This window comes from Cimex lectularius, unplaced genomic scaffold (assembly GCF_000648675.2).
Source record: "Cimex lectularius strain Harlan isolate CLEC.00 unplaced genomic scaffold, Clec_2.1 scaffold34, whole genome shotgun sequence".
NCBI classification, from domain to species: domain Eukaryota; kingdom Metazoa; phylum Arthropoda; class Insecta; order Hemiptera; family Cimicidae; genus Cimex; species Cimex lectularius.
The window spans coordinates 1361332-1490088 of NW_019392635.1; the positions used below are offsets into that span (position 1 = coordinate 1361332).

The 128757-nt window shown below is 34.3% G+C and overlaps 6 protein-coding genes and 1 non-coding gene across 12 annotated transcripts; 4 read left to right on the plus strand and 3 right to left on the minus strand.

Annotated features, from left to right (window-relative positions):
- Window positions 1–5239: 5239 nt before the first annotated feature.
- Window positions 5240–20186, minus strand: LOC106661804 (soma ferritin). Its single transcript, XM_014385452.2, has 3 exons — window positions 19900–20186; window positions 9826–10050; window positions 5240–5829 (listed from the first exon to the last, which is right to left on the minus strand). Exons 1-3 carry the CDS (start codon window positions 20161–20163, stop codon window positions 5641–5643), a joined length of 678 nt encoding a protein of 225 aa, XP_014240938.1. The 5' UTR covers window positions 20164–20186; the 3' UTR covers window positions 5240–5640.
- A 172-nt stretch (window positions 20187–20358) lies between these two features.
- LOC106661803 (tetratricopeptide repeat protein 17) lies at window positions 20359–27218 on the plus strand. The gene is made up of 9 exons (XM_014385451.1): window positions 20359–20550; window positions 23402–23655; window positions 23717–23822; window positions 24030–24232; window positions 25920–26087; window positions 26150–26269; window positions 26353–26486; window positions 26768–26898; window positions 26964–27218. Exons 1-9 carry the CDS (start codon window positions 20374–20376, stop codon window positions 27057–27059), a joined length of 1389 nt encoding a protein of 462 aa, XP_014240937.1. The 5' UTR covers window positions 20359–20373; the 3' UTR covers window positions 27060–27218.
- Window positions 27219–30142: 2924 nt separating this feature from the next.
- Window positions 30143–45514, plus strand: LOC106661914 (exportin-5). The gene is made up of 19 exons (XM_014385669.2): window positions 30143–30334; window positions 30722–30991; window positions 34264–34494; window positions 34582–34746; window positions 34923–35066; window positions 38054–38191; window positions 38261–38506; window positions 38587–38724; window positions 38810–38953; window positions 41696–41881; window positions 41956–42201; window positions 42265–42474; window positions 42736–42966; window positions 43037–43294; window positions 43387–43510; window positions 43580–43665; window positions 43726–44160; window positions 44241–44372; window positions 44446–45514. The coding sequence occupies exons 1-19, from the start codon at window positions 30293–30295 to the stop codon at window positions 44587–44589; spliced, it is 3570 nt and encodes a 1189-aa protein (XP_014241155.1). The 5' UTR covers window positions 30143–30292; the 3' UTR covers window positions 44590–45514.
- A 1970-nt stretch (window positions 45515–47484) lies between these two features.
- Trnae-uuc lies at window positions 47485–47557 on the minus strand. Its single transcript has one exon. It is a non-coding gene; the product is annotated as a tRNA-Glu (tRNA).
- A 7709-nt stretch (window positions 47558–55266) lies between these two features.
- Window positions 55267–76224, plus strand: LOC106661849 (ets DNA-binding protein pokkuri). 2 transcript variants are annotated; one of them, XM_014385559.2, is made up of 3 exons: window positions 55267–55518; window positions 74339–74427; window positions 75717–76224. In XM_014385559.2, the coding sequence occupies exons 1-3, from the start codon at window positions 55502–55504 to the stop codon at window positions 75950–75952; spliced, it is 342 nt and encodes a 113-aa protein (XP_014241045.1). In that variant the 5' UTR covers window positions 55267–55501; the 3' UTR covers window positions 75953–76224. The 2 variants fall into 2 exon arrangements, 1 of the variants encoding a protein (XP_014241045.1); XR_002909993.1 differs by having other exon boundaries at window positions 55269–55453; window positions 75717–76059.
- Window positions 76225–76293: 69 nt separating this feature from the next.
- LOC106661848 (prenylated Rab acceptor protein 1) lies at window positions 76294–82408 on the minus strand. The gene is made up of 6 exons (XM_014385557.1): window positions 81844–82408; window positions 81143–81233; window positions 79134–79238; window positions 76893–77111; window positions 76622–76821; window positions 76294–76536 (listed from the first exon to the last, which is right to left on the minus strand). The coding sequence occupies exons 3-6, from the start codon at window positions 79196–79198 to the stop codon at window positions 76436–76438; spliced, it is 585 nt and encodes a 194-aa protein (XP_014241043.1). The 5' UTR covers window positions 79199–79238; window positions 81143–81233; window positions 81844–82408; the 3' UTR covers window positions 76294–76435.
- LOC106661847 lies at window positions 81921–99441 on the plus strand. 5 transcript variants are annotated; one of them, XM_014385552.1, is made up of 18 exons: window positions 81921–82283; window positions 84436–84680; window positions 85111–85224; window positions 85396–85501; window positions 91302–91383; window positions 91478–91589; window positions 91648–91713; window positions 93088–93230; window positions 93302–93397; window positions 93473–93631; window positions 93794–93992; window positions 94067–94174; window positions 94236–94291; window positions 94349–94666; window positions 94753–95300; window positions 96802–96894; window positions 97721–97929; window positions 99031–99441. In XM_014385552.1, exons 1-18 carry the CDS (start codon window positions 82060–82062, stop codon window positions 99270–99272), a joined length of 3120 nt encoding a protein of 1039 aa, XP_014241038.1. In that variant the 5' UTR covers window positions 81921–82059; the 3' UTR covers window positions 99273–99441. The 5 variants fall into 5 exon arrangements, with proteins under 5 accessions (XP_014241038.1, XP_014241039.1, XP_014241041.1 ...); XM_014385553.1 differs by having other exon boundaries at window positions 97733–97929; XM_014385554.1 differs by lacking the exon at window positions 81921–82283 and adding an exon at window positions 82428–82533.
- The last annotated feature ends 29316 nt before the right edge of the window (window positions 99442–128757 follow it).

A 128757-nucleotide genomic window follows, 5' to 3' on the forward strand; every position in this document is an offset into this window, starting at 1 on the left:
ACAAAATTCACTGGTGAAAAATAACATCGTGCAATATTATTTAAAATATAATTTTTGTTCTGCAACATGAACATTCGGTAAGCTAAAAATTTTCTGTCCTGTTTTTGAAAAGGAAAGGCGTCTGATGTGCATTAGACACAGTGTCGAAAGTTTCATGGCGAAAATATGGAGAAATCACCTCCTTCTCAAACACATTAATTTCTAAAAATCGTTCGTTACATTTTGAGGCGTACCTTAAGAATTAAAATCAAAGAAACATTTATTATTTGAAGTAGAGTTCAAAGATGGTGTACCTAGCATTTGTGTGAAATATACTTAGTTCATTTAGAAGTAGAAATATTCTACATACAACCATGATCATCAAACAATGTACTTAAAGTCAATAAGCACTAGAACTTTTTGGCTTCGAATATAAACCTATTAAGTCGAAGTATAAAAGTGTGTTCTTTTACGTTTTAATGAAATTTATTGTAAGCATTTTGCATAACAAATTTTCTTTTATTGTAATAATTTTTTGGTAATATTGGCATTTTAGTAACAGCTAAACTTTAAAAAATGCTCTGGTAGTAGGCAAAATTCATTTTTTTTTTCATTTGTTAATTTTTGTAGGTAGATTTATAATTCTTTTCCCAACAGTCAAAATGAGTTTACAAGGTGTTTTAAAATAAAATTTTAGTTGGTCTTTTTTAACAATCTAGTTATTTTTCGTTCAAATAAACATTTTCCACGTTAAGGTTAGTGCGTCCAAGGTTATTCGATTGGGTCGCAATTTCTTGTTTTTCAAACTGACTGTACCCTATACCCTCTAGACAAAGCGATTTATTTTTAAAGTCCCCAACTGTGCTGCTTGTTAACTTGTGAAATGCTTAGTTTTAATAGATTAGAAAAACAGACAGTTAAACAACAAAAGAGTAGGTTTTCACCAAATCTATTTTCCATGACCGTTTTGTTATTCTAGATTAATAAAAATGTTTACACATTCGTCAAAAGTGGTATTCAACAGATGGCCATTTTGATTTAAGACTTACGCTTTAACATTTCATATAAGCATTATGTGATACAACAAGAAAAGATTATAAGTTATTCAAGTTCAATGCAAGACGTTTACCATAAAAAAAACTATTATACCGACTATAAAATTGAGAAAATATGCTAAATAGGTAAAAGTACATAGGGAACTGAAGTACAACCGTTGAGAGGTTGCCCCCAAGGATGAGTATTCTGAGCTTTCTTATTGGTAGTGGACAACCACCAACATAAGCTAACTACAATGGGCTTTGACGTTTGAAGGTTCGCCGATGACATCGTCATTTATAATAATCCGGGGCAAATATGACCAGACATTGATCGAAGTGCTGCAAAAAGCCTTAAAAATAACGTTGAATTGGTGCCAGAAAAAAGATCTAAATATAAACCCCTGCAAGGCATGAATCGTTCCATTCACGAGGAACACGTAGCTTAATTTACAGCTTAACCTAATCTGAAAGCATTCCAAGGAAGTTACTACCATGGAGAAGTTCTCGACCAAAGGTTACCGTGGAATGCACACCTCTAGGGCACCCACGATAGTTGCACAATGGTTATGCCAAAGACTCGGTGGTAGAATGTGTCGTACCTTACGATGGACAGGTCCCTGATCACGTACACAAGTTGCATGGTGGCCAATAGCAAAGCAATGAAAGATAAAGTAAATTTTACAAAACTACAATGACTAGCGGCCTTAGCAATAATGGTTCAACAGCAACAGCTCTAATGGAAAGTATCCTTAACTTGCCGCCCAAAAAGATGGCGACTGAAGGACTTAGGAATGTACAGCTGGCATGAACATTCATCGGACAGAAAAGAAAGCATTCACCTAATTTTCGTCATACAAACTGACATGACCAAAACCGTCTCTGACATATCAGAGAAATTACTAGACTTTGACAAAACCATTTATTTCAAAAATTGAAGAGGGCACAATAGAAATGAATGAATGCACTTGATGCTTTTTTATGGTATAAAATAGTACAGAAATAGGCATACAGGACTATGATCACCACATGGTCCTTGCTCCATCATAACCATATTTTAAGCCGATTTACTAGCCTTAGAAAGTGTGCTCACGAGATCAATAACGAGCATCTCAAGGGTAATTTAATACTGTCAGATAGCCAGGTCGCCCTTCAAGCCTACGAAATAAATTCGAAATCTGTCTGGAACTGGCTAAATAACATAAAACAAATTGTGATCCATAAATAATTCAACGATACAGAAGCTTCAGTTATGAGGGAATTTCAAATAACGAAACGGCAGAGGCTAAATGTAGATCTCGGAAAAAACTAGGACCAAATCTATTTTGTGGTATAAACAAGAGCCACATTAACAAAGAACTAGAAGCTTGGGTGACTAGGGAACATAAATACTAGGACGTACAGCTGGCATGAGGTAAGCAAAAAGACTCCTCGCAAAAACCGCAGAAAATATACTCAACAGAAAGGAATTAAAAAACCCTCATAGATGTACACTATAACTAGAGGAAACAGAGACAACAGAGCATAACCTATGCAACTAGCCTGTAAAAGCTAGAAGAAGACTAGAAACCTAAGCCATTCTTGAGCAATGTAGACCATACTCCTAAGAACTCGGTACTTTAATTAAAGAAGCGAAGATCGTACAGGAACACCATTAGCACAGCTCGAACACGATAGACAGAAATTTTAAGCGCAAAAGGGGGAAATCCTTTCGATTCTAGAGCCTATGATAATCTGCGAGGATTCGGCCACCTCTGTGTCCCCAAGTTGTTCTTCAAACAATAAATGGTCAATTTTTCCTTACATTTTCAAAAGACTAGGTAAAGATAAAATTGGATCTCAATAAACAATACGGATTGCATAAACAAAGCTTAAATGTTTAATGAGCGATTTTTAGCCAAATTTAGCAGATAGAGGTCAGAAGTCATGAGCAGTATATCGTTGATCTGTTTAAAAGTGAAAAAAAATATAGAAACCACAGATCATGTATCACTATTTTTTAAGTCAAATCCATTTTCTTTTTTAAGCAGTATCTCGTAGGCAGATCAGCAATAACGTCATCCGACATTTTAATATATTAAAAAGGGCATGTACAAGTGAAAGAATAGGTTATGGGTTCCTGACGATGAAGACAGGACAATTGCCAACTATTGTAAAATTGTCAATTTTTCATAAATTCTCAAAATTAGACAAAGTTGAAATTATATCACAGTCCTCAATTTGTGTCCAAAGATGATATTAACCACAACTGATATGTTACATCTTCGCTATTTCTAACCTAATGTTGACAAAAACAATAGTCGTCAACAGTCCTATCTAGCAGATAGATAAATAATCTGCGAAGTTTCAGCAATCACTATGACTCAACGTTCTTGATTAACGACTGGTCGGTTGTACATAATTTCACCACACTACACAATCACAAAGTTTAAAATTGGTATACAACTAGTACCTACATGACATGTACTAACCAAATGAAATCTTACTCTTAGCTATTTTTAACATAATTTATCTATGAATACGAAGCCAACAGTCCTACCAAGCAGAACCATCGTTCATCTGTTAAAATACGAACTTATTTTATATTATTACAACTGGTATACCAAATTACAAATCGTGTATAACTTTTTACGCAGTATCTGGATCAACATTAATGTCAACTGACGTTTTAATATATTAAAAAAATGTTAAACTGCCAAAGATTATGGATTACCTAAGACAACAAAGAATATTTATATGATATGGATATAAATGAAAGAAACTGAAGCAATAGGCGAACTTTTTAGCCCCTATGGACCAAAGCTAATCTTAGTAATTAACCAATGGTTATTTTTTGCCAGTAATTTCATAACACTAGAAAAAGCTAAAAGTGAATCTCAAACAGTGACAACCTAACTACAAGCCAACAGTCCTATTAAGAACATCGTTCAACTGTTAAAACTAGTATACAAAATTTCAAATGCTTAACTTTTGATGCATTACTGTATTAGCGGATCATCTGACGTTTTAATATATTAAAAAAAATGTTAAAACTGCAAAAGAACACGGATTCCTTAAGATCTGCACAGGACATTTACTGTAGGAACTATGGATACAAATGAAAGAGGATGAAGTAATCGGCGCACCTACAGCTCCTTTGCCTCAACGTTTTTAATTTTATTATTAACCAACGTTCGGTGTTCATCAGTAATTTCACAACATTAGACAAAGGTAAAATTGAATTTCAGACAGCGAATGCAAACTGCTAGCATATCTCAGTTATTTTTAACTTAATTGAATAACCAATAAAATCAAGTCAACAAGCCAGATATTGATGTATTCGAAAATTAATGTTAGTACCTAGAAACTGTCATTTTTTAAGCAGTATCTCATTAGCAAATCAGCATTAGCGTCATCTGATCCTTTAATATATTAAAATATGTGAAACTGCAAGGAAAGGTTATGAATTCCTTTAAGATCAATACATGACCATTGCCATAGAAACGGAATATATAATAAAATGTAATGGACGAATTATGGCAACTGTGACCTTAGGTCACTCTTAAATCAACAGATAGCTTGTTATTCTGTAGCAACTGGGATTACCGCAAATCCCCACCTGAGGCAGAGGTTGTTTGATCAATATATGGTCGCATACTCTGTTTAAGTCACGTTTTCAACCGGATAAAGATGTTTAATAACATGATGCTCTGACATTTATTATTTGAACGACCAGACGTGTTATATCCTAACTGTTTGGCAGTATGACAGATAGGCATCACAGTTGTTGACCCTTGTTTTACTCGCCCTGGGCCGGGTCTTCTGTACTTGACGTGTTTACTATTTTATATAATGGTTTGGGACGTAAACACTTTTCCTATGAAATATCTAATCGCATTTTTTTTAAAACTGATTACCGTTTGTGTCTGGTTGTATTTATTAGTTTTTTTTCTCTCTCTCTTTCGCACATTATTTGAACATTAGGATCTGCTGCAAAGATCAATAATCTTCTTAGTAATTATTTAGTAAGATTAATAAAAGCACAACACCTTTTACTCCCTTTTTTTTCTTCTTCTCTGACTAAGCATTCAAGCCGGCAATCCAGCACCCAGCGTTGCCAGTCTTCTGATACGCAATATCTGTATGTTTCGCACGTGAAAATCGATAACAAAACTACTAAAATATAAAATTTGAAAGTTTAAAAATTGGATTTTACTCGGTAGAAAAGTTACAACATAATTTACTAATATACCGTTTTAATATTTCTATTTTTATACAATTAGAATAACATGTAATAAAACTCTAATCGCAAACAGAAATACCCAATTGGTAAATCAATTTTTTAGAGAACATTTTTTTTGTTTTACTATTAATAAAGAAATATACAATTTACACGAGTATACTTAACTAAAAAATGCACTGCCTAGAAAACACAGCCAAACAAAGAAACAAACATACAATGGATCCATTTAAACGATTATACAGTGACAGATAGTAACGAGTACAATATTGTAATACATAGTAATAGAAACAAGAGGTAAGTATTGTTTGAATAATATATTGTAAAAATCTCTCACAAATATCTATAAAGGCTATTGTGTGTAAAAATGACTCGTGAATGTATATTTAAAATGTTTCCAATTGACTTTTATGAAGACTTGAGTTCCTTGTCGAGCACTAAGATACCGAGGCCTTCGCCAACGCGGCGGACGTTGGTCAGCAGGTCTCCGAGTTCTTTTATGGAATCGACTTGCTCCTGTAAGTACTCGTTCTCAATAAAATCACATAGGTTTGCATCGTTATGAGATCCAGCGATTCCATGAAGGGTCAAAAGACTCTAAAACAAAAACAAAAACGAAAATTAATATAATTTCAAGTGCTGCATGCAGCATTTTTGACTCCATTCCAGACATGGTGCTGGTTACGGTTTAACAAAGGTATTCTGATACTAGTATTATAATACAAGTTTATTTTGCAAATAAAATCGGTCAAGGTTTTCTCTGCGTGTGCTACATGTCCTTTAAAATCGTCCCTGAACCTCTTCAGGTAAGTTTCTATTCAGGATATAAGCTTCAAAACCTGCAGTATAAATAACTCTGTATATAATTCAAAAGATAGTTAGACTTGACTTGTTTCACTTGACTTGATTTGTGTTTTTTAATAAAAAGCTTCTTTTGAAAGATCTTGCAGTTTTCTTTTTATGTAGAATAGACATAATTTGAAAAATGTATCTAGTAGATTGTGGTTCGTTTCAAGTATCACCGTGGATAATAGGAAACACATCGATTCTCAGGTTTTAAAACATTTTCTTCTAGCTGCATACCAATTAGACATTTTCTGTATAGCATGCCTATCGTCAAAATTGTGTATTAACTTATGCAGTGTTTTTTCAATAAGGAAAACAATATGTACAAACATATATCAATAGCACCTATGCACGACATCGAACCAAATGAGAAAAAAATTATTATGGACTAAAAGGTAAAATTTATAACAAAGAAAAACTAAATCACAGTTAAAAGTAGATGTCCATGAATTAGCAAAGTTTACTCTTTCAGCTTTCTGGAGTTTTGTTTATAGCCGGGCTGCTTTGCCTGGTTGGAACTTCTGGAAAGTTTGTTGGAGAGGGGTAGCAGTACCCAGTTTTACCAAGTTAGCAGTAGTGGTACGTTCTCAATTCTCCTGCTAGGTCATAATATCTATGATTTTATCTTTCAATTTGTGAACTAATCGAAAAATTGCTCCATTTTTTTTTATTCTTCATTTCTGTTTTTCACTTTTTCTTCTATTTTATCTTCTTTTGTGGTCTGTTGGATGAATTCTTCCAGTCTTCATTAGTGAGTTCTCAATCTCGAATGAGCGAAACCGCTAATAAAGAGATTCCACTGTCTATTTCAAAGCAACCCTGCCTCTCCTCTTCAGTATACAAAAATTACTTCATAATTCAGGCGTACCTGAAGATCAGGCGGGGCTATTTCGAAATACATTCAAGAGACAAAAAAACCCAGAACACTCGTATTTATTGTTTACTTCAAACCGTATGCATTTTTACCTTAATATCTTTTATTAAAGCAAAACCAAAACTCTTTAAATTCTGATATTGTTCAATTCGAAAACAAATATGTCGTAAATAATATAATAAAATAACTAAGCTGTAATTAATATGATAAAATACATATAGTTTGAATTAAATAATTTTTTTGTCTTTTAGTAAATACATTAATGGAAAATAAACGCACTACCTTTTAAGTTTTTAGGTCAAATTTTTAATTTAAATGTGTTTAGGTTTATTCATACGTTACATAGCAAAATAGGTTTGGTTGTAAAACTTTAAAAAATTCTTAAAAAAACAATTACCGAATAAAGAACAAAAAAGTAAAAAATTCTAAAACAAACGAAAACGTTTGAAAAAAATTTTGGCCCACTTTACTACCGAGTATATCCACTTCTGACATGAATCACTTCCTTTAAACGCTTATGCATTGCCTTGCAATTCTTGGAAAATATTTGTGATAAAATCCTAAGGAATTCTTCAACAATAGCCTTTTCCGACTGTTCTAGTGTGTTATGGGACATGGGTTTCACCGACGTACTCAATCGCTTAAGTTAGTCCCAAATATGTCAAAATGGATTCAAAGCTGGACTTCGCGCTAGCCACACCAAACACTCAATTCCAACCTCATTCATGTAGTCATCCACAATACGTGCTCTATCCTGGCATTAGCAAGAATTGCTCTCCGATGTGAGGGGAGGGGCAAATGGAACTATATGTTCTTCGATTGTCTTGTACCTCTGTGAAGTTATAGACCTTCCTCGCACAACACACAATTCGGTGCGGGCGTTCAAGGCAATGCCACCCTTGAACATAAATGACCCACCTGAAGACCGCGCACCATGGAATGTACCTTTCTCCTAAGTGTCTCCACATGAAATTTGTCCATCTGAAAATTTGAGACCAACTCTAACATCATCTGTAAAGAGAGAACACGTCTTCAATCTTCCAATAACCAATGTTCATGTTCCCTTGAGAATTGAAGCCTAGACATTTTCATTTTGAGCCTTCTTCTTACTGTCCAGGAGGAAACATTTCGGATTTAATTTACCGATGAATCTGTCGTCTCTCTCATCTATAGACCTAGGCTGGCCTGTCCTATCCTTTTAGTGTGAAGCCCTGTTTCTCTGAATCGCCGAAGAATCCTTCTTATTGAATAGTGATTTACACTCAGTCTCCTGGCGACTTTGCGCTGGCTGTATCCTTGCTCTAATAACGTTATGATGCTGACACTGTCATACTCAATCCATTGCCTGACTGAAGCCATTGAAAACGATTTAAGAATAAGAATAACATCAAATGAAATCAACGAGGGAAAAAGATTAACTGAAAGCGTTCTTTAGGCGTAGGAGAATGGGAAGGGCATAATGCTACATTTTATGCAAATGAGATAAACCAGTACAAAAGTAAATAAAGGAAATATAAACTAAGATTCATTTGGACTACGATAGCTAATTACCTACAACTAATGTTCAAAGATAATGGATTTAATTTTAAACTAAATAAATTAAGTGGTGCGTTAAATTTTTGCATTAGTGTATATATATTTTTCAAAACAATTGGTTATTTCACTTCATTTCGACATAATTTTTTAAATGATCTAGCCTAAATAAAATCTCAAAAGTACAACATAGTTGATGTAGTTTTTTGTCAATATTGAGTAGTTAAGAAGAGAATCGACAACGAGGGCAAACCACAACCTACTATCTATCTTTCCGTGTTCCTTGGGGATCAGCCATAGAATCATTGCTATTTTTCAACGAATTCTGATAGAACTGAACAATCCTTGGAAAAACCCAAACAGGAAAATTAATTATTTCTATTCGAACACCGAGTTTTCCAACAGAACGTGAATTTTATTCAAGGCTGAAGAATAGTCAATATTTCTTAAAGACAATTTTATAAATTAAATTTCTGCGATAAAACATCTAATACGGTATGAAACTGCTTTGATACCTTCAAACATCAGAGTCCTTTCATCAGAAACGTTACTAAAGAGAGTTAAATGGAATATTGGGCATCTGTGTAAACCTGTCCTTCACAAACAGTTTTGTCTTTTGTTTTACAATTATTAATTTCTTTCAAACTGAAGGCAACATTTGTTCTTTTGTTACATTTCAAGACTTTTAAACGAAATGGGACCGTTCAAGGGACCGATTTTTTTTTTTTTTTTTTTTTGCAGTAAACGTCATAAATTTCCTGTCTGATATCTCTTTCCTGACCATGATCTACAGCTTTTGTTCAAAAATTACATTAACAACGAAAAAGCAACTCTAAGCATTAAACAAATATTAGAATTAAATTCTCAACAATGATGTTAAAATCTTCATCTTTTGATAAAAATGTTTAAATAACTTTATTTAAACAGTGACATGTATTTGGCAATATGTATGTGGCAATAACAGTTTTTTTTTTTGTAACTATTCTCAAACTAATTGTCTTACCAACACGTTTGTTTCAACTCACCTTAGCAATTCCAGTCCATAAGCCATAAAAACGCCTTTTGCACAATATATAATGTAATAAAAATATGCAGCCTTATATCTTTAAGGGTCAGAGATGTATCGACCAATTTTTTACTCACGAATACTCTGGATCTCGGCATGGTCTACATGAAAAAACAAATTCAATTGTTATCTACCCCAAAACACGTCGAAATCTTGCTAGATAACAACTGATTTTTTTTAAGACCAAACCGAGATCTAGTTTTCGTTATTTCTCTATTCCATGTCGTTTTTGACAAGATTTATCAGAGGAACATAAAAATATTTAAAATCTTACCATGTTGACATCCTTCTCGAGCTGAAGAGCAGCTGCAACAGCTTCTTCAGCGGTGCCCCAGTCGTCTTTGGTCGGTTTGACAACGTCCTGGAGGAGAATTCTGCCTCCTCTCTTGTTCAGGTAGGACATAAGCTTCATCGCATGCTCCCTTTCGTCGCAGGAGGCCTTCTTGAAATAATGGGAGAATCCTTCTAAAGCGATGTCGTCCCTGTCAAAGTGGTATGCCTGAGCAAGAAGAAATAAATGTTAAATTTTCATCCAAGACAATAAAAAATAACATATGAGCTACAAGGAACAAGTATTAGATACCAGTGTAGACAAACGAAATTTGAATTTTTGGACGTTGTGAGTAATAGTGAACAACGAAATTTGAATTTTTGGACGTTGTGAGTAATAGTGAACAAGTATGAAATGCCAAGATGCCAAATTTGCATGTTATCAAAAATTTGAACTGTGCTGTGAAGACACATTATTATTTCCATTGTACCAGTGGAGACTGGTGGAAGAATATTCTGTTTTGAAATACTTAATAACCTTGGAATTGAAATAGTAATATTAAAGGAGCTTTGAGCTTTTGGACGTTGTGAGTGATAGTGAACAAGTATGAAATGACAAGATGCCAAATTTCCTTGTACCAGTACAACTTACCAAATAGTTTTGATAGAAATAAAAAATAAGAAGCCTATTTATTTAGCACTATAGTTACAAATGGAATCTAGTAGGCTTATTGGGGGATAATACGAATATTTACTGTTTCAAGAGCTTTCCAAAAAAAAATTTGATTTCCTTCGGTCGTATTCAAAACGAGGAGCAAGTATTATTACTAAACGGTTTTGTAAAAATGAATCTTGTAAAATACATTATTCTTCTAATTTGTAAGTTTTTTAAACTTTCCCCACACTATTTCTGAATAATTTGATATGCTAATAATCAAGTATCAAATACCTGCTAAATTTACTAAGCAGTTTAAAATTTTCTTAGCATTATTTATCACATATCACCAAGTAACATAAATTAAGTCAAAACTTACAATCTGAACTCTTACTCTATATGAATTAATGACGAACTGTTCCAAGGTCCCAAAAAATTTTTAAGTGGTCAGAACTCAGGACTTAATAACTTAACTAATAATTGTATATTTTTACATTAAACATACGAATATTGGTTAATATCGGGTTGTCCGGAAAATAATGCAGGATTTTAAGTTTTCATTAAAAAAAATCTATATAAAATATTCTGTTTACGTTTACAGGATTACTCATTTGTATGAATGTCAACACTTATTAATCCTCTTCCAAATGATATTGTTTGTTTACCTCTGTAGCATTCCGCTACTTGGAAATAATTCAGTCATCCTTATAATGTCAAAGCGAGAATTTCGTACGATTTTCTTTTACGAGTTTAAACTCGGCCGAAGCGGAGCCCAAACGGCTAGAAACATTAACCAAGTCTGGGGCGAGGGTTGTGTTAATGAGTGCACTGTGCAAAGGTGGTTTAAAAAATTTCGGGAGGGAGATTTCAGCCTTGAAGATGAAGAAGGTCGTGGAAGGCCTTCCTCTCTTAATGATGATGTTCTGCGATCAGTGGTGGAAGAAAACCCCAAAACAACTGTTCGAGAACTTGCAGAGCAACTCAAAGTCAGTAAAACGACCGTCGCTGACCACCTCAAGGCGATTGGAAAAGTGAAAAAACTCGAAAATTGGGTTCCACACTCATTAAACGATCGCCAAAAAATCAGCGCTTTGATGTTTGTGCATCACTTCTTTGTCGAAACAAAAATGACCCATTTCTGGCCAGAATTGTTACATGTGACGAAAAGTGGATTCTCTACGATAACACTAGACGTTCTGGACAGTGGCTCGACAAAGGAGAAGCTCCAAAGCCCCCAACTCATCAAAAAAAGGTAATGGTTACGGTATGGTGGGCTTCATTTGGTTTAATACACTACAGCTTCTTAAATCCTGGCGAAACCATCAATGCTGAATCATACTGTAACCAAATTAATACCATGCATCAGAAATTGGCAGTAATGAAGCCCTCTTTGGTCAATCGGAAAGGGCCCATTTTGTTGCATGACAACGCTCGACCACATGTGTCACGTGTAACGTCACAAAAATTATTGGAGCTTGGCTATGAAACTTTGCCTCACCCACCCTACTCTCCGGACCTCTCGCCTACTGACTACCATTTTTTTAGACACCTGGACCACTACTTACAACACATAATATTCAAAAATCAAACGGAACTGGAAAATGCATTTATTGACTTTATCAATTCTAAAAATTCTGAATTCTACTCAGACGGAATTAATAAGTTACCAACACGTTGGGAGAAATGTATTGAGAGTATGGGAAATTATTTTGATTAAAGAACATTGCTTTAAAGTAACTAGTTTCTTTTTTTTTGTTTAATACCAAAATCCTGCATTATTTTCCGGACAACCCAATATATATGTAGTTTTGCTGTTATAAATTATTGAAAGTTCGAAATCCGGATCGTTGCCAACAACTATTTTGTCAGCAGAACCATCACTAACAATAAGCGAATTCGATTTACTCATCTTAATTATTTCTATTGGTTTAGTACTAAAATTGAATGATAGTGATAATCAAGATGCCCAATTTTCTACTGTCTGTCATTTGTTTAGAGGAAGAAAATTGAATGATATTAAATAAATATAGATGAGATGCTCAGTTTAGCAATTTTCTATTTTACATTATTTGCCTATTACTACAAAACTTGAATGATATTGACCCAGTTTAAGATGCCAAGATGACATTTTCCATTGTGCACAATATGTTTAGTACTAATAATAAAACTGAATGATATTGGGATAGTACAAGATGCCGAGATGCTTAATTTTGTTGTGCATATTTTGCTTAGCAAGTACAGTAAAATTCTTCTATAACGATTCCTGATATAGCGATATTCCGGATATAACGATGTAAAACCGGTATCTAGTTTGGTTTGCTATTTAAAAGTGAAGAAATAAATCCGGATATAACGATTCCGGGTATAATGATATTCCGTATGTAACGATATAAAAACATACGAAAATGTTGTTTTTCATTCCGGCTATAACGATACGCATAAAAAATACGCACATACAACAGTTTTGAGCTGATGAAAAATACCTACATATGTAATTAAATTACGAATGAAACATAGGTAAGAAAAACAGGTTTTAAACGTGGTTCTTGTTTACTCTTTCCGAGAGCTATGCGTCATTCAATTTCCAATTGCCGAATTTTCTTCGAACTCTACCCTTCAAGTGCTTACATATCAGATCAGATCAGTCTTTCCTTCGTTTCCGTGGAGGTCGTGTTGTTAAAATAATGTCTTTAAATAAACGTCGTGCATTTTCTATTGAGGAAAAAATGAAAGTGATAAATAGGATCGAGAAGGGAGAGACGATAAAAAACTTGGTGTCTGAGCTTGGGCTATCCCAGTCAACGATATCGACAATTTGGAAATCCAGACAAAAAATTCAAGAAAAGTTTGAAAAAGATGTAACTTCGAAAAAAAAACTTAGAAGCAGCCAACACCAAGATTTAGAGGACGCACTTCTTGAGTGGTTTAAGGTCCAAAGAAGCCGAAATATTCCACTCAACGGCCCGATTCTACAGGAAAAGGCTAATAAATTGGCTCTTTTACTCGGAAAAGAAAACTTTGAGTGTTCGATGTCTTGGATCACCAGGTTTCGAGAGAGAAACAACATCGTGTTCGGAAGAATTAGTGGAGAATCTTCAAGTGTTCCAACCGGAGTACCCGAAAACTGGCTTCAAAACATCTGGCCAACTGTTCGAGAAAACTACACTGATGAAGACATTTATAATGCGGATGAGACCGGATTCTTTTATCGATTAACTCCAGACAAAACTTTTAGATTTAAAGGTGAAACATGTCATGGAGGAAAACATTCTAAAGAACGCGTTACAGTGTTAATTGCCAGCAACATGACGGGATCCGATAAGAGAAAACTTCTGATAATCGGAAAATCTAAATCTCCACGCTGCTTCAAAAATGTTCGAAACCTACCAGCCGATTACACAAACAATAAAAACGCGTGGATGACCAGTGAAATTTTTACCAATTGGCTCAGGCAATGGGATAAAGAACTTGAAAGAAAGAAAAAGAAAATTCTTCTGACAGTAGATAATTGTCCTTCTCATCCTGCGGTAATGAACTTAAAAAATATCAATCTCCATTTTTTACCACCAAACACAACTTCGGTTCTTCAACCGATGGACCAAGGAATAATCCAATCCCTTAAAGTAAAATTTCGCAAACGCTTGGTCTTAAAAATGTTGGATCAGTCAGACAATTTTAAAGTGTCACTACTAGATGCGATCTTAATGATTTGCGATTCATGGGATGAGGTCACTCCAAAAACCATCATAAACTGCTTTAATCATGGTTTTCGAACAGATGAAGCTGGTAACAATCAAGAAGATGAGCCTGCAAATTTTACTCAATGGGCCCAAAAACTCGATTTAAATTTTGACGGTGATGTACAGTCGTACACAGAAATTGATGCTAACATACAAACATCAGAGGAACCGACCGAAGAATCTATAGTGGCATCTATTTTAAATAAGAGCAAGGAGGAGGAGGAGGACAATGATGATACCGACGGCGCCGAAGAAGACTTCAAAATTCCAACAATGTCACAAGTGTACAGCGCTCTTGGAGTCATTCGGACGTACGTGGCCTGATGTGAATAAACCCGAAAACACTGCTTTTTTAAAAGAACTTCATAGCCACGTAAGCAAAAATTTGTACTTAAAAAAATGCAAGCAAACAAAAATTACCGATTTTTTTTAAAGAAAATTAATATGTTGCTTCAATTTGTATATAAAATTAAAATATGTATGTACATAAAAATAAACAGTAAAGTTGTTATCATTTTGAAACGCTTTTTTTCCCCACTAACCTCCCATACCCATAAATTTGTAGGTAGGTTTCATGGTTTGTTTGGTTCCGGTTGTAGCGATTTCCGGATATAACGATTTGTTTTTCTTGGTCCCCTGAAGATCGTTATAACCGGATTTTACTGCTGATTTTACTAAAATTGATTGATATTGGGCTAGTACAAGATGCCGTGATACTTAGTTTTGTTGCGCATATTTTCCTTAGTATTTACTAGCTTGAATGATATAGATCAAACATGAGATGCCAAGATGCCTATTTTTTCTAAAATTTATGATTTGCTTAGTGTGTACTACAAAGCTTAGATGATATAGATCAAATATAAGAAGCCAAGATACCTATTTTTTTCTAAAATTCATAATTTGCTTAGTATGTGCTACAAAACTTGACTCATTAGAACTTAGAAATATAAGATGCCAATTTTTTTCGAAAATGCTTAATTATTTATTTAATATGAAGTACGCACTACAAAATTTGAATGTTGTTGAGTAGGTATATGACGCAGAGTTGTCCTGTTTTTTATTATGCGTGATTTTGTTTTTATTTAGAACCAATTGAGATGGGATGAGTACATCAATTCACTGGTTGGAAAGCATAGTTCTACTCACAAACTAGTTTTAACAGTTAAACGAAATTTCGAGCATTAAATTGCATGTTACTGTTAAAACTAGTTTGTGGGCAGAACTATGCTTTCCAACCAGAGACAATGGATATCAAGATATATTTATCGGTAAGTTGTTATTAAAAACAATTTTAAAAAATTAACTTCAAAGGAAGCAACCAATCGGACTCGCCACTCCAGCAAAAATCATTAGGTTTTTCGTTGATTACCATACATTGGGTAACTATAAGAAAAACTAGGTACAAATATTAAACAAGAAGGATTTAGAGTAACTTTTAAAGGTAAGTGTTCACTTAGAAACATTCTCTCAAAAAGACAAGGTTGACAACTTGCCAAAAAGCGGGGTTTACAAACTCAATTGTAACGATTGCGATATTAAATATATAGGACAAAGTGGCAAAGAAATTAAAACGAGATTTAAAGAACACTTGCGTAAATCGAACAAATTTTCTGAATTAAAGGACATTCAAAATGAAAGAAAAAACGATTTCAATTTAAATTTAATTACAACAGTGTTACATAGTTTCAAAATGGGAGAGAACTAGATTGCTAGGAGAAATTTAAAATAAAATAGGTAAAATTAAACATGGAGATAAATACATAAATAATATAACAGATTTTGATTTGCCACCCATTTTTAACAAGTAACTAAGTAATATTTGACAAACAAATTAATCATTAATTTAAATTGATTTTCTTGCAGTTTTTATTAGGATAATGTGTTGTAATTCACGTTTATCGCACATTCAAAATTTAGGGAAATTAAAAACCAGCTCCTTCAACCTGATGAGTAGAACCATCATTTACAAAAAATTAAAAAAACAAAAGAGATTTGCCTAGTATGTACTACAAAATTTGAATGGCATAGAGCAAATATAAGATGTCAAGACGCCTTTTTTTTTAAATATATATAATTTGCTTAGGTTGAATGATATTAAGTAAATATGATATGCTAAGATGCCCATTTTTTTATTCTACATGTGTTTAATACTACAAAACTGGAATTATATAGAGAAATACAAAATGTCAACGTGCCAATTTTATTTACAGAAAATTTCAGGCCTTTTCAAACCTGACTTATTAGTAGTTTTTCTCCTATTTTTTGTTACAGAGAATATTCTCAGGTCTTTGCAAACTTTTGCAACTAATTTTTTATATTTTTTATTATACTTATTTTATTTTTTTATAGAAATGAATGGTTGTTTTACAACCTTCACGGTAACGTGATTGCTAACATAAAATGCCAAGATGCCTATTTTTTAAATTTATTATTGGGTTGTCCGGAAAATAATGCAGGATTTTAAGTTTTCATTAAAAAAAATCTATATAAAATATTCTGTTTACGTTTACAGGATTACTCATTTGTATGAATGTCAACACTTATTAATCCTCTTCCAAATGATATTGTTTGTTTACCTCTGTAGCATTCCGCTACTTGGAAATAATTCAGTCATCCTTATAATGTCAAAGCGAGAATTTCGTACGATTTTCTTTTACGAGTTTAAACTCGGCCGAAGCGGAGCCCAAACGGCTAGAAACATTAACCAAGTCTGGGGCGAGGGTTGTGTTAATGAGTGCACTGTGCAAAGGTGGTTTAAAAAATTTCGGGAGGGAGATTTCAGCCTTGAAGATGAAGAAGGTCGTGGAAGGCCTTCCTCTCTTAATGATGATGTTCTGCGATCAGTGGTGGAAGAAAACCCCAAAACAACTGTTCGAGAACTTGCAGAGCAACTCAAAGTCAGTAAAACGACCGTCGCTGACCACCTCAAGGCGATTGGAAAAGTGAAAAAACTCGAAAATTGGGTTCCACACTCATTAAACGATCGCCAAAAAAATCAGCGCTTTGATGTTTGTGCATCACTTCTTTGTCGAAACAAAAATGACCCATTTCTGGCCAGAATTGTTACATGTGACGAAAAGTGGATTCTGGACAGTGGCTCGACAAAGGAGAAGCTCCAATACATTTTCCAAAGCCCCCAACTCATCAAAAAAAGGTAATGGTTACGGTATGGTGGGCTTCATTTGGTTTAATACACTACAGCTTCTTAAATCCTGGCGAAACCATCAATGCTGAATCATACTGTAACCAAATTAATACCATGCATCAGAAATTGGCAGTAATGAAGCCCTCTTTGGTCAATCGGAAAGGGCCCATTTTGTTGCATGACAACGCTCGACCACATGTGTCACGTGTAACGTCACAAAAATTATTGGAGCTTGGCTATGAAACTTTGCCTCACCCACCCTACTCTCCGGACCTCTCGCCTACTGACTACCATTTTTTTAGACACCTGGACCACTACTTACAACACATAATATTCAAAAATCAAACGGAACTGGAAAATGCATTTATTGACTTTATCAATTCTAAAAATTCTGAATTCTACTCAGACGGAATTAATAAGTTACCAACACGTTGGGAGAAATGTATTGAGAGTATGGGAAATTATTTTGATTAAAGAACATTGCTTTAAAGTAACTAGTTTCTTTTTTTTTGTTTAATACCAAAATCCTGCATTATTTTCCGGACAACCCAATAATTTTTTTTAAACATAACTGCTCACGTCTTTGCAAACTTTGTAACTTGTTTGTACGTTTTTTAAAAGAAATCATTGGTTTTATTTTAAAATCTTCACACTAACGCTATATTTACTAAAATTACCTTTTAATATGCAGAATTTGCTTTGTATGTACTACAAAACTTGAACACCTAAGAAATATCAGATGCCAAGATGACTAATTTCTGTTGTGCTATAAATTACTTAGCATGAATGATATTGAGCAAATATAAGATGCTAAAATGTTATTATGTGCATAATTTGTTTAGTACTACAAAACTGGAATGATAGAGCTAACACGAGTTTGCACACATCTTTGCAAACTTTGTAACTTATTTGTAGTCGTTTTTCTTTTCATACATAGAAATGAATGATTTTGTTTCAAAACCTTCACAACAACACTATATTGCTTTGTACGTACTACAAAACTTGAATGACACCGAACAAATACAAGATGCCAGATGACTATTTTCTGTTGAACTATGATGTACTTATAGCTTGAATGATATTGGGCAAATAGAAGATGCTAAGATGCCTATTTATTATGTGCATAATTTGTTTAGTACTAAAAAACTGGAATGATAGAGCAACTAAAAATGCCAAGATGCTTTTTTTTTGTTACATAGTTTGTTCACGTTTGCAAACTGTAACTTATTTGTACTTTTTTTAAAAAAGAAATGAATGGTTTTGTTTTAAAACCTTCACATAACATAATATTTACTAACAAATAAACAAACGTATGTTAAGAAATTACCTCTTAATATATATAGTTTGGTTTGTATGTACAAAACTTGAATGACACCGAGCAAATACAAGACTTTTTTCTATTTAGCTATAATTTACTTAGCATTGAATGATATTGATCAAATATATGATCCAAGAAAATTCTTCGCTGTTTCAAGGAATTGCCCATGTCTAACTTATCTATAGTATGTTTGGTTGCAATGTATATGTTTTAAACCTTTCACAAGCCTACTAGGTGCAAGCAAAAACGATCAAAGAATAAGATGTCAAGATGCAGACATCTGCAAATTTACTTGTATCAAACATTTTGCTTGATAACTCTCCCACAGTTGAGGTTTAACAATTTATTTGCAGTGTCAGATATAAATTTGACGATTGGTTTAATCGACTTATTGACTTAAAACAGTGTCTGATAAATGGCAATTCGGCAATTTCCTCATATCGATATCGACCGGTCCCTGATCTGGATTTATCTGTAGAAAGTAAACTAATACAAACAATTCTGGGGCTTATACGCTTAACCTAGCTAAAAATCAATTACATCCCAAGACAGAAAACCCGATGAAATGAGCAAATAAACGTTTACCAGAATTCTTTTGTCAGCCGGACGGAGGAACAAAAGGTCAATAATTCAAAATTCACTTCCTGAGAATTGTACTGACCTATTTCCTAATGCAAAATATTCGAAGGGGAACTATTGTGCAATATTGGGTCAATTTTTCAGATCCGTAATATATTTTAGTTCTTTTTTTTCTGTTTAAACTTGTCAAGACTATTTTTCAACAGTTCAAAATAGGAAATTTTCTTTTCTGGTTTTGATAACGATAACGCTTTGATGACGACCATTTACATCGCAGCCATCAAATAAAGTCAGATCTTTCAACATTTTAGTGTCATTATTTTACCATTTTGTCTATTTAAAAAAAAAATCAAATGTGAATATCATACTGTTAAACTTTTTTTAAAATTATTTAACTTGATTAAACTGGATTTAAGGTTCATATTGACCTCCAAAGTGTTGAAGGTTTAAGAATGATTTCTGCCTGTGTACTGATTAGAACAAATTGTGATTATTTCTTGTGCAGAGGTTCGAGTGACCTGCATTCTTACAAATTAAAAAAAAAAAAGCATAAAAGAAAAATGATGTTTTTTAGGGGGACATAATAGTTTTTTAAATTTTTATTGTTATTATTTTTGTTACAATGGAATGTTTATACATACCATGGACAAGTAGGTGTAGCTGGCATACAATTCCATGTTGATTTGCTTATTTATCGCCTCTTCGCTGTCAGCGTGGAAGTTCTGACGGACTTGTGATGCTGCCATTTTCGCTGACTTATTAATTGTAGATCTCACTGGATGCTGACAATTAATAATTTGTTGATGTTTTTTGATTAAATTGGGGGGAAAAAATAGCTCGGATGGGTCGATGCGTATCGTACGACGTCTCACTGCTGAACGATGCCACTGGAAACTCCCTGTCATTATTTATACGCTCGGAAGACCTTGATCAAGAACCACTCCACCGCTCGAAATAGATTAGATTGTTTAAACAAACAATAATAATACTCGAGGATTAAAAACTGAATTTTCGATAAATAAGATGAAACTTTTAAATATATATTAAGACATGTTGTATTGTTTTTCAAAGAATTTTTTTTAATATTTGGCCTTTTTTTTGTATACTTGGCCACCATGCCTTGCAACCGTGTGGAGTATTCGTCACCGACGGGAAAACCTTCTCGCAACCGATTCAAAACAGAAATGTCAAATTTTGTAATATTTTATTTTTTGAACTTGTTCTATACTTTGAACCACTGCTTGGCCTACACCCACTGGGTCGTCACTGAAACAGGAAAAATAGTAGCCCAGGTTACTGATTATTTTATTCTTAAACATTTCACGAAACTGGCAAGAATTGTTAGCACATATTACAAAAATTTTAAACAACCAATTAATACAATTTTGATTGCCAAAAAATAAACTGTTACAATGTTAAATCATTATGCACTATCTTTTAATTGAATAGTAGATCAATCGGATGATAAGAGTACTAGATTATCAGGTTTAAAATATCAAGCGTAACAAGTTATAAATATCTAATGCTACATGATTGGATTAACACTGTCAAGATATGGGTTTGGTATTGCACCAGATATAACCAAATAATGTTTTACTGTGATATTTTAACTAAACATTTCTTTTTTGCTTTATTTTTGTTAGTTTTAGGTCTGGCAAACTACTTTGGTCATTGCCAGCCCACTCTTCTTTAGGTTTTCATTTCATACATCTTTCTTGCATTTTAAAACTTCTGATTTCTTTTACTGATACTGCAGTAACCAACTCTTTCTTTTCTTTGTCCTAGTCTCTCTGTATCTCAGGACATTGTCATTTGTGGATAAAATAACACAAATAACAAACGAAATTGACAGAAACACAAAAACATGCTAGTCTGATTGGATTTACACTATTTCAGAGTATTCGACATTCGTAGGGTAGTTGGGGATATGCCCCTCCAATTGCGCCAATAAATTATTCACACACACCAGACTTGGTTCACATTACCCTAGAGTATTCGATATTCCTCGGGGTATTTGGGGATAAATCCCTTTACTTTAATAGACTACAGTTTTGTGTGTTATATGGTTGTATTGTACATGTTTGATGATTCTACTCACAAACTGGTTTTACTGACATCCGAATTTTGAGCATTAAACCATCATCAGACCTTGCAAGCACGATTGTAAATAGTCTGCCTGAAAAACGCACTTGTAGATTAATTGTGTTTCTGATGATGGACATTTAATGCTTGAAATGAACCCATGGGTTGAATACGAAACCAGCTTTTGAATAGATCCTTTCTATTGAATTAATTCAGTCCATCAGAGCCATTTTTTAATATGCTCAATTCAAGTTTTGTATATATGTATTTTTCTATTACATCAGTAAAAATTAGTTATTAACCATTGTTGCTCTCCCAGTTTTGTAATTAGTTACTAATTATCCCTAAGGAGGTCCAGGGGCTATCTCCACTTCAACCGCCATACTGAGTTATAGGGGTAATGTTGGACATGTATCGGGCTAGTGGGTTGGGATGTGAGGCTAGTCTTTCTTGGAATGTGGAAATTTTTTTTTGGAATTGGGTTTTTCATGAAGGGTATTTGGAAATCATTGTAATGTTAATATTGGAAACAGTAGGGATTGACAATGGTTCTGAGGACTTTAGGTAAGAAGAACTGTATTCTTTGGATGTTGGAAGGTTTAGCCTCATATTTCTGATAGTCCAAATCGGTTTCAGTAATGTCTGGTAGAGTGTTAGTTTCTTTTTTGTTCTTTATAATAATTTTTATAGTAGTCTGCAGCGTCTGTTTAATTCCTGCCTTTTAGTTTTTGTATGTCAGTTTTAGGTTAGACATGAATCAAGGTCCAGATAGAATCAAAGGTAATGTATGCAGTCAGTTTTACAAGGATTGATAAGGAATATAGTATTATAGGTTTTGTTTCTGAGGGTAAAATAAATTATGGGTCTATTTTCTTTATCTTGATATGCCAGAATTTACTCCGTTCAGCCATTTGTACATGTGCCTGAAGCTCCTTTGAAGCAATTTTGCGGGATCGGGATCAGAAGCTAATACCTGAGTCGTTGGCAAAGGAAGCAAGGAGAATGGAGGGTGTAGTTGGGATATCTGAGGTAGAAGATTGGTCCTTGTGACACTCCTGCTCTTAGAGTCAGTCCAATCCTTGACAAACTTGGAAAAATCATTCTGTATGTATGAGCGAAGGATTGAAATAGAATTTGGAAGGACACATTTTAGTTTGTACATTAGACCCTTATGCCACACACGATCAAGTACTTGTGGAATGTCAAGAAAGGCCCCCATATTGTTTATGCTCAAGTGATGATATGTGGATTGCAATGCGAAAAGCCTGCTGGGTTGGCGAATGTTGTGGATGAAAGTCGATCTGATGATCTGGGAGAAGGTTAAGGGTTGGGATCAATCTTTTCAGAAGGATCTCCTCAAATGTTGTAGGAAAAAGCTTTATGGATGAGTTTGCCATGTTTTGGGAAAAGGATGTTATTGGAGTATTTCCAGCAAAGGGAAGTGAGTGGTGCGGAATATACTAATGTAGATATATGTCAATAGGATAATAGCTTGTTTGAGGAATTGAATTGAACTGACAGAGGAATTGAAACATGATCAAATCAAAGCCAGGCAATTTAGATTACAAATTTACAATAATTTTTTCCTCTGAAGGATGTGAGGTAGTATTAGTGTTCACTTTCATTAGAAGTATTATTGGGGTCGGGATTGGAGGTAGTCTGATAGAGGAATTGGGCAAAAGCGTTGGCTTTGTCAAAATCAGACAAGGTCTATAACATCCCATCTTCACGATGTAGGGGAGATGATGGAATGTGTTGTTTGTATATTACATACTAAGCAAATTATACACAATAGGCATATTGGCATCTTATACCTCCTCAATATCTTATATGTTTAAGAATTTTGCCAAAGATACATTATTCCAAATCCAAAGTTAAAATCATACCATTAATTGTTAAACATGTTAATGCGTTATAGCACAGTTCTTGTGGTACATCTGTTTTAATGTACAGTACATGTAAACATGATGATACCAACAATGTTTTTTATATGTATATGAACACATTTTCATACCATGCTAATTTTTTAATGTAATGTTCTACGATGTGTTTATATTTTAGGAGCAGTCTATATTTCAAATGAACAGGCCTTACGACCTGGTGGAATTTCTCAATCAGGAAGAACGGGCGAACCGTATTCTTCAACTCTTCGCTGAGATGAAGCGTAGGAAAAGAGAGTTGAATTTAAAATGGCTCGAGCTGAACGCCGAAGTCGAATTAGAAAAGCACATAAACATTATCAACAAAGAATGCCAGCATTTGCAAGATATCGATTTTTATGACGATGTTGTTGAATATGCTTTGGATTCTCTTAAGTAAATATAATTTGAATTTCTCCGCAATAAAACGGTCTAATTGAGATTTGATATTTAACAGCTACAATGAATTTAACGACCAAACTAAAACAAACATTGAAAATGAACTTGACTGTGCTGCTTTTACCGATTTAGACTTCAGCATGGCAACTTTTCCACATTTAAAGGTAACATTCATCTTTATTTTGGCCACTGTTGGAAGTTTTGTAATATTAAATGAGAGCATTTTAAGTACCATTAGAAGTTGTTTGCATGGTTGTTTTATACAAATATTTTATTATTTTATAAACATCTTTTTATTTTTTATTTAAATATACATATATCTTATTGTGTGCATTTTTATGTTTTGTAGAAGTATGTTTTTGTTGTCTTAGGTTTTAACACAGCCTTGGAATCTGTCGTGGGCTAGAGAGACCAATATTAATGTGCCTTTGAGTCCCGGACAGATTTACAATGGTCTTAATAAAAATAAGACTTCTTGGTTTTTATATAATTTAGCTTCATTATACTGGCGCAAGGTTGGAGATAGTCAGAGAGCGATAGACTGCATTAAAAGATCGGTTCACTTTGCTTCAAGGTACTTGCAATCAGATCATATTTTATGAGAAATGTCACTTACAAATGTGCTAGTCGTATAAAAAAAAATATTAGATGTACTCCTGCATGATTGTTTAAAAAATATTGTGTTATTTTACAGTTTGTCAAATCACTTTTTCATTTTGATTTTTGCACTGTTTTATTTATGAGTTTCTTCTGATAGCTATTAAGAAAAAATCGTAACTTTTTTTATATATAAAATTATATTCATCAAAGTGAGTCACTATCATTGAACTTTGAATGCTTTGGAATAATGATATTGTAAATATTTTACCATTAAACTTCTAACAATTATTTTAGTTAATTTAATTTAATGTGATATTAATATGTGTAGTTTGGTCTTTCGACCAGACTAATTTGCCATCCTCGCTGCTTTTCACTGTTGTTAAACCAACTGCTGAGTATGGAGACATACTAAAACTCATCTGACAGATCAAAACAGCGAGGGTTGGTGGACAAGGACAATTAGAAACAAATAGATTAATCAATCTGCAGATTTCAAGGAGAAATTAACATTGTTATAATATTTTACAATGACTGTGTTGGTTGAGTGGTTAGGGATGATTAGAGTTAGCATCCGACTTGTACTTGCCCTACTAGCGGTTCCGGGTGCAACTCCTTGCACTTGGGCTTTATTCGTGATTAATTTGAAAAAAAGTATTATAAAGCAACATTTGAGCTCTAAGTCCTCATGTTTGATAGGAATTAATTACTTTAATTAACATTGGCGATGTTTAGTTTTTATAAAGTGCACCAAAATTAATAAAAATATTCACAATGAAATGCTCATTCAAAATGTAACTTTTGACAATATCGTAAAGCTAGTAGTTTAGGCACTGACAATGTTTAGGAAGAGATTATCTACCTTCAATTAAAACTCAATGTTATGTTTATATTAATTTTATATAAATACTCAATTAATTATACACAATTTTTTTTTCTCGAAATGGCATGGGCGATTGAAGTCGGGGTAGCTCAAGTGGTAGAGCAGCGGCATATTGAGCCGAAAGTTGTGGGTTCGAATCCCGCCTGTGACACAAATTTTTCATTTCGAAAAAAAATTGTGTATAATTAATTGAGTATTTATATAATTATTAGAAGCTGATAAAATTTAATATTAATTTTATTTTTATTTTGAGAATTTCCTCCTTTGGTTTGCACGGTGATAACCCTGAAATTTGATCCTTACCGATCAACTTGGTCTGCTTATGGAGGTTGATCTGTCAGACGTATTTTGACATTTTGCCATCTTCAGTGTGTCTTGAGGCAGGCAGGTGGTCAATTTCGGGCTTGACTTCACTCGTGAGTTTGAACTACTTAAATACAAACTCCTCCTTTCCCCTCCTCACTGAAGATGGTGCAAAAGTTCAAGTAGTTCAACAAACCCATTATCCATTAAAAAAAACCATGGGCTCTCTGGGATTCAAACCCAGAACCACTAGCATGGCAAATATGAGTCAGACACCATAACCACTTGGCCACCACAGTCTCCATTGAGGTATATACAGTGTAAACTTGCACAAAGTTTTTAGTTTGATTATATATTGTCAAAAGGAACCCTAAAGATAAAATGGTTAATTAATTATCCTAGTTACAAAGTGGTGGAATTCTGAAATGTGTCATCAGTGGAATAATAATTTTCACTAATTTATTATTTTCGTTTTTAGGGAACATAAATACACTCCTTTGTTGAACTTAGGAGTTATGTTGCAAAAAGCTCAGTGCATGGCCGAGGCTGCTATACTGCTGCACAGTTCAGTTGATCATGCACCTCGTAATGCCAAAGGCCATTTTGCCTTGGCTAATGTGTACACGATCCTAGGCGATTATGAAAGGTAAAAAATAAAATCGTAGGCAATATTTTAGTTTGTCAGTTTGATCCATGTCCCTTTTTCAGGTCCTTGGATTGTTACAACAATGCATTGAAAATTGATCCTGATTGGAGCATGGCCAAAAACGCAAAACAGGCGATATTGTGCCATAACAAATTGAACCATCAACTAAGTCGATTAAGAGTGTAAATGGAGTTTTTTTTGTTTTTGTTTTTTTACTTTATGATCAGTAAATATTGCGACTAGTACATTCTATATCTTAATTTAGTTCACTCAACAACATAAAAACAGAAGTTCACCAGCTGACTGAAATGCAGGAGAATTTGAGGAAAGACCAAGAAGAAATATACATAAATAATGATTCTCCTCTTAAGAAAACCATTTCACAAATTTTAGCTCTCGGTAATTTTTTTAGTTTATATTTTGGGTCTTCCCTAATAAAATAATATAAAAAAACTTTATCTCAGACACTTGATTTTAATTATCTTGTTTATTCATTTCATTTTTTTTCTTCTTTTAAGAACCTGTAATTTACGCATTTGATATGGCGTCCATGTAACATTAGACAATAAATAACTGTAGAAATTAATCTCTTTTATGTTCTTTAAGATTATTTTGATACTTTTAAGACGTTAAATAACAAATTTGTAATTGTTTTGATTATTTTATTATTTATTTTTTAGAAGAAAAGTTCAACTCAGAATCCTCCAGTGATGATTTTGCTACAAAATCATTTCAGCATTACAACTTATTTAGGCCAGTCGATACAGACAGTTTATCATTGCATATACTTTTTACTAAAGTTCTATCCCTTGTAAGTTTTCTTATTAATAGTATAAATTGAACATTTATTTGTTTATTCTATTTTTTTTTTTTCAGTCAAATAAAATATCAGAGGATACATTACAATTTCTACCGTTAAAAGACACCCGTGTACCTCTGAGAGAACGATTAAATAATGGAAAAGAAAGCTGACACCTGTTGATTGATTTATTAATCAATAATTTGTCTCATAAAATTTGGTTTAATTCTGGTCTCATTAACCAAAAAGTATCGATCTGTACAAAGAAGAAGGAAATTTCAATCTTACCAACAGATTTTGCTGATACTGCATTTATTAAATCTGCAAAGCAACTAAGCGTTTTATTTTATCATAACCCCTATATTAAAGTTCAAACAAAACTATTTTGAATCAGGTCAAACTATTACTAACAATCAGGTCTACTTGTTGTCCCACAATGGAATTTCTAATAATTATAGAAGGTAATAATTTTTAAATATATTTTTGTAATAAATTGTCGCAATCGCACAAACAAGTAGATCATCAAAAAATAAATTAATGTTAAGATCTCTTTTTGAGGCCTGCAAAGGGTTGAATCTGTAGTTTGGTCTTCTCTGAACGTACTGGTTTGCTTAACCTTGCTATTTTGTCACATCAGACCACAATCTGATTAAGTATTCCACATTTTGCACCTCTTCAATAAGCTCAAGGTGTTCTTGGATGAGGTTGCTTGGATAGGATTCAAATTAAAAGACAAAATAGCGATATCGTCTGTGAAGGTGGTGATGACAGTATTTGAGGTAGGTATGTTAGCAATATAGATGATATACAGGATGGTACCAAGAATGTTCCCTTATAGGACTATAATTATTAAAGAGATTGATTACTTTATTTATCCATCTGTATATTTTACATAAGCATAGTTCATAAAATGCTAAAACTGTGTACTATTTACAGCAGAAATGACATATCACTCCCTTCTCCAAACACCCTTAATCATTAGCTTTTATAACAAATAAGCTGCATTTTTTCAATTTCTTTCTTGATCATTTATTACTTACTTATAATTTAATTTATACTAGTGTTAATTTATATTTATAATTTTGTTATTTTTTTTCTTTTGCAGTTGATAAAAAAAAATCACAAATAAACTTCATTAAATTTTATCAATCTACAAAGTAAATTGTTGTAAATAACAATCAAAGAGAAATATATGATAAACAATAATAACATTATACTAGAAGGAGAGTCAATAGCAAACATTTTAAAATGTTATTTATAATTAATGGATGTTTTCAATTTTTATTATCAATCTTGAATGTTTGTAACACATACTGTACTTGATAAGCAAAACAACTATAGATAATGATTAAAAATAAAAATTCTTTGAAAATATGTCTAAACTGCACCAAAATTGAAATTACGTTTAAAAATAATATGTGAAGATTTTGGAATTCTATCACAGACAGACAGAGTGAAGGAGAGAAGATGTGAAAAGATAAAAGAAAGAAAACAAGTAGAATAAAGAGCGAGATAGATAGAAGAACAAAACTGAGTGAATTATATATTTAAAAAGAGCTAGAATGTAACAGAGACAGCTTGATAGGAAAGATAGAACGATATAGACGGACAGAGTGAAAGAGGAAGAGGAAATGCAAAAGAGATGGTAGAAGAAAGAAAAAAGAAACAGACTGGAAAGAGAGAGATAAAGAAAAAGAAAGGGTATAAAGAAAGACAGAGTGAAAGAGAGAATGTAAAAGATAAAAGAAAGAAACCGATAGAAGAAAGAGAGAGAAGAACAAATCTAAGTTAATTATGTATTAAAAAGTACTAGGGTGTAAGAGAGACGTAGGAAAGATAGAAAATAAAAGTGTGTAAAGAAAGATATAGACAGACAGAGTGAAAAAGGGAATATAAAAGAGATGAAGGAAGGAAGAGAAAAGAACAGAATGGGAAAATAGAGAAAGAGAGAGATAAAGAAAAACAGAGGGTATAAAGAAAGACACAGACAGGCAGAGTGAAAGAAAGTCATAAAAAGATCAAAAAAGAGAACTGATAGAAGAGAGAGAGTGAGAGAGAGAGAGAGAGAGGAGAAGAAGAAGAACGAAACTGAGTGAATCATGAATTGAAAAAGAGCTAGGGTGTTACAGAGACAGTTTGATAGGAAAAACAGAAAGGACGAGTGTGCAAACAAAGATGTAGACATGCAATGTGAAAAATGAGTGCTTAATTGGCGATAGAAGACAGTTAGAAAAAAGAAACAGACGTGTAGAAAAAATTAATGAAGAGAAAGAAGAAAGACAAAGAAGGACAAAAAAACAAGTGAATGATGTATTTAATAGAAAGGGCAAGAGTGGAACAGAGGGTATGTAGGAGATAAAAGAAAGAACACAAATATAAATAAGAGTGAGAAAGAGAGAGTGAGAGAGTTACAAAGTATAAAAGAGACCGCTTGAAAGGAAAGATAGAAAGTACGAATGAGCAAAGAAATAAAGAATACTTAATATGCTATAGAAGACAGCTGGGGGGGGGGAGGCAGTGAATAGTGTGTAAGACAGAAGGACAAAAACAAGTGAATGATGTATTTAGTAGAAAGAAAGAGAGTATAACAGAGCGAATGTAAGAGATAAAGAAAAGAAAGCAAATATAATAAAGTGTGTGTGTGTGAGAAAAAAGAGAAAGAAGAACAAAAAACAAGTTAATGATGTATTTAATAGAAAGAGCAAGAGTGTAACAGAGAGTATGTAAGAGATAAAAGAAAGAGACTAAATTTAATAAAAAGTGAGAGAGAAAGTAAAAAAGGGACAGCTTGGTAGGAAAGATAGAAAGAACAAATGAGCAAAAAAAGATGTAGATGGACAAAGTGAAAGATAGAATACTTAATATGTGATAGAAGACAGCTAGAAAGAAAAAAAACAGGCAGAGAACAGACTGAAAGATGGTGTGTAAGACAGAAGGACAAAAACAAGTGAATGATGTATTATTGTATATGTAGGGTAACAGAGCGAATGTAAGAGATAAAAGAAAGAAAATAAATAGAATTAAGAGTGAGAGAGGGAATATGAGTGTGCTCTTATGTTTATACTTTAAATAAATTTTCTATACTTTATCCATTGTCAATGTATTATTTTTATGAAAATATGTGTTTTTAAACTTATATTAAGACTTTAGTCTTTAAAATTGATTTTTTCTACAAAAACTGATTGAAGGTATTTATGATTAATTTGGCAATGAAATATTTTGTGTAAATAAGGGCTTGAACTTTGAAAGTGGTTGAACTTGGCGGCGAAGGAAGGCAACGAGCAATAATAACCTAATTCCTGAAAACAATCCTGAGGTTAGAAAATGCCCAGCGGAAGTGTTAAAATGGCGTGAAGTTCGGTTTGATTGAATTCAAATTCCACTGGACTCTAAATGGGTTTGAATTATGGCTTTGAAGTCTGAATCCGGAGGAGTCCCATTTGCCCAGGTAAAGCGCAGCTTTTGACAGGGACGACACGTTTTTCTCATTAATGGGGGAAAAGCACGAGGGCCGCCGTGTCCGGGGAATGCAACACGTCTCGCAAGATCTGCCAGCCGTTGAGCCGGTGTCACACGAATTGCGTATTCTGATAAACACGAGTTTCGAGTAGTAGCCGAGCTTTTTACGGCCGAATTGCCACGCCGGCTAATTAATCGAGCGAACGGGTTTCCTTCCCCCGGTCGGCTTCACGCCTTCTCGCCACATGTTTCTGGAAATCCTCCCCGACCAAAACAAACCTTCTCCACGTCCTCTCGCCGTTCGGAAACCCCGGCCACGGCGGATTTATCTCGAAAAAGCCCTTAAAAGCTCATCCCTTCAAATATTCTCTTCCAGATGAACGAAATTGGCGCTATGGCGGAGCAGCTGGCTGCTGCCGTCGAGCTCACGATGAACCCGAACGCTTCGCAGGCCGAGCGTCTCGAGGCGTACAACGCCTGTGAGGTCTTCAAAGAGAAGAGCCCATTCTGCATCCAATGCGGCCTCTACCTCGCCCAGAGGCCTCACTACTCCCAGTTCGTCAGGCACTTCGGCCTCCAGCTCATGGAGCACTGCATCAAGTACCGCTGGTATAATTTGAACCACGGAGAAAAATTATTTATTAAGGTATTTGACAAATAGCATGTTATATAAATCTACAGTAAACTCGAACATAAAAATGGTCAACAAATAAAATCCTACATAGTTTGACAGCATATTTTTCAGCTTGGACAATCCATTGGGTCTAATATGCTATGTTATAATTAAAGAAAAATAATAATTGATATGAAAACTAACATCCAACTACCTGTTGAGTGTGGACAACTCTTGTCAGACCACTTTAAAATACTTTTGCTTAATAAAATTCCACAGGCACTGCCAGGTTTTTCAATTTTACTTTAGTTACTTCACTTAATAAATTCCAATTAATTATTCTTTTCATCTAACGTGTGTGGTGTGTCGAACCTCCCAGGCACTCTCAACACGACACACAAGAATGGCACAATTACGCAGAAAACAAACACTTTGAGCCCTGAAGATGATCTTAAGAAAGATCGAAACGTTGGCATGATAAAGAAAATGTTTTTCTAAAACCTACGTCACACCAGACCACATCTCACAATCTCTGAATAATTTTCATCCGTTTTTTGATGAGATGAAAAATTAGTGTCATGAGCTGGATTCGAACCCATGACTTTCGGCTCAATACACCGCTGTCCTATCCACTTGAGCTATCGTGATTTCGATCCCCTCGGACACCAACTTCCCATTTCCACTCAACTGTTGGAATTTTTCCCGCTGTTTGTCATTTTTCAAATGCCGTGTAATCAGGATTCGATTCTCGGTGACTTATGAAGTGGCCACAGGGGGCTATTAGTGAAGTAATTACTTCTTTTAATTAATTAATTAATCCGTGTTTGTTTAGTGGCCAGAATTGACCATATTAATTATTCGAATTAATTATTCTTTGATGTCTCAGGAATTGGGATCCTAATGAGTCAGCCAGTGCATTCTTCCTGTGTGTATTTTCAATTAATGCAAAATTAAGTAATAATTAATAAGGCTAAGCCACTTGATGGCCAGCTGTCAGTAAGACCCATTAGATATGCCTTAATTAAAATTTCATTATGGAGTAAATTCATAGAGAAATGCTTCTGGGAATTATTAAAAGTAGATATTTCTTGCTTCTCTTTTTGTTGGATCTTTTCTGGATTATAAAAACTTCATAAGCTTTTCCAACTTTTATTTTTTACCTATATTATGTATTTTACGTGTGTATTTCCAGGCTCTTTCTGCTCTTTTTTAAAATTATTGTCTTAATTAAAATATGCTAATTAAATTCTGATTCAGGTTGCACATCTTTTCTTTATATTTTTTCAGATTTACATTGTTGTCAAATAATATATATTGTTTCCAACAACTTTTTACTATTATTTTCTTAATCTAAAATCTTCCGTCATTAAAATCCGTTACATGATTTTTGCGTCTAAATGGTTTGATAGATTAAGAGTAGGGCTTGTTCAGGTCAAGTAAATATATCAATTTAATTTTTTAGTTATGTACATATATTGTTTAGACATTGTTCAGTGGACCTACAACACATAAAATGCGTAAATGAAAATTAATTTTGTAATATTAATTTCCGTTTGTTTATTTGCATGACCTCTCAATGCAATATTGCACAATGTCTCAAGTATGTTTTTGATTTTAAACATTGGTTGGTCTATGCATGTGCTTTACTATGTATTGGTTGGAAGAATTGTTTGCCAGATTCTTCTTCACTACAAAGTCTGCACTTAAGTTCATGTGTTCTTAACCATTGCGAGACTTGACAAATTATTTCGGGCTTGGAGGCTCCCTAGGCTCAGTGATGCATTGTTTCTCTCTCTCTCTCTCTCTCTCTCTCTCTCTCTCTCTCTCTCTCTCTCTCTCTCGCTTTCTCTTTTATTCTTTTTTTTTCTCCGCATTTTAAGAGCTCTAGCTCGACCGTGTGAGTAGTAACATAAATGTGAAATGTGAATAGGAAATGGACAACACCTCACACATCCTTCCTTTCATGTCCTTTTCATCTGTGAACCACTTTCTTCTGTTCACAATCTGGCCTCTAACTTTTGCTTAAATTGCAACAGTTTTTTCTTGAAAACCATTCGGCCACAATATCTCCTCCGTCTCATTGGGAGTTTTTTTTTAACTTTTGTCTATTTCTCGCCTCTGCTCTTCCCAGCCCTCTACTCTTTCTTCTCTACCAACTATAATATTGCCTTTCTGATTTTTCATTTTTTGTCTGCCAAGTGTCGTAAGTTTTAGTTTTACATTGTTTACTTTCTTAGTAATTTTTGGATTTTTATATACATATATTGTGTATATATATAATTTTTTTTTCAATTGTGTACTAGTGTGTATATTTGTCAATACATATATAAAGTTGAGCTAAATAAATCGGTAATCAATATTTATTTATTTTATTTTTTTGCTATTAAGTTTTGTGTTTTGACAATTTTCACAAACTATAAAAAGAAATCTTTTGGTATGTTCCTTGGGATGAATTTGGTTTGATGTTAAGTTTGAAGTAAGAAACAGTATTGTTCAAAGCTATTTTTAAAATATTTTTTATACCAATTGAGCTGTAGATTTTTTAAGTATTATGCTTTATGGTAAAAAAAAAACTTTCAATTAATCCTTTAACAATTAATTAATCAATAATTATTACATAGTTATACCTTTGTAAATTTGGATCCAATGTTTGTTATAACTTACACATTTCTTCTTTGCCACTTTAAATCAATTTCATAAAATTATTCCATTATCATTATTATTTAAACTTGGATGAGTTAAAATTTTTTTATTACATTTCTATATTTATTGAAACACAACGATCTGTATATTAAGCATTAAAAGAGTTACAAATAACTACGTCTCTAGACATGAATTGTAAGAATGAATTGCTGATCCTTTTAATGCCATTCAATTTTAATTGAATGTGAGAATTAGAACACAACTATCATCCTAATAAATACTATAAGAGAAGAATTTCACATTAGTGATTAATGTGTATGTCAAATGTAATATTTAACAATATTATGCTATATATGTATGAAATATATGATATATTTTAATGACATATTTGGCTGACTACCGTATTTATTAGGATATTTACTTTAGTTGTAATTCAGGTTTTTCTCACAAGTTGGCAGGGCTTATAATTCATGCTAGGGTTGTGTTTGTCATTTATTCAACCTGACGATGAGCGTTTAATGCTTGAAATTTGGATCGTTAAAAAGAACAAATCTGTGATTAAGAGTCATCGTTTACAAAAATTGAATTTACATACTCGCCCCACGTTCATCATTTCTAAACATTTTTATTGTTCTTAATTTTCTAAATTTGTTTATGTGCAGGAAAATGCGATGAAATTGGTTGAATGTGGTATGGACTCCTTGTTGGAGGACGAGGCGCATATGAGGGATGTCCTGTCGAGAGTTGTCGTCGAAATGATAAAAAGGGAATGGCCTCAGCAATGGGGAACTTTGCTAGCGGAATTGAACGAATGCAGTTCCAAGGGGTGCGTCCAGACCGAACTCGTACTCCACGTTTTACTGAGGCTTGTTGAAGACGTTGCTGTTCTTCAAGTGAGCCAATTAAATTAAATTTTATCTGCGCAACTCTTTATGTTTTTTTTGTTAAACTATCTGTATAATGATTTTAATTTTTTATAGAATCTCGAATCGATACAAAGGCGAAAAGATTTATATCAAGCGCTCACTTTGAACATGGCAGACTTGTTCACTTTTTTTAGAGGCCTAATAGAAAAACATTACGAACTATATCAGAGTAATTTGGGTAATTTACCGGTTGCGAATTCTCACGCCCGGGTGGTTCTGGTAATTAAATTATATATTTTTTTCTTTTACTTCTTCTTCTTTTTTTTTTTTTCTTGTTTATATTATTTTAAGTTATTATTTTATGATAATCACAGTTGTGCTTGAACTGTAGTAAATATCATTAATAAAATAACAATAAACTTACATTTTGTTAACAAAGTTTCTTTTGTTGTAAGGTTGTTTTACTTACACTTAGTGGATTTGTCGAATGGGTATCGATGGTTCACATAATGGCAGAAGAAGGAAGACTGCTGCAGATACTGTGCCTATTATTAAATAACGAAATTTTTCAAGACGGAGCAGCCGAATGCCTTCTGCAGGTCAGTAAAATCGCTCTCTTCTTCATTAATTCCACATAGAAATAAAACGTCTGCTTGTCATCTTTGGCAGTCAAGAAGATAATAATGTCAAATTATTTTAGGGCTAACAAGAATTGTTTTTATAATACTTTTTGACCACTTGGTCTTTCTATGGTTCTATTTTTGGTACTCACAAAGATTCAGTATTTTCTTATTCACTCATAAAAATATTGGCTTATTTTCTAACAAATAAGGATTTCTATTTAGTTTATTTTATAAAAATGCTGATAAGCTAAATCTAAATAGTAGTTTGGTCATTTCTGATCTTCCAGGTTTTCTTTCCTATCCTAGTTGGCTAAGCCTAATATTCACTGGGATTCTTTGAACCGACATTACACGAAGTAATGATTTATCATTATCATTATGAGGTCCTGAATTCACTCGTGACACTAATTTTTCTTCTCAATAAACTTTGCATAAAATTTGGAAATAATAATAATAAGCTGATAATTAAATAATCAAAGGATAGTAAATTAAAACTCCCATTGCTAATCATACATTGTATTGCAACTAAATGATGCTGCGAAGTTTTAATATTGGTGGTAAAGGGGAAATTCAAATAATTCATTTTGGTGAGAGGGGTAGAGATCGCAATAGCTCAAGTGGTTAAAGCTCCCTAGGATTTTGAGGTGAAGGTCGTGTTTTGTGTCCTGATCATAACACTAATTTTTTTTTCTCTCAACCGTCTTTGCATGAAAATAACAATAAATGCAGAAAGTTGTAGATTCACAAATTATTTCATGTGGGATCAGTGTAAGAATGATCCTTTGAACACTTCAAAAATGGAAGAGAGAAAGTTGTACCATAATTTTGTTGCAAAGGACTATACTGCAACATGAATCGTGATGGATGCGGTTTATTGTTGTGCTTGTCTGGTGGTGGACAAGCAATGAATGTAGCACAGATTCTGAATTGCAATAGTCAATTCATAGTCCCTGTGAATACTAGATTTTAAGCTTGTTAGATACATTTTATTAACATTTCATAATTTTAATTATTGGGGACCATGGTAGGTAGGTGGTTAGAATGATACAATTTCGGCTCTTAAACCCTGCAGTTGTGCATTCTAATCTTATTGTATCCAATGGCCCTTTTTTTACGCATGTAATATATACACATCTCTTTGGCTAATAAGCATATTTTATAAAGACATTTAAAAAAAAAAAAGTGGATTTGTGGGTGGACAAAATGTACACATCCATGATGATTGGGAAGTGCCATGATCTACAATAAATATTAGTAGTAAAAGTATAAATACTTTTTTTCATCTCAACTAAAAACCTTAATTAATTGTAATGTATTAATTGGTCAAGCGGACCACGAAATTAGTGAAATTAAGGAATAAATATTAGGTTGGTGCAAAATTAACGCAGGTTTTGAAAATTTGTTTTATTTTCGCAGGTGCTTGTCATATAAACCAAGTTAAAACCTCAAATCTATTTTATGGATTATAATAAATACTTTACTGTTATATTTTATACAAAACATTTTAGTTATATCGAATTTTATGAGTGAGGAACAGTGCGAAATTAACTATGTCCAAACTAGATTTTCATCAAATTTATTTATACAAATTTAAACTTGAGGGAAGTGCATCCCAAACCATATGTAACATCAATAACAGTTTGGGGAGGGAGAAAGCATTAGCGAATGCACAGTGCAGTGATGGTTTCTGATATTTCAATCTCGAAGACAGAGAAGGTCGCGGACAGCCTTCTGTGGTGGACGACGACCAACTCAAAACGTTGATTGAAGTAAATTTACATAAGACAATATGGGAAATTGCAGAAGAACTTAGTGTTGACCACTCAACTGTTGTTAGTCATCTGGAGCACTTGGTAAAGTAAAGAAGCTCGACAAATTGGTACCGCACGAACTAGCCGAAGCCCAAAGAAATCAACGCTTAGAAATTTGCTCGTATCTTCTGTTGCACCGTCAAAATGATCCATTTCTTGAACGAATCATCACATGGGATGTGAAATGGATTCTGTATCATAGCAGGAGGCATATGTGATTGGACAAGGATAAAGTGCCAAACACTGAAATCTAACCTACCCCCAAACAGGATTATAGTGACTGTTTGGTGGTGAACTGCTGGGTTGGTCACTATAATTTCCATAATTATGGTGAAACTAACACAACAGAGAAATATTGCCAAGAAATTGACAAAATGCATGGGAAACTGCAACATTGTCCAGCATTGGTGGGGCCGATTCTTCTTCACAATAACGCCAGGTCAAATGTCACCATCTCAACTCTGGAAACTTACAGACTTCCGATATGAAACCTTACCGCACCCTCCATATTCATCTGATCTCTTACCTACAGACTTCCACTTTTTTAGGCATTTTGATCACCTTTTGAGGAATAAAATTTGTAGTGGTGCGGTGAAGCAGAAAATGTCCTCTGAGACTTTATAGTCAAAATAAAGATTTTTAGGTCAGCAGAATAAAACTGCTTGTTACTCGTTGGCAAAGATGTATAGATTGTGGTGGAAAATATTTGGAATAGATTTCCATTGTTTTATTCAAATTAAAAACAGTTTTGTTTGCCTTTTTAAAACCTGCCTTATTTTTGCACCAGCCCAGTACAAGTATGGATTGGCAAATCAGGATGATCAGAAATGACCAAATTGAAGGTTCACACAGACCTCAACACATAAATCTCACATAAAAACCATCTTAAATATTGATTATTTCTTGGTATTATTTCATTATTGAAGAAACCTAAGAGCTTGTTTCATTGAAAACTGACAATTTGAATAAATATCCCATATTTAAGAGAAGGGAAAATGGCCACCATACAACTGTAAATTTATGTAACACATTTTTAACTTTTGAGTTCCCAGAGTTGATTATAATGTTGGTTCAAATAAAATATTTAAAAAATTGTCTATTAAATAGACTTGAGACAAAAAAAAATTTATGTTATTTTTTCATATGTTATAGATTGTTTCTAGAAAAGGAAAAGTAGAAGAAAGAAGGCCGCTTTTGATATTATTTAGTGAAGATGCTATGAGGTGCATATTTCAAGCTGCCGATACATCAGTTCATAAAAATTATCAGTTTCTTAAAAAACTCACTAGGGTATTTGTCAAAAAATTATTATCCTTAAAAAAAAAAAATTGCACACCCAATTAATATTTTTCATTATAGGTATTAACAAGTTTAGGTACTCAATTGTGTTCATTGTGGAGCAAGGAAACGGAACCGAGACCTCCAAATTTTGAGATGTACCTCGAGGCCATAGTGACATTTACAAGGCACAGTTCACTTTCTCTTGTATACTACGCTAATTCCTTGTGGATATCTCTTATGAAGCACGAACAGATCTCTAAAGACGACGTGTTTCTCAGTTTTGTTCCAAAATGGGTTGAAGCTGCTGGGCCAAAAATTTTAAAGGTATGCGTGTAAACACGACTTTATCTTTATGCCTTGTATTAAATTTTTGCTTGGTTGTGTAATTTAATGCTTTTTTTAAGGTCCGTTACCCATCATCAAAATCAAATGTTGAACCTAATACCCCAGAAGCATATGCTGTAATGGACTACGATGCGGAAGATGAGTTCAATGGATTTTTTCATAGGTTTAGAGTTGAACTGGTGGACACTTTTAAACAAGTACTATTCTTATTTTTCTAATTATTGCTGTATGCTTATAAATTATAATTGTTGTAACTAATATGTTTGTTAAATTTGTTTTCAGGCAACATTAGTTTCCCCGCTTGTAACTTACTCGTATGTTGAACGATGGCTTGGCGCGCAAATACAAAAAACGGTGACACATGTAAATACAGAAGTGTGCAGTCAAAATTCACTATCTTATCTGGAATGGGATGCATGTTCTGTGGTAAGAAAAAATACAAATCTTAAGTTTTATGGCAAATTATTTTTTCCTGTTTTTTCGTCAAGAAGTCAGCCAGGTACTTGCAGTAAATGGATTTGAATACGGCTAACAATGACAAAAATATTTACAGCACATAATTTCTTTGAACTGGTTCTTTTCAAATTAAATTTAATTCTTAGTTTTTATAAAAGAGAATTTATTCTAAATATTTTCCAACACAATCTATACATTTTTGTTGAGTAATAAGCTTTTATTCAACTTACAAAAAAATGTTTATTTGGACTCTTCAACTTCACCGCATTCTCTAAAAACATTATCCGTCAAGATGTGATCAAAATGAGAGGTCGGGTGAAATATGGAGGGTGCGGTAAGGTTTCATATCCTAAACCCAGAAACACTTACCAGATGCAAATCCAAAGTCCAATTTTCCATAAGCTTGTGTTACCCTCGTGCACATTTTCCCGATGCCATGCAACGCTACCCTACTCTACGCTCTGCGATCCCCACTGTCCAGATTTTCATCGGGTTGCATCATCGAGTACAGTCGAAAAAAAAAGTACCGAACACTCATATTTTTATTCAAACTACATTTATTATTGCTGTTATATTAATTACAGTATACTTATTTTAATATAAACCAATTTAACCGAGATCAAAAATTCATTAGTTTTTATTTAAAAAAATATTAATTTTAATGGTTTGGTAGAAAAATTATCAAAACTGGAATACAATTTTTTGATATAATGTATTTAACTAACAATTTATTACATAGTTTTGCACATAAAATTTAACTAACAATTTATTTTATGGTTTTGCTCATAAAATTACACCATTTTCGTCGAGTAGCTTCAGAACAGGACACTCATATTTTTTGTAGTTTATTTCAAATTCTTAAAATTATACACTATTTTTGTCAAGTAGCTTCAGAACAGGACACTCATATTTTTTGTAGTTTTATTTCAAACCAAGTATATTTAATTTTGTATGTGTAGAGATTAGTGACTGTTAATCGATAGTTATTCAGATATCGTGAGATGCGGTCTGGTGTGATGTAGGTTTCAGAAAAACATTTTCTTTATCGTGCCAACGTTTCGATCTTTTATTGAGATCATCTTCAGGGCCTGGGATTTACAAACAATGTTTACATTTAACAAAAAATCCTAAATGTATTTGTTAAATGTAAACATTGTTTGTAAATCCCAGGCCCTGAAGATGATCTCAACAAAAGATCGAAACATTGGCACGATAAAGAAAATGTTTTTCTGAAACCTACATCACACCCGACCGCATCTCACAATATCTGAATAACTTTAATTTTGTAGTTGTATTAATTACAACATTCTTATTTTAATATAAACCAAATTAAACGAGATAAAAATTCATGTTTTTATAAAAATTATTTAATTATGATGGTTAGGAAGAAAATTTATAAAAACACCGGAATAACTTTATTTAAAACAATTAAGTTTAACAAACAATTTATTACATAGTTGTGCTCATAAAATTTTAAAATTTAACTAACAATTTGTTTCATGGTTTTGCTCATAAAATTACACCATTTTCGTCGAGTAGCTTCACAACAGGACACTCATAGTTTTTGTAGTTTATTTCCAATTCATAAAATTACACCATTTTTGTCGAGTAGCTTCAGAACAGGACACTCATATTTTTTGTAGTTTTATTTCAAACTAAGTATATGTAATTTTGTCGTTATATTAATTACAACATTCGTATTTTAATGTAAACCAAATTAAACGAGATCAAAAATTCATGAGTTTTTATAAAAAATATTTAATTATAGTTATTTAGATATCGTGAGATGCGGTCGGGAGTGATGTAGGTTTCAGAAAAACATTTTCTTTATCGTGCCAATGTTTCGATCTTTTGTTGAGATCATCTTCAGGGCCTGGGATTTACAAACAATGTTTACATTTAACAAAAAATCCTAAATGTATTTGTTAAATGTAAACATTGTTTGTAAATCCCAGGCCCTGAAGATGATCTCAATAAAAGATCGAAACGTTGGCACGATAAAGAAAATGTTTTTCTGAAACCTACATCACTCCCGACCGCATCTCACGATATCTAAATAACTATAGATTAACGGTCACTAATCTCTACACATATTTAATTATGATGGTTAAGAAGAAACTTTGTCAAAACACCGGAATAACTTTATTTAAAACAATTAAGTTTAACAAACAATTTATTACATGGTTGTGTTTATAAAATTTAACTCAATAATAATCCATTAAGAACAAAAGAAGCGATTGTGATACATGCTGTGTGACTGTACGTGGTGTGCGCTTGATGTCGTATAGGTGTGCACGCCCTACCAAAATGTGACAAGGCGTCGGGTAGCATTGGGTAGCAAAACATAGCGTTGCATCGGGTAAGAATGTTCCCCGCTTAAGTCTACAAGTTTCTGCAGGATTGACTTTGTGAAATCTGGCCTGGCGTTATCGTGAAGAAGAATTGGCCCCACTAATGTTGCAGTTTCCCATGCATTGTGTGTGGAAAAATCATTTTTCTATATTTGTTTTAATTTCAAGTTTAGATTATAGTCCTGACGAAGGTAATAGGCCAAAAGTTTGACTACAATTTTTGAATTTTTGTTTGTTGTCCTCCTCGATGCTTTTACAAATATAAAAAATTTTATGTAAAAATATCCCCTCGATCTTATTTATCTTAGTCCAATTTACAACAGATTAAGCAGCAACCAATGTATATGTAATTTATTCTTAGGCATTAGATGCTGTTCTGGGAAAACTTGTGATGGCGAAGGAACGGCCTGATGTTGCAAGCGGATTAAGCCTCCTTGACCTTTGTATAGCTTTAGAACCTACTGATCCTCTAGTTCTCTCAGCGATTTTGTCCTGTATATCTGCACTGTTTGTGTTCCTCAGTATGGCACCTCCTGAAACTACTGCAGTAAGTAGCACTGTGTTAAATTATGTTTTTTCTTTCTTTTTTCTGTAATTGTACTAGTTGAATAATGTTTGTAGTTTTATCTGCCAAGAGTGCTCGACAAAATTTTCGCTACTCTTGTCTTCACACTGCCTGGGGAGCCCAAAAATCAAAGGTCGAGAGGCGTCAAAAATCTACGAAGGCACGCAGCTTCATTAATGATCAAAATAGCGCAAAAATATCCCCTTTTGTTACTCCCTGTATTTTCCCGGATTCACAGCATAGTCGCTAGCTTGCAGAGTAAACCCCATACGCTATCCACGATGGAGGCGATATGTCTACAGGTAATATAAACTTTTTGACGATCCGTTCAAATTTAAAATTAATTAATGCGAGATATGTTTTAGGAAGCCCTATTGTTAATAAGCAACCATTTATGCGACTATGAAAGGCAATGCAAATTCATCGGTGAAGTCATTACTCCAATTTCTCAGCCTTGGCTTAGCCTGACAAATTCAGCCTTCGTTTCAACAAGTGCTTTCATGTCTTATGTCGGATTGGACAAACCACCTGTCGAACCCAGTACTGATGACACAAATGGACAAAATCGTTCTCAGGTCTGTTGGCAACTTTTAATTAAATTTAAATTTAAGTTTTAATATGAGGTTGTGCGTTCCAAGAAATATTTGAGTTTCACAGTTGGCAAAGGACTTCTTGGTTTAGAAACAATCCCATCCTGAAGAGAAATTCGTCTTACATTCCGTAATCAAGTGATTGAAATTATTATAAACCTTTTAATTAGATTTTCTTTTTAATAAATAAATAGATAATTATTTTACAAATATGAATTTTTAATTTTTTTTTTTTTTTTTTTATAGATTATGTGGTGTTTGGATGTTATGATGGCTGTTGTGAAAAGGTGTATGTGGCCGTCTGACCCAGAGCTCGCAGCCAGAGGTGGTTTTTTGGTCTGTACTACAGGAGTCGGAAATCCGATTTACCGAAACCCGGCGACTCCTCATGTTTTGCCTCTTCTTCCCGGCCTTTTGGCGTTGTCAAATGTCCTCAATGGGCTTTCAACACCACCCGCAATGGCTCAAATATCTGAAGTAAAATTTCTTATCAAATAAAATTGAAAACAAGTAAAAAGTAACGCGTTAATTAAACGTTTATTTTCAGGGTTACAAAGGTGCTTATTTAATGCTTGAAGTGGAAAAGCAGAATCTTTTAGGAATCGGATGCGGATCATCGGATACGATGGGGAGCGATACAAAAGGCGAGACGACCCCCCTCCAAAGGATGCAGAACTTTATTTCCAGCGTCCATGACGACGTTTCACACACACTGGCCAATGCTTTCCATTCTCTTGCACATGATATTTACCATGTGCAAAACCTTGCCTTATCTCTGACAAATTCTGTCCTTACTAATTTAGAGGTAATTTGCCCTTGTTTTTATGTTTAATATTGAAATAATCATTGTTTTTTTTGTTTTTTTTGACGCAATATTTAAATAATTTGTTTTTTTAGTATGTTCCAGATTATAGATTACGGGTATTGGTAAGGGTTTTCATGAAATCTTTGGTTACAAGTTGTCCAGTTACTTGCTACGATTCAGTTCTTCTTCCTGTATTAGCTCATTTTACACCATACAGTGAGTGTATTAAATAAAACGTTTATAAAAATTTAAACATTTAATAAATAATTGAAATATTTTAAATAGTGTACACTAGATTAACTGCAAGATGGCAACACTTATCTGAATTAAATGAAAACGGAAGCTTAGACGAAGAAAATAAAGATACTCAGGTAAGATCAGAAGTGTTTCCTTTAAATGGATTTATTTTGAAACGAGTCATCCCTTTGTAGGAAATGTTAGAGGACATGTTAAACAGAACTTTGACTAGGGAGTATTTAGATGTGTTAAAAGTTTTACTCTACGGTGTTATGGAATCCGAAGAGACCGAGGTTAAACCACCGCAGCAGAGCGAAGCGATTAGCGAACTGGGGGTCAAAGTTTTACAATTCGACACGACCTGCCATGCCGTCACGCTATGCCTTCTCAGCGCGTTGTCCTGGGCCGACAGCACTGCGAGTCTGAAGAGCACAGGACTCGTAGGCGGAGTTATATCGTTTCTCGTCCAAAATGGAAAAGTGGGGCCGGAGTTAGCGGCTCACACCATTTCCGCTGTACTACTCGGTTTACAACAGCACGGACAACACGATGCCAATTTAGGTTCCTTACTTGTACTCGGTACCCTTTTGTACGGAATCCTAAGACCAATAGCACCAAATATTCCTCAGGTGAATGTTTCTTTATTGCGATGTTTTTTTAAATTGAATGTATCGTATAAAAACCAAATTAATGTTGATTTTGAATTAAGGTAATGAAACAAATACCGGATGTGAGCGTCTTCGATCTACAGAAACTTGATGACAGGATGATGAAAGAGGTCCAGAAAGGAAATAAAGTGGATAAAGCCAAAAAAGAAATGTTTAAAAAGGTCACAAGCCCTGTGAGTAACATTCAATACAATTTTTTATTTACCTAAATAGCACTTGCTGTTATTTATTAAATTTATGTTCTAGCTAATTGGCCAAAACATGGGGCAGCTGTTTCGGAAAAAAGTCGCGATGCGGGATTTGCCTAGGCTGGATAACAACAAGCAGAAGCTGTGCTTGGATCCTCTTGCTTCTAACGAGAACGGCCTGTCAAGCTTGTTCAGGATGTAGCCATTGTTGATAAATAGAAAAATTCATTTTGTACTAGTCCTTTGCACCCCTCGTCGAATATGTCCTGCGATCGACAACGTGTTAATTTTATTGTTTTTGTTATTGGATTGTTATTGCCATTTTGTTTTATTACTCCTGAGTAAGCTCAAATTTTTCATTCATTTTTTCTTTACAGAACAAATGCCCAAGCCATACATTCCACACTGGTTATTTGCCTAGGACAAAATGGCTACTACTTGTAATATTCCTTTTTATTTTTCTATCTAAAGACCTCTTTTTTGTTTTCATTTTGACCTGTAATAAGTTGTTTTTGAAAAATATTGTTGACTGAATGAGAAGCATTTATTTTGAAGATAAATTACAAATTAAAGTTTTTACTAGACTGTCTACTGTGGACCATTAATTTGAATAAATTGTGATGTTAGTTAATTTATTGTGATCCGATCACAAAATTTATATAATACATTGGAAATGAATAATTAACTTCTTTCAGTCTTTTATTTTTTATTTTGCTCATAAATTTTGATTTAAGAGCCAAAATTTCTTTTGTTTTTAATTATCATAAAATATTTTTATTGTCCAGTAGAACAGAGGTACGTTCATGGAATAAAAATGTAATCATTATATATATATTTTAATATTTTTTCTTTTTGTAAATAAGGAACAAAATCTTTGTTCAGTGATTTTAAATTGTTATAAAAATTTAGTTTCATTACGATTGCGTGAATTTTTGTATAATAATAAATTTTTTGTCTTTGTAAATAAAATGTGCGCGAACTATCAGTATGTTGAACAAACTTAAAATTTTCCTTATTTGAAGGAAATCCAAGTGATATAAATATGGGGAAGATTAAGGTTTAACTGATAATTGTCTACTTTGATATTCCTTGCCCGTGCATACAGAATAAAATTGAAGTAATATATATATATAAAAGCTAATTATTTATTTAAATCTCATTTTAGAACCCCCTCTCCAGTGCGTAATATCACCAGTGTGAATCGGGGACAGCTGTGGCCATGTGATCTGACTTATTTGCACTTGCGGTTCAAATCCACACTTTTATTTGATTTTAATTTGGAAAAATATTGTCAAGTGGTTCTAATCATTCATCCATAATGCCCAACAGTAAGTTGGTCATTCTCTTGATCTTAGATGAATTACTTTACTTTTATTTTTATATTAATTTTAAAAACTAATTTATTTTTTAATAGTAATGGCTAACAAAATGCTGGAATTTGTTACGAAATCTATAATTTTCAATTATTATTATTTATTTTTTTTAATATTTAGTCTATTCCTGCTCGTATTGTCTGACAGTCTGTAAATGAATTTTGACGTTTTTCTTTGGTCAGACAGATGATCAAACTACAGGTTTAATTCAATGATTAAAAATGTTTTGCCAGCTAAGTAATTGTTCAAGAATGAGGGAACATGTTTAGAACATCATTGGACCATAAAAAGTATGGTATGGGAAAACTAATATTTTATATTATAATGTACAACTCATTGCCTAACTTTGAATTAAATACAAACTTGAGTATATAAGAAATTCAATCTGCAGATACGATTGCCAAACAAGAACAAAGAACTTTTGAAACCGGTAACTAGGTGTAACTTGATTCTTAGCATACACCATGACCATTTAATGAATGGCTATTTTTTCTTTTTTTTTTACGAGGGTTCGCAACAGCAGAGGTCATATAAACCCTCACGGTACTGGTTTTTTTTTCCCTTATGATCTATGCATATTAGCCATGGTGACGATTCTTGTATGTGTTCATATTTGGTTGGGGAGGGGGGGGTGTCGTGAAAAAAGGGCCAGAGTAATCGAACCCACGACCGCGGCGTGTATGAGCCGAGTCTCTCACGCTAACCACTCGGCTACCGCGGTCCCTGTCAGGGTGCTGGTGCTTTTGAAAAAAAAAAAAAAAAACATTTGTAAGTATGTCGGGTTCGAACAAAGGGTTGCTGGATTCGAACCTGGGACCTTCACCTTACAGTGATGAGCGCCGTGTCAACCATTGCGGCCACTGATGCCCCCCTAATGAATGGCTATTGTTATCTTTACTGGTATTTTTCTAAGATCTCTAAAAACTTGTACTTCATACTTCATTTAAAATTAAATAAATGTCATAGAATGTAAGAAACACCACAGGAATAATGAAAAAATGTTCCCATAGATAGGTGATTTTTGAAATTAATAAACCATAAAAATTAAACCAGACTGTTATACATTTTTTTATTTATATGTGTGGTGTTTAGTGACTGTTAGTTAATAATAATTTGGAGATTGTGAGATGCGGTCTGGTGAGATGTAGGTCTAGAAAAACATTTTCTTTATCGTGCCAATGTTACAAATACATGTAGGATGTGAAAAAAGTGAATTTATACAATGCTAGAAATTTTAAATCACTCAAAGTATTGAGTTGTATTTGTACTCACTCAAAGTTTAGTTTTCTGTGTAGATGTGTCATTATTGTGTGTCGTGTTGAGAGTGCCAGTGTGATATTGATGTTTTATGTTTGTGTACATTGGATTTTGAAGGGGTGGGGAAGGAAGACGGCATAGAAAGACATTTTTATATGAGTCGGCTTGTTTGAGGTAAAAGGAGCCGACAATGGGAAAGAATGGGTACTGGTTCAGCCTGATTATCCTATCAGAATTATATAGACGGGGATAATTAGGGAAAGGAAAGTTAAATTGTTGAAGAATTAGACTATGTAGAAATGTTTGATGTGAGGACTCGGTAATGATTGTTTTATGTTTTGTGTGATGTGATTTTTATTGTTATGGAACTAGAATTATTATAAACAAAATTCACTAGTTTCGTGGTCCGCTTGACCAATTAATATCTTACAATTAATTAAGGTTTTCAGTTGAGATAAAAAAGTCAATGGCACGAGCGGGATTCGAACCCACGATCTTCGGCTTGAAACGCCGCTGCTCTACCACTTGAGCTATCGTGACCTCGATCCACTCGGATACCAACCTCCCATCTCAACGATCGTGGGTTCGAATCCCGCTCGTGCCATTGACTTTTTTATTTCAACTGAAAACCTTAATTAATTGTAAGATTATAAACAAAAGTTCCTCAGCAAAATATACTCGTGGCCTTTCTTGGATTCATACTTGTATTTAAAAATACAATTTGTACCTATTTATGTACTTAAACTTGCTCCACTAGGATGACAAAATAATTGATAATCCTTCATCAGGTATAATTAACCTAAGTGACTGCTGATGAGAAATGTATTTACCCTCCAACCCATTCAAGTAGCGTTCTAAGACATGGTAGGGGTGTTCACTGTTTCCAAATCAGCTTGATATGCCCTATTCTAATAAATTGGGAATGTCCTACCTTCTCAGTCTCAATATTTAAGAATTTATCTACCAATCAATCCATTCCACAGATAGTGCCACTAAGCTGGATTATGTGCTCAGTGAGTGCCTTTTTGTTCCATCACCTTTAGTTGTTATTGCAATGACACTATGGTCCAAAATTTACCGAGGTGTCGATTACAATGGTCCACTTAGCATGTAGTTACCATGGTGTTTCTACCCTCTCACCCTACTTGTCGTCATTGTCACATCACCTACAAGCCTACCTCTTCTGGTACCACAAGACTTCTTTCTAACAACCTTATTACCTACCATATGGGGGCCAAAATGTGCTTTTCCACATTGGAAACAAATTTGCAAGCTTATATGTAAGCTCATAAGGTGAGGGAAAACTCATAAGGTGGGTTTGAGATGGGAAGTTGATGTCCGAGTGGATCGAGGTCACGATAGCTCAAGTAGTGGAGCAGCGGCGTATCTAGCCGAAGATCGTGGGTTCGAATCCCCCTCGTGCCATTAACTTTTTTTCATCTAAACTAAAAACCTTAATTAATTGTAATGTATTAATTGGTCAAGCGGACCACAAAATTAGTGAACTTATATGTAAGGTTCGTATAATTAAATCCTTGTTCTTTCTTATGCACCGCATATTTTCTTGATACTCGATTTCTTACCATTATCTTCTTATAACGACAGCTTATACCAAATTACAAATAAAGTCTTTTTGACGATGCATAGATACTGATTGCGAGCCCTCGATCCACCTTATTTGGCTTGTACTTATCCTTAACAATTTACAAATAAGGGAATAATTTTTACAGCGCAAATGAACTTAATGGTTTTTTTAAAAACAAATTCCAAGTATTTAAATAGACTTTTTTTCTTTTTTGTTGCTTTGTAGAAACTAAGAACTTGTCCACAATAGCAGGTAGGTCGAAGGTCCGGTTACCAAATTTCGGCCCTTCAAAGGATTCAAATTTGAAATAAACCGTTTGGAAAAATCTTCTTAAACCAATTGCCCAGAATTGGCATGAAAAGGCCGGACGTACCATGAAACCGGTCTGTTGGCCCACAATTGTCACTGACTGCAGTAAACGGGGCAGTAAATTTCACCCTGTCCCTGGAGGGCACTGGCACTGACAACCCTTTCAAATTTAACACTAATGAAAAATTTCGACGAAAACCATTACCTTATTTTGGACAGCTTGATCGAAACTGATTTCGCTTTGAAGCTTTATAAAACGTTTATGAGCTTTTTGGCAGGCGTTAAAAAAACATTAAGTGAACTTTTAAATTCGAGTAATGCCGACCAATCCTTGCAAACTGCTTTATGGACAACACTACTACTTTATAATGAAACCATATTTCCACTCGATGCTTTTAGAATATATTTTTATAATTTTAACAAATTTACAAAGTCACAGAGATATTTAAAAACAAGCAAGTTGATTGACAAATACAGAAAATACTAGACAATTGACAATTTAGCGACATGGCTAGTAAAAGGTTCAGGGGTTGTTAAATAAAATGAAACTGCCCGTTTGGATTGTTAAAGACCAATAAAATAGAATAGATCAACTCCAAAGTAATTGTTTTTAAAGCCCCATAAAACGGCCAATTTCATTTTTTTTTATTTCGTCCTGGAGTTCGTCCCAGGACACGCTACGGGAAGGAAATGAATGTGAAAAACGATATTATTAATCATCAACCGAGTTAGAAGGAGACGGCCGGTATAGTAATTAACCCGTTGAAATATGCTTAGTTCTATTTTTGTCGAAGGCCCATTAAAACTAATCGGTTTGGGAACATATTTCCGAGACAAATTATTCAGGATGTATTAATTTCGAGATGGCCCATATTTAAAAGATTTATTTTCGTGTGAATCAAGGTAGAGGAAATCTCAGATTGAAACTTTATTTCGGAATACGACTTTTTTCCCGAGTTTCAAACTGAAAGGCACATCTACTTGCAACTCATGTTAGACATTATTCAAATGGCTTGTTTTTGAAGCCTGTTTTTTATTTTCGCCGGGTTCATCGGGACGTGTTGATTGAAACTTGTCAAAAATAATAAAATGTGATAGAAAGAGGGGTAGGGAGAGAAAGGAGAGCGAGAGATAGAGAGGTCTATTATAAGTAGAAGAAAATAGAGAGAAATATATAAGGGCAGAGAGATATGAGAGGAGAAAGAGAAGATAAATATAACGAGATTAGTGTCCCAGATGGAAATAGAGAGGGAAAGAAAATGTAAGGATAGAGATATACAAAAAAGGTATAAGTAATGGTGTCAGAAGTGAGATAAAAATTATACTGATGCAGAGTTAGAGAGAAATGTATAAGGAAAAAGAAAGAAAAAATATTAGAGAGAAAGAGAGGAAAACTACATGAAAGAGAGGGAGAAGTAGAGATTCGTAGAGAAATATTTAGGGAGTGAATAAGACAGTGATACAAGGAGTGAGAATGTGAGTGAGAAAGAAAAAGATAAAAGTTGTGGTATAACGTTTGGATATTGAAAGAGAAATGCATGTAGATATATTTAGAGATAAAGAAAGGTGTAAGGAGAGAGGTAAGAGAGGCAGAGAGGTGAGAGAGGAAGAGGGGAGAGAGAGAGAGAGAGAGAGAGAGAGAGAGAGAGAGAGAGGTCTAGTATAAGTAAAAGAAAATAGAGAGAAATATATAAGGGCAGAGAGATATGAGAGGAGAAAGAGAAGATAAATATAACGAGATTAGTGTCACAGAGATGGAAAGAAAATGTAAGGATAGAGATATACAAAAAAGGTATAAGAAGAAAGTAATGGTGTCAGAAGTAAAAATTATACTGATGCAGAGTTAGAGAGAAATGTATAAGGAGAAAGAAAGAAAAAATAGTAGAGAGAAAAGTATAAGGAGAGAGAGAAGGAGAATGGAGGAAAACTACATGAAAGAGAGGGAGAAGTAGAGATTCGTAGAGAATTATTTAGGGAGTGAATGAGACAGGGGTGAGAATGTGAGTGAGAAAGAAAAGGATAAAAGTTGTGGTATAAAGTTTGGATATTGAAAGAGAAATGCATATAGACATATTTAGAGATAAAGAAAGGTGTAAGGTGAGAGGTGAGAGAGGGAGAGGGAGAGGGAGAGGGAGAGAGAGAGAGAGAGAGAGAGAGAGAGAGAGAGAGAATGGGTGAATGGATGAATATCGTTTTATTTAACAGATTTCGAAAAGTTAGGTCGCTAACCATCTCTCTTACAATTAGAGAAAAAGAGAAGGATAAAAGGAATAACGAGATAGTGGCAGAGAGGGGAAAGGGAGTGATTCAAGGAGAGATATATAAAAGAAGAGAGTGAGAGAAATAGAGGGGATGAGAGTGTGAGTGAGAAAGAAAAGTACAAAAGTTATGGTATCTCGCTTGGATAGTGACAGAGAAGGGCAAATAGAATTATATAGAGATAGAGAAAGGTATAAGTTCAGAAGTGAATAAGAAAAAGAAAGAAAGAGAGAGAAGGACAGAGTGAGAGGGAGAAAGAGAAGGTAGTCAGAGATTCAAAGACAGGGAAGGTCGCAGTAGGCCTTCTGTGGTGGACGACGACCAACTCAAAACGTCGATTGAAGAAAATCACATAAGACAATATAGGAAATTGCAGAAGAGCTTAGTGTTGACCACTCGACCATTGTTAGCCATTTGGAGCACTTGGTAAAGTAAAGAAGCTCGACAAATTGGTACCACACGAATTAGCCGAAGCCCAAAGAAATCAACGCATAGAAATTTTCACGTATCTTCTGTTGCACCATCAAAATTATCCATTTCTTAGTCGAAGCACTTCCCGAAACCAAACCTACACTCACAAAAAGTTATGGTGACTGTTCGGTAGTTTACTGCTGGGGTTGGTCACGATAATTTCCTGAATTATCTCAGCAGAGAAATATTGCCAAGACATTGACAAAATGCACCGGAAACTTCAACGTCTTTGTCCAGTATTGGTAGGGACCACCGTTCCTCTTCACGATAACGCCAGGCCAGATGTCGCAATGACAACCCTGCGGAAACATAAGCACTTAGACGTAGACCGCACCCTCCATATTAACCCGACTTCTCACCTACAGACTTCCACTTTTTTACGCATTTTGATCACTTTCTTGAGCAATAAAATTTTTAGAGAACGAAAACGCCTACCAAAACTTTATAGTAATTCGAAATGAAGATTTTTATGAGAGCGGAATAAAAACGCTTATTACACGTTTGCAAAATGTATAGATTGTGATGGTAAATATTTCGAAGAAATTTTCTTTATTTTATAAAAATTAAAAATAGTTTTGATTGCCTTTTCAAAACCTGCATTATTTTTGCACCAGCCCAATAATTAAATCTTGAACTAATTCATTGTCAATTGGATAATAAAATAGGAATTGTTCTATTTGTACAAAAATAAAGCAGTTTCAAAAGGGGAAAAACAATTAAATCAATGAATGGAATGAGAAAAGTTGTTTAGTACAGAGTGGGCACGTTTTGTAAATTGAAAAGAAATCCGTCAAAGCGTCTGGTAGAGCATTGTCGGCTATGGGAAGGGGTTCCTTCATCCTTGTGAGCGTAGGCACGTCCGGCTTACGGCCCACGGGGGTGTCTGGGAAAAAAGGAACTGGTAGGATCGTCCGTCGTGGGGGAGGAAGCGCCAAAGAAAAATAATTTGTAGCCCCCGGGGCCTTGGCAGGGTCTCATTGTCGGCGTTTCCGCCCTTCTGCCAGTCCCGTTGAGTGACAGTCGTAAAATAAAAGTCAGATCCCTTCGAGCCGGCCGTTTAGCGGGCGAACAGGAAATCCGATCTTCGGACCTTTACCTGACTGACACCCACCTTCTCAGCCCCACGTCGCAATTATTTGCTCTTTCTCTTCTCGAAAAAGGGTCACAATGAGGAGTCAATTAAAATATGCCAAAAATCCTTTCATTTGATATTGTTGGATGAATAACATAAAAAACCTAAATCTGAAACAGTGGTAGTCAGAGTTCGTCCTGTTTTGCCCATAAAAAAATTGTTAAGCTTTCATTCTGCCATCTATGATGGTAGTATTTTCGATATTTTCCAGTTATAAATTAAGCTAACAAAATACATGCACACACACACATACATACATATCGGTACATAACTGGATTGAAATATAGAGATATATAGATAGACAGAAAGTAGATAGATAGGTTGATCGATTAGATATAGATAGACAGTTATATAGATAGATAGATAGATAGGTTGGTAGATAGTTAGATATATATAGATAGATAGACAGATAGAGATATATAGATAGATATGTAGATAAATAGATAGATATGTAGATAGAAAGAGAGAGAGAGAGAGAGAGAGAGAGAGAGAGAGAGAGAGAGAGAGAGAGAGAGAGAGCCGAAAAAATCACGAGTTGTAGAGGAGAAAAGAAGAGATATTGAGAAAGGAAAAAATGAATGTGAGAGTCAGAGATCTTCTAGAGATAAAGACTCTTTCTCAGTTAGAAAGAGAGAGAGAGATGGGAGATGAAATCATAAGTTGGAGAGGAGAGATGTATAGATGCTGAGAAAGTGATAGAATGAATGTGAGAGAGTAAAGGATCTAAAAATAGAAGGGATAAATAGACAGAAAGAGGGAGACATATAGTAGATGTGAGAAAAGGTATAGAAAGATAGAGTAAGTGAGAGAGAGACAGTGAGAGAGGAAAAGTCAACGATATCGAGGAAGATATGTTAGGAAGAATTCACTAATTTCGTGGTCCGCTTGAGCAATTAATATACTACAATTAATTAAGGTTTTTTTTTAGTTGAGATAAAAAAGTCAATGGCACGAGCGGGATTCGAACCCACGATCTTCGGCTAGTTACGCCGCTGCTCTACCACTTGAGCTATCGTGACCTCGATCCACTCGGACACCAACTTTCCATCTCAACCTCACCTTTTGAATTTTCCCTCCTTTTTGCCATTTTTCAAATGTGTAATCGGGTTGGATTCTCGACGACAAATGAAATGGCCACGGAGAGCTTTAGTGAAGTATACTTCATTTTTAATAATTAAATTCACTAATTCCCGCTTGACCAATTAACTTTTTTATCTCAACTAAAAAAAAACACCTTAATTTGTAGTTAGGAAGAATGTTAGAGAGCTAGAACATAGCGATAGCGAAGGTAAACACGGAGTAAGAAGTTATGAGGGAGAAGTTGTATATGAAAGAATATACATGAGAGATAGTGAGCGTAAGAAAAGGAAGGGAGAAATTAAGAGTGAGTAAGATAGACAGATTGATAGACAAAGAAAGAGGGGGGAGAAAGAGAAAGAAAGGGAATGCCGGTGAATTCACGAGATGGTGAGGAGAGGTGTAGAGTTGCTGAGAAAGTGAAAGAATGACGAGAATAATGAAAATGAGAAAGTTGGAGAAGAGTTCCATTTTATCCAATGAAACTATCCACAATGATCTCAATATAACACTTCTTACGTACCACAATAATAATCCCACGTAGTTTCATACTTTATAAAATCCATCTTTGAAGATAGCAAGCATAAATGTCAATTTGACAAAAGGTGGTAGCCTATTAAAAACAACGAAAATTACGGAAGAAGTTGAGAGGGAGTACGTAATAGAATATGAGAGAAGCGGTTGGTAAAAAAAGAGAGAGAAAGAGTGAGAGTATGAGAGATATCACATGACTTATTTACAATGGTATACAAGACCTTTGTGAACTTATATACTAGAATTTTGAGTTCTGCCAAAGGTTACAATATACAATGAAACGAATCCATACATCTCGTACTTATGTCTTCAGAAAAATCTTAAATTTTCCATTTTATCCAATGAAACTATCCACATTGATCTTAATACAATACTTCTTACGTCCCACAAAAATAGTTCCACGTGGTTTCATAATTTATAAAATCCATCTTTGAAGATTGAAGCAGAAATAAATGACAATTTGACAAAAGGTAGCCTATTATCGTTATTATTTGGAAAGTTTTGTTAGAATGAATTCTCTTCTTCGGTGCATCGCCGACTTTCTACTAGCTTTTCTTCCTATCCGCTCTCTCCCAACAGTTCAAATTCATTTCGAAGAATATTTTTCTGTACCGTTAGCTTCCCTTTAGGTTTTTCGTGTAAACTAAATAAACCAAGCCTCCAAAGTTGATGACTACCTTCATTTTTCCCTTTTGCTTCCTATACATTCGGCGAGAAAACCGACAATTTTTGGACAGATATCTTTGTTTACCTTCCCTGGAATCGAAATTGTCCTTGGAGGTAAAATAAAAGCTTGCAGGTCACTGAAGACACGAAGGTAAGAGCGCGAAGGAGAGGGGTTGATCCTCTCTCAGGGTGTAGTGGGGCCTTCTACCAGAAACGGCATAGTGCATACCGTTCCCATTCGGGCTTCAGCCCTCGTCCGATCATCGTCTCGAATTTGTTCCGAAATCGTTTCGAATCGTATTTCCGAGCCGGAGAGAGGGTAGAACGACGTGGGGACGAGTCCAGTCATCGATCTTCGCCTGCGCTTCACGTACTGCAAACCTCCTGTTGCACCGTCGCAATCGTGAGTTTTACCTCTTTCTCATTTGGGATTTTGCAACTTCTCCTTCTAATGATGGGTCTCCCAGGGTAAAAAAACTACTTCTTTCACTATTATTTTTATTCCCATGTTCTTTACATTTGAACTGTTGAAGCTAACTATGTCAAACTGGACTCCAGATCTTATTTGTTGCTGGTTCATTTTATATTTATAAATCTTGATAAGAAACAAATTTCACACTAAACAATAAAATAAATAAAGCAAAGATCGCACATATCAATTTTTTAAAAATATTAATCAACACACACAGATTTAAATTACAATAGAAAGTAACTGGGCATGAAAACTTCAAATAATCCGTTTACTTTTAAAAATAATAATCTATTTATGTTTAGTGGTCTAATTGACCAAATTACTTCTTTCAATTAATTATTCTTTTTATGTAAGGTCTTGAGATGAAATGAGCCGAAGGTCGTGGGTTCGAATCCCGCTCGTGACACTAATTTTTTCATCTCAACCAAGACCTTACAAAAAGAGAATATTTAAAAATAATAACGATGGGTTTTACGCTTTACTCGATAAGAGTTACGTGGTTGATTTATCCATTATAAGGGCAACAAATTATAAATTAATTAAATAAATTTAACGTTTATTTTAAAGATAAGTATGCGTGAAAATTGCATGGAAGCGTCAGAAGGTAATGTACATTATGAAATTTCAAAAATCGGTTCAACAGCTACAATAAGAAATATAACAATAAAATATCATCGGCTGAGAAATCCCCACGTAGGATTTAAACTAATCCGATTTACAGAGTAAAATGTAAAAAACGTTTTTGAAAATTCGTGAATGGTTTCACAATCCAGGGGGGGGGGTCTGTACTAATGTAGTAGCGAGTATAAGCGGACCAGGGCGTTCATGGATCATCCCATTCTCGACCAATGTACGTGTTTATTGCTTGTAAGATGGGTGGATTATTTGAGAATGTTTTTATTTTTTATCCTTATGTGAACTTAATTATATGTAATTTTGGGTCTGTTTACAAAAAAATTAATTCTTCAACGAATTGAGCAAGTGGAATATATATTAAAGAAATACATCTGCTACAATTTCCTGAAATCAAAATATAAAAAGGCATCACAATATGATCGAATAATTAAATCGTGGGGGGCTAATGATTAAAAATATTATCTTTAACCCTGCATTAACTCTAATATTTATTATTGTCCCGACATGAGATAAGCGAAATATCACTTCTTATCTAAGTCACAAACACTTTGTAAGCGTATTTGTTATTGTTGTTCAATTCATATTGAGAAATAGGCGAATGAATGGAACAATTTGTTGAGGTGTAGAAGCACCGATGACAAAACTGGTCGGTCCGAATAAATATTTGGACGATAATAAAAGTTTATTTACGATGTGCATTGGTATTTGTGACACGGTCGTTCCAAAAGCATGACGAATGTTGGTCGTTTTATTTCAAATCTAATAATTTCAGCCAGATAGTGCCAGTTTAAACAATATAGTTCTATCTACTTATATAGTGTTCCACTCTGATGGATATTCTATGTAAAAACCAAATAGTTACATTGAGTGTAATGGACAGATGGCGGATATTTGGTTTAATGACTAGCTAGGCAGACATTTTATATAATGAACAACCGGGTTGGCATTAGAGATAATGGACCTAAAGGGTAGGCACCATACACAGTGACCATTTTTTAAGACATTATGTATAATGACTAAAATAATTAGCTGTATGGTATAATGAACAACAGGGTAGATTTTTTGTTTAACGATTAGATAGGTATATATTTGGTGTAATGAACAATCAAGTTGGCATATATATTTGGTGTAATGAACAATCAAGTTGGCATATATTTGGTGTAATGAACAATCAAGTTGGCATATATTTGGTGTAATGAACAATCAAATTGGCATATATTTCGTGTAATGAACATCAAGTTGGCATATATTTCGTGTAATGAACAATCAAGTTGGCATATATTTCGTGTAATGAACAATCAAGTTGGCATATATTTCGTGTAATGAACAATCAAGTCGACAAATATTCGGTTAAAACACTCAAGTTGGCATATATTTGGTGTAATGAATAATCAAGCTGGCATATATTTGGTGTAATGCACAATCAAGTCGACTATATTTGGTCTAAAACCATCAAGTTGGCGTATATTTGGTGTAATGAATAATCAAGCTGGCATATATTTGGTGTAATGCACAATCAAGTCGACATATATTTGGTGTAAAACAATCAAGTTGGCATATATTTGATGTAATGAACAATCAAGTTGACGTTAAACGGATAGCACCATACATGTTGGCCAACCTGGTGGACATTATGTTTAATGATTAAACAGTTAGACATATTTGGTCGAAATTTTCTATAATGAACCACCAGGTTTACATTAAACATAATGATCCAAATACTGAGTGACCCTCTTGGTGTACATTATGTACGTATAATGAATAAATATTTAGATTTTAAATATTTTGTATAATGCAAAATCGGGCGGATGTTTAATGACTAGCTAGGCCGACATTTTGTATAATGAGCAACCGGGTGTGCTTTATTAATAATCCATTATATTTCGTGGTCCGATTGACCAAATAACTTTTTTCAATCAATTAATATTTTTATGTAAGGTATTGGTTGAAATGAAAAAGTTAGTATCTCGAGCGGGATGCGAATGTCAAACGGAAAGGCCCTGTACACAGTGGCATTCTGTATAATCATTAGTTTGGCATTATGTTTAATGTTCAATTGAGGGGGCATCATACATATTGCTATTCTGTATAATCGTTAGTTTGACATTATGTTTAATGTTCAATTGAGGGGGCATCATACATATTGACATTCTGTATAAACATTAGTTTGACATTATGTTTGCTGTTCAAGTGAGTGGACATCATACATATTGCCATTTTGTATAATCACTCGTTTGACATTATGGATAATTTTGTGTGGTGATTATTGACCGTTAGTCGTTGATTATTCGGGAATCGTGAGATGCGGTCTGGTGTGACGTAGGTTTTAGAAAAACATTTTCTTTGTCGTGCCGACGTTTCGATCTTTATTGAGATCATCTTCAGGGCTCAAAGAGTTTGTTTTCTGCGTAATTGTGCCATTCTTGCGTGTCATGTTGAGGGTGCCATTATGGATAATGGATTGTTTACGAAGTGAGATTTATTTTTGAGATCTGCGGGGTGTGTACTTTGGCCTTACCATTTTGATCTGCGTATCCTCACTGTTTTGGACAGACCGAAACAACAAATCTACGTTGCACGTTGCGACTATACTTTGTGGACATTCTGTATAATGCGTAGAAGTAGGGAGAATTATTTTACAATGACAAACCAGTATATTTTTAATAACGACTAGTCTGGAATGCGTTTTGCGTAATAACAACCGGGTAAACAGTATACGCAATTTTAATTAACTGTAATTTTTATCAAAAAGTATACTTAATTAAAATAATTAATAAGGTCAATTGTGACTACTAAATACACACATGGATTATACGTAATGATCAATCGGTTAGACTTTACTCTTAAATAATGACTGATGAAAGTTGAAAGTTTTACAATGGCCAAATTTCCTTTGTTTGTGTCACTAGGCTAGTCATTATGTACATCGTCAATTTATCTTAAAGTTTTATTTGGTTCCTATATTGAAAGGGAAATGTTTCCTTTTGAAATGAAAGGTTTTTTGTTTTATTACAACACAAAAACCACAATTTTGACATTAAATCTTACAACACCCAAGGCAGAATGTTCGCAATAGAAATATCAAGGTTAGAAAAGACTTCATTGAAATAAGTTATCGTTTTGTTCCGCTCTAAAAAACTAATTTATCATTTGCCATGTTTTAACTTGGAATGAAATGAAAATAAAGTAGAGCATAAGTTTAGGATTCAATTTTTATAACTATTGTGGTCTTCAGATGTCATGGTTGACAAACAACCATAGAAAAATTGTAAACATTATGTTTATGCAGGCTAACTATGAAATTTTCTTCTGACAATAAAGTAAGATTTAAATTCTCTGTATTATCCTGTTAAACATTTTACAAGAAATATTTCTGTTTGTAGGAATTGTATTCTCTCTTGAATCGTTCTGAAGATTATCCATTTTATAATTTAAAAAAGGAAACAAATCGTGTCGTTTTTGTAGGATTATCATCTGGGACAAACGAAAAACTGGGTTTACGTTGTGAAAGGAGAAAAATGAAAAGGAAAAAAGGCGAACTTAATTAGATTTCAACCCAGAGGTTTTTTGAACGGCAATTCCCCTAGTTAAAACAATGATTGCGGTTTCGTCGAAAAATGAAAATAGGGAAATCATATTGCACAAAGCTTCTCATAGCTTTCTAACACTAAAAGTCGTTCCCACGAAACCCCTTTCCCTACTTTTCATTACACCTTCTCACTTTGCCTTTTCGAAAACGGGGTTCTCTAAAGAGAAACTGTGCCATTCTATTAGTATTGGACACTGCAAGTCTTTTAAAAGAGGACTTAATTATTAGACAAATCTATGCTATGTCATATACCATTTTGTGATTGCTTGAAAGATATTTCTGATATATATATATATATACAGGGTGAATTGCTACTCGTGCTACAAACTTCTCCAGTAGATTCTTCACCCTAAAATGAACAAAAAAGTTCATATTGTCCATGGTCCGATTCTCAACCATTTCAGAGTAATTTCGCTTTTTATCGATTTTGAAAGATATCACGTCCTGGCGTCGGAAAATCGTGATATCTTTTAATCTAAACATTTCTCTTAAAATCTATAAGCACCGTTGAAATCCCCGTTAATTTTTAGAGAGAATCAAAATCATAATTCCATTGAAATTTTTTAATTTAATTTAATGCCCATTTAGTATGTAATGCTTAAGAAGTTTACAAACAGCTAGAAGGTCAAGGAAGAAAGACCCAAACGTTTTGCCACCTTCATCTTCTTATTGAAAAATTAACGGGGATTTCAACGGTGCTTATAGATTTTAAGAGAAATGTTTAGATTAAAAGATATCACGATTTTCCGACGCCAGGACGTGATATCTTTCAAAATCGATAAAAAGCGAAATTACTCTGAAATGGTTGAGAATCGGACCATGGTCAATATGAACTTTTTTGTTCATTTTAGGGTCAAGAATCTACTGGTGAAGTTTGTAGCACGAGTAGCAAGTCACTCTCAAACATTAGCAATCCTTGAACCACCATTTTTTCTCTTTTTGTCATCAACATCTTGGTCTCACAACCACTAAATAAGAAAATGACGAGTGCGTTGGAAGCGTTATTAAATCAGGTAGTTTTCCTCAAATTTGCTGCCTTCTGAGACTAAAATTAGAAACTCTGGATTACTTTATACACTTTCCGATTTACACAATTTTCCACTCTTTTTGTAGTTCTGGCTGAAATAAAACACAAAAAATTAGCCCAAACATTTTGCCACCGTCATCTTCTTATTGAAAAATTAACGGGAATTTCAACGGTGCTATTAGATTTTCAGAGAAATGTTTAGATTAAAAGATATCACGATTTTCCGACGCCAGGACGTGATATCTTTCAAAATCGATAAAAAGCGAAATTACTCTGAAATGGTTGAGAATCGGACCATGGACAATATGAACTTTTTTGTTCATTTTAGGGTGAAGAATCTACTGGAGAAGTTTGTAGCACGAGTAGCAATTCACCCTGTATATATGTGATATTACTTTTTCATTTATGTGTATATGTTTGACATTCTGCCTAACTTGGTTGAAGTAGAGAGGATTGATCCACCGGAAAAACCTTGCACATAATGACCTACATGGTGGATATTTTGTTTATCTACTAGACATTTTGTCCAATTGGACAAACGAGTGGACTTTATACATAACGAGAATCTAATCCGATTACATGACATTTGAAGAATGGCAAAAAGAGGGAAAATTCGAAAGGTTGTGGGTTGAGATGGGGAGTTGATGTCCGAGTGGATCGAAGTCACGATAGCTCAAGTGGTAGAGCAGCGGCGTATCTAGCCGAAGGTCGTGGGTTCGAATCCCGCTCTTGAAACCGGCTTTTTTATTTCAACCAATACCTTACATAAAGATTAATTAATTAATGGGTTTGAATATATATTAAAGAATAAAGCCTAGTAGTAGTAGTTTATATTTATTTTAATTATGTAGTTTGGTCGTTTTATCCCGGTCCGCCTTTCCTCGCTGGTTTGTTTTGACACTGATGATCTTCTAATGACACACTATGAGGCTCATTGTTTCAAAATGGCGATATCTTTTTCAGTGACTGGTCCGTGTTATTTTGTTGTCTTTGTTCTTTAATATATATTCAAACCCATTATATTTCGTGGCCTGATTGATCAAATAACTTCTTTCAATTAATTAACCTTTATGTAAGGCATTGGTTGAATGAAAAAGCTAGTGTCACGAGCGGGATTCGAACCCACGACCTTCGGCCCAATACGCCCTCCTTTTTGCCAGGTTCTCAGGGAAAATTCGAAATGAAGGTTGAGATGGGGAGTTGGTATCCGAGTGGATGGAAGTCACGATAGCTCAAGTGGTAGAGCAGCGGCGTATTTAGCCGAAGGTCGTGGGTTCGAATCCCGCTCGTGACACTAGCTTTTTCATTTCAACAATTACCTAACATTAAGATTAGTTAATTGAAAGAAGTTATTTGGTCAATCGGACCACGAAATATAATGGATTACAATGATTACAAATATTTATTAAAAAACGAGGGTGGCCACTTTTTTTCCACTCAGTGTAGATCCAACCAAACTGGCGGAATCACTGTGGAAAACGAAGTAAAAACTCAATTCTAGAGAGAGAGAGAGTGAGAAAGAGAGAGTGTGAGAGAGAGAGAGAGAGTGAGAGAGAGAGAGAAAGAGAGCGTGAGGGAGAGGCAACGAAAACAGACGGACAAAGGAGATGCGGCGAACCCTTCTGCAAAAAAATTTCAAACTGCCTTAAAAAAAGTAGCAATTGCCGAATGGATCAAGTAATTAAAATCATAGTTTAAAAGGTAAGACATAAGAGTTTAAAACATAGTTAAAAATGTAACAATCTGGTGCTGCAACACTCACAGGCAAAGATTTCGTCAAAAAATGTCTCCAGAACTTAGAACAGAGGCCAAAACTGGACAACACTAAACATCATGCAGGTCCTTTAACTGGATTATTCAATTCAATACTTAAAATAGAATTATGAAATTATTTGGAGGGCAGGAGGTTCTGCCAAGAAGAACAAGAAAACCACAGTACATATATGCGACTGGGAAGGCCTGACAAAGAAAAATTTTGTACTCACGGGCATAGAAAAGCTTAATCTAATAAAAATAACGGAAGAGCCTGTTGCTATGGAAGTTTAAAAAAACTGGCTAAAGCTAAATTAAGGTCGTGAGTTCGAGTCCCGCTCGTGACTCTAGTTTTTCATTCCAACCAAGACTTTACACACAAAGAATAATTAATTGAAGTAATTTGGTCAACCAAACCACTAAACATATTGGATTTATACATAACTATCAACCTGAAAGTCTGGGTGGACATTATACATAAAGATCTAGCGGAATGATTTTATACATGATGACCAACATGGTGGATATTTTGTTTAATTACTAGACATTCCAATTGGACAAACGAGGTCGAAGTAGTGAGAATCGATCCACCGGAAAGGCATTATACATGATGACAAACAGAGTAGATATTTTGTTTAATTACTAGTCAATTTGTACAATTGGACAAAACGGGTCACTATACATAACTATCAACTAGTATAAAACACAAAAAGAATAATTAATTGAAATAATTAATATTGTCAATTAGACGAGTAAATATAAATGGATTATTATACATAACGATCTAACGGAAAGACTTCATACATGATTACCTTGGTGGAAATTTTGTTTAATTATTAGACATTTTGTCCAACAAACAAACAGGTGAACATTATACTTAACTCAATTAATTAATCTTTATGTAAGGTATTGGTTGAAATGAAAAAGTTCGTGTCCCGAACGGGATTCGAACCCACGATCTTCGGCTAAATACGCCGCTGCTCTAACCACTTGAGCTATCGTGACCAAGTGGTTAGAACAGCGGCGTATTGAGCCGAAGGTCGTGGGTTCGAATCCCGCTTGTGTCACTAACTTTTTCATTTCAACCAATACCTCACATAAAGATTAATTAATTGAAAGAAGTTATTTGGTCAATCGGACCACGAAATATAACAGATTATATTTAACTATCAACCGGATTATAAATTATGACCAGCTGAGTGGTCGTTTTGAGTAATCACTAACCAGTTACAGTTAGTTCTAAAATATGAATTTAGAAGCGAACTTAAAATATATTTGCAAAAGCTAATCTCAAGGATTATTCATAAACTTTTCTCCAGTTGGCTGGATTCCAAAGACATGACTCGGACATGAAACAGATCACGGGACTTTGCGATAGCCTTATCAATTATCTCGTTTGTTATTACGTACAATTTTACAGGCTTTCAGATTTATTAGTTTCATGATAAGAGGCATGTACAAAAAAAAAGAAAAAATAATCAATTCGTTTTGGCAAGCTTGATTAGAGCAGATAATTAAAAATTGAACTAGCATTTTGAAACAGCTTCGTCGTGACAAGGTAAAAGGGAACGCTACAGTTCGATCCGCTTAATTTTATCTTCGAAAGGCTTTTATTTTTTCAGTTTTTATTACAGATTTTCACACTTACTTGCTATTTATCAAGCACTTATGATTTACACCAATTCACTTATCTACTTGAATAGGCAATATTTTTTGAAATTGAGTGTTTTAAAACCTATTTCCTGACCTATTTACTGCAAATGTTGCGAAAGATCTGTCAGAGGTCAAAAGATAATGGACGTTTTTTTCTTGAAAACGTGCTGTATAAGTTAGAGATTTGAACAACGTTGATTACACTGATCAACCTTGTGTCCTATTTTCACTGTTAAGTCTTAAGTCAAACGCGTTTGGCTTCAAGCCACCTACTAAGTTATTTTACACGTTGCTGAATAATTTCTGCAGCCTCTTCTGAACACCTTCAACGTTTCAATTCGTTTCAAATGGGATTTTTTCTCTCTCTGGTGAAATGGGTCAAGCATGATCAAGGGGCTTTGTTAGGGTAAATTTAGAACGTGAAGATCTATTTTAAAAAAGTTCGTTTAATAGACGGTTGGTAGAATGAACTAATCTAAGAACGACGTCAATAGAGCGATGGTCATTCAAGAGTAGTAGTTAACCCCCAGGACCTTTTAATGCAGGCACTCCGGCGGCTCTGGAAAGGCCGGCGACTCCTTTTCAAATTATTTATTAACCGAGTCCTCCGGATAGATCGGACATTCTGTGAGGCCTAATTGGCCGGATGGATTAACCGACCGTTCCGGCTGTCCGTAGAGAGTCTAATTATGGGAAAATGTTATTTAACGGGCGCCGGCCTAGGCAAATACAACAGATAAGCGATAAGAAGCGATGTGTAGATAAAAAGGACACGTGTGGGAGGATCCTCGGACGAACCCCGGCTCGGGAAGATCGTCACATCCGGTCAAGGCACGTAAATCCGTGAAGTTTTGTATTCTCGGGTTTATCCGTTCTTAAAGAAATCTGGGGAATAAACGGATAGCCCGGCGCCGATCTAGGGGGATGTTGACGTTGTTTAAAGTGATGTTTACCTCGTCTTCCTCGTCCGTTAATCGACCTATGTTTATTGACAAAACCTCTTGATGTTGGGCGTTTAGTGAAGATATTCTGATACGGTTTGCACTTAATTGAGTAAAACTTCGGAATTTCACTCATGCCCTAATTAAACCATAAGGCAGGAATTTACGCATCTCCCGATAAACGAGATATTTTATTAATTGTGTCTCTTTACAAACATACAAAATGATGAGAGAATGGCGAAACGTGTCCGACAGAGTAAAATAACGAGAATATCCGGACCAGTTTGATTTACCAATTAGTCATTTCATCACCTCACAGACCTCAAGAAAGAATCTCACAATTCGCCTTTTTATTTTTATGGTTCTATTGTACATTTTATTAGTACTCAAGCCACAAGTACGACGAACGTTCTGCTTTCGCCTTTCCCGTCATTACCAAATTATTTCCGAAGGTCGTGGGTACGAATCTCGCGCGTGACACTAATTTTTCTTCTCAACCGTCTTTGCATAAAAATTGGCAATTAATAAATACTAAACTATAACTAATTAAATAATTAACACGTTAATTCATCGATCCATTGGAACAAACGAACATGCCCATTTAATGAGACATCTCTGCCATCTCTTTTAACTACATGTTTCAAATCTGGCCAGAATTCATTTTCATTTTTTGTTCATACAATTAAAATTATATTTACTAGAGAAATCAATTTTCTAACTTTTTACTCAACCACCGGCACTTGCACTGGCAGTAGCGCCCAGAATAATATTATCACGCCGTCGTCTACAAATGTTTTCCTCACAGATTAGGGCAAAATAAATTACCAAGCTTATTTATTAAACATTGAAAACTATCGATTTCGAATGAGGACTTAAATAAAAATAATTCCTTCTTAAAAAATACAAGATTAGCCATTTGTGTGAAATATGTTGGAATAATGTAATTACATTCCCTCTAATCATTGTCACACCTCCTCTTTACCTTTATATACAAGAATCTTTGTATAAATGATGGAAGGAGAATTGAAATAATTTGCTCGTCACGAAGAAGAGTAGATTGAAGCATTCGGTTTTTTATTTTTCGGCTATTCGTCCGCAAGTGTGCCATTTGGTTCTCACCATTGTGTAACCATGTCGTGGGAGTCGACTTAAACGTAAAAAGTCCGAAACTCTGAATAGAACGATGATTCAATTCATTTGCTTCATAGTGACAAATTTCCATGACTATTTACACAAACATTCGCCACAACCAACCATTCACAAGACAATTCTGCAAGAGTTGTCAAGCGTAGAAATAATTTAGCGGAAAGAGCCGCGAAAATTTTTATATTGTGTATAAATTCTTTAGAATTTGTCTAAAGCGAGTTGAAACATTATTGAATTTTTATTATGGGCAATTCTACGCCTTGGGCCCACCGTATGCATCTCGTACCGCAACAACAGCCCACGGAAAGGCATCAACGGATGCGTTATGTCGGCCAGGTGGGAATCGGCAGGTGTGACAGCCCAGCATCTGTTCTGACCAGTTGCCAAAGGCTAAGACTTCTTTTGTGAATAGACTCGTGCCCTCCTTAGGATTAGAAAAGCCCAAATAAGGGGTGGACCGGCTACGTCCGGTCAGGCCGACCCTCGACTGGAGCCCAACGCTAAGACGTCTGGATGTATCGGTTTACCCCAAAACGTTGGTTATCGCTAATTTCTCATTTTTACTTTAATCCAAGTACTTAATAAACTTGACTGTTGCATTATTTTATTAGGAAAGCTCGACAATTTTATGCTATTTTAATCAATAATTGAGTAACGTTTTGCTGAGGTCTGCGAAGTTCGTCAATATGTAGCTTGTTCGTCTCCGATCAAACCGTCCCTTCTTGTTTCAGTGGTTGAATTTCTTCTCGGTTATGTTGTACACCTCAAAACACTTCAAGGTGTGTTGATGTCTCCTCTGCTTCTTTGCAGAATCTGCTCGTGCCAATCTTCTTCAGATGCCCATTCAGTCTGCGGTGTCCTGTCAAGAATTCTATCAGGATTCAAAGTATTTTCCTGCTTACCTTGTCGTATTCTGTTGGTTCTTTCCTTCCAATTTTTGCTAGAATGTTCATCGTTTATGTCCAATGGAGTGAATTCCATTGTTTCCCCATTTTCTTTTTGTCTGAGATACTCATTGATAGTGTGAATGTCTATGCACTGCATGACTGTTGCACTATTCTATGAGGAAAGCTTGACAATTTTAAGCTATTTTAGTCAATAATTGAGAAATGTTTTGCTGAGGTTTGCGAAGTTCGTCAAAACTGTAGCTTGTTCGCCTCCGATCAAACTGACCCTCCTTGGTTTCAGTAGTTGAATTTCTTCAACGGTTATGTTGTACAACCCAAAACACATCCTCCTGCGGGGTAACGTAGCCCAGTTTATCAGTAGGTGTCTCCTCTGCTTCTTCGCAGAATGTGCCTTTGGGTTGTACGTTGGGACCAGTTGTCTTCAGATGCCCATTGTCTGCAGTGTCCTGACTAGAATCCTATCAGGATTCGAAGCGTTTTCCTGCTTCCCTTGTGGTATTCTGTTGGTTCTTTCCTTCCAATATTTGCTAAAATGTTCATTGTTTATGTCCAGTGGAAAGAATTCCATTGTTTCATTTTCTTTTTGTCTGAGATAATCATTGGTAGTGTGAATGTCTATGCCACAGAAGAGCTCAGGACATATCGACCGTATAACCTGTGAATTACATTATTTTCTGTACTACATATTTTGACCAGAGATAGGCAGAACAGGACTGGAGACGATCGAACATAGTTATAACGAAAAAATTTATCCATTTGTGTCAATAATGGCTGTATTAAGGAACGTTTCTATCAGTTTGTTGGGTTGTAACAAAAAATAGATATTTTTCAGAGCTGATTTGCTGTTAATAGATTTTAGGCAAAAATGTCCTCACTGTACGAGGGACTTTGTTTATAGAGGGAAGGAATTCGATATCCCGTCTTCCGGCCAGTCACGACGTCCAACATGAGAAACGGTAGGGTGCCAAATTTCAGGGCCCTATTTATCTGAAAGGTCGGAAACGTGACTGGGAGGAAATCGGTGGGTCAATACGGGCACCGATCAACAAAAGGCCTACCTGATGTTGCGGAGGAAAAAGGAGAGACGCACTCCGACCGACAAATCGGCCCTCAATCTGGCAGGAAGTCGAGTACAACCGACCCGGCGCGGCAGATGCCGTATCCGCTTATGTGCTATTTAGCGACCACCCTTGTTAATTATTTCAGGGCTCTCTTCCTCTCTTTCTATTTCACTCTCTCTCCCCGTTTACCACCGGAGGAAGAGTAATGGGCCCTTCGGAAAAAAGACGGTACTCCTGTAAAAGCCTAGGAGTCATTTGTCAAGTTTCCGGTTAAAATTAGGTTCGTTATCAACGGGTAATGCCTTCCTAAGTGATCTAGGCAACTTTACGGTTAACAAGGACCGAAGAAAATAAAAATAAAAATAATTAATCTTAAAGTTTTATAGACAAGTGTTAGTTATTTGTCAAAACTTAAATATTTCTTTAACTGTTCCAACATTTATTAATTTATCATAGCTGCAAATGATGCCCATACAATTAAGACTCCTTTGACAAGCCAAAACAGCAAGGATAGGCGAACCAGGATGAACGAAAACGACCAAACTGTAAATAAAACCATTTTTAGTCCTGATTCTTTTCTTTAACACAAAAGTAATAAGTAAAGTAATTCCTGTCTTATGTCCAATTACCCTTGGGTGTTGTGGACGAGGGGTCAAACCACTTTGCATACATTTATCATACTATTTTCAATTTAAAAAACCATGGGCTACACTGGAAATCGAACTCAGGACAGTTAGTATGGAAAAGTCGAAGTCGGACACCCTAGCCACTCAGTTTAATGTCCAATTACCCTTGGGTGTTGTAGACGAGGGGTCAGACCACTTTGCATACATTTATCATACTATTTTCAATTAAAAAAACCATGGGTTACACTGGGAATCGAACTCAGGACAGTTAGTATGGAAAAGTCGAAGTCGGACACCCTAGCCACTCGGCCATGGTGGTCTTCTTATCGTTTTAATGTCCGTCATAAATAAACGCACTAACGAAAATGGCAAAATGCGGAAAAGACCAAACAGCGAGGATAGGCGGGCCAAGATGATCGGAAACGGCCAAGGTAGAGGGTCATCATCCCGCAAACCTCAAGAAGAAATGTAAACATTTATAAAAGTTCTGCAGCTCTAATAGGCCTTGTCCAAAAACAGAACAATTAAACAATTTAAAAAATCTCACGATTAAACCAAATGTCCACAGGTTGGTCATTAGATTTTCTTCCCGTTTGATCGATATGTCTAATAAACCTGTATTATAAAAAAGATTATACAAAATGTCAAACAAACAAGGCTTTAAGGTTTGTACAGAATGTTAACCAGGCAGGTTGCCCACTGGATTGATCGTTATGTATAATTAATTAATCTATATTTAAGGTTTGGTTAGATAAAAAGTCAGTGTCACAAGCGGGATTCGAACCCACGACCTTCGGATAAATACGCCGCTGCTCTACCACTTGAGCTATCGTGACTTCGATCCACTCGGACACCAACCTCCCATCTCAACCTCACCTTTTGAATTTTCCCTCCTTTTTCCCATTTTTCAAATTTCGTGTAATCTATTTGATTCTCGGCGACAAAGGAAATGGCCACGGCGAGCTTTAGTGAAGATATACTTCATTTAACTTATTAAATTCACTACTTTTCGTGTTCCGCTTGACCAAATAACATCTTGGTTAGGGAGTGCGCGTCTCAAATGGTAGAACAGCGGCGTATTTAGCGGAACGTCGTGGGTTCGAATCCCGCTTGTGACACTGCCTTTTTTATCTCAACCAATACCTTAAACACTGATTAATTAATTGAAAGATGGTATTTGGTCAAACGGACCACGAAAACTAGTGAAGTTATGTATAATGCCTTCCAAGTTGATGTATCATATGATGTGACGTCAAGTTGAAATCTCACAAGTTATTTATGCCCAGTCAAACTCATTCTTGAATGGTGGAATAGATTGGCAGTACAAAACAGATTTTTGTTTAAAAAGTACAGCAAGTCAGTGCAGACAGACCTTCAGTTATAATTGAAATTATGAATGACAAAAAGAATAGTAAGAACAAATTATTAAGTTTTATTTTATTCATACAAGTAGAAAAAGGAACCCCACCTAAGATACATTTTTATCGTAAGTTTTCTTGACTTAAGGTCAATAGCCTAAATTTCCTTAAGCCTACGTTAAAATAATCCAGACGTTATACGACAAGGTGAACAAAGACTACATTGAACTGTCGAAAGAAATTAAAAATAGAAAAAACACTAATAAACCACTGATGTACCAAAGATCCAAAAGACTCAATTTCTCCTGACCCAACACCAACCCAGATGAAGTAGCCGAGCACTTGCTTATTAATATTTCATTTCCTACTGTTTGGGTCTTGAACAAAAATAAAATGTCAACAGATAAATTAAACATCTTCGATGAGAAACCTTGACCGAAATTAAATACAAGTCATAATGGTGTATTGGTCTGAATATAAAACTTTACGACCTATGACTGATCCCCACCATATGATTAAATATGTCAATAATTGGAGTTTGAAAGCATAATATTTCGTCGATGGGTATCTTACATGATTTCAAGGAAATGCAACATCCATTTTGAATCTATAATAGTTTCTATGCAGTAAACGCTTCTTTCTCACTCACTTTCTCTTTTCTCTATCAAATTCACATTTTTTCGCTTTTCTTTCTCTTTTGTGCCTCACTTTCTCGCGTTCTCATGATCTCTTTTTAATCTTCTCACTAAATCTCTCTTCACCACCCACTCTTTCTCCATGTAACTATCTTGTTCTCAAACTGTCGAATAATTTCCTTTTCTCAAATACTTTCTTTATTTCAATAATTTCTTGGTTACCTACCAAAACTATCTCCCTCTCTTACTCTCTCTCTCTCTCTCTCTCTCTCTCTCTCTCTCTCTCTCTTTCTCTCTCTCTCTCTCTATCTCTCTATCTCTCTGTATATCTTNTAATCGATATCTCTATTTCTCTTTCTTTTCAATTCTATCTTTCTTTTCTCTTTATTTCTCCCATCATTTCTTAAGTTCTCGTTTTTTCTTACTCTCTCACACATTTATTATTTTAACAAAAAGAATACGTGTAAATACAAAAAACACAAAATGAACAACAACAATTATTACGTCTACTCGCTTCGTAATTGTTGGATGAAGTTGTCCCATTATCTAAGAATCGAAAAACAGGATGTCCCACCCTGTTAATAACACGCCTTCCAAGTATATCTGTGCTCGCGAGACGAAAGTAAACAAACGGTCCCCCCTCTCGGGCGTAAATAACAAAGACGCATGCTAAGAAACATATGCCCATTTCCACCATCACCATCATGTGGCACCGGTGCACTTCCGCTTCCGCACCAACTTCTTTCTGGAGGGAGCGAGGGAGAAAGAGATAGAAACATCTGCCACAGACGATCTATTGTTTTATTTTATTCAAAACAGACTATTCAATCGACCTATTCCCGATTATAATTTTCGGCTGATGTTTTTATTTAAAATAATGAACTTATGGGTTTTTCTTCATAATCTTGTCGTGTCTGACCTTATCGTTTAAATTCATTAGATTTAGTGGTCCGATTGACCAAATAACATCTCTCAATTAATTAATCTTTATGTAAGTATTGGTTGAGATGAAAAAGTCAGTGTTACGAGCGGGATTCGAACCCACGACCTTCGGCTAAATACGCCGCTGCTCTACCACTTGAGCTATCGTGACTTCTTATCGTTTAAGTTTCTGTAAAAAGAAATTTAACATATCAGCTTTCCTACATAGATTAAAGAGTTCTTTTTAAATTTCGTTTTTATCACAGAATGAAGTATGATTGTATGAACAGACTTTATTGTGAAAAATTGCTTACAATAAATCGATAAAATATGAGATTTCTTGTCGGGGTTCTTCTAGGCGATGAAATCGGACGTTTTGATACCATGGTCCGTTTATCCTCGCTGGTTTGGTCCGTCTGACGTGTTTGGCATCTTTCATTGTATGGTTTATAAACTTAAAAGGACACTGCTTACAAAATGACAGACTAATCACTGAATATGGCTAAGTGCGGAAGCGTGTCTGACGCCGTTATCCTTCAGTGGTTAATGGTACTGTTATTTTGAAAGCTGTGTCTTTTTTTATAAGTTTGTACGCACATATTAACTACAAGTTTCCAAACGCGTCAGACGGGCCAAACCAGCGAGGATAGGCAGATCGTAATGACCGAACTATTTGTTTATCACAGCCTAGTCATTTCAGATCAACCTGGTCCGTTTATCCTCGCTCGTTTGCCCGTCTGACGTTTGGACATTGTTGTAGTATGTATGTGCGTAGAATCTTATAACAAAAAGTCACTGCTTTCGAAATAACAATACGAGTAGCCACTGAAGATGGCTAAATGCTCAGACCAAACCGCGAGTATAGGCCTAGACTAAATAGACGTTACAAACGTTTTCACTATTGCTCGACGGGCGATTCAAACTTCCACTTAATTACAAAAGAATAATATACACCATGGTTCGGAAACAAACGGACTTACGGTATCGAACTCTGGGGGGTCAACCAAGCATTCCAACTCTTAACCCATCCAAAGATTCCGATCGAAAGTCATAATAAAAATTATTAACGCTCTTTATTAAGTATCCAACCTCACCGTGCATCAAGATCTTAATATTCCATTTGGTCCAGAAGTTACGAAAACCTATTATTAAAAATTCCATCAATCCCTTTCCACAGATCCCATTGCCTTGGTACGTCAACTCAGTTCCACTATCATGGTTTAGCAGTTCGATATTTTCAGATCATCCTGGTCGCTTATCCTTGACACGCACGTTCGGCTTCTTTACCTACAAGCCTATCTGAACAAACTTGTTTAAAAAAAATTGCACGTTGACAAAATAAGTCAAATACCAGCCGCTGAAGAAGGCGAATCGTTTCTGATAAGGATATGTGTACCAGGATGATCTGAAACGACAACATTGCAAATAATTGGAATTTTTTAATACAATTGTACATGTTGTGAAAGTTGCCAAGCCAATTTGATACAGCTTTCGAAATAGTACAATTTAAAGGTCTTCAACTAGTATTACAGCTTTGAATCGTTCGTGCGCTATTATAACCCGTTGTTCTTTTAATTGCTCTAATTACCCACATATTCCGTTATTGGGACGCCCATGTTACAAAAAAATTGAGTTAATTCGAATTAAGGAATTCAAGTACTTTCGCCGAAATTTCAAGGATAGAATAAGAATTCTACGTCTGATCAGTTCTCCTATTTTTTATGTAAGTATGTAACTAAATAAATATGAAATACAGTTAAAAAAGTAATTAAAAATTCATTACTAAACATAACACTTCTTTATATGATAAAATGTGTATGTACTATCTAATTTAAGCGATTTTTATTAATAAACGTAGCCGATGTGATAATGTAAGGGTTAAACCCTTAGCATTTGCCTGTTCTTCCTTTTACAAATGAAACATTCGGTTATTTCTGTTCTTATTCTATCCAAATGTTGGATTTTGGTTGTTTTTTTAAAAGTGTAAATTTTCGAAAATGGGATTTCTCCATCGAGAAAGAACGGCAACATCTGCTATTGATTTATTTCGTTTGATTCGATCCTGCTGGGCAGGACTTCCCACGGAGATCTATCTGCAATTTTTCACGGGTTTCTTAGCGGTCCTTGCAGTTCACCGGGCTGTAATCATCGCGACGTCTTATCCAGACAGGAAAAGACAGTTTTTTTTTTCGAAAGCGTATAAAAACCAATGGATCTTTTGGTATTTTCTCGTGTTTTTTAGGTTTAATAAATTGGGGTGTTAGAACGCTTAAATTGCTTCAGACCCTAGCTATTGTGTAATTAGCCCTCCTGTATTCGGTAAAAAGGGAAGCTGTTTGAGGAGGCTGTAGCCGACCACAATGGCCAGGAAGTATTTTGTGCACTGCAGGAAGCCCATGGGACATTTCAAATAATGGACAGGATACCAATTCATGCATAATCCTGTGTTTGAAACAGGAGGGGGGAGTTTAATTAGCAGTCCCCATTGGGACCAGTTCTATTATTATTATAAATTGTGCAACTTTTGTCTATTTATTATTAAAATTATTTTTTGTTTTTTCAGTGACACTATGCAGACCGAGCTTCTCTCGAGCCCAAATTATTACAACCATTGGATTTCCACCGGGGCAAATGAACCAAATATTCCACAAGGTATTTATAGCAAATAGATTTTTAAATTTTTGCTTAAATTTCCCAGTATACTATAGATAAAATTAAATAAATCAATCAGCAACCATTTAAACTTTGTAGTTACCAACCTTAGTATGACTATAAATTTTTACACTATCCTTTTTTAATTGACCAAGTTTGTAACTTTAGTAGACTCAAGTATCAATTATTGAATGTATATAATTTATAAGAATTTTTTATATATAATTTTAATGATTATTCGGAGATCGTGAGATGTGGTCTGGTGTGATGTAGGTTTTAGAAAAACATTTTCTTTATCGTGCCAACGTTTCGATCCTTTTTGAGATCATCTTCAGGGCCTGTGATTTACAAACATTGTTTAAATTCAACAAATACATGTAGGATGTGGAAAAAAAATGAAGTTATTCAATGCAAAAAAAGTTTTTTATATTCAAATAATCACTGACTAATGGCCACTAAACACCACACATATAATTTTAATAAGAATTTCCTCACTTGGTTAGGCTAGGTAATTAATATTTAAAGTGTTAGGTAGGTAGGAAATTGATATGACATGAGTTACATACTTTTTTACATTAAAATTATGGAGAATCATATCCAATATGGCCAACTGCATGGAAATAGAATGGATGGGTCTGAAGTCAAATTGGCAATGCACAATATAATTTCAATTTAAAAATTGCCTAATTCTTTGCAGTACTAATTTCTCTGCAATTTTTGAGAGGGTACTAAGCAGTGATATTGGGCGATAGTTATCAGGCAGGGTGTGGTCTTTATTAGGTTTAGGAATAGGGATGACTTTTGTTATTTTCCTGGAAGATGGGAAAAGAGCGTTTTAGCTTGTGATTGATTAGTATGGTGAGATAAATGAACGCTTTTCTAGGGAGATTTTTGACAATGGTGGGTGTTAGTTATTTTTTTGTTTTTTACTATTAATTTTATCTCTTTAGGTGTAGTTAGTGTACTGTCAGAGTATTCCTGTTGAGCGAGAAGAAAGTTTTTTGGTAACTTTGATTTTTTTTTAGTACTGCTGAGACAATTTACACAAGTACACAAAAAGTTAAAATCTAATGAGAATAGCTAATTGGTTGGTAACTTTCAAACCAAGTTTCATGTTTGGTTTTAACTCAACCAAAGAAACTAAATAGAAAAGTTGGTCTTCATACACAATAATTATTAAGATTAGTAATAAAATTTATATTTAACATTATAAGTTTTACAATATCTGTGCAATAGTTTTTAACACAGTTTCATCAGATGGTAAACTGAACTTTTAAAATATTTTCTAGATCCGCGATACTGGACGAGACACGATGTTGTTACCTGGTTGCAGTACATGGCTGAAATGCACCATCTTCCGAATGTCGCGACTGATCGGTTCATCATGAATGGTAAGGCCCTCTGCCTCATGACGGTTTCGATGTTTCTCGACAGAGTTCCGCTTGGGGGGAAACTCCTTTACAAAGACTTCCAGTTACGACTCGCACGGGCCATGTATTCGAATGAGTCTTATCCTAACTGTTGAGAGAATTGCAGAAACCTTCATTAAGCTTTGGGACTTTTCAGCTTTGTACATACTTTTTCATTTCAAGGCATTCTACCAAAGGAAAAATGAAAAATCTCTCAGCTAAATTTTAAATGCAAAACTTGTTGAAATCATTTAAAAACTGCACTAGTCATTTAAGTATTGTTGATACTTTAGTTATGAATTAAAAATAAGGATGTTCCTAATTAAAAATTATCATTATAAACATTTGATTAATAATTAATTTTTTAATGTTTGTGTGTGTGTGAATTATCTATAAATAAGCCTTCTTTCATTCCAAATATTATAGGTTAATAGTATAAAAATTAATATACATAAAATATTATTCATAACAAATTTTATATACAAAATACATATTTACAACCAACATAAATAAACCCAAGAGATGAGTATAATATACATATATATATAGGAAGGCACGTTAAAAATTATTTACACTGTATAGTCAAACAAGATTCTGTTTTAAATTTGTTGTATTAATACATTGATTTGATCCTGTTCATTTAATATTGCATCTATATTGTAAAGCCCGGCATGGACTGATATCACAACGCACGATGCTCCTAAACAATAAAAAAATATGTTATTATAATGTGCTTGTTTAACGAGAATAAAATTGTTTTTTATCTGTGTATTTAAGTGTATTACCTAGAACCCAAAACACTGCTTCTCCAGCTCCAGCCCAATAATAAACTGGCAATGAAATCGCACCGACGAGACAGTATTGCTGAAGTAAAGTCACTTCCCTGCCTTGAATGTAGAGTTTTCTGTCTGCATTTCTTAGAGACAAGATGTAGCATCCTCCTAAACTGGCAATAACCAATAAGAGTAGGTATGGAGAAGCTAAGCTAAAACACGAAACAAAAAATAATATATTATAATGATTAATTTGTTATTATTTATTGCAAAAATAACTTACAGACAGTAAGCCATAAGGATAAGTGAGATGACAACATAATTTCCCTGGAAGTATTTTACATTGTTGACAACACGCTTCAAAAATCTGGGGAAGCTTGGTGGCAATTTGAAATTATTTGTATTTGCAAACAGGGTCCAAGGTCTTATGCTCTCTTTGCAAGTTTTGACAAATTCCTGCATAGAAGGAATGTTTCTTACTATCCTTTGCAATCCATTGTTACTAAAAGAAAATAAACATTTATGTTATAGTTTTGTTATCATCACTAGTAGTATTAGTAGGAGTTAGGTTGAAATATACTTTCCACTTTAGGCAATACAACTATCAACAAGAATAATTGTAGCATCTACTATAATATTACATCACACTACCTCAGACATAGTATTTAAACCCTCTAGACCTAAATAAATGAATAAAAGTGAAATTTCCGGCTATTTTATAGGAAGTTTGAGCAAACGTGACTGGATAAGACCAAAACAGTGAGTAGGCAGACCAGAATAATCATAAACAATCAAGTTACAGGAATATTAAATTGTAACATAGACTTCAATTGAAAATATTGATGTTGCTGTGATTATATTCTGAGTGCTGATATCCTCAGGCACAGCACAGATGCTTACTTGAAAAATGGGGTATTGTAATTGAACATTTGATACTTCTTTATGACAAACTCCTCTGTGAGACGTAATCCTTTGTGAATTTAGGGATACTATACAAATCATGGTGCTTTTACCACATCCCTATGGAATATTTGCCACATACAATACCCATAAGTTAGATTTGTCTTAAGATTGTCTGCACAGTGAGGCCAGGATAACCAAAATGATTGTTAACAATCAAGCTATTAGTTCCATTCCTGCAGACCTCAAGAATGAATTTCACAATTAATTAATATAAAAAACTGATTGACACTAATGGATTAAAAATTGGTTGTCAAATTTAGTAAAATATATATGTACAGTTCTTACCTTCAACCCCACATAGTATTTGTAATTTTATTTAAGAATAAATTGATTTGAAAAAACTTTAATGTCCTCTGCCAAATTATTCATAACACCCAAAAACATTTTGTTTTATTATTCACAGTTCACAATAGAGAGAAGGGCTTTCGAAAAAAAAACCAAGAAATCCATGGTGGCGTTTTTACTTTTTGGAAGTCGGGCTATTAGTCCAACTTCAGCAGCTTAAACGGGATAATTCCTACTAAGCACACCACTTAACCATGGACATTCCTTCCAACAAATTTTCATTGAAATTATCCGTTGATTTGTGGGGTGCTAAGCCGGAATTTGAGCCCATTTGAGCTGCTGTACAGCCAATAGCCTGAAACTTCCTGAAAATAAAAATCACTAAGGATTTCTTGTTTTTTTCAAATACCCTTCACCAAAAAGAAAAAACTTAGGTTAGAGCGCCTGTTTGGTAGAGCTGTCTTTAATCACAAAATTTGTTGTTTTTTAATAATAGTTCATTGCATAAATTGACATTGACATTGTTTACTTAACAGAGTACATCTATTCTCGCTGATTTTTTTGTTGCACTCATGATTCCTCACTGAAAATGGCATGAGACGGAACTTATGAGGGCAATGTAAGAAACCCGTGGGAACAGGCGAACCCAGTAAAATAATCAATGTCAATCAGTTCAACCACTTGCATACCAACAAAAAGCACCAACTTTTTAATCTTTTGATTTTTTAAGCTGTTGGTTTGTCCCTGAAACCCAGGGGTTCCATAAATTGTCCTCTTTACTCGTTGTGTATCAGCCTTCTCAGATACTTGAGGGGCTTGGGGTTGAGGCTTTGTTTACATCAGGCATTTTTCAACAAAGCGAGTCCGGGCGGACATTCTGGTACTGTAAAACTCAGTGTCTGTCAAAATTTTCTACCCATATGGTGTAGGTGATACAACTGTTTATAGTTTTATGGTTATTTTCAGTCTTAAGTATAACACGTTGAAACAACATGAAGGTCGAAAAACGAGAGGTTTGACGTAAGCAAGGTCTGATATGAATCAGTTGCTAAACATAACAATTAACCTCTAGTCTCGTTTAAAATATCTACTGTTAACTGAAAAACTGAACGTTTATGGGTACAGACGTTAATTCAGATATCAAAACTCTTGACTGGAATGAGAAAAGCCAAGTGTCCCCCATCAAAAAAAGAAGAAACAAGCAACAACCTTCAACGATATACCTGTTGATGTGGCATTATGCGATAGATAAATAATAATTATTTTTAATAATTACCCGTTAGTTTCCATCGTTGGGGGTGTGCTGAGGTTTCCAGAAACGTCGATATTTACATCTGTCATGATCGCCAGTACCAGTCCAGTAACAACGACTACGAGGAATCTGAAATAAAACATTAGGGAAGGTTTCAATTAGAAAGGTCAAGAATCTAGTACCACCAGCCGCCAAGAACGAAACAACTTTGAATGCTCATCGCGTCCCACTTTTGTAAATAAAGATAAGAAGGCCGGAGGTAAATTACCACTTTTAATTATATTCCACGTCATTTGAATTCCCCGTTATGTAATCTTTTAGTTAAAAAACAAACAAAAAACAGCCAACATAGCTCATAGGCTCTTGACACCTGTTATCTTGCTCACCTTCCTTCGATGATGCGTATTACATACGTACCAATACAGTTAAACCGGCTCATTAGCATTAAACGACCCACCACTTGAAATTGGATTTGTCACTTCCTTTGAAAATTCTTTAATTACTTTTCTCATAATAAACATTCTGCTGGGTCCCAGGACAAGTGAGAGTAGAGTACAACGAGAGAGCGGTCGTCCATGAAAGGAAGACATAGGTTATGTGCTCTTCTGTGGCATAGGGATTTACACTATCAATGTGACAAAAAGACAAAATGAAAATGAGGAAACAGTGGAATTCACCCCATTGGTTTTACACAATGCACGAACAATGTAGTAAATATTGGAAGGAAAGAAACAACAAATACACCAAAGAAAACTGAAAATCACTTCGAATCCTGAGAGGATTCTAGTCAGGACAATGCAGGCAATGGGCATCTGAAGACAATTGGTATAACCCAACAAGGCACATTCTGCGAATAAGCAGAGGAGACACCTACTGATAAACTGGGCAACGTTACCCCGCAGGAGGAAGTGTTTTGGGATGTACAACATGATGAAGAAATTCAACTACTGAAACCAAGGAGGTGTTTGACCGGAGGCGAACAAGCTACAGTTTTGACGAATTTAAAATTGTCAAGCTTTTCTCATAAAATAATGCAACAGTCACATCTATTAAGCGCTTGGCTTAAATTAAAAATGAGAAATTAGCGATAATCTACGTAATGGGGTAAACTGACACTTCCAGACGTCCCTGACGTTGGTCTCCAGTCGAGGGTAGTGGGTACAACATATCCGTAGAAAAAATTTAACCCCTGAAGCCAGGCCTACCAATCAAATTTCTTATTGAACTAGGAGGTATGGTATTGTAATAAGGATACTAGGAAGCGGGGTTTCTCCTCGCCAGGCACTACAGTCTTCTAACTTATCGTACTTCCTAGTTCTTATTTCAGTGCAATAGTCTCAATCCTTCTGCTTAAAAGTATCAGGTCGTTGACTGTCGCTGCTACAATTTCATTCCAAATTTTTTCGTATGCTAGGTTAAATCTTCATGTTGCTTCGCATTCGAAGATGATACGGCTGTTTCCTCTTCCTCAATTCATAATGTGCAGATGGGATCATCGTTGTATAAGTTGAGTAGATGTTTTCTCATATGCCAAAGACCGGCTAGTACTCCTGCCACTCCTCTGAGTTTAACTTTCTCCAATTGCAGCAGTGATTTTGCCAGTCTTGGTGAGGGTTGTTTCATCATAAGTTTACTGTGTCTGGCGCCGCTAGAGTTTACCCACTTCTCCTTTTGTTTGGTTTGGATCCATTCTGCGATGGAGGATTCTATATTTGTTTTTGTTATTCCAAGTATAGATTCGGGTCCTATGTATGGTCTTGCAGATCCATCTCTGGCCAGTCCGTCTGCTTTCTCGTTACCCAAAATTCCTCTGTGACTTGGCACCCAAGATATCATCAGGTTGTTGTGTTCCCCAGGTTTTTGAGATTTTGGATGCATTCAATGATTAATTTTGATGTGATTCTTTTACATGCTAATGCTTTAATAGCTGCATGGCTATCAGATCTTATGAGAATTTTTTTTAATGTAAAATAAAATGTTATTTATATTATTTTATTATTACATTGATTTTATATATCGATATATTTACTCACCGATTCGGAATCACGCTTAAATTTCCGATTCCCCGAGCAGTTGATCAGTTACAACGCTTGTCTTATCAATTATTCGGCGCTGGAACATTGTCTGAAAATGCAAATACAATTGCAACAAAAACAAGTTTCTTATGAAATAAAATTAAATAAAAGATTTGAGATTAAAAAACGCTTAAGTCAGTGGAATTGGTATATTGTAATGTCACAATGATATCAAACTTGATTTTTGTGTTTATTGGTTGAAGGACTCAGGATTTGGAGTTTTATTTTATACAAAGGAGTTAATAATAATTTGTAGTTTTAAATTAAACTGCTTGTCTTTTTTGACTAATCTGACGTTTCATTCTTAAAACAACAGGTTGGTTTCTGAGCCTAGTTTAAAAAAAAAAGTTTGTGTTCATTGTTGTATATAATCAATTTATAGAAATAATAAATCGTTCAGATGACGGGAGTAGGGCAATGTTAAGACTGTTTTACGCAAAAACGTGTTCAAAAACCTATTTGCTTATGTGAATCATTTTAAAACTAATCCTGGAGTTCAATATGTACGAATGTTGACGGTTAAAATTGAAATTCAAACGTATATCTCAATTTTGATTAAATCAACGCTCATTATTTTTGAAAAAGGACAAGAGACCGGTCATAAAATTTGTACAAATCGAATAAACAGATTTAAAAAATGTCATTTCGGAAGAACTTACAACTGAACTCTTGCTACACCTCTTCATCGCTTGCGAGCCTAATATCAGCTGAAGAGAAATAATCAAGTCGGCATAATTGTGTGGATTGTGTTTTTTTCTGGCTGTCTACAAAAAATAAATAAAAAAAAGAAACAAAAAAACAAAAAACAATGGCAGTGTCAGATGGTCGGCCGAATGTGAGTTGAATGGCAATCGTTAACCAATTGTAAATCGGAAATGGACAACGATTTCCCTGTGGGTTGTGCATACGCCCAGATTGCACTACACGCCGATCAAGTTTGGTGGAGCAAAGCGGACTACGGAGACAGCTACAAGCTTGCAAACTTGAACTTATGGATCGACCTATTACGGCTTAACGAATTGGTACCGGGCAGTAACGGCAAAAACGTACAAGTCGTAAAAGAGCCACCCCCACAGGCACAACCGGGCAAAGTTGATCTGTAAGCTTTACAAAACATTTTTACACGAATAATGTAGTTGTAAGAATTTTGTCTTGAGTGTGATTACAAAAAAATTTGATTTTTGAACTATAAAATTTTGGAAAACCGAAATTTGAAACGTGTAGAGTGGCACTTGATTGATCAAATTGTTAAGACAGCTGAGCATCTCCAATGTGTTTTATATTTATTGTTATTGAATTTTATTTTGTGAAAAAACCATTACCGCAGTGTGTTTAGCGAGGATGAAATTGTAATTAATTTTAATGTTTAAACATATTTAATCTTATGACATATTCTAACCCATAAACGTACTTTTTACATTTGTAAGATAATTTATTTCTATAATATCTTTCATTATCTATCTATAATCTATCTTTGATTGGTTACAGTATAGAGTAGTTTAAATGCTAACGTTGCTTTGTTTTTCTAAAAATTCTAAGTCTACGATTTTTATTTTAAATTGAAACCAATTCCACTGTAATGTAAATATCATTTAAAACCACTCTTTTAAATTTTTTCAAGTGAAATAAATGAAATTTAAAATTGATGGTTTTAATGAAACAAATATGTTAGTAATAAATAGCGCAGGGGCGTCGGTGACAGCAACAGTTAAGGCGTTGACACGGCGCTCATCACTGTAAGGTGGGTCCCTGGTTCGGATCCAATGGGCCCGCACTCCAACCCGAGTGTACTTACAAATGAGCTTTTTTTCAGAAACATCGGCACCCCGAGGGTTCTTATAACCTTGTAGTTGAAATACCCTTTAAAAAAATTTAAGTGATGAAATAACATAAGTCGCATAGGGTTAACATGTTTACGAATAAATTATTAAAGAACGCATGCAATTTCCTGGCTGCCTTGTAATCAGTCAGGGCAAAAATATGCTAGGTTAGCATTTACTACGTAAAGTGAATTTTATTGATAATTATTATATTTCTATTGTCATACATTTCATAATTATTTCTAAAAGTCAAGCTTGTTAAACTTTTCACAACACTTAAAAAAATGAAAAGTTGTGAACAGACTCAAGTTTTTTCAAGGAAATTTTATATTATTTAATTGTTTCAATTTTTTTCCAAATAGTCGTAGTCTACATGATTTAAACGGATAACTATTAAGTTAATTATAGTTCGTTCATTTATGAAAATCCTAGACCGTCTACTCTCTGTCATGTTTTTGGCAGACCAGTCTGTCAGAAGTAGGCTGACTTGGATAATCGGAAAAGACTAAACTATCGATTCATAACATCAAGTAACTTGTGGATTGGCTGTTTCCAAATACCTGGTCCGCCCGTTCTCGCTGTAGTCTACCATAAGTGCTTGCTGTTTATCACATTTTCGCTAGTTAGTCTGTCAGAGATGGTCTGACCGGAATGGTCGAAATGGACCAAACGACTGGTTCATCACCCCGCAGATATCAGAGAAATGTCATTATATTACTAGTGGTTTGTTTATTTCTGAACCTCCTAGTTCGCCTATACCCACTGTTTTGGTCTGTCAGGAGTATAGGCAGCATATGACAAAGCGGTTTGTCTGAAAGACGTAGGTAGACCAAGGTGATGTAAAGAGTCAAAACAGTTAGGTCACCATCTCGTAGATCTCTAGGAGCAATCTCTCAATGAAGTAGCGTGTATTTTTGTCGTTTCCGAACATCCTGATTTGCCTGTGATCTATATTGTTCTGTCAAAAGTGTTGGCGCCATATCTTTAGAAGTTTGTCAGACAGACATAGGTAGACATGGATGATCGGCAATGACAAAAATGCTGTTTTATCACTCCGCAGACCTCAAGGAGAAATCTCACAATTAAGACACAAATGGTTTGGTCATTTCCGAACATCCTAGTCCGCCTATTATATTGGTTTCTGTCTGGAGTGATTTTCCTATCTTCAGTGGTCAATATGTTAGTCGTAGGCAGATCAGGATTATCGGAAACGACGAAACTGCAGGTTCATCACCGCGCAGACATCAAGGAGAAATCTCATTAAGTTAAGGATGAACGTTAGCCGACTTGAGAAACTTTCAGGGATAGCCGGATAGATGAAACCGTTAACTTCTCCCTTGTTAAATTCTGCAGCAATTGTTTCCAAGAGCGGTCCCCGTCATTAAAATGATTTAAAATGTAAATAAAAACACGGAGACATTTTATTTTTAGTTGGAATTCTGAGCAAGTTGAGATATCTTTGCCGTGCTGCCGCTGGGACGAGAGTCCGGCGTGCAACGAAGCGGAACGGCCGTGCCCAACCTTGCCAGCGCCTCTCTCTCAGAAGACTTTGTTGGACCCAAATTGGCTTTTAGCTCAGCCATGGCCAATCGCCCTACTCGGCGCGTACCCCGCCCTCAGCACCGTCATAAAGAACGCTTCGAACAGATCGCTTTTCAGCTACAACCACATTTTAGGTAATGATATCCGTTACTTAAGGGTTAACTTCCGTTAAAATGAGGGGCCAAAATAAAAAGAGGCAAAATTTATTTTTGGTGCGGGGTTTTCGGTTTGCGAGAGGTTGAACCGTGTTCTCCTTGGTCATCCTTGTATCGCAGAGTTTGGTCGTTGGCCAACACGGCATTTGCCCACTCTTCTTATGCATCGGACAAGTGAAGCATAAAAAAAAAATTGTCTGCTAAAAGCCAAACCCAGCGTACAAGGAGGAAAACCAAATTTACTTTCTATTTTTTGGCCATTTAAAACCTTGCCACACTCTCCGAACTGGTTTTTCAAAACGTTTGCACGCGCGGAAACACAAAAACTCATGATTTCCCCCCCTCTATGTGTAAAATTTCCTCTATTCCAAAATTATTTGTTGTCACGCTTTCCTCGTTTTGGTTACAGAAATGCTGAAAGATGGAAATCACTTTCCGTACACCGTCGATACCCTCCAAGAGCTTATACTTCACAATAAGATACAATGCGACACGGTCCGAGGCCTTTGGGAAAACGAGGAAAGTAAGACGAACTGTCGTTTACAAAACCATATCGTAAATTCATAATTGTTTACTGAGGATCGAATGTTTTCAAAAGACTTATAATTGTCAACCAAAAAAAGAATATATTGCTAAAATTGTGATAAGTAAATTGTTGAAAAAAGTAAAAACCCAACTTATTTTGACTTCACAGAGCATTTGACATTAAAGAAAACAAACCAGGCGATCGTCGACAGAGGTTATTTGAATGCAAATGTACCCGAATTTTATCCTTCGGTATTGCTTCCTCCTAATCAAAGGTAAGTTGAAGTCTTCAATTTAATTTACGAATTGAAGTAAGTTTTGCGAGCACAAGCGCTTTTCCGAAAAGGAAAATCTTAAATGGAATTTCGGATTGTAAAATCTGCACACTTTTGTTAAGATTGAGTAAGCTTAAAGGATATAGAAAGTGAAAAAGGTAGGTGATAATTAGGAATTTAAAAAACTCACCAAAGGACAATTTTAATGAAAGATAAATCAGGCTTTAATATATTTTCAATAAAACGACAATAAGAGGTGTGTCCAAATACATCGATAATTGAAACACACCATGACACGACAAATTTATAGTATTCGTTGAATCATAATACATTTATATTATGTAATATTTAATTATGAACGCGCTTCGAAAACGTTGGCAAACATTGTACTGCCGTTTTGAACCCATTGTTTTGAAAGTATGTAATATGTATTATGAAAAAATATAATTGTATAAATATTGTCCTATGGTTTCGATTCAAATTCATACAAGCCATATGAGGATTACCTACTCAAACAAGTAAGTAAATTTTTGTGAGATTTCTTCTCTGATGGAGTCTGCGCGGTGATGAACCTGCAGTTTGGTCGTTCCAGATCATTTTGGTCCGCTTCGGCCTCGCTGATTCGGCCTGTCATGAATTCATTGTCCTCAATCTGTGTGTTTCTTGACAAACTTATAAATGGGGAAAATAATAACGTCCAGATCGATCATTTGGTATATAAGGGGGATGCCATCAATTTTAAACACGACCAGTGAACAACCAGATATGACTACTGAAGACCTCTCAGGATAACCAGCTTCTTTATAATAATATGACAGACCAAAACAACAAGGTATAGGCAGGCCAAAATGATGGGAATCGACCAAACTACAAGTAAATTGTTACTGCTCAATAGCCAATGATTGTGTCCAATAAGAATTTTGATCGGATATTTTAATGAATGGCATTATTTAAATAATAAAAATTATTTGTTTTTTAATACTGTCATGCTGCATCGATTAAGCATATCGACATGAAAGTATACATGTAAAATACCAGGATAGTTTTAGTTTTATTAACCGGCACCACGAAAAGCGACAATGAATGTTGCATCATTAAAATAACATTTAAAATAAGTCCATTATATTTAGAGGTCTGATTGACCAATTTACTTTTTCAATTAATTAATGTTTTTATGTAAGGTTTTGGTTGAAATGAAATATTTATAAATATATTTAAAATAATCTAACACGTTTTAATTTAAAGGCTAAGAATAAAGATAAATTCAATATTAAGTTAAACGTAAGTAGTGAATTGTCATAGTGTATTGTGAAGTGCCATTCTTTAAATGTATGAAAATTTCATATAGAAATAAACATTTTAAAATAGTTGATGACTTATAATTAAATATTACAGATTAAGCATTAAATGGTTTGGAGACATTAGGAATTAAACAATGTATTTGGTCTTAGAACTGAGAGATTTCTGAATATAAATATATTTTTGAGAATAAATTGGGCAACTGCAAACTTATTTAAAAAAATGAATGCTAATGAATTTTTGTGTGGGCAGGGTATTAAGTTCTGTCATAAATTTTACTTTCTTTATGCTGTGTCCTTTCTTAGAAACGTTGTTAAATTGTTTTATTATACCCAAAATGTTGCAACATTTGGACGGTTTTAGTCCTGTCGATTCAATTGTATAAGAAATGCAAATATATAACCTAAACTAAATAAAAAGAAACATTTGTATTTAAAAATTTCGTAGTTCCTCGCTGGTTAGGCCTGTCATACTATTTTCTTCTGACTATCCTTCAGTTGTGATTGTATTTTTTATTTATTATGTTCAAAGGTGAAAATGTTGCTATCATTGTCTGTCTTTGCAGGAAGTTCCGAATTTTTACTTATATTTTGTTTCCGAACTACCGAAGGTAGGAAAGCCTTGTTTGTATTGAAGCGGGAAGTCGAAAAAAAAGTCAAAATTTCCATTCGTATTTGTGCATTTCAGACCTTTCTAAACAAATTGGGCTCCATGTCTGCTCTCTGGTCAATTCATGAAACCAATTTTTATGAAATTTGCAGGGATTATGATAGTTGGTTTTCAGATAGTCTCCTATGAATTTCATCTCAATCATATCACCGGTATCACCACGGGGAAACGTAAAATTGCATACACTGATGTGTCTGAAACCATTTGTCGGATTCTTATGCAATTTCCACGGATTATGCCAGGTTGCTTTCTAAATGATCCATATGAATTTTACACCAATCAGATTAACATATCCTCATGCGCATTCACAAAATATGAGGAAGCTATACTGCCGTTACAAGGAATTTCAGCTATGAGGTTATATGGAACCTTAGAAGTGCCAATGTTTTTGAAAAAAATTGTAACTCGGGGCCGCTGGATTCGAACAGTAGACCTTTACCTTACAATGATGAGCGCCGTGTCAACGCCTAATCCGTTGTTGCCACTGACGCCCCAGTTATTTATTTTGCGTAAAATAGTGTCCTCCTTTTTATTTGTTTAATGTGCTTATTAATACATTTTTACTTGTGTCAATTTTTCGTCCATTTAGTGCAACAAGGGGTTATTCTAAATTTGTATATATTGTCGCGAGTTCATGTTAGCTTTGTGCGAAGGTCTGTTCGATATTCGAAATAGTAATATTTTTTATTATATTAATAATTTTGTATTACAAAATCAGAGGTGATGCCAACTTAAAAAAAATATATAAATAAACACTCAATTCCTTCGTCAAACTTTCGGGGAACCACCTTCCCTCTTCATCAGGGTTTTGAAACTATTATTAATATTTCATCAGATTAACAAATTTGAACATCTATTGTACTTATATGCAACTTTTGGGGTTCAAATATAGTGAAATTCCGGTTGACCACGGAACCCCCGTGTAAATCTAGACAACCTTATCTATGTAACCTTATAACTAGGTGTTAACTCTAGAATTATAATAGTTTTAATTTCCTGATCAAGGGGATCTATTCCTCTAAGTTTAAATTAATCATCCCAGATTTTTTAATACAAAATGAGTGGTTTAGTCTTGGTCCAAGTTTTGTTTATTATTTTTAATTAATTTATTAAGCCTTTCAACTATTTAGTGCGTTTTTTTATAAGTTACTAAATATATTATTGGGTTGTCCGGAAAATAATGCAGGATTTTGGTATTAAACAAAAAAAAAAGAAACTAGTTACTTTAAAGCAATGTTCTTTAATCAAAATAATTTCCCATACTCTCAATACATTTCTCCCAACGTGTTGGTAACTTATTAATTCCGTCTGAGTAGAATTCAGAATTTTTAGAATTGATAAAGTCAATAAATGCATTTTCCAGTTCCGTTTGATTTTTGAATATTATGTGTTGTAAGTAGTGGTCCAGGTGTCTAAAAAAATGGTAGTCAGTAGGCGAGAGGTCCGGAGAGTAGGGTGGGTGAGGCAAAGTTTCATAGCCAAGCTCCAATAATTTTTGTGACGTTACACGTGACACATGTGGTCGAGCGTTGTCATGCAACAAAATGGGCCCTTTCCGATTGACCAAAGAGGGCTTCATTACTGCCAATTTCTGATGCATGGTATTAATTTGGTTACAGTATGATTCAGCATTGATGGTTTCGCCAGGATTTAAGAAGCTGTAGTGTATTAAACCAAATGAAGCCCACCATACCGTAACCATTACCTTTTTTTGATGAGTTGGGGGCTTTGGAAAATGTATTGGAGCTTCTCCTTTGTCGAGCCACTGTCCAGAACGTCTAGTGTTATCGTAGAGAATCCACTTTTCGTCACATGTAACAATTCTGGCCAGAAATGGGTCATTTTTGTTTCGACAAAGAAGTGATGCACAAACATCAAAGCGCTGATTTTTTTGGCGATCGTTTAATGAGTGTGGAACCCAATTTTCGAGTTTTTTCACTTTTCCAATCGCCTTGAGGTGGTCAGCGACGGTCGTTTTACTGACTTTGAGTTGCTCTGCAAGTTCTCGAACAGTTGTTTTGGGGTTTTCTTCCACCACTGATCGCAGAACATCATCATTAAGAGAGGAAGGCCTTCCACGACCTTCTTCATCTTCAAGGCTGAAATCTCCCTCCCGAAATTTTTTAAACCACCTTTGCACAGTGCACTCATTAACACAACCCTCGCCCCAGACTTGGTTAATGTTTCTAGCCGTTTGGGCTCCGCTTCGGCCGAGTTTAAACTCGTAAAAGAAAATCGTACGAAATTCTCGCTTTGACATTATAAGGATGACTGAATTATTTCCAAGTAGCGGAATGCTACAGAGGTAAACAAACAATATCATTTGGAAGAGGATTAATAAGTGTTGACATTCATACAAATTAGTAATCCTGTAAACGTAAACAGAATATTTTATATAGATTTTTTTTAATGAAAACTTAAAATCCTGCATTATTTTCCGGACAACCCAATAGTTCGTATGTTTTTTACTTCTGTATGTTAATGTGGTCCATTTTATGAGTTTTTTTTCAATAGTTTACTAACTGTACACGTTGTAGTTGCTGAAGTTGCTTGTTATTTTTTGTATTGTTTGTCGTTCGTGTTAGTACTTCCCATAGGTTTTAGATTTTCCGTCATGCATTGGTTGCTGCCATCTTTATTGCCATTTTTATTTACCCTAAATTCTTAAGTTAGTCGATCTTCTTTCTCTATGTAAGTTAATGTGGGGCGTTTTATGTCTGTTTCTGATGTGTCGTCTTGGTTTTGGAGTATGCAGTATGTTTGTTAGTTGGTTATTTTTATCATTATATACAAAAGATCGAAGGAGAAATTGAACGAAAGAAAAAACAGTTCATTTATCAAGTTTTCCTTCAACAGGACTTTAAAACTTTTTTAAATAATTTAAACGGTTAAAAAATGTAAAAATCTATTTACGATATTTGAAATAAAACAATAATTTCAAGCAGTTGTCTGTCAATTTCAAATTCACCTTATTCCTGATCTTTCATCTATATAATAATATATTTAAAGCTGATGTCAATCACATCAAGATAATAAGTTTTTTGCATGTATTTTTTTCTATTGTTTGGTTTTGTTAATGTCTTTGTTTTTTGGGCAACTTGACGACTAAACTATGAGTTCATTAAGAAATCATATCAGAAGTGAATTACTAACAAATAACACTTGTTTTTTTATTGTGTGAATACAATTTTGATTTGAAATAATTTATATTGTTACATCGTACAATATATTACACTTATATGGACTTAGATATTGTGAAAGTTAAACAAGCTTCGACTATTGTACTGTCATATTTCTAATAATATACAGTTGATATAAAATAAAATAATGGTATACGTAGCATAAAAAGTGAAAAACCGAAAGTTAAACTACATCATTATAATCTTCATCAGCATCATCGTAAATTCTTAATAAATTTCTTTCATAACTTATTATTGGGCACACATTTGACATTGTTAGATATTTATTACACAAAAACAAAGGTATTTCACATATTTTCACAAAAAAATTTACTATTTACACATAACAATACTTTCGCGCTTTCCAACAGAAACCTGCTTTTTGTCTAACCTAATAGTTTAAAACTTCTGTATAATGAGGATTTTCCCTTGAACAGATAGATGTTTGTGTGGTTTTAATAAAATATTGATTAATTTTTTGTTTAAATTTATTAATGAAATTTATAATGCAATAGCAAATCATACAAGAAAATATCTTTGAATACGTCTTTCGCCTTTCAAATCAGAAATTACAAAGTCTTAATTCTACACAATTTCACTTGAAATTTGACATAATTATACTTTTTTCTGACGTCCACTCCTGATTATTCCAGCCCTTCTAGGTTCCCGAGCGTTTTTGACTCAAACTACCAAGCGGAGCTTTTTCCTTATAAGGAAGACGGTATATGGGCACCAGTGAGCATTTTTTTTTCTTTTTTTCATAACGCTTTTAAAAATAAAGTCCACGATATTTAACCTCAACAATTTCTCCGGCTTCTCCTCTCAACAGATCGAGGCGCCGTCTCCGACAACATCCACGTCTCCAACTTCAGAAGGATTCGGAGACTGGCCCAAAAAGGGAATCGAAGCTGAGAGAAAGCCGCCACCCCCAAATCCAAAAGGTAAGCAAAAACGAAGCAAGGGACATTTTACAAAAACTGACGGGATTTTTATCTCCAGAACCTCAACCAGAGCCGCAGAGGTGTGTTAAGAAATTTCCACGCATCCTGGACAACTTAACAGCAAGTAGGTTTTTATGAAAAAGTGTATTTATGCAAGTTAAATAGCTCTATTATTTACGATTATCTGAATATCGTGAGATGCGTACAGGTGTAACGTAGGTTTAGAAAATATTTTATCGTGCCAACGTTTCGATCTTTATTGAGATCATCTTCAGGGCTCGTGCGTTTGTTTTCTGTGTAGATGTGTCATTACAGTGTATCGTTTATTATTTACTATTAAACAAACAAATCTTGAATTGCGTTCAGTTGCTACATAATTCAACTTGGTGACTATTCAAAAAAATTGGAATTAAACTTCTCTGTCCTTGAATTGCTAACCTTCACATCTTAAAAAAAAATCTTTTCTAAGTACTTGCCGTTCACTACAGAGTCTGATTGAGTACTTTATATTTCTCGATTATCTTGTACCCAAATTGTGATGATTTATTACCTATATAAAACGATTATTTTTCAGAAATTTCCTTATCTTACTAAAATCAGAATAGCTGACCCCTCCCTTTTGTGATTGAGTACAGATCTAATATTAAACGGCATTTCTATTCGCTCCCTACTATCAAACAACGAGAAAACTGCAACAGGTTCATCAACCTGCAGACCTCAAGAAAAAATTGACTAACTAACAACCAACTTTATTAAATATACAACTAATTAGGACCAGATAGGGCTAGTCAGAATGTCGGGAACTACCAAGCTACAATGTTTTTATGTTTACTTATATGCAGTAAAATCACCTTTCATCATCAGGTTGTAGAAATCCTTCAACCTGATGATGAGCTAAGGGCTCGAAATCCGGACGTTGGAAAACAACTTACTGTGAGTAGGAACTATCTTTTTTAGAAAAGGATTGAACACCGCACTCACTCCATCATTCATCATTTCAATGAATATTATAGTGAAATATTTCGAAATAGACTACCACTTTAATTAGCGGGTATCTTATGGACGCAGTGCAAAACTGCATTAGCTACCTCAACAAATAAACAGTAAACTGGTGAGAATCTACAGTTTAATTGAATTTAACAATTGGCTTAACATTTATACAACAACATAGCTACAGTTACTAACAATTTTGAGATATAGAGAAAAGCGTAGCACCGATCCCGCAAAAGAATGAACCGTAATTTTTAAAAAATCATAACCCTAATTATGAAGTTTTTCGGAGGATCTACGGAAGAGGTCAACACAAAGAAAAAAAACTTCCTTTCAGTTTTCGCCAATCGAAAAACTTTGTTTCCAGCAGGTCGATAACCCAGCTCATCGTTATAACCCTAATTATTAAACGAAAACATAAATACAAAAATCAATTCAATTGATTTGTTTAGACAATATTATCATGAATAAACGTACGGATTTTTTTAACTACATTATTTTCATTTAGAAAAAGAACCTGAGAATTTAAATGAAATGAGGATTTGGCTGGATCACGTTTACCCGAGGAGAGGATACGAATTTACAAATTTACTCGCTGTAGCTAACCATTATGAAAATCTGGCCCGCCAACTCGCTCTAAAAACTGACCAGGTTGCTTTTAATTTTAAAAAGATTGCTAATTAATTAAGTAATCATTTCAATTTAATTGATCGTACTTGTAGATTCTTCCTATAGCGCCGAATCCATTGAGTATATCCAACAACATAACTCAAGACCGCCTCCTATACAGAGACGTCCTGACAAGGAAAATATGCGAGGTAACAGTTCAGTAAAAAATTTTCTCTGCAATGCAATTGGTTTTTCTACATAATAAAAACAGGACAAATCCATAGGTCGATGAAAACGAGAGGGCCAAAGAAGACGGCACGATAGAAAATAAATTTGAAGAGTTAGAAAGAGAGGCGATAGAGCAGTACCTAGCTTCAGACCCCAGCTTGGTTTCGCCTGCTGTGGTTACCGAACTAAGCCCAGAACAGGAAGTCAGGTTTCAAGTATGACACGTTAATCTTCTGTCACTTTTTTACTTCTAATGACGGTTAAAGAATCCCATCGAAAATTATTAATTCAACCGTTTCTACTAAATTTCTAAAATGAATCATAAATATTAGCTTATATATCGAATAGTAAAATTGTCCCGCTGTGATATTAAACAGGATTTGGAAAGAGAAGCTTTGGAACAATACCTCAACGGGGAGGACTCGGAAACTGCCATAGCAGTGAGCCAAGAGAGCCCGGAAGCCCCGAAAGATTCTGCAGGAGGAGAGCTGAAGGTCATACTGCCAGAAACCGACGAACGGAAGCCTCACAGAAAGAATACCGTAGATAAAAAAGTGATAGATTGTAGCAAAAATGGTAAGCAACGTTGTTTACTCGGCACACCGGAATAATAACGTTCATGACGTTTTGTTTCCGACTGCCCAAAAAAGAAACTTGTAGCCCGTCGTCGAAAAAAACTCAGGAAGAGAAACCAGAAAGAAAATTCGAAATTCCATCATCTACACAATTTTCAAAACACCACAATTATTTAACAACACGTGAGTTTTTTTAATCAAACATCTTTAACGATCAGTTTATTATTATTATTTTTAACGGCAGAGGGCAAAGAAGTCGATTTGGACGATACTGGACGATTCGATGAATACTTCAACAGAGTAATAATAATAATAAAGAGTAATCCACCTAAAATTAATACCGAGTTTGACTTGCAGTCACAAGAAAGATCGCAGAAAGGAAAATGGCGCCACAAAAAGGCACCGAAGAAGAAAAAACAAAACAAAAGACAGCATTTGCAACATCCCGCCCCGGCGGTTTACTGTCTCGAAGCTGAGACGAGGAGGCTGGCCACTGCCTTGAAACACAAGGTGTTAAATTATCTCAAAGGGGTCGATTTAAAACTTACGGAAGAAAAGAAAAAGCCAGTGGTGAAGGTTAACACTCAGAAAGGTATAGCTGTCAAATCGATACAAGAGACAGTGAGGCTGACAGATATCGATGATGCTGAAACATACAGGCTGTACGTCAGAGAGGTACGTACAACTTATTTCCAATTTAAGGGTTATGTAATGGCCTTTACCTAAATTGGATATTTAGTATTAAATGAAATTTGTTTTAGATTTCGACGAACGCCAAGATACACCTCCAAGGGTTGTATAAAAGAGTGCGTTCCGAAATAATGGAGACGACGTCGAAAGGTTCAGTTGCCCTCGTCGCCCCGACGGCCACGGACAAGAGGAGGGTGCGGAAGACGATCGCCAAATGCGTCAACCTGTTGAACCAAGCGGAGAACATAAAAAAGACTGGGAAGAAAACCCTCGAACCCGCTCGCCGCGACGTCACGGAAACCCTGAGGATTCTGCACAAGACGATGGACGTCGTCTACGCGCTTAGAGATATGTCGAGGGAGGCCGTCGAGGACGTGGACTTCTTGAAGAACGGGAAAGACCTGATTGTCGATCTATACCGGGACGTGGTGACGCTGGACGAGAAATCGGACTACATCAGGCAGCGCGTGATGCGCGAGGACAGATCTCTGCTGGCCCTCCTCCTTTTTCCCAGAGCCCACGGCTTGCTGCTAGACAGGAGGACTGAATTTGTTTCTAAGACAGCGAACCTCTGCGTTGAATTCAGTTTCCTCATGGTGCAAAACGAACTGATGCTGAGGTATGCCGAATGATATAATACAATACACACAATATAATAACAATACAACTAATAATAATAAACAATAAAAACACTGGCTTAGATTTAACCTATAAAACTGTACAGATACCGAGCATGACATTTCCAGAAGTTTGTTTTTTCTTGTAATTTTACATTTTCGGTCAATGGCTTTCGTCAGTTTTGTGCTCATTAATGACAAGAGGGACATAACCTTGTACACACATTTACTTTTGTACAATAATTAGGCACTTTCATTCTATCTGTAAATCTCTCCTTGTTCAATCATATTTCTCTATGTATCTTTACCTACTAACTTATTATTTTATCTATTTATCTAGATAAATATTCTCTCTCTCTCATGCTCTTTCACTCTCTTTTCTCTTCTGTCTGTCAGTATCTCTTTTTCGTTGCATGATTAAATAAAACTTATTTAGACATCGCGAGTTGCGGCCTGGTGTGATGTAGATTTAGAAAAACATTTTCTTGATCGTGCCAACGTTTCGAACTTTATTGAGATCATCTTCAGCGGCTGGGATTTTTGTTATTGTCGGTTCCTTTCACCTCAAAGAAGCCGACTCCTCACAGAAAAATGAATTTCTATCCCTAATTCCTTCCACACTCCTTCAAAATCAAACATATAAACAAAAAACATTAAAATATCACTAACACTCTCAACACAACACACAGTAATGACACATCTACACAGAAAACAAACACTTTGAATGAATACAAATACTTTGATTAAACCTAAAATTTCTATATTGTGTACATCATCGTATACATTTGTATTCACATTTTACATGTATTTGTATAATTTAAACAATGTGTATAAATCCCATGCCCTAAAGATGATTTCAACAAAGATCGAAACGTTGGCACGATAAAGAAAATGTTTCTAAACCTACATCACACCAGACAGAATCTAACGATCTCTAAATAATCATTAATTAACGGTCACTAAATACTACATAATTAATAAAACGATCAATCAATTAATCAATATTTTCGTTCCATTTCTCTCTCACTCTCTCTCTCTCTCTCTCTCTCTCTCTCTCTCTCTCTCTCTCACTCTCTCTTATTTTTCTCTTTCTATATTTTTTGTAAATAAAACCATATTCATCCAATCATTCATTACCTCCAACTAATCAACTTTTATCAACCTATATATTTATTTATTTATCTCTTGATCTGTACATATATATTCTTCAAAGTTCAAGTTTGCTATTATATTGAATGGGAACTATATTGTACATGGTATTTATTTCTAGTTAGTCTAAAGTTTACACTCGATTATTGTCTCACAGTAAATTGAATTGCGGTTAGATTTTATAATTTATATGCTAAAAATCCGTTATAAGCCTTTTAATTAAAATTCATAGACATCCCAAGTAGTGCTTAAATAAAACAAAGGAATAAACAATAAATGAAAAGATTTTTTGCTGTATTCAATCATTTTCATCGTGAAAAGTTTTTAAAGCTTCCTTTGTTGTTATTTTTTCAGGTGTATCTCTCTAGACCGTAGTATAATGAAAATGTTTGAAAAACGTTACTTGAAGCCGTCATACTTTCCATTTAAACTTCAGCATATTCACCTGTAAGTATTCATATTTTAAAAAGCTCACATCGGAAAACAATTTATTGATCGAATTAACAAAAAAAAACAAAAACTTTCGCGAACTCCCGCCAAGGGGATGGGGGAATGCTGGCCGTGACGCCATCGGTATGACGTCATGTTGATGCAGGTCGTAACAATGACGCTCTTCCCGGTCGATAAGGACCGCCTCTCTTGCCATTGTTTCCTTTTCCCTGGGCCTATATCCCATTTGAAATTGAATTACAAAACCGCAGATGTGACGCGCAAAAGTTTGATTAAATTCATCTTCTAATGCTCATTTCAATAATTTAAAGTTGAATTAGTTAAATAAAATCATTGAAAAAGTACTAATAGAATATTTAAAATATGTTTTTTTTTATTATACATCTTTTTAAATATATTAATACATACGGACAATCCTCTGGCCATTTTTTAATCAAAAACGTTGTTGGTTGTTGAATTTTCTATTTTTCTGCTCCATTTTGCATTCTGTTACTACAATTTTTTAATTAATAATTTTTTATTATGATTAAATGTTAATTATAACGTGGATAGTACATATTTAACCAAAACCTATAAACTAGAATGTTTTATAAATTATTGAAAATAGATCTTTAATAAATTATTAGATTTAATAAAAAGCATCGAAATACTTGTAAGTCTTTGGAGTAATGTTGAACTTTATTATTTTTTGTACGTTTCCCGTTTGTTGACTGATTAATTTCATTGCTTTTTAAACGAGTTCTGTTCCCGTTAAACCCGTTGTTTTAAGTTTTTCTAATTTAATCCGATTTCGAGAAAACATGGTAAAACCTTAAAATTTTAGTTTTCCTCAAAGGTGCCTTACCGAAGGGAAGACCCACCGTGCGAGAAAGAGGTTAATATTGGACCCGAAGTACTGGAGCCACGTGATAGAAATCGGAAAAAAAAGATATCACGTGTCACTGAATACAGATATAACTGCGAGGCAGGCCGAGGCCGCATCGAGAATCTACAGCACCTCGAAGCTACCGCGAATATCGTTCAATGGAATTGGTACGCTTTTTATATATTTTTTATATTTCAATGACATGTTTCCCTCAATTTTATGATCATGTATTATGAAACGGACAAGTATAGAACCACATAGAAAGAAAACACTCAATTCTTTCACCTAACCTTTCGAGAAATAAACTATCCCCTTCAGCAGGATTAAGAGTTTGGATTATGTCTATAATATGATATATATGATTTTTTTCTATTCTTTATTATTTGCTACTATGTACAATATATACAGCGCAAGTAACTTGTACTCCCCTCCTATATATATATATATATTTTTTTTTTATTGGGGCGTTTTGGCGTAAAATTTCGAAACCCCAAAACATTTATTGTTTTGGCTTGTTCCTCAGGAATTGTGTTTTCCAATTGACTAAATATTCTCTAGTATATAAAAACATACTGTACCCTGTAATTAGTTAGAACGACTACTAACAGTAAGTAGTAGTACTCCTAGTACTAGTACTGCAGGACAGGAGAGTTAATTAGGACTAGTACTACTACTTACTAGTAGTTAGTAGTCCTAACTAATTACAGGGTACAGTATTTTTTTTACTCCATAATGAGGAAAGAAATTATTCCTACAATTTGTTCCAGTGTATGGTCAGCGTCAATCACTTCGTTGTTTAAAGGAAAACCTGATAAATTTCATTTCTAACTTAAAAGTGACAATGTGATTTTTTGGGGGTTTACAGATGTCCTCGTTGTCTCTAGCATGAGCATAAAGATTATATGTTAAAATAAAACTTGTATATAAGTAGGACAACAGTCATTCTGAGTACTGATACACTTTTTGTGAGCGTACGGCAAGGCTGCTTGCTAAGCCTTTTCTTCTTTTATATCTTAGTGGGAGTGGAAAATAATAAACAGCCTTCAAAATATATCTTTAGGCAACTTGGCTCTCTTTCAAACTTCTTGAATTGATTTATAAACAATAACAAACGTTTAAACTTCTAATTAATTTAAAATAATAAAGTGAACTAATCGAATCTAAATATCTACTGAATACGATGTCTGTAACATGAAGTATGCCTGTCTTTGTTGTTTGTGCAAAGAAATTATTTTTGCTCTTCTAGTTTAAACACAGGTCTTTTTTAGGCGATCTCATGGTTGAAACGTTCACACCTCCGGCCCAGGAAGAGCCCAGGTTTCGGAGGCTTACCGGTGTCTGGAGCGACATGAGCCTCCAGAGGCAGCCTCCAGTCAGAAACGTGCCTCGCAGGAGCGGCAGCTGGCCCAGGAGACCCGAAAACGAACCTGTTGTAGCGATAGAAGAAATGAGAAGTGTTAGGTCCCAGACTAAAACTAAAAAAACAGACGCTTCTTGCTGCCTCCAGTAGTTGACAATAAAGAGAACCGAATGCTGCTTCAGTTGTTAATGATTTGTGTTGTTCAGCGGCTGCCGTCGTTAAACGTGATTCATTTCCACCCTTCAACTGAAAAATTCAAAACAACGTGTTGTCCATTGATTTTGTTTTACAATACATATTAAATAGTTATACAATTAAATTATTATCCTTTACAAATAGTCAATTATATATTTTACATTTATTAGTTTTAGCATAGTATAAGGAACAATACAAGACAATTTTTTTGGTGAATACAATCAATCAGTTCTATAATAATTGTTTAAGGCCTTACTGAATAAAAAGATCATTTTATTTAAAAGGATACAATTTAGTAGAAGCAGATATGGAGACTAATGAATTGTTTAGAAGTAATACAAAACTAAAAACTTATACTATTTCTTCCCTTAAAATCAATACAAAAATCAAGGGCGGATCCAGGTTGTCTAATCAAAATAAAAAACCGTGGCCTGCAATGTAATTTTGTAGCACAAAACATAATCGAACAAAAAAAAAAGTCACGGCAGTAAGGGTGAAAGGTAGATTTCTTTCTTTTGCGGAATCATTGCAGCGGTCTAAAAATTTGCGACTTTAAAAATTATAGAATAATTTGAAAACCGGTGGTATAGATTATTTATTTTTATACAAAACGTAACATCATAAACATATTTTCGTAGGATAAAAAAAATAATCAAATGTTTTTGTTATTAACAGCTGGCGTTAAATTAAATTAGATTCGGGTTATTTTTACCTAGAGCACTGAAAATAATGAAAATAAAATAATGGCCTGCTATTAAAATGTGAAATTTTATTTAAGCTATTTAATTAATTATTTTTTCGCGTTACTTCACTATTACTTTTTGGTAACAATGTGAGATGTACGGAAAAAGACGTGTGATGGCCACACCATATTTTTTTAATAATATACGTAATTTTAAGGTCTTTTTCTTTTTACCGTGATTCCTCTGTTAATTTAAACGTATCTTGGCATATTTGGTAACAAAAAATTAAGAAACGCCTACGGTTGTATTTATTATTCGTTTATTATTATAAAAAAGAAAATTTGAACTTTTAAACGAAAGAAATTAGTTCTTCCAATTAATTAATCTTTTTATGTAAGGTTTTCGTCGAAATGAAAAAGTTAGTGCCACGAGCGGGATTCGAACCCACGACATTCGGCTAAATACACCGCTGCTCTACAATAGCACATAACTCAAGTGGTAGAGCAGCGGCGTGTTTAGCCGAATGTCGTGGGTTCGAATCCCGCTCGTGGCACTAACTTTTTCATTTCGACCAAAACCTTACATAAAAAGATTAATCAATTGTAAGAAGTAATTTGGTTAACAGATCATTAAATATAATGGATGTAAAGAAATTAGGTTTAAAAGTACCGTATTTGAGAAAAAAATCCTGATTAAAAATGGAATTTTTAACTTTCAGAAGATAATTATAACTTGTTATGATAACTTTTAAAATACTGCTTGGATTTGAGCCAAACCGGGCTTAAAAGTTACAGGGAAAATCTAGCTTAAAAACGGTACCAAAAATATAGAAATCCAATAATGAGGAGGGATCGAAACAAACCAAGCTGGTTGCTGTGCGGGAGAAAACGCAAAAATGGCAAAAATTTTGATTGAATTTTTTTACTTTCGTCGGCTATAACTCTGCGACCAACAGTCGATTTGGCTGAAAAACAATCCCAACCGTCCTGAAAGGATCCTTTACCATCCTGCCAAATTTAATTGCAAAGCAACCACTAGAGAGCACGAGATTTTTGAAAGAAATCTACCTAAAATTAAACATCAACATACAAGTTTCTTGATATCAAAGTATCGAACCGGGTGAAAACAAAGCCGAAGCGTGACCAGTTAAGAAGAAACTGATTTAATAAAGAGAAGGTTGATCAAGGTTTTATAATCCTGAAATATAAGAATCTTTGCTTAATTAGGTTAAAATCAGACATATTACGTATAACGGATAACATCTTCACTTGGCTCCGGGTGAGGGGGTGTAATTCTCCTTTTACACCTTCCTTGGATCCGCCACTGACAAAAATACACTTGTTGACTAAATATAAATGACATGGTTCATCCACGCAGTTTGATAATCTTTGAATCTTCTTAATCCTTACGTTTTGTAAATTTTAAAACCCAAATGATAAATCTTTTGAAGCAATCGAAATGTAAACTTTGAGATTTCCTCTTGGGGTTTGCGGGATGATCAACTCTAGTTTCGCCAGTTCACACTTGTTTGTCTGTACACACCCAACACTGAAGATGACAAAAACTTCAAGGATAGGGTGACCAAAATCGGAATAGGCAAACCACAGATCATTGGTGGTTAGCTTTTTTATTAGCTGTTAGCTAATCGTCGTTGTACATCTTTTTTTCAAAAAGTCAATCAATTCGTATTTATCTCCTCTGATTATAAGCTCCAGAGAGTCAACCTTCCGTTACTTGGAAATAAAGAGTCTAAAATGTATATTTCCGCCTCCTCCCGTACTGCTGTATTTGCCATTTTTCTTAACCAGAAAACCCTAAGCGTCGGACGAATCGTCCAAATTTCCAACGCATCTATGGATTTCACTTTCAAAGTCTAGGTCTTTTGATCGTAGTACAGTAGAATGTAAAGTGCCAATAGTGAAAAACACTAGAACGTGCTGAGAGAAATAGATTGGGGTTATCTTTCACCTTATCTACCTCCGCGCTGTATCAAAACGTGACCCAATATGGTTTATCATCATTAATTCCGTTGAATTTTCACAAGATATGTGATCTTAAAAGTTGATTTTATGAAAATGTTCTTAACCTGATTAATGACTAAACCAAAATATTGGCACTCGGTCTTAAAGATTTGTCAGCATTTCCAAAATTTTAACTATCTTGGGTGTACATATACATTGAGAGGCAAAACAAAGTGGCCATCATATTTAATATTTGTAATTATCTTTCAGCAATCCTCCATAGATTATCTTACACGACATTTGATCGGTTTTAAAGGATAAGAGGTAAATAAAACACCAAAACCTCCCACTTGTGTTTACAATTGGATTTTGTAAGTCAATCTTTCAAGTTTTGAAAATCATTGAAATCTCTTCTTTTTTTGCAAAGAAGCCTCTTTCTAAAGTTCCGGTGGTGTGATTTTTTTAAATTGTACCATTTTTAAATTTAAAATTTACTTGAGTGGTGGTTTTAAGTGATACAGATTTGGCTAGAATTTAAGCATTGTTGGAGTCAAGCGTATTTGGCGAGAGTTTAACATTTCCAGAACAGCTGTCTGAAGGGTCTTCCTTCACTATCAAGATACTGGAGGTTACACAAAAAGGCATGGATAGACGGACTGTAAGACGAAGTTTTGTTGGAGATGGATTATGTGCGAGAAGGACACTGAGATTGAGCGGAGGGTCGTGGGTTCGAATCCCGCTCGTGACTTTTTCATTTCAGCAATTACCTAACATTAAGATTAGTTAATTGAAAAAAGTTATTTGGTCAATCGGACCACGAAATATAATGGATTACAATGATTACAAATATTTATTAAAAAACGAGGGTGGCCACTTTTTTTCCACTCAGTGTAGATCCAACCAAACTGGCGGAATCACTGTGGAAAACGAAGTAAAAACTCAATTCTAGAGAGAGAGAGAGTGAGAAAGAGAGAGTGTGAGAGAGAGAGAGAGAGTGAGAGAGAGAGAGAAAGAGAGCGTGAGGGAGAGGCAACGAAAACAGACGGACAAAGGAGATGCGGCGAACCCTTCTGCAAAAAAATTTCAAACTGCCTTAAAAAAAGTAGCAATTGCCGAATGGATCAAGTAATTAAAATCATAGTTTAAAAGGTAAGACATGAGAGTTTAAAACATAGTTAAAAATGTAACAATCTGGTGCTGCAACACTCACAGGCAAAGATTTCGTCAAAAAATGTCTCCAAAACTTAGAACAGAGGCCAAAACTGGACAACACTAAACATCATGCAGGTCCTTTAACTGGATTATTCAATTCAATACTTAAAATAGGATTATGAAATTATTTGGAGGGCAGGAGGTTCTGCCAAGAAGAACAAGAAAACCACAGTACATATATGCGACTGGGAAGGCTTGACAAAGAAAAATTTTGTACTCACGGGCATAGAAAAGCTTAATCTAATAAAAATAACGGAAGAGCCTGTTGCTATGGAAGTTTAAAAAAACTGGCTAAAGCTAAATTAAGAAGCTTTATCTAGGGGGAGCACAATAGTCCTACCGATGTAGGATAGATAGCAGGGGGCCTGTGAAAAGGCTCTGTACAACACAAACATACAAACGTACATATACAATATTTTAATAAATTAATAAATATAAGTACAAGTATTCCTCGGAATTAAAATTCAAGACAGCTCTGTTATGTAATGAATAACTTAATTATCATATATAAATAAACTAGTAAAAAGAAAGCTCGGGGAAAGTTATAAGTTCACTCGGTACTTCTGTGCCAGAATGAGTAGAGCGGCATAAGAGGGTTTTTAATTTTGTGAATGATTTGCTTGTATAATTCTGGCTTTGATCTCCATCTGAGGATCTCATCTATTGTTCACCGCTCAAACAAAACAGATTAATTTTTTTTTTTAAACTTTTTTGAGTACCTGGTATTTTCCATGTTCTCATCAATATCTTATTGAATTACACTTTTTTTTTGTAAATGTAATCAAAATTAAGCACCACAAAATTGCAAAAGAAATCTTTTAAAGAAAGAAAAGGCTGTCGGCTTCTTCACCTTCCATCCTTAGGTCCTGGAGGGGTTGAAGAGCCATTGAGAAGGTCCTTCGTTCCCTCTGACGTCACAGTCGAGCGGCCAATGAGCTCCCGCCCCCATTCAACATGCTGCCTCCGTTCACTTCAGTCCATCCCCAACTTCCTACCCTTCAACATCTCATCCTCCGCCCTCTTCGTCCATCGCTTATTTTATTTAGCCGAGTTAATTATTTATTTAATTACTATTGTTGAATTAATTTTGCTGATTAAAAAAAAAAATTTGACGATCGACTTTAATCGGGGGTTTTTCCGTATTTGTACGAGCGATTCGAATATTTGGCATTACAGGTTTGCTGGTGTGTTAAAAGAAAAATCAGTGATGCCAACATGACCGGTAAGTCTATGCATGTGTACTGCCCATTACCTAAAAATACAAAATCTACACGAAACACTCGTAATTTACTAAACATAAAAATAGTCAATCTACAAAACTATATATTTCTTTTTTTTTAAACAGCCCAACAATAATCAAATTATTATACATTACTTACTCAGTTTTCCTTAAACTTTTTTCAAATTTTACGTAAAGATAAAAATCCGATAATTGGTACGTAATCCTCTCTAGCAACTAGTCGCACAGTCACAATTATGATTAAAAAGACTAAAATCTTCTTATGAACGGGTCATAAAGTTTCGAAGTCGGGCTTAATTGCAGGGTTCGCGCTCAATACGCATTGGTGACGTCAATGACAATTTGTTTGACGTCACATTGTCGTTACTATGACGTCACTTCGCCGATCTATCGCCTCCGACGGTTGCAAGCCGGCCGACAAAAAAGCAAAATCCTTTACCCTCTTTTTTTTAAATTTGTTTATTCATTATTTTATTTTAAAAATCTGAGTACGAAATCGGGGAATTATTAAACTTTATGTTGTACAGAACACTGTTTAAGATTAATTAATGGTAAATGTAATGTTCTTTTATCATTCGGCAATCATTTGAATAGTGGTTTATAACGAAAAATTGATTCGTGATTACACACATTGTGTTATTGTGATATTTCTTTATGGTTGTAAGATGTCGATTATGCTGATTTTTCTTTTCCAATTATTCTGATCTGCCTATCCTAGCTGTTTTGGTCAAATTGTCCAAAGCAGTAAGGATTGTCAGAACAAGGATGGTCTGAATAAACAAGCATCAGGAAAACAATACAATCAAATTATCACATTTTTGTTTTGAAATAACTATGTGATTATGAAATTGCATGGAATTCCTGAAGTTACTTATAAAATATTAAAACATATCTGAAACAACATCCAGGGAAGGAAAATAATAAGAAATATATATTACTTTTATGACTGTGTGTTTATTCATGTTAATAAATATATATGTTATTTATTACAATAATAGGTTGATAGGGGGTTTTAACAATGTATGAATGTGAAACTAGGTCGTTTCAAAAAACCTTTGGTTTGGGTTTGACCAAAACAGCTAAGATAAATAGATCAGAATAAATGGAAACGACCAAACTACATGATCAACATATCACAATCATCAATTGAGAGAACTCTCTGCAGATTTGCAAAAAAATATTAAAAGATCATTATTAAATATATATTCTTCGTAGTATTTATTTTGGGTTTTTATTTGAAATGTATGCTTTAATTGCGCATTTTCACAAGTGAATACATTTTTTTTTAATCGATGGATTCAATACTTCATGTAACCTAATTTTCATGCTAGCAATAAACATCAAAATTATCTTATTCCCATTACAATAACTCTTTTCTAATTATCAAAATCTTTCTTTTTAAATTGTAAAGATGATTAACGACAAAAAAATTCCTGCTAGTAAAGCGGTGTTTTTTCTTGAAGAAATCTCCTCCAACTGTATAAATCGACTGGACTGTTCTGAAATGTAATGTAGACAGTATTCGTTCATAAATTGTACGATTTTCCTGTAAATAAGCCAAATTTTATTATTATTGTCATATTAAAAAAATCCGTCTTAATTTTAATTAAAAGCTAAATAATCAATTAAAAAATAATCCTTTCCTTTATTCCACCGATCCCCCCTGTAGACAAAAAAGAAGCGTTTATTGTTCTTTGTGTATGTTCAATAAACGAGGTTCCTGTATTTGTGAGGTTACCCTCACTCTCAATACGTCTAACCTTAACCGAGGGTTCAAGATATTTTTTCGAAGCTCCCCCAGACAGAGAACGGAAGTGATATAATAATAAAATGTAAGACACGTAAGTTTAATGTGGAATTGAAGCACTGAAAACAAGGACTAGCACGTTATCAATTGTAATCAAATACTGTCGCCGATCGCGTTTTACCAACATTCCCAGCATACAATCTTTTTAAAAGATAGTAAAATTTCAATATAGGATCATTTTCCAATCAAAACTAGACATACATTTCTGTAAATATAATATATAAAACAATTTTTGATACTTAAAAGCGACTGTAATTATTTTTATTATCCAGTACGATTTTCTTTTTCGAATTAAACTTAAACCTTAACTAATTTCAAAAATAAAAAATACTACTTAAATTAATTTTACTTATTTATTCATCTAACGTTCGTTACTCATTTAACAATGTCTGGGTCTTGCTACACCAAAAAATTGAAAATGTTAACATTCTTTACTTAAAAGCTGACTTATACATTGGAATAATATTATACAATAATTTATAGTTGTCTTATTAATTCTTTTGTTGCACAAATCTATTATTTTTCAGTAAAAATCATTTTTATTTATTGCCAGTAACCTAATATTTCAATATTTCTCCAAGTCCATTTTGAAATAAATAGGACTAGTTGGAATATGAATGTAAAATATATATATTTACATATTTAGCTCATTCCAAGATATACCAAGATAAACCAAGGTTTTTACTGTAACATTTAGTTGTTCTTTAGTAATCAAAATTTTAATGTTCCTTCTATTTTCCATAAAGTGTTCGATTTTTTTTATATAAAACCTATTGTTTTTTTTTATTAACGACACAATTTAATCAAAATGGTAATAACGCAAAACAAAAATCACCGAAATAGTGATAATAAAGTATAATTGCCTGATCAGATTGTATGAACATGGCAATTGCATCAAACCAGTATCTATATTTTATAGCTCTTGTTAATATTTCAAGTCAAACAACACATGATTATTTACAACGTGAATGTCATGGTTTATTTAAAACTTTAAATTACTATTATTTCTCAGAAAAGGTCATTTTTTTAGACTTACAAACGTATAATTTCCCAAATGCTAATTCTTAAACCGCAAGCTTTAAATGTGGAAGAAGTTCACTTTTTTATGGTACATCCATATTTCTTTTAACTAACCCAAATTTGCATAAATTTATAGTCAAATCTAAAAAATTGACATTGTTAACTATACAGGTAGAGTATTTCATTACTATTTTATTTACTGTTTAAAGATTATAAATAAATTATTTCAAGTTATTTGAGGTGGGCTGCATTTAGCCTTTGGTTTCAATGACCTGTTCTGAGCATACATTTTTTATATATATTATAAAAGTATCATTAAGATAATCACTAAAGCTATTGCATTTTATATTCATTGGCGACGAAAAAATATAAAAGAGTTTGAGATGAATTTTTGAAAGTTTGAAGTGGATTTTTAAGACTATTTATAAGATCCCTTTAGCATATTCCATCTATTCTACAATAAATAATATGATTTTTTATACCATGAATTTAACAGAATCTTATTCTTTAACAATTATAACAATCGTAATATTTACTTTTTTGGAATGAGTTGTGATAAATTCGGCATATTAGAATTTTAATCAATCCAAATAATTCTATTTTTATTTGTATCGCGGTTGATATAAAATTAGCTAAAAAACCCCCAAAAAAGATTTTAGATAATTTGAAGTGTACAAATAACTGTATTTTTTTTTTCTTTTTCAATATCATCTTTTCAAATACCACAACTTTTAGTCTATCATAATTCAAATATTGAGTATTTTAAATGCGTTATTCAATTTTTATTATTTTTTACGGTTAATGTATCACGGATGTTTTCAGACAATCAAATGGTCTAATTTTTTTCTAATTTTTCCATTTTGTAATAAGAATTGCTCATATAACAGTTTAGCAAGAGGTTTAATTTGATCAAAATGTATTTGTTTCTAAAATACTTGATATTAAGTGATTTAAATTGATTTTTTATTGTTGAAATCAATATAAAAAACATTGATTATATAAAATTGACTGAAAAAGTAAATAATTAAACTTAAATATTCGAACTTCAATCAACGATGAAATTTATGTTTTATGGTAACTAGTGCTTTGTCATTTAAACAATATTCTATACACTCTTTTCGATTCTGTTATTTTTCTGTAGGTCTTTTAACATTTATTCTCTAAAACCAAGTCTAAGCTTGTGATACTAAGAGTTTATATTTATGAAAGATAGCTTACCAGTTTGTCTTACAAGTTTATATAATCAAATATATCTGCAATGTACAATTGTCTGATATTAATTTCATATGTATTACATACACAAAAATATTTTTAAAAAATTGAAAAATTTTTGAAAATATATGCCAGATCTGTCGTATAACAACCGCAAAACATGGTATGTTGTTCTTTTAAAATTATTTCTAAACTGACTAACTTCTTTTAAAAATTTAACATACATCTCAAATGTAAACAAGATAATAGTCGAAAAAAGCAGCCATGTTCGTTAACTGCGCAAGTATCCATTTTCGGACGCGAAAGATTTGTGGGTTTTTCACTTCAATTTCAACTTATTATAGAATTTTCCAAGATTTGTACCACCTACGGCCACATTTGGATATTGTAACAACCAAAAAATGATAAAATCGAGATTCGTCAATACCGATTAACTAACCTTTCTCAGTGTGGATAATTGAAAGGTATCGTTATATCCGAAAATAATACGAAACTTCTTATAATTAGTGTTTAAAATGAATATAAATTATGGTTTATTTCTTTATATGTAAGAATCTCTATGTTTCTTACATATTGGGCGAGCAATTAGTAAAAAAACAAGTCAACTTGCCTGACTTTCTACATATAATTCAAAAACAAACAATTTTCTGCATTCATATATATGAGAACATGCACTTAGCACTTTCTAAAAGTTTAAATGAACAAACAAAAGATTTACACATAAAAATTGCCACATTATTCAGAACAAAATTGTTATTTTTTATTCAAAAAACCGCCTTCTACCAAGAAAAAACAATTATTTCCAATCATTGTACTGTAATTATTTATTCGTCTTTCCATATAGTTGATCAATTGTTCTTTCTAGAAAATGAATCTAAAAATAAACAGCAAATGAGAAAAAACATTGCTGTAAACTGTAAAAAGGCATACACATCTATGATCCAGTATTATGTATTTATTGATTATTATGTATTTATTATTTATTGTCATAATCGATGCTTTCAAATGCATGGTTAAGAGAGCTATTGGGGGCCCCAGACCCAAAATACTAAGCCCACATTTCTGAACAGTCATGCTGGTTTAGCATTTGGAAGAAAATATGTTTTCATTTTTCTTAATAAATAAGCTCGGCTTGCCTAGGATTTTAAAAGCAAAATTATTTTAGACAAAACATAAATTAATTTCAAGTCAATTCGTAATAATATTTACCTTAAAATAATTATTAGGAAGGATCGAGTTTGCTGATTTCTTATTATATTACATTTACCTTCTTAGATCTTTTCCTTTTATTTATTCCTTTTTTTTTTTAATTATTATTTATAAATGTCATACTAAATGTAATCATGCAGAATAAAATTACAAACAATTCAACATATTGGACTCTTCAGTCAATAATAATTGCTAAAAAAAAGACTTAATTATTAACTATCAGAAAAACTTATTTTCTTGGTGAGTACAAAAGTTGAATTAATTGATTTTTTTGTTAAAGATCAATTAAATTAGAAAAATTGTTTTATTAAAACAAATGGTTTGTTTGAAAGAATGTACAGAATTCAATGCACCAAATTGTTATTAAAAAATTATAATTAATTTCATTTTTTTCGTAAACAATGTCAGTTGAGCCTAGTTTTATCATTTTGTCCTTTTTACCAAGAAAAAAAATTCTTGGTTCTTCAGCTTACAAATCACTAAAACGAAAATTAATAGTTCTGTAGTGGAACTTGCTGTCTGTAAAACAAATCTGTCTGAAAAAATATGACATTTTCTCTAGTAACTGAGAACAATTTCATTTGAATAATGAAATTCCAATTGGCTTTACACAATATTAAAATATTTAATCAATTGTCTGCATGGTAAAATAACAAAATCCAATTTAGCAAACATCTCTGTATAGTTTTAACCTGAAGTTAAGAACTATTTTTTAAAAGTTCCATCATGCCAAACATTAATTTATTATACAGATTAAGCTTTTATTTTATAATATAATTTACCTATATGATAGGGGTTTTCAAGTTTATTTGAATTTGTTACTTTTAAAATTTTTTTAGCTTAAAATCATTTACGTTGCTCAAGTTGAGGTTTATTTTATTTGATAATAAAAACGTATTTTCTCAGGCCATTTACCAAAATAGTACCTCTCACAATGTTATTCTTAGTTGACAGTGGTGGTAGGCATTTTCATCTGATAATTTTGAACAATCATGTTTCAATCATGTTTTTTTATTTAATAGAAATCATCCTTCAAAAATAGCATGATTTGTTATCATTATAACAAAAACAGGATATAAGTTGTAGTTTTAATTATTTCTCATTCATTGCTATTAGCCCATTTTAAAAAAATTAATACAGAAAGAGAAGTGGTGTGGAAGTTTTTGTAATATTTTCATCTAATTTCTTAAATCACATTACCACTTTAGCATCATCCAAAAAGAACAAAAGAATATGATGCAAACCTAAGTATTTTGCTACTATTTCGTATTTTTTGAGACAATAATTTAATTTTAAAATCAGACTTCAAGATTGTGAACATTAAAATTAAATTATTATTACATTTTATATGGTAATACAATATTTCATGTCGGGGGTGCAATTTATAATGAATGATGAATGATGAATGATGTGGTTAAGTAGATTTCATTTTGACAATTTTTTCAAAATATCAATCAGTTTAATTTTTTGGATGTAGTGCATTGAAAGTACATAAAATATGTCAACTACAACAATTCCGCGGATTAGTTTAACTGAGAAAAGGTTTACTTCAAAAGAAAGCAAAACAAATGTTATTTTGTTACCACAATAAGTTCTTTAATACTTTAAAATTGTAGTTTTAATTTTTTAATACCTTTTTATGGTTTATTTGCCTTAGGATTATTTGTGACAATTTTAATTAACTCGAAATATATTAAAATATAAAAACTTAGAATTTTTATAAGTTACAAACACACAATTCTCTTACTTTTCTATCTACTTCCATGGCTATTTTCGTCATCTGTACATATCTTTATCCTTATATCTGTAATTTTTATCGTTATTTACGAATATCACTTTTTTCCTTAGTTCTGTAGTTTTTTCTTTTTTTTTCTTTTCTCCTTAGTAGCCATAAGTTCTATATCAACCAGGTGACCAGAAAAGTCCGGTTTTTCATTTGTTATTGTTTTAATAACGTTAATCACAATTCGTATTTACATAGGAGGTTTAGATGCTTACATCACGTATTTCCAAAAGAATAATGTGTCCATTCATTAAGAAAAGGTGTCCTGAACAGTTGAAAATTTTAAAATATTTTATTTCTCAAGCTTCAAAACCCATATTCGTGCTTTTATTATATGAATTTATAAATTAGCGCACTGCCCAAAAGAGATTCAAAGAGTTTAAACAATCCGCCACTAAACACAAAGGTTTTCGCATCAATGAGACTTTGGTGACATTCAATGGTACTACCTCCTGGTGTCACAGTACAGGATCCATTTGTGGAGCATGTAGCAATCTGGTCTACTTGGTACCGTGAATGAAATGAGAGGTAAATGTTTAGACCCTGAAGCTGATGTCATTGTCATTCAATTTATGAGGAACCCATTCGCTCAGTTTCTAGGTGTTCCTAAGTCGATGTAAGCTAGAACGAATGGCTTCATAACTTATGCTGGACATTCTGGCAAGCTCCTGACATGTTTGACTCGATAGCTTCACTCAATTCATTCTCATTGTCTACCAGACTATGGGTTTTCTTCAATTCACTCATTCTCAGAAACAAATTTTTGAGCTTTTTAAGGCGGTGCTTACTTATTATTTCATCACCGAACGCACTGCAAATTTTACTACCAGCCTTGGTTACCCTAATACCGAGCAAAAAATCATAAAGTAAGTATGCAAGAAGCCGGTTTTGAAATCATGAAGCATGAGAAAGTAATTATTTTCTATTTTCAGTGAACAAAGCAAAGTATTTTTCTTAACGGCATTATCCTCTTGGAATTACTTAAAACTAATCCTACTATATACATAGAAATGTTGATTAACGGTACTAAAATAATAACAAATCCTTTCAAATTCTTCTGGCTACCTGGTATATTGTCACTAGTCGAACTCAGTCTTCACAGAGGACAAAACATATCCACTCCAGGGACCGTGACAGCAACTTGACCACTAGCTAACCAGCTAAGCTCCAGTCAAAAGCACACTCCCAATGCTTTGTATAAGCATTTGTAAACTTCATAATCCCTAGAGCTCAAAATCGTATAGAATTGAACGGACAGGAAATTATACGGGCAAGCTGGTCTAAGATTTTCAGTTTTTCAAATTTATGGTAGATCGTTATAATAAGTTCCAATGTTTCCGCAGTTTGGCATCTCTCGTGGTGAATCTTTCAACCCAAAACTCTCTGTCTACAAATTGAGGGACAAAAAGTTTTCCTCCTATCCTTTTGTTTAAGACCATGACAAATTTATACCACTTTGCTACTGTTCGATTTATATATTTACCTTTAGTGCTCTCAGCTATTAATTTGGTCGATATTTTTGGTTTGTTACACTTCTTAAAATTTCATTTAGTGGTCTTCGCCATTAATTGTGGCTTCTTTGGCCAGCTTGTCGATTCCTGTGTTACCCTTAATCCACGGCAAGGCCCTGATCCAGGAAAAGCTTACACGTTTACCCCGGCCATATAGCCTATCTCTTAAAATAGAGACACCTTGCCATGTGGCGTTAGTCTGTTCTTCTTTTGGTTTAATTTTTCAAGCGCACTTTTACTTTCTGTCAAGAGGCCTATGTTTACGTGTTCTATGAAAAGTGCACATTTTAAGGCCTGTAGCAATCATTTCTACCATAATGACTTATGTGCGTTTGATAATTTTATTTTTTATTACTTTGTCAGAATTTTTTTCTTTATAGACAAATTTGCAAAAATACTATACATTATTTCACTAACGAAGATAACATAAGAAGAGTAAAGAGCAGAATTTAGTTAACAGCATAAATATTATTTATGGATTGCTTTCAGACAAATAGAGTGTAATAGATCAAACGTTATTAATTTTAACTAAATAACCAACAAATAAATACGTCTTTTTGAAAATTTCTTTCTTTTAAATATAATAATATAAGGCTTTTTTTATATAATTGAATTTGCAATATTAAGTACTTCCAGTTTATAAATATTATATTTTGGTATTGCTGATACAGATTTGTGGTTTGACTACTGAAATAAATTCATTGTCAACTTTTTGGGTAAAACAATAAAGTAAAAAGATTTGTGAAAAAAAAGAAAAAGTTACATGTCTACCTCGGCCTTATGTTGCAGGTAACCATTTGACGAAAATACATGTATATCTGTGTGTGCAGTGAAAAGGGGTTAAGTCTAAAATTAAAACTTTTATTTATGCAGAAATCGTGAGATGCGGTCTGGTGTGATGTAGGTTTCTTTCTTGTACTCTCAACACGACAAGAATGGCACAATTACACAGAAGACAAACACTTTGAGCCCTGAAGATGATCTCAATAAAGATCGAAACGTTGGCACGATAAAGAAAATGCTTTTCTGAAACCTACATCACACCAGACCGCATCTCACGATTTTTGAATAATTATCGATTAACGGTCACTAATCACCACACATTAAAACTTTTAGGAAATCGCGTTTAAAGGGTTAATTTTTTTCCAAAAATCGAGTGGCTGGTAAAATTTTGTACAAATATGCTTTTCCGTCTTCCTTATTCTCTCAATGTTAGCAGGCTTCCTGTATTGGTTTTGTTATTTTTTCTAAGTACATGAAAAACACAAATTTCACTCCAACCACAGATTTAGAAAAAAAATAACGGAGAAAAGTATTTTCGCAAATATAAACATAAACTGTTATTCAAAAAAATAGACATATACAAGGTCGTAATTAGGTCCTTTTTGGGTGGTCCATCTGAATTTCTCTTAAAACTTGAACGAATAAAGATTTCAGAATATTTATTTTGCTCGAGAAATTCAAGTTAGCTCGTCCAAAGCTGCCAAGATGTCTAGAAAAAAAAACAGATATTTTGTTTTGGAGTTAAAGATGAAATTTTTGATGGTATGTAAAGTTAGGTTTTGTGTGGTGATTAGTGACCGTTAATCGATAATTATTCAGAAATCGGGAGATGCGGTCTGGTGTGATGTAGGTTTTAGAAAACCATTTTCTTTATCGTGCCATCGTTTCGATCTTTATTGAGATCATCTTCAGTGAAATCGGACGAGAAGCTGGACGAGAGCTTTGAATTTCTCGAGCAGAATAAATATTCTGAAATCTTTATTCGTTCAAGTTTTAACAGAAATTCAGATTTCACTGAAGATGATCTCAATAAAGATCGAAACGATGGCACGATAAAGAAAATGTTTTTCTGAAACCTACATCACACCAGACCTCATCTCACGATTTCTGAATAATTAGTTAAGTTTTGTGCTTTCTTAAATAATGTCATCTTGTCATGTCCATAACATCATCCCTGTAATTAATTGCTTGGATCGAGACGATCTCCACGTCCGTAAAAGGGCAGCATAATAGACCTACCAAAAGTGGAGGAAAATATTCGAATAGTATGAATGTACATAAGTATCTGTATCAGCTGTAGCTCAAATTGTTTGTTTTCTGTGTAATTGTGCCATTCTTGCATATGTGTTGAGAGAAAAATATAAAGCTTGAAAATCTGAAGTGTCATTTATCAGCTGAAGCCATAAACTGTTTTAGTACACTTTCGCTGTAATGTTGGTCATTTCCGATTCAGTCTTAACTTTGATAAGTTTTTTTTTGTTCCTACTTAATACAAGGGGGTTAGCCAAGAAGGAAATCACCGAGGAATATGTTAATGCGGCTGTTAGTGAGCGGTGGTGCCAGAGGTTGTTTGTTCGGGTTTAGCGAACGAGAGAATTTTCTCTAGAAGATAAACAACCCGCTTTATATAGAAATAAAGATCTAAGCTATACCATCAGATTGATAGCCTGAGATCAGAGGGAAGAGTATTTGCCTATTTATAAATGTCTTTCTATGCTTGAATGATAAGGGTTTGATTTTCTGTGCTTTCTTTCGATACTTTCTTTCAAGATTTGTGAAAATGGTTGAAATGATCCCGCCCAATGATACATTTTGAATTACTGTGGCAAATTTGGCGGTTGTCAGGAAATAATAGGAAAATATATTTTTACTAATTCTAGACTTTTTCTTCATCCAAAAAAAAAATTATTTTGAGATATTATGATTCATTGCTTAGAAATGGTATTCTGAAAATAAAACGTTTATTTCATTATATACTGTTTTGTTCTAGATAATATAAATGTAAATATTAAAAAAAGCTTCTTGGTATTAAGAACGATAATTTATAAAAACAGAATAAATTATTACAATTAATTAAGGTTTTTAGTTGAGATAAAAAAGTCAATGGCACGAGCGGATTCGAACCCACGATCTTCGGCTAGATACGCCGCTGCTCTACCACTTGAGCTATCGTGATCTCGATCCACTCGGACATCAACTTCCCATCTCAACCGCACCTTTTGAATTTTCCATCCTTTTTGCCATTTTTCAATTTTTTTAAATTTAAATCTCAACTAAAAACCTTAATTAATTGTAATATATTAATTGTTCAAGCGGACCACGAAATTAATGAATTTAATGATTTAAAATGAAGTATACTTCACTACAGCTCTCCGTGGCCATTTCATTTGTCGTCGAGAATCCAATCCGATTACACGACATTTGAAAAATGGCTAAAAGGATGGAAAATTCAAAGGTGGCGTTGAGATGGGAGGTTGGTGTCCGAGTGGATCGAAGTCACGATAGCTCAAGTGGTAGAGCAGCGGCGTATCTAGCCGAAGATCGTGGGTTCGAATCCCGCTCGTGCCATTGACTTTTTTATCTCAATTAAAAACCTTAATTAATTGTAATATATTAATTGGTCAAGCGGACCACGAAATTAGTGAGTTTTGATCTTTATTGAGATCATCTCCCAACACGACACGCAAGAATGGCACAATTACACAGAAGACAAACACTTTGAGCCCTGAAGATGATCTCAATAAAGATAGAAACGTTGGCACGATAAAGAAAATGGTTTTCTGAAACCTACATCACACCAGACCGCATCTCACGATTTCTGAATAATTATAGATTAACGGTCACTAATCACCACACATTTCAAAACGTAAAATATCACTTATGACCACAAGAAGAACCCTTAGCAAATCTTGGGGTCTAAAACCTAAAATGGCTCACTGGGTATGGCAGTAATAAGACTCGAAATATTCTATGGAACACTAATGTAATAGACCAAAGTCAACAAAAACTAGTTATCCAAACACTAGGTAGCATACAATTCTTAGCAAACCTATGTATCATAGCGGAAATGAGAACAATCTATAACCAACAAGTCCACTGGAAACATTTATACAAGTAGAAGAAAGAAAAAGCTCAATTAGGCTAAAAAAAGTCAAATTGGATGGGAACTAGACAATTCAACGAAGATCCTATTTGCAGATTATGCAAAGAGGAGGAAGAAACAGCCACCCATAAAAAAAGAGAAATTTTTTTAGCAGTAACAGATAATGACCTAATACTTCTGAGAAGAAGGATTGAGTCGATTGCAACTAAGGAACTAGGAATAAGCCAGAAGATGCAGTGTCTGGGGAGCACACAAATCCCGCCTCCCAGTATCCAACCTCATCATCATCATCATAATACAGAACTTTCCTTGTTCGGCTATTTTTGACTCAATTATTTTTGAAAGTTCATTACGTAAATTTTGTGGATCTGCATTCATTTTTTAAAAGTAATGGCTGAAAATAAAAGTATGCGGAAGCGTTGTACCCTGTAGAAACTTTGGACGCCCCCGCGATCCAAAACCGTTCTAAATATAGAATGTGCTATTTTTAGCTGTAGGTGACGTCATGCCTGCGCCACCCACCCACGCGCATCCAGGTCACACGGAAATTTAGGTCAATATGACGCCACAATTTCAATTTATCCTTTTGTAGAAAACGGCCAAGTCGGGGGCGGAAAACGTGGTCCGACCGTCAAAGAGAATAGAAGAGAAATCCGTGAATTATTCGAAAAATTTGGGACAGAACGATCGAAATCCGATAAAATGATTCCGTTCGAGAAAGGAGAACTGGCATGTACGTAACGGGACGTTATTGACCAATCGGAATGTATTCAAAATCTGAGAGCATTTACTCAAGTCGCTCTCAACAGGGAAATTATCTGACAGGACAAGTTACAATCCATCTCACAGGATGGGAGGATGGGAAACTTATTTGACTTTCAACAAAACTTAAATCGGGAACAGGACGAGGAACAATCCCCAAATCGATAATAAGATGAATATGATAAGAAATCGTGAAATTGCGAATTCAACAACTTGGTGAAATACCTGGCCGAAAATAAGGTATATATGGCAAAGAGGAATGTGGGGCATACTATTTACATGTTATTTTTTCTAAATACATGAAAAACACACATTTCACTCCAACCACAGATTTAAAAAGAATAACAGAGAAAAGAATTTTTGCAAAATATAAACATAAACTGTTATTTAAAAAAACAAAATAGACATACACAAGGTAGTAAGTAGGTCCTTTTTGCATGGTCCATCTGAATTTCTCTTAAAACTTGAGCGAATAACGATTTCAGAATATTTATTTTGCTCGAGAAATTCAAGTTAGCTCGTCAAAAGCTGCCAAGATGTCTAGAAAAAATAATAGATATTTTGTTTTGGAGTTAAAGATGAAATTTTTTACGGTATGTAAAGTTAGGTTTTGTGTGGTGATTAGTGACCGTTAATCGATAATTATTCAGAAATCGTGAGATGCGGTCTGGTGTGATGTAGGTTTTAGAAAAACATTTTCTTTATCGTGCCAANAGATGAATATGATAAGAAATCGTGAAATTGCGAATTCAACAACTTGGTGAAATACCTGGCCGAAAATAAGGTATATATGGCAAAGAGGAATGTGGTTCATTTCACTGAAGATGATCTCAATAAAGATCGAAACGATGGCACGATAAAGAAAACGTTTTTCTAAAACCTACATCACACCAGACCGCATCTCACGATTTCTGAATAATTAGTTAAGTTTTGTGCTTTCTTAAATAATGTCATCTTGTCATGTCCATAACATCATCCCTGTAATTAATTAATTGCTTGGATCGAGACGATCTCCACGTCCGTAAAAGGGCAGCATGCAGCATAATAGACCTACCAAAAGTGGAGGAAAATCTCCTTCGAATGGTATGAATGTACATAAGCATCTGTAGCGAATTGTTGTTAGGGGCATACTTGTAGAATTGGCACATAAGAACACATTTGTAAAAAAACTGCCATTTCAAATGGCATGTGTGTACTGCACTCGCACGCTGTATGGTTTGGGGTTTGACAATATTTTATTGGCCTATTGAAACAACCTTGATTTAAATTCAATTCGGTATTGAACAGAGTTCAACTCAAAAATTGACGTTTTTCAATTTGTCTCGAACCGCGTTCAAACGATGAACCTGGTTTAAATATGAACGGTGGTTTAAAGGTTGATCAGAGAACAACGTCCATTTTATGATAAAACAACCTGTATGCTGTTAACGGCGTGTTCTCACGATTCAAATTTTGATGTTTTGTTCTCAATCAATAAAAATTGAATAACTTTTGATTTGAAACCCTTAATGTTCTTTCTTAAATAACGTTTTAATTATCTTGATTTTATTTTTTTTTAATCAGTAATAGTAGAGTAATAGTAAATTTGTATTTTTTTGCGTTAGAGTTCTTCTCTCATAAAAAGAGATATAAAAGAAATTCTTGCAAAATAAATGAATAATTTTTGGCACAATAACTTCACACTAACAATAGTCCCTTCAATAACTAGTTAAATTCGTTCCAAATGTCTCCTTAATCCAACATTAAATTTCATTCAATTTAATTTTTCAGAACCCCTCATTGAAATTCTACTTGATCCTGTTGAGCTGAACGAAACGATGTCATGTTGCCATACAAATTCTACAAGTATGCCCCTAACAACAATTCGCTACAGATGCTTATGTACATTTTTTCTATTCGAAGGAGATTTTCCTACACTTTGAGTAGGTCTATTATGCTGCCCTTTTACGGACGTGGAGATCGTCTCAATCCAAGCAATTAATTACAGGGATGACGTTATGGACATGACAAGATGGCATTATTTAAGAAAGCACAAAACTTAACTAATTATTCAGAAATCGTGAGATGCGGTCTGGTGTGATGTAGGTTTCAGAAAAACATTTTCTTTATCGTGCCAACGTTTCGATCTTTATTGGGATCATCTTCAGGGCTCAAAGTGTTTGTCTTCTGTGTAATTGTGCCATTCATGCGTGTCGTGTTGAGAGTGCAAGAATGGCACAATTACACAGAAAACCAACACTTTGAGCCCTGAAGATGATCTCAATAAAGATCGAAACGTTGGCGATAAAGAAAATATTTTTCTGAAACCTACATCATACCAGACCGCATCTCACGATCTCCGAATAATCTTTATATTTTTGTTAACTAAACGATAAAAAAACATTAGCAGCTTTCTACTATAATGGACGTAAAAAAGAGCGGAGATAAGCGAACCAGGATGTATAAAGAGGACGTGTGCTGACGAACGTTCAACAATTGTATAATACAGTAAAGTAATTAAATAATTCCTGTGATACTGGAGCTTTTAACATCCAACTACCCGTTGGCCGTCGCAGACGAGGAGTCAAACCACTTTACAATAATTCTTTCATACTATTCTCAATTAAAAAGCCACGGGCTGTGTCGGTATTTGAACCCAGGACCGCTAGCGTAGCAAATACGAATCGGAAATAGTAGAGACAGTATATTTATACTTTCATCCCTCTATATATTCTCCACATATCTAATTTTTTCGATGGTAACGGCATAATCGGATATGCTAAACCATAAATCTGTTTCGGTAGTGCCGAACTGTATCCTTTGGCGCCGTGTTTTTAGATTAGACTTCCTTCATATCTACTTTTCTGTCTACTGTTATAAATTATAGATATAATGCTTTTATTTCGACATATCTTTATCTTTTAATAATATCTCATTACGTATGTAAACAAAATTATCTTGTAGGTGACTTCCTTTTGTTGTCAGAATAACTTTTCTTTACAACTAAAAAGGTAAAAATAATGCCTATTTTAAGGAGAGATTTTTTAAATATTTGTGTGTGATAAACATATATAGGTACCTCTCATGCTGGCTCGCCAGTCCTCGCTGGTTTTGTTGATTGAGACGTGTTTGGGCATTTCGCCATCAGTGTTGGGTGAGTTTTGAAGAGCGGATTTTTAGCTACTAGGTCGTGGATCGCGTGGGTGCTGTAGGTTAATTGTTGTTTGTCGGTGTGTTTGATGGATTAAGTCGGGATGATTGTTCCAGAAAGTCTTTTTTATCTGCGGTTCTTTTTATTTTTAATTTGTGTAATGTGCTAATGACGAAATGCCGAAATACATGCGAACCAACAGGAAATCGGCGAGGATAGGCCGACCACGATGATAGGTAACTATCAAATAATATGTTGAAATTTTTGTTTGTTCTAGGTGTCGAGTGAAAAAGACAGGCTGCAAGCTAATTTTCAACAATTCGCTCACTCACCTAGCAACATTTTTCAAGCTGAATTTCCTTCCAAATTATTGAATAGCTTCACTAATTTCGTGGTCCGCTTGAAAAATGGCAAAAAGGAGGGAAAATTCAAAAGGTGGGGTTGAGATGGGAAGTTAGTGTCCGAGTGGATCGAGGTCACGATAGCTGAAGTGGCAGAGCAGCGGCGTATCAAGCCGAAGATCGTGGGTTCGAATCCCGCTCGTGCCATTGACTTTTTTATCTCAACGAAAAATAAATAATGTTATTGAATAGCATTATTTATATATTTTTTTTTTTAATTCAACCACTATTTGAGGGTCTTGACGGATTACGGGATAAATCCACCAATCTTAAACCGAATCCCCATACTTTCTCAGCCGAATTCTTAGAGACTCTTACGATTAAATAATTTTACATACTTAAAAGGCGAAAAGGCTGCGGAAGGGCGTCAAAGGGCCGATTGAAATGTGGTCCTGGCCGGCAAAATATTGGTGACGAGGGGGTGAGCATGGCGTCATCGAAGCAGCCAGCCACGTGCCGATGACGTCACGGACGGCACAGTGACCCAATTCATACCCTTTCCTTTCACCCCTTAGAAGAACAAACAAATTCTCTGTAAAAAAAAATCACGTAATTGTTTAAACATAATGCATTTGACGATATAACCACTTCTTAGAATCGGGTGTATAACGTAGATGGAATAAATCAATAAAAATCATTTCTTTTTGCAGACGGAGATTTTACAAAAATTGTAGTTTTAAGAGTTACAATAAGAGTTAATATTTTACAAGCATTACAATTATTATTTGCAAAGCAAAATTATTTTTAATTATGGGGATATGTAATAGGTATTCCTATTTAACGATAACAGAGGCCAGCCGCTTGATTCTCAGATGCCACAATCTTTCAAAGTAATTTGGCAATTGCTCGGATGGTCTGGTAGTCTCAAGGTGCAAGGTGTTGTGGTAGAAGAACAATCTGGAAACTGCATTTCAACAAGATCCTTGGGGTACGTTAACACCTCGTGCATATTTTGCATTTGTTCCGAATAGAGCTCAGAACTGCCCATTCTAGAACAACTTGATCGATAACTCCCTGGAAATACTGTGAATTTCTGAGCGAATGTTTTTTGTCCGAAAGTACAGCCTGACTTATGATTATCCGAAGTCCTAATATGATAGGGTTGCTCCAGTACAATTATTTTCGTCGCAGATAACAGTTATTTTAACTTAGTTCTTATCTTCTTAAGTACGAAACATGTTTCCCTGAAGTCTGGTTGCGATAGAAGATCATTCTCATATCGGTAACAGTATTTCAACAGACCCGTGCATACTTTGCAGCTCAGAACTGTCCATTCTGGAACATTCTAATGTCGTAGGGTTGCATAGTAAATTTACTTTTCGTCGCTGTTAATTATTATTTTAACCCAGTTCTTACGCTTCCCTAAGTATTAACGAGTATCCCTTAAGTAATTTGGCAATTGATCGGATGAACTGGTAGTCAACGAAACACTTTGTATACGCCAAAACCTCGAGCTGCCTATTCTGGAACAGATTCATTGATAACTCCCTGGAAATATTATTAATACTGAGTGTTTTGCCGATAGTACAGGCTGATTTATGATTATCCGAAGTCCTAATATGATAGGGTTGCTCCAGTACAATTATTTGTCGTCGCAGATAACAGTTATTTTAACATTAGTTCTTACGTCTTCTTAATTATGAAATATGTTTCCCTGAAGGCCGGTTGCGGTAGATCTCAGAACTGCCCATTCTGGAACAAATTCATTGATAACTCCATGGAATTTCCATGAATACTGAGTGAATTTTTTCGCTAGTACAGGCTGACATGATTATCCTATTGTCCCAATGTGCTAGGATTGCTCCAATACAATTATTTTTCATCGCAGATAACAGTTTTAACCTGATCGTTGAACGGATCAACTTTGTCCACATATCCTCGCTAGTTTTATGTACTACCATTTTTTTCCATACGGTGTTACTTTGTCAATATCGTACCATTTTAAAAAATTATACACGTGTAGTTTCGTTTTCCGGCTTTCCTTATATACAGCGTCGCAGGTTTTGTGTATCAACTGTGGCATATTGTCATTTGCATTGATTGGTTGTGTGTTTATATTGTTCGGGTGTCTTTTAAACTTCGGGCTGTTCTGGTCATGGTGGTCCGCCTATTCTCGCTGCTTGAATCTGTCATTCTCGTTTAAGCCTTTTTAAATTATACAATCTTAAACACCAAAATAGTATTTTTACAAAATTATAACCACGTTTGGCGGTCCAAAGCAGCATGAATAGGCGGACCAGGATGATCAAGCTACAAGTTCATCGCAACGCAAACAACATAGATTCTCACTGTTGAACTATCATTTTGATGAAATGATGTCATCACGAAGATTTTGAAGGAACTGTCATGTTCTTTTTCACTCTCCTTAACTCGCATTTAGATAATAGTTGGTTGTGACAAACCTAGATCATTTTGACAGAATCGATGTTGTTTTATTAACAACCCATGGAATTTTTTGCTTTTGAATTTTGAACTTTTCAAACGCCTTGCATTTGATCACGTCTGTTCTTCGTCTTCCCGATCAAATTCACAGTCTTTGTGAGTCTGAGAGACGAAGAAATCCGCAGATCTGACGTAGATTGACGTAAAAAGTTATTATCACTAAATCTTATAAACTTCGTTGTTTTTTCCCAAAGATGTCAAACTTCAAAAACATATTTTATATGTTGCCCTATGCCAATTACATATCATCGTATTGAAAAAAAGAAAATAAACAATTCGAAAAACCCAAGGCATTTTATTGAAAAAGCTTAAGGTGGTTGAGTTGCTGGCTTGAATGAGGGAGGGGTTGGTGAACTCGGACCTCCACCATTGAGAAGTTTTGACACGTGTTCTCAAAAACCAGGTCACCAGAACATACACGTGGACCGTTGACGTCAAGGCTGACGTCAAACAACGTCCGCAACCCATTCAAGGAGTTTGCCAATTTGGGGTGGGAAATTTTTATGAGCCGAATTTAAAGCGAGGACTATGAGAATTGAAGTTTAGATTATCTATTTCCTTGGATATAAAAATGACTAAAAAAAGAAAGTTGCAACAAAATGGCCATATTCTGGTTATATGTAATGTGACACAGTTCTCATTAAAATATTATGTTCAATAATTTTACATTTTTGTTTTCACTACGAAATAATTTAACACTATTTAAATTAAACGTGTTTAAACCACAATGAACATTTTTATTCAAAATATTTGTTTTTCAATACATTCTCAACTCCCTTTCTAATCCACTAATCACTCTAATCTATCTATTTCCATCTGTATCTATTTATCTCTATCTGTATACTTATATACTCTAACTACCTCTATTTATCTATGTATCTACCTCCTCCATTTATTTATTTATCTATANTTCTTTAACTAAATATGCCTTGTCAATAAACCTTTGTCGAATAAGTCGGTTTCTATTTGATGGACGTAGCAGTGTTTTTGATGTCATTTGTTTAAATATGGATTTGCTAATGTCAAATGAAGTTTCAAGGCCAGCATATCTCGTATGTATTTGCCTTTGATTTAGATAACTGCTGATTTAAAAAATAAGATCCCTTTCACACTCTCGTATATCACATGTAAAAAATTTTTATAGAGATGAGACGGATGACTGGTATCGGTTACCGACCGATCCCCTAACAAACTTGTAAGGATAAAACCGTAACACATAGGCTTCTGAAGCCTTATCTCTCTACTGATCAATAGCACAACCTTTCCTATCTTTTAAAATTTCATTTATTTTTGTGTTCGATTTTATCATGTGTAAAGCCGAACCGATTACCTCTGTAGAAAACTGTCCGGCGACTGACGGACTTGGGGACGAAAAGCTTCAAAGTATAACTGTTGAGAGGTTGGCTCCAAGGAGAAGACTATCATATACTTTATGGTCACTGGCAATGGTCGTAAGCTAATCACAATTGACTTAAACGTACAAGGTAGATGAAATGGCCATGGAAGTCAAGGCTGAATGGTGTCTAGAAAAAGGTCTAAATACAAACCGGTCCAAGACAATAATCATGATATTCACCCGGAAAAAGAAGATACATCTTACAGCTTGGAGGCTAAATCCTAAGATGATAGACTCATGATCACATATGCAAGTTATGTAGCTAAAAATTAAGCAAAGAAAGCAAGGAAACTACTGCAAAAAATTCAATGAAAGGCATGCTTTAGCACAATACTCACAGCTACAATGGAACATGAAACTGCCGTCATATCTATGCAGGTTGTTCGGATACTCGTGTTACAAACTTTGCCAGTAGATTCTACATTCAAAATGGAACCAAAAAGTCCCATTAACTATGGTCCGAATCTCAGCAGTTTCGGAGTTATTCCACTTTTTCTGATTTTTAAGATTTCACGAACTTGCTTCAAATAAACAATGATAACTCCAAAACTAAAAGATTTTAGACAAATCCGTTGACACCAGTGAAAACTACGTTATATTTCCAATAAGATGTGATCAAACCTTCGTGAAATAAGCGTTTTAGTAGCGAGAACTTTGAAAAAAAAAAAAATTTTCAAAGTTTAAAAACTTACTATGGTGATTCTAAACTACTATTTCCAAACCTAGGGACCAGCAAATTTCAGAAAACGTACTCCATTTAATATACTTTTTAGTGGTGTATTTTTTTAAAATACTTTTTCAAAGGTGAAGAAATTGTTAAAAACTGGAGCTGACAGATTGATAAAGTGAAAAAATTTCCTTAAATTTTTTAATATTATTAATTCTTCCAACTTACCAATCCTTCAACCACGGTTTTTTTCATTTCCGTCATCAATTTCTTCATCTTTGCAAAAAGTAATTAAAAAAGCATTGTACCATAAAAAGTATATTAAATGGAGTACATTTTCTAAAATTTGCTGGTCTCTAGGTTTGGAAATAGTAAATTAAAATCACCATAGAGAACTTTGAAAAATAATTTTTTTCAGAGTTGAAAAACTTACTATGGTGATTTTAAACTATTTCCAAAACTAGAGACCAGCAAATTTCAGCAAACTTAAGCTTTTTTAATCACTTTTTGCAAAAATGAAGAAATTGATGAAGGAAATGAAAAAACGTTGGAAGTTGGAAGGATTAATAATAATAATAAAAATCTTAAGGAAATTTCGAATGAATTTATTAACGTTTTTTAATTTTAATTCGAAATGCTAAATCACAATTAAAAAATGTTTAACAAATTCATTCAAAATTTCCTTAAGTTTTTTTTTCACCTTACCAATCTCTCATCCACGATTTTTTTCCTTTCTTCCAACAATTTCTTCACTTTTGAAAACAGTAATTTTAAAAAATTACACCACTAAAAAGGATATTAAATGGTGTACGTTTTTTGAAATTTGCTGATCTCTAGGTTTGGAAATTGTAAGTTTTTAAACTTTTCCCAATTACGTAGTGAGCACTCTCAACACGACACGCAAGAATTAGAAGACAATTACACAGAAGACAAACACTTTGAGCCCTGAAGATGATCTCAATAAAGATCGAAACGTTGGCACGATAAAGAAAATGTTTTTCTGAAACCTACATCACACCAGACCGCATCTCACGATTTCTGAATAATTAATGTTTTTCAAAATTCTCGCTACTAAAACGCTTATTTCACGAACGTTTGCAAGTTTAATATTAATCACATTTTATTCGAAATTTAACGTAGTTTTCAGTGGTATCAACGGATTTGTCCAAAACCTTTTAGTTTTGGAGTTATCATTGTTTATTTGAAGCAAGGTCGTGAAATCTTAAAAATCAGAAAAAGTGGAATAACTCCGAAACTGCTGAGATTCGGACCATAGTTAATTAGGACTTTTTGGTTCCATTTTGAATGTAAAATCTACTGGCAAAGTTTGTAACACGAGTATCCGAACACCCTGTATATATCAGAAGGATGGCAACGATTGAGGGAATGATAACAGTGGAAGAAAGCTAACAGCTAATGCTGGCCTAAGTTTTTGTCAAAGTTAACATAACTGACATGGCCAAAACCTTCCCTGGTATATCAGAGAAAATACTTGATTTTGAAAAACCACACAACACAAAAATTGAAGGGCAGCACAATGGAGAGAAAGAAAACGAAAATCTGTTTTTATATCGTACACTGACGGTTCAAAAATGGAAATGGTGCTGGCATGGGTATAAATGGGACTAACTGTGAATACCTTGCCTTTTTCTTCACACATCCATCTTTCAAGCCGAATGTGAGCCATATGTGCACGTGTGACACTAGCAAACATCTCAATGGTTCAACCATAATAGTACTATCAGATATCCAGGCAGTTCTTCATTCAAACCGATGATATCAACTCAAAACTAATATCGAACTGCTTAAGTACCCTAAAATGATAGAATTCAGATACGAGGCATCTGACACCATAGCTTAAAAGATAGCTTCGGAAAAATACATAGGCCCAAATCGCTTTAAAAAGACCACATTTAATAAAGAACTGAAAGCGTGGGTTGCTAAAGTACTAGCAATACTTGAAACGTATGCCAGGCATGAGACAAGCAAAAAGACTACTCGTAAAAACAACTCAATGAGAGAACAGGCAGTCCTACTCAACAGAAAGAAACTAAAAATCCTACCAAGTACAGGACATCCTCCAGTAAAATACCACTTCAAAAGAGGATCAAAGTCGGCATTGGTCGTCAGTTAGTAATCCCCCTAATATCTAGAGGAATCAGATACGACAGAGACATTAGAGCATAGCCTATGCAACGGACTTGCAATAGTTAGGAAAAGTTCATGGTACCTAGAAAATTTCATTTATGAACAATGTAGACCCTGAGAATAATTCTGTACTTTACTAAAGAAACAAAAACTTTCCAGGAATTATTAGCCGATATCGGGCACGATAGACGAAGTTTAAGTGCTAAATTGTTAAATCCCTTCAATTCCAAAGGGTTACAAAGGAAACGAGACTATTGACACTGTCATCTAACAAATGCATACCATAAAGACCAAATGAAATGGATTTATTTCGATAATTAAAGTCAAATGGATTTGACTGTAGACTTGACTCTGTTGGTAATACTAAGGAGTTTCGATTTGACTTTTGTTTTCAAATCGTTGCTTGATTCCATCTCAATGTAAGTTCACAGTTAAGATTTGTGAAGCACCATTATCCTCACAGTCTAAGTTCGATTTTGACCAATCCAACTTGTGAGTTTCTTTAACTAAATATGCCTTGTCAATAAACCTTTGTCGAATAAGTCGGTTTCTATTTGATGGACGTAGCAGTGTTTTTGATGTCATTTGTTTAAATATGGCTAATGTCAATTGAAGTTTCAAGGCCAGCATATCTCGTATATGTTTCTTGTTTGTTAAGTCCGTCCGCTTGTTTTTATTATCATCGCCTTTTCTAAATGCCTTGGCACCCAAGTCAGGTGATTGAATATTAGAGTTGATGCTGGGTGTTAGTATTCGAGTCGATGAACTCACGCTGAACCGGCAAAGTCACTTAATGGGTCCGTCTTCACTCGCGACTTTGTCAGAATTTCTCAACGCGTTCCGGCAATGCGCCATCCAACACCAAAGTAATGAAACGCGTTTGCGTAATTCAACAAACCCACGAATGAAGACGGGTAGTGCCAGCAAGATGAAGGGTTGTGGGTGTATTCTTCCACTGCTGAATCTAATC

What these genes read in the sequence shown, in the direction of transcription:
- LOC106661804 (XM_014385452.2), bottom strand. Translation starts at nt 20,163, where the DNA reads ATGACAGGGAGTTTCCAGTGGCATCGTTCAGCAGTGAGACGTCGTACG. An exon ending in GCTACACCTACTTGTCCATG is followed by an intron (nt 10,051 to 19,899) that starts GTATGTATAAAC and finishes CTTCTTGCTCAG; the next exon opens with GCATACCACTTTGACAGGGA. An exon ending in TCGAGAAGGATGTCAACATG is followed by an intron (nt 5,830 to 9,825) that starts GTAAGATTTTAA and finishes TTTTTGTTTTAG; the next exon opens with AGTCTTTTGACCCTTCATGG.
- LOC106661803 (XM_014385451.1), top strand. Translation starts at nt 20,374, where the DNA reads ATGCCTTGCAACCGTGTGGAGTATTCGTCACCGACGGGAAAACCTTCT. An exon ending in CAGGAAAAATAGTAGCCCAG is followed by an intron (nt 20,551 to 23,401) that starts GTTACTGATTAT and finishes TTTATATTTTAG; the next exon opens with GAGCAGTCTATATTTCAAAT. An exon ending in TCGGTTCACTTTGCTTCAAG is followed by an intron (nt 24,233 to 25,919) that starts GTACTTGCAATC and finishes TTTCGTTTTTAG; the next exon opens with GGAACATAAATACACTCCTT.
- LOC106661914 (XM_014385669.2), top strand. Translation starts at nt 30,293, where the DNA reads ATGGCTTTGAAGTCTGAATCCGGAGGAGTCCCATTTGCCCAG. An exon ending in GAGGAGTCCCATTTGCCCAG is followed by an intron (nt 30,335 to 30,721) that starts GTAAAGCGCAGC and finishes ATTCTCTTCCAG; the next exon opens with ATGAACGAAATTGGCGCTAT. An exon ending in AAGAAAATAAAGATACTCAG is followed by an intron (nt 43,666 to 43,725) that starts GTAAGATCAGAA and finishes ATCCCTTTGTAG; the next exon opens with GAAATGTTAGAGGACATGTT.
- LOC106661849 (XM_014385559.2), top strand. An exon ending in TGAACCAAATATTCCACAAG is followed by an intron (nt 74,428 to 75,716) that starts GTATTTATAGCA and finishes AATATTTTCTAG; the next exon opens with ATCCGCGATACTGGACGAGA.
- LOC106661848 (XM_014385557.1), bottom strand. Translation starts at nt 79,198, where the DNA reads ATGACAGATGTAAATATCGACGTTTCTGGAAACCTCAGCACACCCCCA. An exon ending in ATCCTTATGGCTTACTGTCT is followed by an intron (nt 76,822 to 76,892) that starts GTAAGTTATTTT and finishes TTCGTGTTTTAG; the next exon opens with CTTAGCTTCTCCATACCTAC. An exon ending in AGCAGTGTTTTGGGTTCTAG is followed by an intron (nt 76,537 to 76,621) that starts GTAATACACTTA and finishes TTTATTGTTTAG; the next exon opens with GAGCATCGTGCGTTGTGATA.
- LOC106661847 (XM_014385552.1), top strand. Translation starts at nt 82,060, where the DNA reads ATGGACAACGATTTCCCTGTGGGTTGTGCATACGCCCAGATTGCACTA. An exon ending in CCTTTGGGAAAACGAGGAAA is followed by an intron (nt 85,225 to 85,395) that starts GTAAGACGAACT and finishes TTGACTTCACAG; the next exon opens with AGCATTTGACATTAAAGAAA. An exon ending in TCGATGAATACTTCAACAGA is followed by an intron (nt 94,292 to 94,348) that starts GTAATAATAATA and finishes TTTGACTTGCAG; the next exon opens with TCACAAGAAAGATCGCAGAA.